Source organism: Astatotilapia calliptera, chromosome 3, assembly GCF_964374335.1.
Source record: "Astatotilapia calliptera chromosome 3, fAstCal68.1, whole genome shotgun sequence".
Classification (NCBI taxonomy): Eukaryota; Metazoa; Chordata; class Actinopteri; order Cichliformes; family Cichlidae; genus Astatotilapia; species Astatotilapia calliptera.
In genome coordinates, this window is record NC_137424.1 from 33,486,865 (window position 1) to 33,628,996 (window position 142,132).

General features: G+C 39.1%; 11 protein-coding genes and 2 long non-coding RNA genes across 16 annotated transcripts; 10 read left to right on the plus strand and 3 right to left on the minus strand.

Annotated features, from left to right (window-relative positions):
- Positions 1-1,104: 1,104 nt before the first annotated feature.
- Positions 1,105-2,504, plus strand: LOC145426261 (uncharacterized). Its single transcript, XM_080299888.1, has 5 exons — positions 1,105-1,324; positions 1,484-1,525; positions 1,673-1,750; positions 1,932-1,985; positions 2,160-2,504. Exons 1-5 carry the CDS (start codon positions 1,145-1,147, stop codon positions 2,352-2,354), a joined length of 549 nt encoding a protein of 182 aa, XP_080156014.1. The 5' UTR covers positions 1,105-1,144; the 3' UTR covers positions 2,355-2,504.
- Positions 2,505-9,960: 7,456 nt separating this feature from the next.
- LOC145426070 (uncharacterized) lies at positions 9,961-11,617 on the plus strand. Its single transcript, XM_080299622.1, has 6 exons — positions 9,961-10,048; positions 10,332-10,462; positions 10,599-10,640; positions 10,728-10,805; positions 10,925-10,978; positions 11,174-11,617. Exons 1-6 carry the CDS (start codon positions 10,045-10,047, stop codon positions 11,390-11,392), a joined length of 528 nt encoding a protein of 175 aa, XP_080155748.1. The 5' UTR covers positions 9,961-10,044; the 3' UTR covers positions 11,393-11,617.
- A 906-nt stretch (positions 11,618-12,523) lies between these two features.
- On the plus strand, positions 12,524-14,469 carry LOC145426265 (uncharacterized). Its single transcript, XM_080299892.1, has 4 exons — positions 12,524-12,602; positions 12,705-12,840; positions 12,992-13,045; positions 13,224-14,469. Exons 1-4 carry the CDS (start codon positions 12,571-12,573, stop codon positions 13,506-13,508), a joined length of 507 nt encoding a protein of 168 aa, XP_080156018.1. The 5' UTR covers positions 12,524-12,570; the 3' UTR covers positions 13,509-14,469.
- Positions 14,470-15,181: 712 nt separating this feature from the next.
- Positions 15,182-16,337, plus strand: LOC145426266 (uncharacterized). Its single transcript, XR_013906983.1, has 4 exons — positions 15,182-15,335; positions 15,483-15,589; positions 15,760-15,810; positions 15,906-16,337. It is a non-coding gene; the product is annotated as an uncharacterized LOC145426266 (long non-coding RNA).
- Positions 16,338-24,432: 8,095 nt separating this feature from the next.
- Positions 24,433-25,669, plus strand: LOC145426268 (uncharacterized). Its single transcript, XM_080299895.1, has 4 exons — positions 24,433-24,528; positions 24,645-24,780; positions 24,929-24,982; positions 25,180-25,669. Exons 2-4 carry the CDS (start codon positions 24,652-24,654, stop codon positions 25,459-25,461), a joined length of 465 nt encoding a protein of 154 aa, XP_080156021.1. The 5' UTR covers positions 24,433-24,528; positions 24,645-24,651; the 3' UTR covers positions 25,462-25,669.
- Positions 25,670-26,085: 416 nt separating this feature from the next.
- LOC145426267 (uncharacterized) lies at positions 26,086-27,785 on the plus strand. The gene is made up of 3 exons (XM_080299894.1): positions 26,086-26,872; positions 27,017-27,076; positions 27,222-27,785. Exons 1-3 carry the CDS (start codon positions 26,744-26,746, stop codon positions 27,498-27,500), a joined length of 468 nt encoding a protein of 155 aa, XP_080156020.1. The 5' UTR covers positions 26,086-26,743; the 3' UTR covers positions 27,501-27,785.
- A 4,019-nt stretch (positions 27,786-31,804) lies between these two features.
- Positions 31,805-36,812, plus strand: LOC145426269 (uncharacterized). The gene is made up of 4 exons (XM_080299896.1): positions 31,805-31,961; positions 32,339-32,416; positions 32,525-32,578; positions 32,808-36,812. Exons 1-4 carry the CDS (start codon positions 31,833-31,835, stop codon positions 33,003-33,005), a joined length of 459 nt encoding a protein of 152 aa, XP_080156022.1. The 5' UTR covers positions 31,805-31,832; the 3' UTR covers positions 33,006-36,812.
- A 3,964-nt stretch (positions 36,813-40,776) lies between these two features.
- LOC145426270 (uncharacterized) lies at positions 40,777-42,496 on the plus strand. Its single transcript, XM_080299897.1, has 4 exons — positions 40,777-40,879; positions 41,131-41,282; positions 41,709-41,762; positions 41,926-42,496. The coding sequence occupies exons 2-4, from the start codon at positions 41,154-41,156 to the stop codon at positions 42,214-42,216; spliced, it is 474 nt and encodes a 157-aa protein (XP_080156023.1). The 5' UTR covers positions 40,777-40,879; positions 41,131-41,153; the 3' UTR covers positions 42,217-42,496.
- Positions 42,497-49,193: 6,697 nt separating this feature from the next.
- Positions 49,194-52,220, plus strand: LOC145426263 (uncharacterized). Of its 2 annotated transcripts, none has more exons than XM_080299891.1 (7): positions 49,194-49,461; positions 50,075-50,109; positions 50,245-50,381; positions 50,535-50,582; positions 50,985-51,062; positions 51,204-51,257; positions 51,347-52,220. In XM_080299891.1, the coding sequence occupies exons 3-7, from the start codon at positions 50,247-50,249 to the stop codon at positions 51,542-51,544; spliced, it is 513 nt and encodes a 170-aa protein (XP_080156017.1). In that variant the 5' UTR covers positions 49,194-49,461; positions 50,075-50,109; positions 50,245-50,246; the 3' UTR covers positions 51,545-52,220. The 2 variants fall into 2 exon arrangements, with proteins under 2 accessions (XP_080156017.1, XP_080156016.1); XM_080299890.1 differs by having other exon boundaries at positions 49,336-49,461; positions 50,080-50,109.
- A 39,773-nt stretch (positions 52,221-91,993) lies between these two features.
- Positions 91,994-94,939, minus strand: LOC145426271 (uncharacterized). Of its 3 annotated transcripts, none has more exons than XM_080299898.1 (6): positions 94,870-94,939; positions 94,463-94,610; positions 93,139-93,189; positions 92,887-92,964; positions 92,685-92,738; positions 91,994-92,500 (listed from the first exon to the last, which is right to left on the minus strand). In XM_080299898.1, exons 1-6 carry the CDS (start codon positions 94,902-94,904, stop codon positions 92,315-92,317), a joined length of 552 nt encoding a protein of 183 aa, XP_080156024.1. In that variant the 5' UTR covers positions 94,905-94,939; the 3' UTR covers positions 91,994-92,314. The 3 variants fall into 3 exon arrangements, with proteins under 3 accessions (XP_080156024.1, XP_080156025.1, XP_080156026.1); XM_080299899.1 differs by having other exon boundaries at positions 94,463-94,607; positions 94,870-94,929; XM_080299900.1 differs by lacking the exon at positions 93,139-93,189.
- Positions 94,940-97,556: 2,617 nt separating this feature from the next.
- On the minus strand, positions 97,557-98,432 carry LOC145426071 (uncharacterized). The gene is made up of 2 exons (XR_013906836.1): positions 98,281-98,432; positions 97,557-98,175 (listed from the first exon to the last, which is right to left on the minus strand). It is a non-coding gene; the product is annotated as an uncharacterized LOC145426071 (long non-coding RNA).
- Positions 98,433-99,843: 1,411 nt separating this feature from the next.
- LOC145426072 (uncharacterized) lies at positions 99,844-101,132 on the minus strand. The gene is made up of 4 exons (XM_080299623.1): positions 101,052-101,132; positions 100,810-100,945; positions 100,628-100,681; positions 99,844-100,449 (listed from the first exon to the last, which is right to left on the minus strand). Exons 2-4 carry the CDS (start codon positions 100,936-100,938, stop codon positions 100,174-100,176), a joined length of 459 nt encoding a protein of 152 aa, XP_080155749.1. The 5' UTR covers positions 100,939-100,945; positions 101,052-101,132; the 3' UTR covers positions 99,844-100,173.
- A 1,329-nt stretch (positions 101,133-102,461) lies between these two features.
- LOC145426273 (uncharacterized) lies at positions 102,462-104,840 on the plus strand. Its single transcript, XM_080299901.1, has 4 exons — positions 102,462-103,601; positions 103,825-103,952; positions 104,057-104,110; positions 104,230-104,840. Exons 2-4 carry the CDS (start codon positions 103,848-103,850, stop codon positions 104,515-104,517), a joined length of 447 nt encoding a protein of 148 aa, XP_080156027.1. The 5' UTR covers positions 102,462-103,601; positions 103,825-103,847; the 3' UTR covers positions 104,518-104,840.
- The last annotated feature ends 37,292 nt before the right edge of the window (positions 104,841-142,132 follow it).

Genomic DNA, 142,132 nt, shown 5'->3' on the forward strand with positions numbered 1-142,132 from the left:
CCTGATGGTGGAATTGAACTCAGGACCTTCTTGCTGTGCGGCAACAGTGCTAACCACCGTGCTGCCCTGTCCAGTATTACTGGACAGCTTGATATATTTTATGACAGTAATATCACTATAGTTTTTTCTGGAAAGCTGCCATTTTGCAATACTCCTATATTACAGTGGTACTTTAAGTCATACCAAACTCAAGCATAGAAAACTTACTTGTAATTACTATACTTCATCCACCTAGAATTTTTGCACTGCAGCCTGAAAGATGAATGATTAACATAAACTGATGATTACAAAACATTTAGCATGGGTCCATGCTTGATTTAACTGATTTTCATTCTCTATCTGAAAATACTCAATATATATAGTATGTGGTTCCATAGTGTAGTGGTTTACACATTTGTTTTACATATGAAAGGTTGCTTGTTTATTTCCAACTGGAGACACAAAATCCCCTTTATTTATTTTATTTTTACTGCATTGTCAAAGTCTGCTGAACGTCACTTTATCTGAATCTTAATCTCTTAATTACTTGTGCTTCCACACTGTGGTCTTACTCTTCCATCTTGTCTTTGTATCTTCTATTCATTGCATCATTTTCAGTAGTGAAAAACAGTGCAAATGATTTTCGAATTCAACTACAACTACTGTCTGCCAATCATTGACAAATATAGTCTGCCCTATTGTACTCAGAATATAATCATCAACGCGCTTTCAGCTTTGATACAAGACACATTATCATTTATGATTCATTCAAAATTTTAAGACTGTTCATTCTTTTGGACAAGTGGACCCTGCTGAATGGAAAGCTCCAGCGTGCTGTGTACACCATATAGATAGTAAATGTAAAAGGAGGGCAGAAAGTGCATGAAGCAGGAAGTTAAAGGAGTGTTTTTATAGTGTTTTATGTTAACTGACAACCACATATTCCAGTAAAGTGTTCAGACAAATACTACTCCTTTGAAAACAAAGGTGAAAGGGCAGCTCACACACACCCTGTAATATGATTGAGGTGATATCAAGAGTATATAAAAGCATTTACAGCATGTCCTCTCATTATGTTTTCATTCTTCACCCGCACGGCAGCTCTTGCTCAGTTGATCTAACAGGTAATTTCATTAACATTGTTCAGTAAGACTGAATTAACCTTATGTACCCACAGTTTTCTGTTTCCTTTTTGTCTCAAGCTCTTGTCATTTTCAGAGCGATGGCAGCAGCAGACTTATCAAGAACCAGAGAACCAGCCAGAACTACCAAAGGCTTGTTTCTCATCTTCTCTCTGCTGTGTCTTGCTTATGTCACAAGTTCGCTGAAGACCGAGGATCAACTGGTGAATAATTCTTGAATACTTTCCTTTTTTTTTAATATAAATCGAATTATAGACTTATTTTTACAGATTTACCCCACGTAATGATGGGCTCATTAATTTTTCTTTATCTGCAAAAGGTTATATAGATCCTTCAGCTGCTGTTATTTTCTCAAATTTCAGGAAAAAATGAAAACTGCATTAGAAGAGGCTGAAAGACAGAAGGTGGGTCAATCAGTCTCCGAGTTGCTCACAAGTTGGCTTTGAAAGTCTTCCATATGTGTAGGAAGAAAGGTTATGTTTAAAAATATAAATTAACAATTGCATTTTGCATCACACTGCCTTAGTGACATTTAATATATGTTTTTATAGGCAGAAGAGAAGTACAGAAATGCAACCATCACAAAACTATTTGATCTTGCAAGTTCACTAACTAACAAGGACCAGATGGTAATTTCATATTTTCTTAACCTTTTATTTTGATGTGAAACAATTACAAATGTATTTCTATCATAAACTCCAGTATTTTTATATCACGACAACCTCATTGACTACTAGACCCTCCTACATTTGCAGTTGTTTTCACTGAGCTCATAATCCTTATGGTTTGTTCCCTGCTGGGAAATTTCAGGAAATGTTCAAGGAAACACTTCGCAAAGCTCTAAAACAAGAAGAGAGACTGAAGGTGGGTCAGTCAGTCTCCAGGTTATTCACATGTTGACTAAGACAGTTTGTCATTTGCAAAGCCTTTAGTGATGTTACACACAGCATACTGACAGAACTGCAACTGAAGGATGTGTAGGTAATAGGAGTGTACACAACACAATGTAACAATAACAGTTGTATTTTTCTCCATCAGGCAGAATACGAGCACAAAATTCGAATTGCCTCAAAACAATTTGATGAAATATGGAGGCAAGTTCTTCCTCAGCTGGAATTAGTGAAGACGTATGATTCTCCACCACTACGGGAAATGCTAAACATTGTGATGCGTTCACTGAAGAATAGCAGAACCTATTTAGACAAGAAGATGGCTTTGCTGCAAGAACAGTAAGAAGCCAGAAAAAACTCCATAAAATAATAGGAGGAAAAATCTAATTGAACTGCAACAATTTATATTTCCATCCATATCTCTGTTGATCTGTGTTGTAGATATATATATATCTGTGAAATAAACATTACACTGAAATGTTAAAAAGTTAAATGTTCTCCAATGTTTTTGTTTGCTTTAAAGTCCAGATATACAACAAAGGAGTGAATTAAGGGAACCAAGGACACACACACACACACACACACACACACACACACACACACACGTGCGCTGAGGAGAACTACATACGAGCGGGAGAGTGAAACACAGGTGTATACAATCAAGAAAATCATGAGGAGGAGCCAAAACTCAAAGCAGGACACAATAGACAACTAAAACAAAAAACTACTAACACTGGAATTCCCAGCTTCTACCGTTCTACCTTTAAAAGCCGGAGAGCAGTCAAGTCAAGAAGGCTTCTACCTGAGACCCCCGCGGAGTCATCATTTTGCGTTTCTACCTTTAAAAGCCGGAGAGCAGTCAAATGCTGGAAGTGGAAGCTAAATTGGCTAGTCATTCATATGTATATTGGGTCGTTACCTAGGAATTCTGGAGGGAGGGGATTGGGGGAGAAATCAACACACATGAGTCTAGGTCCTTTGTTGCTGACATTTATTGATAAAAACAGTAGTTTCATTTCATGTTATTTCCTTTTTCATTTCAAGCAAGGAAGTGGATGTAGTTAGTAAGTAAGATATTTCAGACATTATTCTGACACAGAGGAGGAGATACTGGAATTATAATTAGTATCTATGCATGCATTTGTGATTTTGTTTGACCTTCCCATTGCTCACAATTTGAATTTGTTCACACTGCAGATGAGTGTCTCAGTCCCCAAACAAGCTCTCTTTTTCGGTGGAGAAGCAGTCTCCTCATCCGCAGTGAGTGTGGAGAAATCAACACACATGAGTCTAGGTCCTTTGTTGCTGACATTTATTGATAAAAACAGTAGTTTCATTTCATGTTATTTCCTTTTTCATTTCAAGCAAGGAAGTGGATGTAGTTAGTAAGTAAGATATTTCAGACATTATTCTGACACAGAGGAGGAGATACTGGAATTATAATTAGTATCTATGCATGCATTTGTGATTTTGTTTGACCTTCCCATTGCTCACAATTTGAATTTGTTCACACTGCAGATGAGTGTCTCAGTCCCCAAACAAGCTCTCTTTTTCGGTGGAGAAGCAGTCTCCTCATCCGCAGTGAGTGTGGAGAAATCAACACACATGAGTCTAGGTCCTTTGTTGCTGACATTTATTGATAAAAACAGTAGTTTCATTTCATGTTATTTCCTTTTTCATTTCAAGCAAGGAAGTGGATGTAGTTAGTAAGTAAGATATTTCAGACATTATTCTGACACAGAGGAGGAGATACTGGAATTATAATTAGTATCTATGCATGCATTTGTGATTTTGTTTGACCTTCCCATTGCTCACAATTTGAATTTGTTCACACTGCAGATGAGTGTCTCAGTCCCCAAACAAGCTCTCTTTTTCGGTGGAGAAGCAGTCTCCTCATCCGCAGTGAGTGTGGAGAAATCAACACACATGAGTCTAGGTCCTTTGTTGCTGACATTTATTGATAAAAACAGTAGTTTCATTTCATGTTATTTCCTTTTTCATTTCAAGCAAGGAAGTGGATGTAGTTAGTAAGTAAGATATTTCAGACATTATTCTGACACAGAGGAGGAGATACTGGAATTATAATTAGTATCTATGCATGCATTTGTGATTTTGTTTGACCTTCCCATTGCTTACAGTACAAAAAACCAACCATTTGTACACATATGTACTAATAATAATAAAAAGTGAGTGCAACACTGCAACCCATCACCCCGTCGTTCAGTGGTCGTTGATCAGTGGTCCATTGTGGCACCATTCAGAGCACTGGTACAATAGTACCAGCAAGATATGGGAAGACATTGCAAATGTACTTGGATTTTAGGTTGCAAGCCACCCAAAACTTGATCCCAAACTTGTCAGGCTTACTTGCAATATACTGCAGGAAACCCGTCACCCCGTCGTTCTGTGGTCCATTGTGGCACCACTGATCAACGACCACTGAACGACGGGGTGACGGGTTGCATTGTTATGTGGTCACACCCCCGTCGTTGATCAGTGGTCCATTGTGGCACCATTCAGAGCACTGGTACAATAGTACCAGCAAGATATGGGAAGACATTGCAAATGTACTTGGATTTTAGGTTGCAAGCCACCCAAAACTTGATCCCAAACTTGTCAGGCTTACTTGCAATATACTGCAGGAAACCCGTCACCCCGTCGTTCTGTGGTCCATTGTGGCACCACTGATCAACGACCACTGAACGACGGGGTGACGGGTTGCATTGTTATGTGGTCACACCCCCGTCGTTGATCAGTGGTCCATTGTGGCACCATTCAGAGCACTGGTACAATAGTACCAGCAAGATATGGGAAGACATTGCAAATGTACTTGGATTTTAGGTTGCAAGCCACCCAAAACTTGATCCCAAACTTGTCAGGCTTACTTGCAATATACTGCAGGAAACCCGTCACCCCGTCGTTCTGTGGTCCATTGTGGCACCACTGATCAACGACCACTGAACGACGGGGGTGTGACCCCGCTGATCAGTGTGACCTGACCCCACTGATCAATTGTGATCAAGGGTATATATATGATACAATCTCACTGCACTTAGCCTAACCCTTCATTGCCCTGAAGAATCCTGTGGTGTACGGACCTCCTCTCCAAGGAAAGAAAATGCAGAGAAGACTCACCACCCAGCAGGCGTTGGAAATGATCCTGGCGGAAGTCGACCCTTGTGACTCGGATGGAGAAGACCTAGAAGTTCAGCCGGATTCGGACTCAGAGCTGTCTGATCAGTCTTCCGGTTAGTTTCATTTCATGTTATTTCCTTTTTCATTTCAAGCAAGGAAGTGGATGTAGTTAGTAAGTAAGATATTTCAGACATTATTCTGACACAGAGGAGGAGATACTGGAATTATAATTAGTATCTATGCATGCATTTGTGATTTTGTTTGACCTTCCCATTGCTCACAATTTGAATTTGTTCACACTGCAGATGAGGAGACTGCTTCTCCACCGAAAAAGAGAGCTTGTTTGGGGACTGAGACAGCGAAAGATGGCACAGTGTGGCGTGAAGAACATGTGGGGACCCGTCTCCCTTTCACCCCTATAGAACCGTACGCTGCAGATGGAGAGCCAACGGCTAAGGCCAGGAGAAGTATCTTGAGTCGCCTTCAGAGCTTCCTGTGTTTCATCACTCTTGACATGCTTCGTAGCATTCAAGAATGGACTATTCAACATGCACAGCAAACGGAGCATGTTTGTTGGTTCATGGACCTCCCTGAACTAATGGCATTTATTGCTATTGTCATCTTGCGGGGGGTTTACAGGGTTCCATCTGTAAATGACTGCTGGTCAGCAAACCTGGGAAACCCACAGATAATTGGAACTATGGCACGAAACCGCTTCCAAGACATCATGCAACACCTACGCTTTGATGACAAGTCCACCCGCTGTGATCGAGCAAAGACTGATAAGTTCGCAGCAATTTCCAGTGTGTGGGGATCATTTGTCACCAACTGCATCACGTGCTACAACCCTGGTCTACATATCACCATCAATGAACAGCTTTTCCCATCAAAAACTCGGTGCAGTTTCCTGCAGTATATTGCCAGTAAACCGGACAAGTTTGGGATCAAGTTTTGGGTGGCTTGCGACCTAAAATCCAAGTACATTTGCAATGTCTTCCCATATCTTGGCAAGGACCCCAATCGTCCCACTGGGGAGAGACTTTCCGAAAATGTAGTTATGAGGCTGATGGAACCATTCCTGGACAAGGGCAGAAATGTTACCACTGACAATTTTTTCACATCGCTTTCACTTGCGCAAAAACTTCTTAGACGGAAAACCACCATCCTCGGCACAGTCAACAAGATTCGCAGGGAAATTCCTCAATCCACTAGACAGACAGATCGCAATGAATTCACCACTCAGGTATGTTGCAGGTCTTTTGTGGTTCTATGTTTATGTGTTTCATTGTGTGTAAAAGGGCTATGGAATTAACAATTTATCTTATTTCTTAGGTGTTTTCAACCTCTGCTGCCACGCTGACGGCGTATGCGGCCAAACGGAAGAAGACAGTATATATTCTTAGCAGCATGCACAGCGTGGTTCAGACCGAAAACACTACCAAAAGGAAGCCAAACACTGTCACCCTTTACAACAAGACAAAGTGTGGCGTGGATGTGATGGACCAGATGGTTCGGGAGTACACTGTCCGCAAAGGAACACGGCGCTGGCCAGTTGCCGTGTTTTATAACATGATTGACATGGCAGCACTGAATGCACATGTGCTGTATCAAGAATGCACCGGGACGAAGGAAAGACGGGTGGACTTCCTGGTAGCCCTTGCAACCGAATTGGCTCACTCTCATGTAGCTGCGAAGAAGGAAAGAAAAGAACAGTTGCTTCGGACACAACCCTCCACACCGAGCCCTGGAAAAAGGGCCACGTGTCAGGTCAAACACAGATGCAAAAAAAATCAGGCCACTGTGCGATGTGTTCACTGCTACAGGTACACATGTGGTAAATGCAGGCGACAGATACCGTGGCAGTGCCAGGATTGTGAGTGATTGCTGAAAATGTTGTAATGTACTCACTCAATTTTTGTTATTATTTGTAAACATGTGTACAAACGGTTGGTTTTTTTTCTATTTTCATCAATAAATGTCAGCAACAAAGGACCTACATGTGTGTTGAGTTCTCCCTAAGATGGCATACTGAAACACTCCAAGTGTTTGCAAGTAAACCTGACAAGTTTGGGATCAAGTTTTGGGTGGCTTGCAACCTAAAATCCAAGTACATTTGCAATGTCTTCCCATATCTTGCTGGTACTATTGTACCAGTGCTCTGAATGGTGCCACAATGGACCACTGATCAACGACCACTGAACGACGGGGTGACGGGTTGCAGTGTTGCACTCACTTTTTATTATTATTAGTACATATGTGTACAAATGGTTGGTTTTTTGTACTGTAAGCAATGGGAAGGTCAAACAAAATCACAAATGCATGCATAGATACTAATTATAATTCCAGTATCTCCTCCTCTGTGTCAGAATAATGTCTGAAATATCTTACTTACTAACTACATCCACTTCCTTGCTTGAAATGAAAAAGGAAATAACATGAAATGAAACTACTGTTTTTATCAATAAATGTCAGCAACAAAGGACCTAGACTCATGTGTGTTGATTTCTCCCCCAATCCCCTCCCTCCAGAATTCCTAGGTAACGACCCAATATACATATGAATGACTAGCCAATTTAGCTTCCACTTCCAGCATTTGACTGCTCTCCGGCTTTTAAAGGTAGAAACGCAAAATGATGACTCCGCGGGGGTCTAAGGTACTACCCCGAAATGACTGCTCTCCGGGGGTGTAAGTGCTAAACAGAAAGACAAAAAAAAATTACACTGAACAGGATAAAAAAAAGGAAAACTGAGGAAACCAAATACAAAACATAAACACTCAACAAAAAGTTGAATCTAAATAACTAAGATAAACACAAAAACTAAAAAATTCAAGTTACTAGAGTGTAACTAAAACATTACTCAAAAACTAAGAGCAAAATGAAACTTCAGGGTTAACGCTGGGTGTTTGCTGCTATCAAGGTTGTTCATTTCTTACAGGGTGTATTTTAACTTTTGCTGTGAACCTGGGACGCTCTGAAGCAGGTTGGATTCCAGATTAGAGATCAAAAGCTTTCAAATCGCAGTCTAATGATCAATCAGGATTGCGAAGTTTATTCTACAGTTTAATCACATTGTACACTAAAAACAATGAACTGTCAGTCATGATGAATGATACTATTCATGATGTGTTTATTTGTCATCAGCTAAACTAAATAAAGGACTTCTGGTCTATATATACACGCACATACATGCCTGCATATGTGACTGAATTGCTGTACTAAGAAGCGCAAACAGCTTCTTCTGAAAAGCAACACATTTAACACAGTCGAATACTGCCCCCTGGTGCTGATTGTAAAGAAATAATGGGTCATTGGGTCATTGTCCATTTGCACTGTTAAGCACTCTCTGCTCAGTTATGCAGTATTTGGCTGAACTTCTACACTTCAGAATTCATTTTAACACTTCTACGAATACTCCATGTCACTGCTAGGCCATCTTAAATCAGTCATGTGAATTGGTGAATCCCTGGACTCTAAAAGGTTAAATCAAGCATACAAGTCTGTCACGTGTATTTTTTTTTTAAAGATCCACCGCTGTGGTGTACAGAGGCAAAATTACAAAAAAATATATCATTGTCCAAAAACTTGGACGTAACTGTGTAAGAGGCATGTTTTATTAAAAGAAAGAAAGAAAGAAAGAAAGAAAGAAAGAAAGAAAGAAAGAAAGAAAGAAAGAAAGAAAGAAAGAAAGAAAGAAAGAAAGAAAGAAAGAAAGAAAATCCATTGCATGTGTTATTTCCTTAATTTCCAGTTATGTTCAATAACATTTAGGTCAGATGTGCATGATAAAGCCTACCACATTATGTAGATCACTGAATGATGCACTAATAAATGTACTCAATCAACAATGTGAATACTGTGTTTCCAGTCTTGCAGATTGCAGAGACAAAAATCCCTAAAAACAAAAGAGGCATCTATTGTTTTTAGGAACATGTAGAAACTCCAGACCCTGAGAGCTGTAACCAAAAGAGATCTGAAAGCAATATCAAAGTGGCACCAACTTTGACATTGCCACACAGTTCCTCCTAACTGCTTTCAGAAACATGATACCAAACACATGGTAACACCACTGACATAATCCAAAAGTCAGGGTTGCCTTTTGCAGCCAAGCTTGGACTGGACAACAAGGACTATGTTTCTCCATAAAGGTGTAAATTTCAATCAAAAACAATCTCTAAATGTTAAACAGTATGCTGTTATAGCTTGTTATAGTTTCTGTTTACTCTAAAGAAATTATAACAAGCTCTGTTTTGTTCCAGAAACCTCTTCCTTCAACTGCAACAGTTTGGAAATGACCAGCAATTGTTACTGAATCTGAGCTCTAGATGTGCATTCTCTTGTGTAACTGCTTTAAAATAAATCCATGCACATTATTTTCCTGACTGAATGACTGGGAAACATCCTTACTGATCAAATATATCTTTACTATTAAATGGAAAATAATATTTACTCATATTTAACAAATACTAATACATTATTATTAGTATATTTTTATCAGCTTACAATACATTATTACTACAGAGAATTCATTTCAAAATAGGTTTGTGCAAAAGCTATTTCTCATGGGTGGATATAACAAATTTTACTAAAAGTTAGTAAACATTGCTAATTACCTACCCTACCCTAAAATCTTATAAAATGGTTCCTAGTCACTTTTTATACAATGAAAGAAGAGCTTAGAGTGGAAAGCTTTTGGAGGGTTTTTATAGTATAATAACTGGCAGCTGTCTATTCCCAAAAAGTGTAAAGCACTGAAAATGAAACTGAAAGGGTAGCTCACACATGTGAGATGATGATAAGTGAAGTGACAAAAGAGAACATAAAGCATTTGCAGCGAGTCATCTCACCGTGTTGTCATTCCTTACCCCTACGGTAGATTACTTCTTCTTCAAGTCACAAATGGGTAAGACCGATAGCATTGTACAGCATGTCAGTGTATGTGTGTGTGTGTGTGTGTCTGATTGAGTGAGTAAAAGATTGCATTCTGGTTGTGTGTTTATGTTCAGCACAGCACGTACCACTTACTGTACCTCATGTTTACTTGATTTCATGTTCATGAAAGGTGAAGCCGGTCTCGACATCCTACATTTAGCTCTGTCTGATCAAAATATTTAAAAATATCAGCATATGTATTCAACTACAATTCTCCATTTTCCATTATTTTTGATATTCTGTTTTAACTTCAGGGCCGATGGCAGCAGCCTTATCCGCAACCAGAGGACAAGCTTGTGTCAGAGAACACAAGTGCCTGTTTTTCATCTTTTCTCTACTGTGTCTCGTTCGCGTCATAAATTCACTGAAAACCAAGGACTATGTGGTGAATTCATCCTTGCATAACATCCTTGCAATTTATTTGTTAACTTGTTAACATACACTGCAAGTTATCAGCATTTTTCTTTAAATGAAATGTGCTTTATACTTCGCTGAGCAGTTTCCATTGTCTCAAATTTCAGGAACAAATGAAGATAGCAATAGCAGAAACAAACAGAATGAAGGTTGGTCAGTCTCCAAGTTTTATATGTCATGCATCTCTAATAACTGTAACTAATAAACTAACATGTAACTGTGATTTTTTTTCTCAGGCAGAACACAAGCATAGAAATGCAACAATCACAAAATTATTCGAGCTTTCAAATTCACTGGCTAACAGTGAAAAACTGGTAAATGAATAATTTTGCTTTTGTTAATTTTGAGAAAATTAAGAATTTACTTGTTTTCATGTGTGTTTTCATTATATTAGCCCACACACTGTGCTCTGCTTCTTTCTGGGAAATTGTAGGAACTATTCAAGGAAACACTCCGCAAAGCTGTAAAAGAAGAAGAGAGACTGAAGGTGGTCCAGTCAGTCTGCAGATTACATTTGTTTAGAAATATACAACATGAATTCATAAAATTAGGAAGTAAAAAAAAATCGATATGACATCCGTATAAGTCTAATACATGGATGTGTAGGAAACAGGAGTCTATGTGGCACAAAGTAAGACTGAACAATGAATTTAAATGCTAAAAGTTGTATTTTCCCCATCAGGCACAACACAAGTACAGCATGCTGACTGCCTCAAAGGAATTTGAAGAAAAAAAGAAGCAATTTCTTCCTCAGTTGGAACTAGTGAAGACATTGCCATATTCTTCAGACCTGATGGAAATGGCTAACATTGCAAGGAAAGCCTTAAAGATTGCTAGAATTTATTTAGACGAGAGACTGGCTTTGCTGCAAGAACAAGAGAAACAAGCTACTGAGTTGTAACAGTTACGTTCTGTCTACGTCTCAGTGGAAAAATATTGTTTTTATATAATTTTCCAAACATATTCTTATGAAATTATCTGCAACTTTTTTAAATAAGTAAATGTTTGATGCAATAAAAGTTATCTTTATTCCCAGAGAACTTCTTTTAGTTTTGCCGCTCTTGTCCAATGATTTGACATCATAATACAATTTTAATAAATATATTATGTAAAATAAATAAATAAATCATGTTACGCGTCCTTTTTTGAATCTCTGAAATAATTGTCATAATGGGAAATCTTTTGTTTCTGAAGTCTGATTTTCAAGTCTTGATATGAGGCTTGAAGGGTGGGTCTGATGGAAAACCAGAAATTCATTGTCTAATATGTTGTCACAAAGTCATTAGGTTATAAGCCAAAAGAAGATCATCCAGGGTTTCATATCATAATTCATTCCTCCCTTTTGAAACATAGTATTAACAAGACTTACTTTTTCTTCAGTGTGACCAAAAATGAATGACAAACTAGTAGAGAATTATTTATTCTGATTATTTGTCTATAAATACTAATGGACCTCACGCTGATTTTGGAGACTGTCCCATCCTCTGTAACACACATATAATGAAGATTTACAGCAACAGTCTTTTCCTAATTTCCAAGTTCCTCTAACTGTGAACTTTAAACCCTTCAGGCTCAACATATGATATAAATCCATTTTTATACAGTCAGTGCCAAAGGTGAAAGTCTGTCATTACAACAACAACAACAACAACAACAACAACAACAACAACAATAATAATAATAATAATAATAATAATAATAATAATAATAATGAACAGAAAGCACAAACTTAAAAAGCAAACTGTTATTATTTTTAATTCTTCATTGCATTTGCATTAGTTAGCAGCATGGCCTTTTATGTTGAGTTTGAATGCGTCTCCCTGGTCAGGTGAGTTTTCTTCAGTTAACATTAAACGGGAATCATTAAACATGCCTGTTAAAAGCTGCCTGTCCAAGACTCTGGTTCAAAAGAGGTTTCTAACCTCAAAAGTTATACTTCCTTATTAGATAAAGCGTTGTTAAAATCCATACTTTGACAGAACCACAGTGCACCTAAACACCCGCCCACCTACCCGCCCACAGGCTAGCCTTTTCAAGGAGTCTATAAAGCATTTTGTGTTGTGTTGTCATTCAACATTCATGCTATTATTCATGACTCCTTTTAGTAGCAGGTAAGAAGAGCAACACTGTACTGTGAGAAGATAGTGTATGCAGATTTTTAATACATCATGTCCAGTGAAATTTAAAGACTTTACTTCGTTGTGTTGTTTTAGAACTGTGATGGCAGCAGTAGATTTGTCCAGAAGCAAAGGACTGAGTGGTGTCATAACAACCAAAGGCTTATACATCATTTTAACTCTTCTGTGTCTGATCCGCCTTTCAAGTTCACTAATAGAGCAGGACCAACTGGTAAAGCGATTGTTGACTTTCCAAACGAACAGCTAAATTGAGCACTTCTACAACTAAGTCATTACATTCAAATGTACAGTGTTTTGGGGGTTTTCTGGCATAATCACATGCTTCACGTGCATGTTTGTTGATGTTTCCTCTTTATTTGCAGGAGGAACTGAAAGAAAATGTTCAGAAACTGCAACGAGAAGCATTGAGATGGAAGGTAAGTCAGTCAGTATCCATGTTGTGGAAATGGAGGAGCAATCTGGAGGGTCTATAACTATAAACCACCAAAGCAAATCAACATTTTCCATCATGCAAAGCTTTTTTGTAACATAATAGACTTAATTATTTTCTTTCTTGTTTTTTTTTTGTTCCTCTGGCTTTATTTTTTCCTTCAGGCTGAAAACAAGATTGACAGAACCTACATACCAGAATTGTTAGATGATATGCCACACATAATGAAGTCTTTGTCTGAAGTGCTAAGGAAAGATTTTGCACCAGTGTTGAATTTTCCTCCACTGCTGGAGATAATTGATGACCTAAAGACATTCCTCGAGGCATTCAGTGAGTACATAGGTAAATACCTTGAAACTACATCTGCAGAAATCAAGGGCTATGAAGAGAAACTAAGTGTTGTGATGGAGCGGATAACACACCTAGAGAAGCACAAAGGCGAACTGTAACATATTAATCATTACAGACACAACACATTGGTCTGTTTCTGCTATTGTATGTACTGCCTGTGTAAAACTTCTTCTATACTAAGCAGCTTTAGTTTGAAATGTTTTCACTGAGGAAGACTTTGTGTACAAGTGTGCTACAAAGTGTGATGACTTGATCAGCTTGTAGACATTTTCATTTTAGAGAGCTAATATAAACAAAAACCACTGAACACATAGATTGTGTGTTGAACTGCATCAGTAAATCTGGCAGTAGTCAATGACTTACAATGTTTTGCTACATGTCATAAAGAAATGTGTTTATATGGATGGTTAAATGATTTATTACATTCCCATGCTTATATTGCTCATTTGAAAACTGTTAAGATATCGTTAAGATATCCATCTAAATAATAGAGAATGTTTCCAAAGCTATATAATAAATGTCAAACTGAAAATTGAAAATACTGGAAACCTGGACTATTCCCTTGTTTCACAAAAACGTCTCTAATGTTCATTTGGACCCATTATCATTTATGCGCATTATATTTTGTATTGCTTTAAATATATGCAGGGATTTTTTTCCTTCCTCCCCTTTCAATCTGTAGTGGTTCGGTCCAGAACCTATTTCGGCTTTTGCTTAACCAATTAACCAATTAGCCAACGCCACCTTGTTAAATGTTAATTTGGTCAGCTGGTTTATTTGTGAAGGTGTGATTGGTCCACTTGGATTTTTTTCTGTTTCCTGTTTTTATTTAAACACAAAATGTTTAAACAAAAAAGGTTTGGTCACTTAATAAAGTTGTTCCCTAATACTATAAGTGTGGCTGGAGTCTTCCACGTCATCAGATCTTTGTCTTCTCCATGCACCTTGGAAGTAGGTGAAAAAAAATTCGTTGCTTTAAATGCACAGCAACATTGTAAGTGAGTGCTAGCCTTAATGGATTTTTCAAATTTAAATAAATGAAACCTCTGTCCCTGTTTACTTTTGTGTGTTTGTGCAATTTTATTCCATAGTATTAACTGGATTATACTGATATTGTAATTATTTATTTAAAGTAGCTTATAATCTACTAGATATTGTATTCAGTTATATAAATAAAGTATCAGCGAGGTTTATGTTATACTCCCGTCGCATGAAAGATACAAGCAACAATACACAGCATAATATTTGATGCTTCAGTAAAGCTTTGTGTAAAATATTTTTTTATTTCAAATGATTTGAAATGATCAGTGACAATCAGATTGATGTGCATGTTAAAATAACTGTGGATCCTGGTATTTGTAGAAGCTCTAAGAAAAAACTGTATTCTGATAACCACCTATTTACATTTATTATATGTTATTACTAACTTCCTGTGTTGATTGTAGCGACTAACAAAAGTGGCACAAAATTAGTGACGCATGAATAGTACAACAGTAGAACACAGTATACAAACCTAACATCACCTTACATCATATTTGGTTCACTGATATTATTGGAAAAACTGAGACTCTGCTATTCTCTTGTTTAACAAAAATGACAGTTCTACCATTGTATCATGACTGGTTTCCTTTTTGTCTTTGTGGTTAAAATGTGTTAACCACATTCTCGTGCCTTTGCTGTCGGTGGCTTCTGTCAGTTTTTTCTTTAAATGTCACAAGAGTAACTGATGACCCTTAATTCCTGTAAAGTGGGTCTGACCGACACTATTTCTGTGGAAAGAAAAGCAAAAGGGCAGCTCACACACATGAGATGTGACATTAGTGAACTAACACCAGAGAATATAAGCCATTTGCAGCGTGTCGTCTCACTGTGTTTTCAGCCCTGACTTGTACAGTAAAGCAACTCCTACTCCATTCACCAGGCAGGTAAGATCAGTAACACTCTACAGTGAGATGGTTTACATTTAATATATTCTATACAATATATCAATAAACAGGACACATCCATTGAATTCTTTTTTCAATAATATTTAGTTATTTTCTTTCAAACTGATACCAGTTTTTTTCAAACAGGGATGGCAGGATCAGCCTTATCCAGAAACAGAGGACTGATTTTTTTCATCTTCTCTCTGCTGTCATTGGTTTATGTTGCAAATTCACTGAGCAATAAGGAACTTTTGGTAAATCTTTTAGCTTCTTTTGTCATATGACCAATACATGTTTATCTGTCACTGCAAGTCACCACAAGCTCATTAATGGTTGGATTTTTTTTTTTTATTCAGTTCGAGATGTTTGTATGTGGTGCGGCGAAGCAACTGACACACTTACAACCTCTTTCTGCAAATTTCAGAAACTCAAAGAACAACTTTGGAAACTAGAAGAAAGAGCAGCCAGAATGAAGGTTAGTCTGTCAGTTTCATGTTGATCACATGTTGTCAGCCAAATGTGGACATGAAACTACATTCCACAACTAAACATCGTTATTTTCTTCATTAGGCAGACTACGAGTACAGTAAAGCAACCAATTCAAGAGAATATGATGAAAAAATAGAGCAGTTTTATTCTATTTATGAACTAATAAAGACATCATCAATGGCAGAGGATTTTCCACCATTGCTGGAACTGATGAACAAATTTAGTCGCTTCATTGACAAATCCAGGGTTTGGTTTAATGGGGCGGAAGATCACAATAAAGCAAGAATGAAGGACAATGAAAAGAAACTGGAAGAACTAAAGAACATCATCAAATTTCTAGAGGAGAAACGAAATGAACTCTAACGGTTTCTATTTAATATCTTCAAAATAAATACATGTTGTTTAGATATACTATGTTTTCATGAAAGAGGTGGACATCATTTATTGCCTGAACTGTGATTCATTTTCATTCAGTTATACACTTTAAATAAAATCTGAAATATGATGGATGTATTACCTGTGGAAAACTTGATTCTAGGCCAACTCCTTTTTACTTCATTTTAACAATTTATATTGATAGCACTGTGTTTTTTGTTAACTAATTCTTATTTACAATTATATATAAGTGACACAATATATAATAATACTTCATTCCTGATTCTCTTCAACTTAACATGTAAAACCTGCAGCATTACTTTGATTTGGTCCAAGCTGTGCTTAATGACCAAAACTGGCACTGAATTCAGGTCAGACTTATTAAAGTTTACATTATTCTCCTGTCACTGTTATCGCCATTCAACTGTCACATTTCCGCTTTTCTCAAATCTTGTCAGAAGGTTTCTGATTATAAATAACTTGGCATTTGGATAAATGACAAATTTCATATATTGACATATCAAGGCAACAAAACAAAACATAAAATTACAAGAGAAAGTTCAAAAGAATGTGAACCAACTTATTATGAATTCAATTCTACGGTAGTTAAATTATTACACTACATATACTAAATTTGAAAAAAAAAAGCAGTGAAGATTTTGTTAAAATATGAAGTGGCTTTAAAGCAGTTATCATAACAGTTTATTAGACAAAAGTATAATTCATTGATTGTTGTATTGTGTAAAATCTCACCACTAGATGTCATCAGATTGCAGACTGTACTCTCCAATCATTCAGCTGAATTCTCTTTTCTTAACCCCTGCATAATCCTAGCTATAATAACCACATAAGACAAACTTTTAGTTTTTGTTTTTTTGTTTTTTCAAAATCCATGTGTCAGTATGACAACCAGCTCATTTCCTATTGCTACAAGTAATTAGATTAGCCTAGAATTACATTGAGTGTCCCCATGGCTCACAAATGCTTATGAGTTCTTTTCTCCTTTGCCTTCTGGCTGGCCCTAAGATTTCGATGGCCCTAACTGAGATTTTATATGAAGCCCCAAAACACTTCCAGCACAGCCACCACACTGCTAGGTGAAGAAAGAAAGCAACTTGTATAAAAGGTATATCAGTAAAGAAAATGAAAAATAACATAACATTGAAAAGAACAAATAAATAGCAATGAAAAATCAATATGAATAAAAAATGAGTAGCAAGTATATCTTGTTCTAATGAAAAAGACATTAGCAAAAATTAATGATAAATTTATTACTTTCTAGTTGCTGTTTGTCAGGTGAAAAGATTTGCCGTATATACAAGAAAACAGTACGAGGTTATTTGGTCATTATTTTTGTCTACAATTTGTAACAGTTGCTGTTGTAATGCAGTGTATCGCTGCATAATGGCGCCTCCTGTCTCATGACTGGTGTGTCACCCCCTTATTTAAGATAAGATAAGATAAGATAAGACTTTATTGATCCCACGACGGGGAAATTTTTGCGTTACCTCAACGCAGGTACAGATATCACAAGGAAATACAAAAATACAAATAAGTACAATCAATGAAAAAAAAGTAAGACAATACACTATATACAATGGTAGCATACACAGTATGTGATTAAGGATATGGTTGGAAATATGCAAGACATAAACTATATAGCTTGACATAACTATTGTACCACTACTATTCCTATGTATAGACATGTACACACACACATGAACACACTAAATATACATATGCATACATATATACCTGCACATGTCCATACACATGGAAGGTCCATTATGCATGAAGTGGTGACCGTGGATGTTCACAGTGTCCAGTGACTTATGACATCGTGATTGAGGAGTTATAGAGTCTAACTGCTGTTGGGATGAATGATCTGCGACTCATGCAGTAGGTGATGTGGGTTGTTCATGATGGATGTCAGCTTTACTAACATCCTCTTCTCGCCAATCACCTCCACAGACTCCAGGGGACATCCCAACACGGAGCTAGACCTCCGCACCAGTTTGTCCATCCTGCTCCTGTCCCTGTCCGTGCATCCACTCCCCCAGCAGGCTTCTGCATAGAAAAGGGCAGATGCTACCACAGTGTCATAGAATGTCCTTATTAATGTCCTGCAGACTCCGTAGGACCTCAGTGTCCTCAGCAGGTGGAGTCGACTCTGGCCCTTCTTATACAGGATGTCTGTATTTGTAGTCCAGTCCAGTTTATTGTTGAGGTGAACATCCAGGTACTTATAAGAGTCCACTATCTCAATGTCTTTCCCTTGGATGTTCACCGGTGTTGTAGGGGGTGACTTCCTCCTGAAGTCTATGATCATCTCCTTTGTCTTGCTGGCGTTGATTTGGAGTACGTTGGTCTCACACCAGCCTACAAAGTCGCTGATGACCCCCCTGTATTCCTGATCATTGCCGTCTGATACGCATCCAATGATGGCTGTATCATCTGAGAACTTCTGTAGATGGCAATCGTCCGAATTATAACAGAAGTCTGAAGTGTAAAGGCTGAACAGGAAAGGTGAGAGAACCGTGCCCTGTGGTGCCCCCGTGCTGCAGATTACCACCTAGGACACACAGTCATCGAGCCTCACATACTGTGGTCTGTTGGTAAGGTAGTCGATGGTCCATGCAGTCAGCTGTTTGCCTACTCCGGCTCCCTCCAGCTCCCTTCTCAGTACTGCAGGTTGGATGGTGTTGAAAGCACTGGAGAATTCAAAAAACATGATCCTCACAGTGCTCCCCGCCTGCTCTAGGTGAGAGAGGGATCGGTGTAACAGGTAGATGACAGCGTCATCCACCCCGACTACAGAACGGTAGGCGAACTGCAGGGGGTCCATCACTGAGCCCACCAGTGGCTGAAGGTAGTGCAGGATGAGCCTTTCCATGGTCTTCATCAGATGAGAAGTCAAGGCAACAGGCTTGAAGTGGTTGGGCTCCCTGTGGTGTGCGATTTTTGGCACCGGAACCACACAGGAAGTCTTCCACAGTTCAGGAACCCTCTCCAGGCTCAGGCTCAGGTTGAAGATGTACAGGGCCACCTGACAGAGCTGGTCTGCACAGTCCCTGAGCGGTCTGGAGCAGATTCCATCCGGACCTGCTGTCTTCCTTGCCTTCGTCCTCTTGAGCTGATTTTTTGCTCTTCTTCGTACCATCTCTCTGTAATGGATTCTTCCGTGTGTACACGGACTAGTGTGCTCAAAAGTAATGTGTAGTAGAGGTAGCACTTTTATTTTTGATATTTTAAATAAATGAGTACTTTTGCAAAGTTAGAAGCTTTTGCTCATTTGCCATCCACCTGCACACCTCCGCAGTTGGCTTCATCTCCACCGCACGTTACAAATCCACTTGGGTTGGCGAACGAACTGTCATAAAATAAGTATGTTCTCAGAAGAAATGCTTCAGAGTCATCATCTCATCTATTATGTTGAGCCAGCAGGTCAGGTACTGTGGCTATTTACTGTTACATATATTCAAACACGACTTTGATATAAGAAGTTGACCATTTGAAATAAGAATCGTCAAATTCACTCCGGTAGAGTCAATAAATAATACTTACCTTTATCCTATATTTATTTTATTTTTTCCATCTCCGATTTTCTTTTTATTTCTTTTTCTTTTGAGCACCTAGATATTCTTTTAGGAGCCATTTATTCAGTGTTAGGATAATCAAAAGTCCATATTGAGATGTAGCGTTATTGTCACGGCGGGGTGCGCCGATGTGTGCGGAAACAGGACCCAAAAGCAGATGATGACGAGGAATAGTAATGATTAACAGAAAAGTGAACCTTTATTGCGATGACGGCAGGAAATGAACCAAGAGACCAAAGCAAACAGGCAAAACACTAAGAAACAAAACACTAAGCTGGCAAAACACTAAGAAACAAAACACTAAAGGTACTAAGACCAAAAACTATAACTATGACTGAGGTGGAAAATAAACAGGCTAAGACTATGACTATGACTGTAACTCTGGTGAGATAAACAGACGAACTGACAATGGCATGAAGAAAACAAAAGGCTTAAATACAGACATGAGGTGATCAGGGGAAGTGGCGACACATGGGGGAAAACAGCTGACAGACATAAACCTAATGACAGGACCAGGAGAGGAAAGCTAAATACAATGAACAAAGAACACATGACATTGTCAGAATAAAACGGGAAATGACAACACAACTTAACAGACCTGATACGTGATGAAATAAATAGAAAACCCCAAAACATAGAAAACCCAGGAACAATAACTGCCTAAACTAAAGGCAAATAGGAAATAACACAAACTAATAACATATCAAAAAATACAAAGAAAACTCAGAGTGCTGGGTCGGAGACCCAGCCTGTGACAGAGCCCCTCCCTTAAGGGCGGATTCCAGACGCCCTAAAACCTCGAAAAACAAAACCAAAAACAACCCACCAAGGGAGGGCGGTGGGGGTCCAGGACGGAGGGCCAGAAACAAGGCCAAAAAAACCCAAAATGTCCATCAAAATCACAGGAGCGCAGGGAACAGTTCATGACTCCTCAGGGGGCCGACCCGGAGGGTGACGGTCCAGAAAGTCATAGTCCATGTGATCAGGGGGCCGGCCCGGGGGGTGACGGTCCAGAAAGCCATAGTTCATGTGATCAGGGGGCCGTCCGTGCGGACGGCAACGGCGGCGACACGGAAACGGTTCAGGGGGCCGACCTCGACGGCGGTGACGTGGAAACAGTTCAGGGGGCCGGCCGTGCGGAAGGCGACGGGGCGGAAACAGTTCAGGGGGCCGGCCGTGCGGAAGGCGACGGCGTGGAAACAGTTCAGGGGGCCGGCCGTGCGGAAGGCGACGGCGGCGCCCAAGTGTCAGGCGTACCGGCCGAGGCTTGGAGGGCACAGGACCAGGTGACGCTGAAGCAGAGGCTGAGGCTGGACCAGACGTAGCAGAAGCACAGGCAGAGGCCAGACCAGGCGTAGCAGAAGCACAGGCAGAGGCCGGACCAGGCGTAGCAGAAGCACAGGCAGAGGCCGGACCAGGCGTAGCAGAAGCACAGGCCGGACCAGGCGTAGCAGAAGCAGAGGCCGGACCAGGCGTAGCAGAAGCAGAAGACTCTGAGGCCGGACCCGGCGAGGCTGAAGGCTCTGATGAGGCCGGGCCTGGCGAGGCTGAAGGCTCTGATGAGGCTGGGCCTGGCGAGGCTGAAGGCTCTGATGAGTCCCCTCGGACCCTCCAGCTGACGAGGCATGAGGCTGGACGGGCTCCTCGGGCCCTCCAGCTGACGTGGCATGAGGCCGGACGGGCTCCTCGGGCCCTCCAGCTGACGTGGCATGAGGCCGGACGGGCTCCTCGGGCCCCCCAGCAGACGTGGCATGAGGCTGGATGGGCTCCTCGGGCCCTCCAGCTGACGAGGCATGAGGCTGGATGGGCTCCTCGGGCCCTCCAGCTGACGAGGCATGAGGCTGGATGGGCTCCCCGGGCCCTCCAGCTGACGAGGCATGAGGCTGGATGGGCTCCTCGGGCCCTCCAGCTGACGAGGCATGAGGCTGGATGGGCTCCTCGGGCCCTCCAGCTGACAAGGCATGAGGCTGGATGGGCTCCCCGGGCCCTCCAGCTGACGAGGCATGAGGCTGGTGTGGTTCTCCTGAACCTTCAGCAGACGAAGCATGAAGCTGGCTGGATTCTCCTGAACCTCCAGCAGACGAAGCATGAAGCTGGCTGGATTCTCCTGAACCTCCAGCAAACGAAGCCTGAAGCTGGCTGGATTCTTCTGAACCTCCAGCAGACGAAGCATGAAGCTGGCTGGGTTCTCCTGAACCTCCAGCAAACGAAACATGAGGCTGGCTGGGTTCTCCTGAACCTCCAGCAGACGAAGCATGAAGCAGGCTGGGTTCTCCTGAACCTCCAGCAGACAGAACATGAAGCTGGCTGGGTTCTCCTGAACCTCCAGCAAATGAAGCATGAAGCTGGCTGGGTTCTCCTGAACCTCCAGCAGACGAAACATGAGGCCGGACGGGCTCCCCGGGCCCTCCGGCTGACACTGAAATTGGCTGCACCAGCTGTACCTCCGTCTCCAGCTCCAAACCGGCCTGGATAGCAGTCCCACAGCAGCTTAGCTGAGCCTGATGGCTAGCTTTTCCAGGGCAAACAGTCTCTGTATAGCCGGGCTCATTAACCGGAAAAGTAGTGTCAATTTCAACAACTTCCTGAGAGAAAACATGAGGAGCCAAAATGTAATCACTCACTTGCGTTTGTGATACGGAGCGTCGGTGGCGCGCACGCTGCTTTTTCTTAGGAGTGGAAGACGGCGGAGCGATGGGTGGAAGTCCCTGGTAACTCCGAGGTCCCCCGAGAGCCAGTCGAGTTCCCCGGAAAGAGTGCTCGTGCTCCGGAATGAGCCACGGCTTCCACCGGAGCTCCTCCTCCAAGAGAGCGCAGAATATAGACTGGCGCTCGTCGTCGTCCAAGTCTATGGTGTGCGGCGCTTCCTCACGCTGAACTGTGACAGGAGTATGGCGAGACTGTGATGAGGGCGTGGAAACTGGTGAGCTGAGAGGTGGTGACGCTGCGGCGAATCTCAGCGAACCGACACGAACACACTCAGGTTCCGGAGGCAGCAATGGAGATGACTGATTGTGGGGTTGTTGTGACTGGTGGGTGCTGGAAGCCATTTCCTGACTCGACAGTCCCTGGGCCTGCAGCATCTCCTTTATCCTCGTAAAGGCATCAACTATGGCAGGTGAGTCCGGGAGCTGGAGAAGGCGGGGATCCCTCTCCATAATAGCTTCAGCAACGTTAATCATTACCAGCTTGCTCTTCAAATCGGGCGCTGTAAAGAAGCGGTCGAGGATCGCTTGGATCCGAGCAGTCTCCTCCAGACACTCGGTGAGAGCAGAATCCGCTGGGTCCATGACTGGTCAGTTCGTTCTGTCACGGCGGGGTGCGCCGATGTGTGCGGAAACAGGACCCAAAAGCAGATGATGACGAGGAATAGTAATGATTAACAGAAAAGTGAACCTTTATTGCGATGACGGCAGGAAATGAACCAAGAGACCAAAGCAAACAGGCAAAACACTAAGAAACAAAACACTAAGCTGGCAAAACACTAAGAAACAAAACACTAAAGGTACTAAGACCAAAAACTATAACTATGACTGAGGTGGAAAATAAACAGGCTAAGACTATGACTATGACTGTAACTCTGGTGAGATAAACAGACGAACTGACAATGGCATGAAGAAAACAAAAGGCTTAAATACAGACATGAGGTGATCAGGGGAAGTGGCGACACATGGGGGAAAACAGCTGACAGACATAAACCTAATGACAGGACCAGGAGAGGAAAGCTAAATACAATGAACAAAGAACACATGACATTGTCAGAATAAAACGGGAAATGACAACACAACTTAACAGACCTAATACGTGATGAAATAAATAGAAAACCCCAAAACATAGAAAACCCAGGAACAATAACTGCCTAAACTAAAGGCAAATAGGAAATAACACAAACTAATAACATATCAAAAAATACAAAGAAAACTCAGAGTGCTGGGTCGGAGACCCAGCCTGTGACAGTTATGATGCAGTTGTTCCAATTTTGCCCAGCCACTACTGGGGCTAACTTATGGTTAGCGATGCTAGGGCTAACCTAAACAACCACAAAGGCACTTTATGCCAGGGGCCAGCCCTGTGTTGTCGTTCTCTAGCCACATGCATAAAAAGCCAGTATATTTAAGATGCCAGGGCACATTAGCGGCTTCCACAACCCGATGTCTGCTCTTCTGTACTTTTAATTGATTAATTTTAAGTTTATAAGGATCCACCAGTTTGTTTGTTTTTTGAAAACTTAATTAGACACTTTGTTTTCATAACTTACAAAAAAACTGACTGTACCTTTAAAATTTCAAAATCTATGGAGGTTTCTGTGTAGGCGTCTGTGGCCCTTACGCAGCTACACTTTGTCTGTTTGATCATTTAAACTCTGTTCAAACGGAAAAAAAACATCATGTGGCTAACTATGACAGTGTCAATATTTGTTGTTACAATGTGACAGTTCAAGTATGTGAACATAAAGGATACCCACCTGCTTTTTCTCTTTTACTTTTAGAACTTATTGTAGTATTTTGTTTGTGTTTCACTGGCTCACTGTACTCATATTGAATTAATAAAATTACAAGAACAAATAATTATGCACAAAAAAAGTAAATACAAATATAGCTGGATACACCCACAGACCTTCCCACCCATAAGTGAGCCGTGTCATAGAGGAGGTAACACCAGGTCTTATATAACGTATGTGTGGTGTATCATCCAATTATTTTGTCATTCATCGCTTCTCCTTCCAATACCAGGTATGATCTGTGAGGCTGTATTAAGAAAAGATTTTGTTGTCAAATTGTATTCTAATATCGTGACTCATAGTAAGAAAAAGTTTACTTTGTAAGTTTGCTCTCTGTTGTTGTTTCAGAACAGTGATGGCAGCAGCAGGTTTGCCTAGAAGCAAAGAAGTGAGTGGGATCACAGTCACCAAAGGCTTATTCATCATTTTCACTCTGCTGTATCCAGCTAACCTTTCAAATTCACTGATAGATGAGGATCAACTGGTAAAATTATTGATTAGTTTTGTTTTTTTAAAATTGCATTGTTTTTGTATTGGGTCACGGACCACCCAAGTAAAATGACTGTTTTTGTTTCCATTTTGGCATAATCACATGCCTCACATGTTTGTTGACATTCCCTCTGAATATACAGGAGGAACTGAGAGAAAATGTTGAGAAACTACAGGAAGAAGTACTGAGAAAGAAGGTCAGTGTCAATGTTCATGTTATGGATGAGAGTCTGTCACTGCTAATATAAATCTTTCTAATGTTATGGAATTAGCAAAGCCAAAAAAAACAAATAACTATAAATAAAATCCATCAATGTATCTTTTTATATCTTTGATATATAAATGATATAAAAAGGATATATGTATTGATTTTGCTTTGGGTTTTTTTTGTCAGGCTGAAAACAAGCTAGATAGAATTTATACTCCACTAATCTATGATGATGCTACGCGCTTAATAGACCACCTATTTAAAATGAGAAATACAGTGGAAGAGTTTAAACTGCTCACGCCATTGCGGCATTTCATGGATGACCTAAAGAAGCTCATGGATGCTACCAAGAAGTACAAAGGCAAATACCTTGAGTTAAAAGCTGCAGAACTCAAGGACAATGAAGAGAAACTAAGTGGAATTATGAAGTGGTTAGTATTACTAGAGGGGCATAAAGATGAACTGTAGCATATTGTCTGTCTCTTTCGCTGATTCCACTGTATTCATAAAGCTTCTCTTCCATAATGTGCAGATTCAGTGTGAAGTTTTTCACTCTCATTATTATAACATTGTTATAATTTGTTGTCTTAAGTAGTATCAGTAAAGCTGACAGTTAATAATAATGTATAGGAAGAATAAACCCTGTCTGCAAATAAAGCTCATGTTTAATAATCAACGATTTGTCCAATGCTTACTCACTGATAAAATATATCATATATCATAAGTGTAGCACACCAGTCAATTAGTCACATGATGAAGGCTAACCAATTTATACACTCATATCATTAATTTAATATATACTCATTCCTCACCACTCTGAAACATAAGGCTCAGGCTTTTGAAATATGTCTGTTTATGCCTCACTGCCAGGTGATAAGGCTACTGGATTATCACATAAAGGTATCGTCTGCTGCTGGATTAAAGCAATATTCTCTCACATTCACAATATTTGTGCCTCAGTCTGAATCACAAAATTGGTCATGTGTAAATCTTATTCTACATGATGATAAGAAAAAAAACATTCTGCTCTTCAGGCACTGATAGGAATAAAACTACTATATATTTCTATCCTAGGTCTACTAAAACCAGCATGAACAGTAACATTCTCTAAATTGTCAAATTACAAAAAATACATTATTAGGTCTGAAAAAGTCTGACTTTCTCTTTTTATATATACTCTTAACTTCATCTCTTTTTAAAGGCACCTATATACATAGATAGTTAATAGGTTTATTATTACTGTTAGAGAAAGTTTGAAATAATCATATTACAAATTACTGACTGAAAACTGTACTTATTGGAAACCCAGACTGTGTATTGGTGGTATTGTAACACAATGATGCAATTAGTTTAATACGTCATGAAGATTTCTGTGAAAGTGAAACAACAGAAAGTGCTCAATCTAAACACATATCAGAGGTGCGCCATCAGGGAGGTGGCTGCAAGTCTGCATAAAAGCACTGTGTAAAGTCCCATCTCTTCATTTCATTTATCAGCTTGTATTTGCATCACAGGTAAGCTGAAAACTAATATTTACAACATCATAGTTTATTCTAGAACTTTTCACTAATCAGAGGGTGGCAGATTCGACTGAGTATTTCTATTACCATTTTTTGTGTATTGCTAACATTGTACATTTTTCAATTAGAATATATATTCCCTGGAATTTTCAAATGTTGTTTCTTTTTTGTAACTATTCTATTTGTTTTCTTACAGTGTAAAAAATTCACGTTATTTACTCCAAACAGTGATGGCAGTAACAGTTTTGGCCAGAAGCAGAGGGGTGGCTGTTTTCAGTATCACCAAAGGCCTGTTCCTCATGTCCACCCTGCTGTGTCTGATTTGCCTTTCAGCATCACTGACAAACAAGAACCAACTGGTAAACTGATGTTTGCTTTAAGTCCAATCTTTTATTTTTATCTAATGCATGTGATTGTGAGTCACCACAATCACGTCTGTTGCTGAAACTAAGTTTCTGTCAGCCATTATAAACTGTAACCACATGTCACTGCTCCCTGTTAAGATCCAGGAAGTGCTCAAGGAAAGTTACAAGGAAGCACAACAGGAAATGGATGAACTGATGGTCAGTAAAAGTTTCTCACTGCATATAAAATATACTGAGTTTGTCCCTTGTGTGCATTAAGAATAACATCATGCATGACTTTGAAGCATGACTTTGTTGTGTATTTATTGATCTTGTGCCATGAAGATTTTCTTTTTCCTATTAGGAGTGCAAGTCAGACATGCTGAAAGCTTCAGAGCTGGTAGATGAATATCTGGCTCTCATGGACCCAATGATAGCAGTGATCAAGAAATTTGACGCACTGCTTGGTAAAACAGATCCTGACACAGATATGGAGGGCCTTAAGGTTTCCTTGGAAGAAACCAAAGCTGAACTAGACAGCACAAATGAAGAGCTTGATGAGGAAATTGCATCCATGGAAAAGAAACTGAGAACAATAAAGACATTGATTGAAAACTTTGGGGAGCAGCACACTGAACTGTAAATACATAAGTATTTATTTACAAGTGCTGCATCCCTTTAATTTGCACTAAAATAGTCTCTGAAAATATTTGTTTTACCTGTTTGAAAACAATGTCAATGCAAAATAATACAGAATAAAAACATTTACATTCTCTTCATGCTCTGGTAGTTGTGTCAACAACAGACAGAACTAATGACACACATTTTGACTTGGCATAATTTCAGGTGTCCTGGTAAGTAATGAAAGTGAGCATCTGCTAAATAGCACCGGGAACCCTGAAGGATCTCACAAGGCTCAGAGTGCTCATTTTCAGCTTTTTATATTATTTTATTCACAATGTCTGTGTTGTCATTTTCACAGTTCTTGCTGACACTTTGCAGTGCTCGCTGCTCTCTGCTGCAACCTGATCTGATTATTCAAAACCTTGTATGTGAGGAGCATATGATCACACAGTTTTACACCTTGGTGCAGACATGGATACTCTATTATTCTTTCTTTATGATTTCTTATGTTCAAGTTGTTTTTTGCCGATTTGTAGTTTGTTTTATACCTGTTTGAGAGCAGGCACAGTCTCTAAGGGGATGGGGGTTTGGGGGATAACAGGAGAAGAGAAGCTGCAGAGAGTAAAACTGTATATTAGGCTTTTTAATTTGGGGTTTATTACAGCCACCAGCCTGTTAAAAGAGATGCATTTAAAATTGTAGAAGTGATTAATGTCAAGTCATCTTTGAACATATTTGTAGGAAGGTTAAGGTGAAGATAAGCTTTTTCTCCCCAAGGGTAACTTGGCAATTACAGCCAAGCGCAAACAAGCACACAATGCCTAACATCAAACAGACACAAGAAAAACAACAACAACAACAACAACACATCTATACCGTCTCTCATTTACATCATTCAGTAGTGAAGGAATTCTTAAAGCCTTTAGTCCCACATTATTCCAATTTGTATCTCCAGCCAGGTGGAAGCAGCTCAAACTGAGAGGATAAGCTGACTGAGCCGTCTGAGACTTGTTTAAAACCTTCAGATTATGAAGTGCTGAATGTTCATTTAAAGTGGTGCCTGTCACATTGCTCCACACCTGCATAATAATCTGAAATTTGTTTTTTCTTTTTGATTTTAAGAAAACTATATCAGCTGACAAAAAGTTACTGAATATAAAAAACCATGGCATTTGGATAAATGACAATATGGCTTCATGCCAAGGAAGAGCACAGCAGATACAATGTTTGCTTTTGGAGTGTTGATGGAGAAGTATAGAGAATGCCAGAAAGACTTGAACTCTGTCTTTGGTGATTATGGAGAAAGCTTATGATAGGGAGGAACTGTAATATTGCACAAGGAAGTCAGAAATGGCAGAGAAGAATGTGAGAGTGATGCCGGGCATGTATGAGGACACTGACAGTGATCAGGTGGGCAGTTTGCCTGTTTGCATTCATTCAAAAAACTATTTATAACACTCACGTCATTAAAAGACAGGACACTTTTTTATATATAGTTACATTTATATCATCTATTTTTATAGTTATTGATAATTATACTTTCATTTTATTTTGGTTTAAACTTTTTTTTTTCATTCTTTTTCATCACAACTACTGAAATTTACGGCCTTGTCAGACATACATATTTTATTAGTATTAGTCCTGACACTCACTTTTGATAAGCATGCCTTTTCCCACAGTTCAAACAACTTCTGAAAGCAGCTTAAAAGTAGATTATTTAGTGCGTTGTACATTTTCATTGCAGTGCTGAGATCATCTAAATGGTAACATTTTAAGGCAGATAGTTTAATGAATAGTGCAACCCTATCCATTTAAAATTCTTACCCCTTTTTTGTAGCACATAAATTGGATTAGTGTTTGTTTCGTATGTGCCCCCATACTTTACCTCCACACGGTCTTCATAATACAGTATGGTCACTAACTATTGTCAAAGAACATACAAACACACAGTTGTATTTGTTGGCAGCAGTGGTTAACCCACAGCAAGAGGGTCTTGGGTTCTAACCTGGGTAGGAGTCTTCTGTGTGGAGTCTCCACATGGCCTTGGGGATTTGCTTCAGTGTCTCTCTAAAAACATGTTAGATTAATACTTCCTGATCATGTCATGCATTCCACTATCTGATTCAAAAAAGCCTAATTACCACACATTTTCTTTTAAATTTGATTTTGGTTTTAGACGGAGGTGGTAATGTACATATTGTATCACTTTATACAGACAGTATCTGAACTAATCTATCCAGTATTAGTATTACTATGAGAGCTGCATAAAGCCTTGGCTTGTGATCAAAACTTGACAGAACGGCTATTCACCGAGGCAATACTGTGACTGTTCAAATATGTCCGCCCAAAAGAGTAAAGCATTGCATGTTGTTCTAAACGCGTCTGTCAATTTCAGTTTCATTTTTGGAATGTACTGTAGTATTTGTACTTACAGCAAATGAAGAGTTGTTTGTTTCCTATAAAAACAAGTGTAGAAGAAAAAGACAATTTAATACAGTTAATCGCTGTTGTGTAATTATCCACTTGTAATTTCCTTTTATGTTGGAGTCTTTTTCTGCTTGGTGTGCTACTAATGTAGGCATGAAATTCTTTTGTTAGTACATAGTGATAAACAGCAGCCTTGGGGAAAAATCCCAAGGTTAAGGAATAAACTCAAAAACAAGTATTCCTTAAATCATATATTTTCTGTCCTCTTTGGTTGTGTGGTTCAGTGGCAGATGTTCAATAAATAAGATAGAAAGACACCATTAGAGTCTCTCAGTCCTTATTTGTTGTAGATTTCCAGAACATTTGGCTTTGTTGGCAGGATCACTCATGTGACTGCTTCTGGGTTAGGTGTCAGACAGTGATCTGATATGAAGTCCGGTGCTGGCGATCAGTTTGAAGTCACTGCATATCCAGTGTTGCGGCCTCAACTGACAGGACCCAAGCCGATAGTTTCCATGTCCCCTGAGAGTGCTGTGCTGACAGAGCCTGAACTTGGGGATTCTCTTGCCTTGTGAGTAGAACGAAACAAATGAAATGAAATGAAATGAAACAAGCTTTATTGGTCACATACACAATCATACAGAGTACAACATAATGTGAAATGTGTCTTGCCCGAGCTGCGCAAAGGCTGCAGATGTAGCCGCGCCATTCCAGGGCTTGGTGTTTTTTTGGCATGGGGGGCCTAGCCAGGACCCTTACTGGATACTGGGAGGAAATCGAACTTGCGACTTCCATTCCAAAGGTGTGTGGTCTTACCACTACACTATCCAGCAGAGTAGATTCTGAGGGTTCAACACTGTTTGTGAAATCCAAGCCAAGACTACTGTCACCTATGGATTTCCACCCCCCTCTGTCATTGTTTATCACCTGCCAAATCATCTCGGGTCTACTTTGTCACCAGTCTCCAATCTGTCTCTGTTGGTACTCCCTGAGGGACTTCACCTTCACTGCTCCTGGTGTCCTGAAGGGCTCTGTATTCTCAATATTCCCAGCGACTGCCAGCCAAGCCCCCTGAGGTGTTCTGTTACCTTTGCCTACATCATCCTGCTGCCCAGCCTCTGCAGGGTCTCGACCATTTGCTTCAGCAGGTTTTTGCTGTCGCGGGCAACTCTCTGCTCTCAAAGTTGAATCCTTCTGAATCAACTGACTTTTGACTTTTGGAGTGTTTCTCACTTTGATGGACAGTTCAGGATACTGTGTTAAACCTAGCTGAACTGTGGCAACAACATATGTGTCATTTACACTGTATTTGTTTACATTTTGGAAAATTAAATATGAGGAATTACCTATCAACATTTACTGTTTATTGCATAGTAGCAGAACTACTGAGTTTAAATCTAAACGCATTTTTAAAACCAAAGGAGTCTAAGGTAAGTTTTGAAAACAAAAGTGAAAGGGCAGCTCATAACCAGAGTACATAAAGCATTTGCAACGTGTCATCTCATTGTTTTCATTCGTCACCTGTACAGTGCAGCAGGTCTTCTTCCATTCACCTGGCAGGTAAGCTCAGCATTGTACCTTTGGATGTTTTTTTACTGAATACAATCAAGGATTACATTACAATTATTCACTTGCTTCAAAAATGGGGTGCAGTCAGTTGTAATCTTCCTTTGGTGACTGTGATGAAACAGGGATGAGGGGGAGTTGGTCTGCTATGAGTTTTCAACTAAACAACGTTAATTTAGCACATAACGCAGATTTAATTGCGATATTTGTCAAATCTGTTACTCAGTGAGACACGCCGTGGTGTACATGAACCAGAGGTAGACTCACTCGGTGGAACAGACTGGGCCAGATCTAACCAGCGCAAATTTAGAATTTGTCTGCCACAGTCCTTAGTGATATTGTGTTAATTCTCACAGTGATGGCAGAAGCAGCTACCAGAACAAGAGGGCGAGTCTGTGTCATCACGTGCTTGTTTCTCTACGTGTTACTGGCGATCTACTCGATACTGTGCTTCATTTGCATCGCAAGCTGGGCCAAGAACAAACTGGTAAATTTAATGATTATTTGCACATAAACACTGCAAATAATTGTTAACTGCTGAAGTGTTTCTGGACTTAAAAGGGGTTTTCATAGAAGCTTAAGCAGCTGTTATTTTATGTATTCCAATATAAATGCTGAGTACAAAAGAAGAAACAGACACAAAGTGGGTCCAAGTTGCTCACAAGCTAACTTTGAAAGTTTGTCATGTGTAGGCAGTTAGAAAAAAATATATATATAAACTATCAATAACTATATTTCAGATTAAAATATCTATCTGTGATACATTGACAGTCATGCAAATATTATGACTACGGTCTTTTCAACACAATATACTGTAATAAATTTAAATGTTTCAAAAAATGTTATTTTATTGTTTTTCATTAGGCAGAAGAAAACTATAAAAATGCAGCCATCACAAAGCTATTTGAATTCACAAATTCACTTCCTAACAAGAACCAGCTGGTAAATTAATATTTTCTTTCATTATTATTTGTTGCTTCCTTTAATTCCATTGTGTTGTTGAGCAGCTGGCATTCTCACTATGCTCTGCTTCTTTCTGCTAAACCTCAGAAAATATTCAGGAAAATCCTCCAGACAGCAGTAGAAGAAGAAGAGAGACTGAAGGTAAGTCAGTCAGTCTCCGTGTTACTCACATGTTTGCTGAGAAAATATGCAGTTTGAGTAGATTCTAAATTATAAATTAAAAACAGCACTGCATTTGACATCAGCATACCTTTAATGTGTTACACCACACACTGAACTGTAACTCATGTAACTATTGAAAACAGCAGCACCTAAAGGAGAATGTAACATGTTTTAATTCGTGCTAAATGTTTTGTTTTGTTTTTTTCAGGCAGAAGACTACTCCTACATGGTAACTCTCTCAGGAGTTTTTGATGAAAAAGTTGATCTCCTTACTCCTAAACTGGAACTACTGGAAACATTATCAGCTGATTTTCCAGAACTGCGGGAAATAATTGCAATTGGGACGCGATTATTAAAGAATCTCAGAGCTCACTTAGACATGAAACTGATTCTTCTGGAAGATTAGAGGGTGCAGAGAAATGAATGATGAGCTTCATAAAACTGTCAAACAACAATCTGATTTTTTTTTGTTCCCATCTGTATCCCTGTACATCTGTGTTGTGCATATTCAGTTTTTGTGAAATTACATTTCATGAAATTCAATTTTCTTAATTTTTTTGTTTTTCTTTTTGTCCATCCATCCATCTTCATCCGCTTTATCCGGGGCCGGGTCGCGGGGGCAGCCGCCTAAGCAAAGAGGCCCAGACCTCCCTCTCCCCAGCCACCTCCTCCAGCTTATCCGGGGGAATACCAAGGCGTTCCCAGGCCAGCCGAGAGATATAATCTCTCCAGCGTGTCCTGGGTCTGCCCCGGGGCCTCCTCCCGGTGGGACATGCCTGGAACACCCCACCCAGGAGGCGCCCAGGGGGCATCCTTGTCAGATGCCCGAACCACCTCAGCTGGCTCCTTTCGATGTGGAGCAGCAGCGGCTCTACTCTGAGCCCCTCCCGGATGGCCGAACTTCTCACCCTATCTCTAAGGGAGAGGCCAGCCACCCTTCGGAGGAAGCTCATTTCTGCCGCTTGTATCCGCGATGTCGTTCTTTCGGTCACTACCCACAGCTCGTGGCCATAGGTGAGGGTAGGGACATAGATCGACCGGTAAATTGAGAGCTTCGCTTTTACACTCAGCTCCCTCTTCACCACGACGGACCAGTGCAGCGTCTGCATTACTGCAGCTGCAGCCCCAATCCGTCTGTCGATCTCCGGCTCCCTTCTCCCATCACTCGCGAACAAGACCCCGAGATACTTGAACTCCTCCACTTGGGGCAGGAACTCATCCCCGACCCGGAGTGGGCACTCCACCCTTTTCCGGCTGAGAACCATGGCCTCAGATTTGGAGGTGCTGATCCTCATTCCCGCTGCTTCACACTCGGCTGCGAACCGTTCCAGTGCGAGCTGGAGGCCCTCACCCGATGAAGCCAACAGAACCACATCATCTGCAAAAATCAGAGATGAGATTCTGAGGCCACCAAAGCGAAAGCCCTCCGCCACTTGGCTGCGCCTAGAAATCCTGTCCATAAAAATTATGAACAGAACCGGAGACAAAGGGCAGCCCTGGCGGAGCCCATCACCCACCGGGAACGAGTCCGACTTATTGCCGGCAATGCGAACCAAGCTCTTGCAACGGTTGTATAGGGATCGAATGGCCCGTAGCAATGGGCCAGACACCCCATACTCCCGCAACACCTCCCACAGGACACCCCGAGGGACACGGTCGAATGCCTTCTCCAAGTCCACAAAACACATGTAGACTGGTTGGGCAAACTCCCATGCACCCTCAAGTATCCTGGAGAGGATAAAGAGCTGGTCCAGTGTTCCACGACCAGGACGAAAACCGCATTGTTCCTCCTGTATCCGAGGTTCGACTAGCGGACGAACTCTCTTTTCCAGCACCCTGGCATAGACTTTCCCAGGGAGGCTGAGGAGTGTGACCCCCCTGTAGTTGGAACACACCCTCCGGTCCCCCTTCTTAAAGATGGGGACCACCACCCCGGTCTGCCAGTCCACAGGTACTGCCCCTGATCTCCACGCAACATTGCAGAGGCGTGTCAACCAGGACAGCCCTACAACGTCCAGAGCCTTCAGGAACTCAGGGCGGACCTCATCAACACCAGGGGCTCTGCCATCAAGGAGTTGTTTAACTGCCTCTGTGACCTCGCCCCCGGAAATTGGCGGGTCATTCCCCTCATCCCCAGACTCTGCTTCCTCCTCGGAAGACGTGTCAGTGGGATTAAGGAGGTCCTCGAAGTATTCCTTCCACCGCCTGACAATTTTCTCAGTCGACGTCAGCAGCGCTCCGCCAGCACTATACACAGTGCAGGTAGAGCACCGCTTTCCCCTCCTGAGACGCCTGACGGTTTGCCAGAATCTCTTCGAGGCAGTCCGAAAGTCTTTTTCCATGGCCTCTCCGAACTCCTCCCACACCCGAGTTTTTGCTTCAGCCACTGCCCGAGCCGCATTCCGCTTGGCCTGTCGATACCTGTCGGCTGCCTCCGGAGTCCCACAGGCTAACCAAGCCCGATAGGACTCCTTCTTCAGCCTGGTGGCTCCCTTCACCTCTGGTGTCCACCATTTGGTTCGGGGATTACCACCACGGCAGGCACCAACCACCTTGCGGCCGCAGCTCAATGCAGCAGCTTCGGCAATGGAGACGCTGAACATGGTCCATTCGGACTCAATGTCCCCAGTCTCCCTCGGAATGCTGTTGAAGCTCTGCCAGAGGTGTGCGTTGAAGATCTCGCGGACTGGGGCCTCTGCTAGACGTTCCCAGCACACCCTCACTACGTGTTTAGGTGCACCAGGTCTGTCCAGCGTCCTCCCCCGCCACCTGATCCAACTCACCACCAGGTGGTGATCAGTTGACAGCTCAGCCCCTCTCTTTACCCGAGTGTCCAGAACATATGGTCGCAGGTCTGCTGATACGATTACAAAATCGATCATCGACCTACGGCCTAGAGCGTCCTGGTGCCACATGCACTTATGGACACTCTTATGTTCGAACAGGGTGTTCGTTATGGCCAAACTGTGATTAGCACAGAAGTCCAATAACAGAGCACCGCTCGGGTTCAGATCAGGGAGGCCGTTCCTCCCAATCACGCCCCTCCAGGTCTCGCTGTCGTTACCCACATGAGCATTGAAGTCTCCCAGCAGGACAACAGAGTCTCCAGGTGGAGCACCCTCCAGCACCCCCCCCCCCCCCCCCCCCCCCCCCCAGGGACTCTAAGAAGGCTGGGTACTCTGAACTGCCACTCGGCGCATAAGCGCAGATGACAGTCAGGACCCATTCCCCGACCCTAAGGCGCAGGGAACAAACCCTCTCGTCCACCGGGAAAAACCCCAACGTACCGGCAGCAAGCCAAGGGGATATTAGGATACCCACCCCAGCCCGCCGCCTCTCACCAGGGGCAACTCCAGACTGAGACAGAGTCCAGCCCCTCTCCAGGAGACTGGTTCCAGAGCCCAAGCCATGTGTAGAGGTGAGCCCGACTATATCTAGCCGGTACCTCTCAACCTCACGCACTAACTCAGGCTCCTTCCCCACCAGAGAGGTGACATTCCATGTCCCTATTGCCAGTCTTGGCAGCCGGGGGTCAGTCCGCCAGGGCCTCCGCTCCTGGCCGCCACCCGGCACACAATGCACCCGACCCCTATGGCGCCTCCTGCGGGTGGTGGGCCTTTCTTTTTGTTTCCAAGTAAAATCAAACATATTCCTTCAAATAATACATATTTAAATTCTTTTAGTTAATGTTTGGCACATTTTTTACATTATGACATCCTTGACCAATGATTCTTCAACTGTAAATCAAGTGTGTGCTTAAAATATTACACATCATTTTACATCCTAAATACTATTTCAAGTCTTGAGTAGTGCTTAATAATCCAGGTTAGGAAATCTCTGCTTTGGAATCTGGATTATATTATGTGCAGATTTAATTTCCCCAAGCACAAAAGCTTAAAAACAAGCAAACAACAACAAGAAAAAAAGCAAAAATCAAAACAAAAGGCAAACAAACTGAGGATTCACCTGATGTGTAGACTGTGAATTGGAAATGCCTCTGATATAACAAATATAATGAATGCATGCAGCTACTTTTTATACAGTGAGGTCTTTACGTTTTGTATTGTGCTTGTCTGCATTTTGTTGTTTTGCCTCCATGTATTTACGATTTGAAACCAAACAGTCAAGATGTGACTAAAGTTTAGACTTTCAGCTAAAATATTATAATTTTCCTTAATTTTCCCTGTCATAAATATTAAAGAGGTTAGCATTACTTCTCAGTTGCAGTGAATTGATATGAGAAAAAAACTGTAGAAAATTAAACAGAAGAAAGTAGTAGAGAAATAACAATTGAACATAAAACAGTGAGACACCCACTGCCTGATCAACCCTGGCAGGGCCTCCTTGAATGAGGGTATCTAGTGATAATGGCCGAAACACCCGATGAATCCAAGGTCCACTACTGACGATGTGTCCCAAATTATAATATGATAATCTAGATCAGATCTCTAATCCCTTAACCAAACCAAGGAAGGTAAAAAAAAAAAAGGCAGATTAGCTTGGTTAAAAGACCGAAACACCCTGAGAAGTTGAGGCACACAATGATGTGTCCCGCTGGTAAAGTTTCTGGGCTGCCTTTCCTCATAACAGTCGTCCCTCAAGACTTTCTCCATTTAAAGCAATGCATTATCAGGGATTGTAACATCCAGTCCTTTTACTGAATCACCCTGCACAGCGCCACTCTCTTAGAAATTATACATGCGTACAACAAAATGGTTTTTTTAACTTTTGTTTTACATTCAAATTCAGACCCAGGATGTAAAGCATGAATAGTCAGAGTTTTATTTTAAATAAAATGCCACACTGATAAACTTTCCAATGCTTGAAAGTTTGGATGGACATATTTGCATACCTGAGAGCTGAGTCTGTTTCCAGAGTCAAGTTTGTGATTAAATCTAAGTGATAATTACTGCAGATGTAACACTTAATCTAGTTCCAATCATGAAAAAAATATTCAGTATTAAAAAATGGATGTGAATATTAGTCAGTTAAAATTAAATATCTGTGTTATGTTAAAGGCGACCACAATACCAGGAAGTTGATGTTTGCTGTTACTGTCAACATCATATTTAAATATATATATATATATATATATATATATATATATATATATATATATATATATATATATATATATATATATATATATATATATATATATATATATATTGAGACAATTGAGAGGGTGCCTGATAAAGTACGACACCTGCTGGTCACTTTTTGTAGTTACTCTTGTGCTTGTTTTTTCCTTTGATTTCTTTCTAAGCGCAGACTTTACCGTCTGAAGTAAATCAAAGGGAAAACTTACCAGTCCAATCATTTTGAAAATAGATTGTGCTCTCTCAGCGTCACAACCAACTTTTTGTTTCAGAAAAACAGTAATTCAACGAGATAATCAGTACATGTACAGACTTGCTCAGTTAACATCTATATAGATGCTTTCCATGTGTAACTGTCACACCATGGCAGTGAGGGCAGATTTTGGTCTGATGAAACATTTTTGATCGTCAGAACATAGAGGACATACAGTGCATTCACGGCGCTTCACTTTCACTTCCACATTTTGTCATGTTAAAGTCTTATTCTAAAATGGATTCTATATGTTATACCCAATAATGACAAAGTGAGAAAAAGTTTGCTTAAAATTCTTGCAAAGCTTTTTTTTTAAAAACTACAATATGCTGTAAAATGTACACAAGTATTCTTAACCGTTTCCATTACACTCAATACTGAGCTCATGTGCATGCTGTTTCCACTAGTCCTCTGTCAGACATTTCTACAACTTGATTGAATGAATAGAACAACTCTATCTGTTTTCCTATTCATTCTATTTCCGGACCCATTTGTTACTGGTCCCCACACTCACACCCCTGGACCTCTTCGTGGGGACATAACAATGTGAGGGCTCGTCCGGGATATAAATTGAAGGAACAGTGATTAAGTTTTGGTGTGTTTGCCGGTCGCTTGTTTAGTTGTATTGTATCTGCTATGCTCTCTCTCCAGTTAGCACAGGGGAGTGCCAGATCAAGCTGTAGCCCCATCAGTGTCTACACCTGTTGCTCAGGGGCTGTCTGAGACAATCTCAGGTCAAAAGCAGCGACTAAGGAATATCTTGAAACGAAAAGGGAGATAAAACGATTCCAGAAAAGCTGAGATGCTGTGTAAAATGTAAATAAAACATTGTTGTTGTTCTTTTTCAGTCTTTAAAACATAGTTATAACTTTTTTAATAAGCAAAAAAGGAGTGTCAGAAAGTGTTTTGCATCTCTTAAATATAATCAACAACTTTGTTTTTCAATACCAGTTGTCAGCCACTGAAGTGGATTAGCTAGAATATACATAACCAATTTAAATATTGGTATAAACATTTTTTTGTTTGTTTGTTAAACATTACTTTTGTAATGTAGTGCCTTCTGCACTCTTTCACAGTTTTTTTTTAATTCTGTTTTTGTCATTTAGGTATTTTTGTGTACTCTGCTGTACTCATAAACGTGTGGCTGGAAGGCCTGATTCTCTCTCAAAAGATCTCAAAATTAGTTTATTGACTTTTATTCTATTGGAGTCAAAAAGGGCACTCAAATAAACAAGAGGGGGGAAAAAAAGACCTAATTCTGTTGGACAAGAGAGTTTATAGAAGAGCAAGGTCAAACTTGGAGCCAAAGGAACAATGCCTCACACTTTGTTAAGTCATAGCACACAGACTCAACAAAAGACAAAAGACAAACTCTCACATTCAGACTGTCTGGACTCATTCTAACTCTTACTTAAACAACAGGAGCCATTTCCCTCCTTTACTCTGGAACAGTCTAACATTATTTAATCCTTGCATCCATGACTTTGCCCATGCCTGTGTTTGATCTTGGCAACTTGTTCACCCCTAGGTGGCACTATGTCCTTCACTGCCACCATCCTTGTTCCCTGTGCTTGCATCTATGTTCCTTCTATCATAACTCTGGGATTTTGTTATTCTATTAAAACTTTTCTGAGGGCTTTGTTGTCCTCTCGCTTGACTTTGAATTCAAGGATTCAGACAGACATTTCACTGCTTCTTACAAAGTATTTACAAACATGCTGCTTTAATTACGCATGCTCATAACAAACCTAAACGTGGGATGAATTATATGAGGTACACCAACATGTGTGTAACTTATTGCAAGTGTTATAATATTTTTCAATGGGAGTTTGATTATAAGATATACTTCAAAAGACTCATGTAACTTAACTCCAGTGATTGCCTTTTCTATGAGTGAGGCACTCTATATAATTACTTCCCAATGATTTAGTAGATATGTGGATTAAACAATGATGAACAGTAATTATTTCCCAAACATTACACACACATACTGACTGTGAGACACACACACCTACACACACACCTAGTTATTGGCATTTAAAGTTATTTGTTAATCAAATGTGAAACCCTGAGCTTCAAATGCAAATATGGAAGAAGTCTTATACATAGATACGAGAAAACATAGTGCAACACACCTAGAAACAAATTACCCAAGCACACACACAGGAGAGCCAGTATTGGCGTGCCAGTGTAATCTATTAAAGCATATTGTGATGCCACCTCTTCATTTTTAAAAAATGTATTACATTCCTTCTTGAGTGATTTTGCACTAATATTCGAGTCAACAAATACTGTGATTTACAACAAAAACCAAAAAAAACTGCTGATTTTTTATTTATTTATTTGTATGTATGTGTAGTTCTATTTCTATGTATTATATTAAAACTTATGTGATGTGTATGTTTAAAAAATGTTACTATAACTCATTACTGACAGGCAGAGGTAGGAAGTAACAAAGTACAAATATTTTGTCTGTAATTGAGTAGTTATTTTTTTTAGCAACTTTTTACTTTTACTCCCCTCATTTTAAAATAAATCTCTGTATGTTCTACTCCTTACATTTACAAAACAAAAAACTTTTTGAAAGCAATTTCACCACCATCATGTGTCAAATAAATTTCTCAGCTTCAACAATAAGTTGATTCTTCAGATGATGTGGCAGCAGTAAATGGGCTAGGGTGTTTTTTAAGCATTCGCGTTTTGCATTTTCACATAGAATTCCTGTGAAGTAAAACAGGCAAATATCTGTGAAACAAAAGTGAAAGCCTGACGTAAAAACACAAGCGAAATAATACAAACAGCACTGGAACACACCTTAACACACCCACACACATGGAGGAAATGGGAGGTGGAAACAGCAGTGTATATTTAAAAGGACAAAGGAGCTCTGGTCATTTATTCATTCACCAGATTCTTTTCACGTTACAGGTAAGTCTGAAAATTAAAACTGATCATCTCATAGTTTATTTTAAGACTTTTAGAAAATGATTTGAAAATTGTACAAAATGTGTTGCAGTTCAGTAGTTTCAGCATTTCTTTGTAAGTTGTGTGTTCTTTACACATCTTGATGTTTTAAATCTTTTGATTTAAAATAATAATGAAGCTAGAATTTAAAACTCTCCAGTCTGGAAACGTATTATTCACCTCTTTTTCCTAACACTTGTACATTTTCTTTTTAGAAACAGACTTAAACAGAACAGTGATGGCAGCAGCAGCTTTAGCCTCAAGCAGTGGAGTGACTGTTTCCCGCACCACCAAAGGCCTGTTTCTCATGTTCACCCTGCTGTGTCTGGTTTGCCTTTCAAGTGCCCTGATAGACAAGGACCAACTGGTACATTCAACATTGCTCAGTCAGCAATTTTACACTTAAGGACCACTAGTTTTTGCTTAATATTCAGTGACTTTATTGAAGTAATTTGCAAGTCAACAGACTTTGCGAGTGACCACAAATACGTTTTCTTATGAAATGTGTTGGGTTTTTTTCATTTCTTTATATGTTATTCAGACTTTTTGACATTTCTATCTGATTATAACAAAAGAAACAGTACAAAAATAAGCAAAACAACAACACAAAACTGTTATGTTTCAGACAGAAATGGTGTAGGCCATTTGTGCACCAAAGCAGCAATGTAACAGAAAACAGTGTTTCATAATAACACTAATATCATTAGTATTTGTTACATTATGCACTATTTTATAACTTCAGTCATACATCTATTGAACAATAACCATCTCAATGGTCACTTTGGATTTTCAGGAACAACTCAGAGAAACCTATCAGAAAACACGACAACAAATAGAAAAACTGAAGGTCAGTACATGTTTCTCACATACTTGCCAAACATTGTCTAAGAGTAGTGGTGTATTAGAGAGCTGTAAAGGTGATTTGTTTACATATTAAAAAAATTATAATGTGGCAGTAGTAAACTGAATTTGTGTAATGTTAATAAAGTGATTAAATGTTATCCTATTAGGCTGAGCATGAGGAAGAGGTGGCCTCCACTACAGAGCTGATGACTGAATACATGAGCTTTATGGACCCGATGATCGCACTGATGAAGAAAACCATGCAAGCATCACGTGATGCTGATTTTCCTCCACTAGATAAATTTATGGAGAACGTTAAGAATTATGTGAAGCAAACAGAAGCTTATATTAACAGGAAGCACGAGGAGATCGGCGAAAAAATTGAGGAAAGTGAGAAGAAACTGGGAAAAACTAAGAAACTTATTGAATTTCTTGAGGAACAGGAAGCTGATTTGTAACTTAAATGTCAGTCTTTTTTCTTTTTCTCTCCTTTTCTCTAATAGAATCTATTTAGTTCCCATGTCATATAGTACTTTGTAAAACTATGGTTTAACTTTTTCTGTCATCCTTCATTACAGTTTGACATAAAGTAACCTAGGATTTTGCTATTAGCTACAACTGTTCAGAGGATATTATGGGAGTACATCTGTGGTACTCCCATCTTTTTCTGACATGTCTTGTTTTCAGAAGTGGAAGCAATGTTTATATAAATTGACACATAATAAAGACATATACCGAATTCTAGTATTGTTTGTTGTCAAAATATCTACAGTGGTGTGAAAAAGTGTTTGTCCCCTTCCTCATTTACTAGTGTTTTAGCACATTAGAATATTTGTCACACTTAACTGTAGCTGTTTCAGATCATCAAAAAAAAAAAAATTAGACAAATGCCACTTGAATAAATGGTCAAATGATTTAAATGATGACTCCTTTAATTAAGGAAGAAAAGTAATCCAAACCAGCTTGGTCCTGTGTGAAAAAGTAATTGCCCGTCTTGTTAAATCGTGATTTAACTGTGATTAAATTAGTTTAGTTTCACTAAACATACTCAGGCCTGATTGCTGGCAGACCAGTTGAATCAAGAAATCATTTGAACAGTACTACTCTGATAAAGTGAAGCAGGCTAAAAGATCCCAAAAAGTACCGCATCGTGCCATGATCTAAAGAAACAAACTTCACACGTCTCATGTCAGAGTTCATGATTCAGCAATAAGAAACAGACTAAAAAAACTCAAAAAAATGCAAAGGCCTGTGTCACATTTGTGAGACACTGTATCTCTCGCAAAAATAAACAACTTTTTCTTTTATGTAATATCCCTAGCAACTAAAATGCATGTAATCTATTTACAAATTATGTAACATATAATCCAAATTGTCCATCCATCCATTCACTTCCACTTATCCTGTTCAGGGTTGCTGGAGCCTATCCCAGCTGTCATAGGGCAAGAGTCAGGGTACACCCTGGACAGGTCACCAGTCAAACACACAAAGACAGACAACTATTTGCACTCACTTTCAATTTAGATTAAACAATTAACCTATCCTCACTAAGCACACATCTTTGCACAGTGAGAGGAAGCTGGAGTAATCCCACACAAACACAAACAGAACATGCAAATTCCACACAGAAAGACCCCAGCCTGATGGTGGAATTGAACTCAGGACCTTCTTGCTGTGCAGCAACAGTGCTAACCACCGTGCCACCCAAATTGCTTGTCCACTTTTGAAATATCTAAACAATGCATTTATCATTTAGTGCATTCTAAAGTTAACTTATACTAGTAGAGTTTTTTAAAAAGTTTATTTTTCCAAACCACATGTGAAACCCTGTGCTTTGAGTTATTGTATGTCACTTGTTTTCCATGTTGAAACTATTTCAACTATTTCTGCCACTGTAACAAACACACACACGCCGGGGGGGGGGGGGGGGGGGGGGGGGGATTGAAGATCAGAACAGAAAAGAGAGTAAGGATGAGCCAGCACTGGAGGACCACTCACATTGTGTGTGCCATAGGTTTGAGTCAGTCTGCTATCATCTCTCATCTGTTATCTCAGGATGGTGGTGTATGAGAAGAGTCTGTTTGTTGTTTTCACAGAGTAGTTGAAGTTGACGGTACTTGAAGTTATTTAATCAAATATTGATATCTAGTGTCACTGAATTTATGTAATTTTGCTACACAAAATATTGCAATTCTACATATTTGTAACCCTTCACCCTGTTATTTACATGTCATTATTTTTTTCTTTCTACTCTGTCTCCTTTTACTCTCTTTGATTCTTTTAATTTCTTTCTCTTCTTTCTTCTTGCTTTCCCCTCAAGCCTCAGTGGTCTGATCAGATTGCTTAAGCTAACATAGATTTAGATTTGCAATCTGTTGCGGATTTCAGTCTTTCAAAGATGTGTAAGACAATTTAAAGAAACCTTCATTTATTCACAGAACAGATGCATTTATCTAATCATGTACAGAATATCTTAACAATTTCTTAAAAAGAAGACAAACCCTATAATTTATACCAGTTTCTATTATCTAATATAGAAGACAAAACTTAGTTATTCATGTATAGACCATTTTCATAGCTGACATATAGAAAAGACAAAAACAGGAATGTATTTATGGTGTAGAGATTTCAGTTTGTTTGGGAGCAGTTCACTTTCATGCCTTACCAGGACAATTGAACCTATGCCAGGTCAAGATGTCTGTCATTAGTTTTGTCTGTCGTTGACATAACTAACAGAATATCAACATAAAGTAAATGTTTTTATTTTGTATTATTTTATTTTACATTTACATTATTTATATTTTCAAATATTGTGATAGTTGTATTTAAATTGTATGAATGTATTCACTACAAGTTTTCAAACCTCCAAAAATAATTCATAGTTTTAAAGGAAGTTCTAGTAAAAGGGGTGCAGCAAAACTCGTCCAAAACTCAAACATGGCAATTGTGGACAAGCGGGGCTAAAAACTTTTAAATATTACTGTTTCTGGGTCACAAAATAAACTTTTAAGTTATTTTCAAGCGAGAATGTAGCTGTGTAAGCTTCAAATATCTGCTCGATTTATCAAGATATCATATATTTCCAAACGTGCTCCGACATTTTCGGAGACGTATGTGACCCACCAGCTCCACAGCAGATAGCGAGGGCGAGGATCACTAGAGCCGACGAGAACAGCGGACTCCCGGCACATCGTTTTCAACTACTCAGGTTAAACAAACCCCAAACCCCAGCAGCTGTCTATTGTATTGAGTGTCCACTAAAATAAAAATAAAAGTGTTCTAACATCTCACCTGCTTGTTTTTATTAAGACATACAAGTACACTATTTTTATTAATAGAGATTTCGCTATTGAGGTTAAACATGATTTATAAGTCACTTCTAAATGTTAATGTTAGGTTTATTTCAGTGTTTTATTTGTTTCTGAGTAAATCAGTTTGGCTGTGATTAAAGTTAAGCTTCATAACATATTTCTTACAGTTAAATTAAGAGGGGACGGCAGTAAAAACTCCGGACTTGTGACATCATCAAGTACGTTGGTATTCCAATTATACAAATCGCGAGTCCGTGCTCGTGTTCTCGGTAAGTCCGTTCTCGCCGAGAACGCGAGTACGTACTTGCGTACTTAGAATTGCGAAAGGGCCAGTGAGTGATTGAGTGATTCGTTTGCTCTATGATTCAGTACAGAACGGAGGGAGTGAGTAGCTCAAATGTGCTGTTAGCATGTTAGCAGAGCGATGCTACTGTGAACCAAGGAGCTATTGTCTTGATGTGAGCTTCTACTCAGGGTATTTTCTTCCAGTTCAGAGCAGAAGTTTTTTTGTTAAGATACTGGATGTTGTGTTTTTCTCCACAATTTTAATTATAAGCTAGGTATATTGCTGCTAACAGCAACAGGGATGAGTCAGTGAGTCAGTTGGGCTTGTGAATCATGATTCATGAGTCAGTAAAGTGATTCTCGAGTATTGAAAGATTTGTTCATGATTCGCGCATCACTAGTATACTGCATGATGCTGTAGATGCAGCAGCAGCAACAGTTGGAGATGTAGTAGACACACTGGCATCTTTATTACTATTCTGCCCCTCTGTTGTTGCTTTACTGGGTTTCTTTGGCTGGCGCATTTCTCAGGTTTCCCAATAGTGGGCAGTATTACCCCTTCAGTTTGTGGTTTCTTCTTTAGTTATTTGGTGTGCACTACACTACCCCCTTTGGTGATGTGTTGTAAGCAGCAGGCAAAGTTCACGCAGGCAGTGTGAGAAAATCAGTGTTGCCAACTCAGCGACTTTGTCGCTATATTTAGCGAGTTTTCAGACCCCTTAAAAAAAGATGTGAAAGCGCGTATCGCTTTTACTCTCAACAAGCAGCGGGTGCTGTAACGCAGTCAGTTCTTCTTTTACTCTTATGCTGTTTTGTGGATCACAAGGTTTAAAACTACTTATAAACACACACACACACACAAAGTAACTCCACCAGAGCGCCTATTTCGGGTCACTTTTGCCGGTCCAAGCCCGGGTAAAGGAGCAGGGTTGGAATTGTGACATTAAAAAAAACAATAATTGCTAAAAGAAATTTAATTTGTAGTTCTAAATAAACTCTAAATGCATTTAGGACGTTTTTTACTCACTTTATGTCTCTTCCACGATGTTATTTCTCTCTGCAACAACATAGGTTACAATTAGATTAGCATGACCAATTATGCAAATTAGGCGATGACGTCATTTAGCGACTTCTAGCGACTTTTAGGACAACCAATAGCAATTTTCCTTACTGAGGAGTTGGCAACACTGGAGAAAATGCATGGAGCAGAAAACAAGCTGCACAACTTTAAGCCCAGTTTACATCGTTGGGGAGTTTGTTGAGCCATAATCTGTAAGTAAGCAATGTCTAGCTTTATTTTCTGTATGATTTGTCACTTTCATGTTACTTAAAAGGTTATTTGAACATATAAAGGAAAGATGTTTATGGTGAATGTAAAGCATAAGAAAAGCTATGTTGCTAACTTGTTTTTGGTTACAAAATATGTCAATACTTATGCTTACGTATTATTTTACTGTATGTTCACAGTCTTACAAATTAAAAGAGGAAAAAACGGTCTTCAGTTAAAGACACAAAGACAAAGCGATGTGTCTTGTTGTTCCTGGAACCATCTCCTCTTATGTTAAGCTCGCTGCATAGGGTGAATAGCCATACATTCACCTGAGGGCAGCAGAATTACTATCACACTCAACTGACTGCGTTTTATCTTCCCAATGCACTGATGGGTGGACAGTTCTCAGGTGCCTGTGCAGGCTGTTTGTGGAGCCGGCTCTATATGATAACCTTTTCTTGCAGACTGTACATTCTGCCTATGTATTGTCAATAAAATTGAAATGGTTCCAGATTTTGCTTCTTTTCTTGGTGTCAATCATTTTCTTTACTATATCTTTCTAATGTGATGATGTTGTCTTTTGGAAAAAATCAGAAACACAGCTCCAAATAACGTGAAGATTCATCAGCCAGATTAAGTGTTTACTGAAAATTGACAGGGATAGTGGACATCATCATCACAATTCCAATCAATCCTTTCCACACAGAGAAGCATAAACACACTCGACTATCATTAATCAAATATAACACGCATATACAAACACGATTTGTAATTCAGTTTACAATAGGGCTAATTCGCTCAGTCAGCAAGTGGCGGTATCCTCGTACACTGGGGAGTCTTCTGTTTTGTTTAACTGCCATTAAACAAAACAGAAGAAGAAGAGAACATCTGCACATGCGCGGTACGGATAGTACGAGTAGACCTAATCCGTAACTATCTTTTTTTTCCCCTTTTTGTCTACATTATATTGAAATGTTTCATTATTGCAAACGTTTTAAGAGATACTGTTAATGTCTTACCAGATAATCTGACCCGTAACTATCGTAAAATGCTTCGAGCGGAAGTAGATGCCTTTCGCACATGTGTAGCAGTCTCCTCTTGTGGTTTGCAGAGGTTGCTCTTTCTGAGCAACACTCTGCTGAGTGACCTCCGACCCGGAAGCTCCTCCTCGTGAGAGCTGTCCCTCCGACAGCTGATTCGGGCACTTCAGCTGTTTCTAATTAGACTCTAATAAGACTACTTAAGCCAGGGTTGAGTGATGGTCAGCGCTGGAGTATCGCACCAAGCCTGGTAGTGACTCAAGCATATAGTTATGTGTCTGTCGCAAACAAAACGGCTCTTAGGGACAGATTTTGAAGTGAACAACGGGAGCCGGCTCCGTGTTTCTTTTTTTTCTTTCTCTCACCCTCTCTCTTTCTTACTTTTTTTTGCTTCACACCGCACGTGAGTCTTGTGTTTGCGCTGAGCAGAGGGTCGCAAACACAGCCTTATGTTTGCCCACTCGCAGTACCACAGAAACAGAGCAGGAGGGAGAGGGAGAGAAAGAGAGCCAGGGGCAACAACAAGAGACAACATCATCACATTAGAAAGTTATAGTAAAGAAAATGATTGACACCAAGAAAAGAAGCAAAATCTGGAACCATTTCAATTTTATTGACAATACATAGGCAGAATGTACAGTCTGCAAGAAAAGGTTATCATATAGAGCCGGCTCCACAAACAGCCTGCACAGGCACCTGAGAACTGTCCACCCATCAGTGCATTGGGAAGATAAAACGCAGTCAGTTGAGTTTGATAGTAATAAAGATGCCTATTGCAACTGTTGCTGCTGCTGCATCTACAGCATCTTGCGCTATATCACCACCACCACCTATACCAAACCAGAGCTCTATTAGTTTTTGCAGAGGTCTGTGACCCCAGCAAGACAGAACTCAATTGATGAAGACCTGGCAAAGATGATTGCACTTGATTTCAAACTATTTCAGCTGTGGGTGTTAAAGGATTCAGAAAGTTTATTCATGCACTGAATCCTATGTATGCAATTACAAGCAGGAAAACACTCTCCCAAAAATCATCCCACGCCTATGTGACAGAGAACGTGCATCTTCTTTTTTGTTTTGCATATTGATTTATATTTTATTGTGTTGTGGTTTGCAGTGTTTTGTGTTGTTTTCCTTGAAATTTGTTTAAAAGGAAAAGGCTGAATTAAATTAGTTAAAATAGTTAAAAGTAGAAATGTAAATAGTTGTTTTTTGTATTTTATGTGTATTTTGTGTTTTTTGTACTTTATAATTTATTTTATACATTTTATGTGGAGTGAATGAGTAAAAGTATATAATAAACATAAATAAATAAAAAACTTTTTTTACATTAGTAATTCATTGTCTGCACAATTTTATATTGCTGTTGATAATAAATTAATTAAAGCAACAAAGTCGAAAGAGCCAGGTTAGGGTTTTCTTTTTTTGGATAGGCGAGCCGAAAGAGCCGGTTCTCTAAAAAGAGCTGGAATTCCCATCACTACAAGCGTATTGTTGGGTAATTGCTAGTGAGCTGAGCTGAGCTAACTGTGTTTGTGTTTGCTGTCTTCAGGAGGAAGGGCGAGACGGAGAGACTGGAGGAGAGATTCACGGAGTTTGGGGAATTTATTGTACACTGACGCATTGCCACACACCACGGGAAAAGGGAGTGCCACGAAGCAAGATTTGCACTGTGGATTGTTGTTTACTCATTTCTTCACAGTAAAAAATAGCACTGATCTACTGTACCGAGGGGTCCGAGTCTGGGTCCGCTAACCACTTCTGACTAGTACAACACATCAGATCGTCGCAAAGCAGGTAAGATCAGTAACATAAAATATGATGCTTGCAAAGTGTAACATTAAAATTTGTTCCAGTGTGTGTATGTGTCAGTTTCTTATTTATGTTATTGACATGGTGTTTTCTTAACCTAATAGATTCTTTTAATCCTAACAGTGATGGCAGAAGCAGCTACCAAAACAACAGATCTTATTTGACTTGTAACTCATCAGTGACACCCTGGAAAATAGAATGAGCAAAATTCATGAACAAATATGTAATAATACATAAAGTTTTATATGATCTTAATAGTTATTGTTTTGTAGGCTGTTTTGTTGTTTTTGATTTAGAAATTAATAATTTTACTACTATAAAAACTCATCATCTAAGTAGACAAACTATCTACTAATGTACATATATTATTTACTAAAACTAAAATGTTATAAAACTTATTGTTTGCAAGCTGCTGAAAATCTGGGACCAATAACTAATGGGTCTCTATTCCTATAAAGTGGACCAGAAAAAGGTTAGTTCAGTCAAAATGAAAGTAAAACTGCAGCTAATGCACGTGAGATGAAAGAAAGTGAAAGGACAACAGAGTATAGAGAACCTTTCAAACACGCTACCTCATTGTGTTTTCATTCTTTACCAGCACAGAACATCAGATCGTCGTCCATTCCCAAACAGGTAAGATCAGTAACATAAAATATGATGTTTGCAAAGTGTAACATTAAAATTTGTTGCCGTATGTGTGTGTGTCAGTTTCTTATTAATGTTATTGACATGGTGTCTTAACCTAATGGGTTCTTTTAATTCTAACAGTGATGGCAGAAGCAGCTACCAGAACAAGAGGGCGAACTTGCTTCAGATTCATCAAGTGCTTGTTTGTCTTTATAATTCTGTTCATCTTATCTCTTCTGTGCCTTATTTTCATGGCAATCTGGGCCAAGGACCAAGTGGTAAATTCCTCCTTTGTCAATCTCTTGATGTGGTAGTAATTACAGGATTATTTGCACATACATGTAAATTCTTCCACCAATTAAAAGCTCATTAAATGTTGGAATTGCTCCCTTTTTATAATGGGTTATAAAAGCCACTATTGTTCTCTCAAGTTTCAGCAAATACTGAAAAGAGTAAGCGAAGAAGTTGACAAACACAAGGTGGGTCAGTTTGCAAGTTTCTCACAAGGCTTTAAAAGTCTGTTATGTGTGTTGACAGAAAAAAAAAACATTATTAAAAGTATTTTCTGTATTAATTATTAATAAACATATTATGAAGCCATCAAATTTAGGTTATTTGTGGGGTTATTTTTTGCTTGTGATAATTTTTATTTTTATCTACCTTTACCCTTACCATTACCTTCTTGGCTACTGTTAACTGAATGCTCAGACAATGCCATTGGTCAGTTGCAATGTTGGTCCTGGACAAATATATGTTGCAACGACAACAACACAGTAATATCAGATTATGCAAAAGTCATACAAGTACGGTATTTCTCTGTACTTACTACACTACTCAGTATAGTCGGGTAAATTTAATTGTACTATTTTTCTTTCCATTAGGAAGATGGCGTGTATAGAACAGCTGAAATCACAAAAATATTTGATCTCGCAAGTTCACTGGATAACAAGGAAAAACTGGTAAATTAAAATCTACCAATTTCTTAATATTGAATATATATATATTGTAACATAAATATTACCTTCCTGTTTGATTTATGTTCCTTTTCTGTTGTTTATATTCTGTAACACATGCACTATGTTCTGTTCCTTTCCTTTCAGGAAATATTCAAGGAAACCCTTCAAACAGCGATAGAACAGGAAGAGAGACTGAAGGTGGGTCAGTCAGTCTCAAGTTTATTCCCAGAAAGTCTATAATATGAGTAGAAATACTATATGTGAAAAGTTTTATTTTTCTCCTTTAGGAAGAATCCAAGTACAGAGTGACAATGGCCTCAAAACAATTCAATGAAGAAATGAAGGAACTTTTTCCTCAATTGGTAGAAGCAATGCTATTATCATATGATTCTCCACCACTCCAGGAAATGGTTGACATTACATTTCACATGTTAAAAAAAACCAAAACTTACATAGTCAAGAAGCTGGATTTGCTGCAAGAATAGAGAAAGGAGTAAATGACAGGAGTAAATGATGAGCTTCAGAAAATTGTAAGAGAAACAATAAATTGAACTTGTTTCTCTTTTCATTTGTTGACCTATGTAACGTATATCATGTATTTGTGAAAGGACATAATCTGAATTGTTTTTGTGACTTTCTCTAATTGTATACTTCTTAACTGCGTAAGATCTTGTCCTATAATGTTCCCTGAGTGATATTATAAAGTGAAAAGCTTCACTCCTGGTGTGAGGCCGAAGCAAGAGCACAGTTGAGCTCTTCAGTCTTGATGGAATAATGACTGCAGTACTGAAACCTGGATCCTTGTGTAGGCAGCACAACTTGTCAGTTTGTTGCAGTTATTTAGGTTCCAGTGTCGCACTTGTTTAGGCTGTGTTTAACTCACAAAGAGATCAGAAAACGGCGAACCTTCGTAGTGTATGATCAGTTTTCTGTTCTGAAGCTAAACCTGAGGTTTCCAAATCTAGCTTGTGCTTCCACATGTATGATCTGGTGTTGGCAGCATATAACCAATCACAGACATGAACAGGTCTACTGGCAAGTTGTAATAATAATATTTTGATAATATAATATTTTGATCATATTAGCTAATGTGATCAAAACAAAACAAAAATGTTTTGATCACATTACACAAGTATATTAAACACAGAAACACAAATAGTACATTGTGTGAGTGTGTGTGTTTGTTGATGTTTAATTTACTTATTTACTTAGAAGCGTTTTTCTGATTAGGAAAATACTGCTACAGTGTATACCATTACATATTAACATATATTAATTTAGGTAATAAAAATTCTTAGTGATTTATGTCAATAAAGGATTTGTAACTGCGCAAAATGTGACATTTATGGGGAAATAAAGCGGTTGTGGCTACTTGGTTCTTATAAACTTGAACGGTACAGTTCTGTCATGAAAGTCCAATCAGTATCAAACAATTACAATTCAAGAAATATAATTATATTGTTTATAATGGCCTTTTTCCCATAAATTTAGCATAACATGGTCATTTTTAATGTGGTCATTATCTCATAATTATGACATAATTCATGAAATATATGAATGATTAATGGATTAAGTTATTTAGTTCAACACGAAGGTACTGACTAAGTCTCTGGCTTTATGTCATTGAAAGTTTAATGTATGGATGAACTGAGCCGTTGTAATCACTGATTAAAGAGGTTGAAATTTGAATAATACATAAACATATTTATGAAAATCTCAATCTAAACATTTGTGAATATTGTTTTGAGTGGTGAGTACGGTGTGCTCAATACACACCCATGCAGAGAGCTAATATTGAGTATGATGATGGAGGACAAGACACTGGGAATTTCCACAGACTGAGGCTTGTCTGTCAAGAATTCCAGCACCAGTGGTCTGAGTCCCAACAATAAAAGTGGCTAGTGTCTGTGGATTGATGGTATTACGCGAAATTAAAGTCCAGAAAGAGTAGTCAGACATATGCACTACAAATCAAAACTGTAGACACACCTTCTCATATAATGGTTTTTCTTTATTTTCATGACTGTTTACATTGTAGATTCTCACTTAAGGCATTATTACAATTTTTTTATTTACTACATAATTCCATATGTGTTTATTCATAGTTTTGACTCAAAACATGTTTTATATTTTAGATTATTCAAAATAGCATCCCTTTGCTTTGATTACTGCTTTGCACACTCTTGGCATTGTCTCTATGAGCTTCATGAGGTCATCACCTGAAATGGTTTTCCCACAGTCTTGAAGAAGTTCCCAGTTCCTGTTGAAAAATAAATGATGGTCCAACTAAAAGCAAACTGGATAGGATGGCATGTCGCTGCAGGATGCTGTGGTAGCCATGCAGGTTCAGTCTGCATTCAGTTTTAAATAAATCTCCAACAGTGTCACCAGCAAAGCACCACCACACCTTCACACCTCCTCCATGCTTCACGGTGGGAACCATGCATGTAGAGACCATCTATTCCCCTTTTCTGCATCGCACAAAGACACAGTGAGTGGAACCAACAATCGCAAATTTGGAGTCATTAGATTAAAGCACAGATTTCCACCGGTCTAATGTCCATTCCTTGTGTTTCTTGGCCCAAACAAATCTCTTCTGCTTGTTACTTTTCCTTAGTAGTGGTGTCTTAGCAGCTATTTGACCACAAAGGCCTGATTCCTCTGAACAGTTGATGTAGAGATGTGTCTGCTACTGGAACTCTGTGTGGCATTTATCTGGGCTCTAATCTGAGCTGCTGTTAACTTGTGATTTCTGAGGCTGGTGAATGATAAATGTATCCTCAGCAGCAGAGGTGACTCTTGGTCTTCCTTTCCTGGGTGGTCCTCATGTCAGCCAGTTCTGTCATAGCGCTTGATAGTTTTTGCGACTGCACTTGGGAACTAACTCAGAGTTTTAGCAATTTTCCAGACTGACTGACCTTCAGTTCTTAAAGTAATGATTCTTTTTACTGATGTGATTGGTTCTTACCATAATAAGAATTCTAACAGCTGTCAAATATGACTGTCAGCTGTGTACAGTGGCGGTCTTAGCCTGTTTGGTGCCCTGGGCGAACACCCCCACTGGCACCCCCCCACCCTGTTCCCCCGGTACCCTCCACCCCACACCCATTGTACATACATATAAAATATATTGTACTGTAAAAACTGTTGTTGGAACCATACTGAATTTAACCAGATAAACATAAACACACACACATAGATATATAGATATATATATGAAGAGAGAGAGAGTATGCATAGTATGCAAACGGCTTACAAACAGCCATCATAATTCATCAGACAATGAGAATAGGACAAATCAACAACTGACAATGACTAATTAATATTGTGCTGAACACAGTCCAAAAGATTCAGTAAGCTACATCAGTGTCCACTGTTTATTCTCATAGCCAAGTGGCTAACAAAAGTAAACTGACGTTTTCACTATCCCTACTAATTAATGTTATCTTGTTGTATCTCTGTTGTGATCAGTGCTATCCTCTATGCTGTTGAATGCTGTGGCAGCAGTTTGAGGGTCACAGATGCCAACAGACTAAATAAACTGATCCACAAGGCCAGTAATGTGTTGGGGGTGGAGCTGGACTTCCTTGGGGTGGTGTCTGAGAGGCAGATGTTGTCCAAGATAAGGAAAATCATGGAAAATACCTCCCACCCACTCCATGACGGACTGGCTAGTCGCGGGAGCACGTTCAGTGAGAGACTGAGATTACCAAAAGCACCACTGAACGACACAGGAAATCATTCCTGCCTGTGGCCATTTCCCCTTACAACTCCTCCATCTAACACACTGTAAACACTGCAATAGTTAGACCCTTTTTACACACACTCTTTTCTACTCCGTAATATTCTTGTCAATGTTCTTGATATATATTTATAATCACCTCTGTTAATCCTTGATATTTATAATTGAGTGATCTATATATATTAGTGCTATTTCTTAAATGTGGAAAATCTGTAACATAATGTATTGTTTGTAGTTTAGTCTGTTACTGTTACTATTTTTACCATTTCTTCTTGGAGCAACTGTAACCCACATAATTTTCTTAGGGGTTAATGAAGTATTCTGATTCTGATTGTTTCAGGACACATGACCTGCCATTATCCAATGACACATCTGCTTTCCAGTATCTTTTGCTCGTTTCTTTTCTTCTTCTTTTCTCTTTTTTTCTAAACTGAGCACCTGATGGCTTTGAACTTTTCTTGTCCTCCAGTATGAACACACATCCCCCAACCCGAGAACCACAACAACATAACCTAATAGATCTACACCCTAGTTCACAGATATGCTTTGTCTAGGATTCAAATAATTTACAACCTTTTTACAATTTACAAAGACTTGTTTTAAAAGTGGACAGTGAAGGGGCCTGTCTAACATGCAAGAGCAAGTTATTCCATAATTTAGGAGCAACAATAGACAAGGCCCTGTCACCTCTGAGCTTCCTCCTGGATCTTGGTACTTCCAGGATTCCAGGATTCATCCCTACACACCGACTGGGTGTGTAGGGATAAAGAAGCTCAGAGAGGTAAGGGAGGGCAAGTCTGTGAAGACATTTAAAAATAAACATAAGAATTTTAAAATGAACTCTAAAAGACATAGGCAACTAGTGCAATGAGGCCAGGACAAGGGTTGACCAACCTATAACAGCAAAACATGTGCAAGTAAGGGAAAAAGAGTTTAAGGTTGTTATGTTCTGCTGTTCACAATTAAACACGTATCCACGTCCTTCCTTCCTGATCATTTCTACGAGTCTAACAAAGAGTATCACAAAAAACATTTCAGGTGCCTACATCAAGCAGCGCATTGAGAGGTAGGGGTGGGGGAAAAATTGATACTGTGTAGTATCGTGATATTTTGTATTTTCTAATAATGTATTGATACAGGGACAGCAGAAATCAATATTTTATTACAAAAAAGGTTTTTGTGCTCTGACTTCAGAGCATGTTGATCCTTTTTCTGAGCAAGAATCCTGACACTCCTTCACTGTCCAAATGTGTTTAACTTTTTTTGCCAGCAATAAACATGACAGTTTACTTATTTTAATCTAAGACATGTTTTATTTTAATTATGTTTAAAAAAAAATTTATTTAATGTAAAATTATATTTTGTTTTAATTTACTTTCAAATTCTTCAGTTGCTGAAGGAGCTGCATAGTTTTCACAAATTGCATAGTTCAGAATAGCTATAATTGTACCAGATGGTTGCATTCAATTAAGTTGGACTAGACTGTAATACAAACCGTTCAGTTTGTCAACAATAAAACTGACTGAAATGAGAGAAAGACTGAGTGCGAGACTTTGATATTAGATAAAATGAATATTGATAAAGTTTACCTTTATGTACAGAATCTGAATATAACAAAATATTTTAAAAAATTGCAATAATATCGTATCGTGCGTTAAGTATTGTGATAATATTGTATCGTGGGATGTATTGTGATTTCCACCTCTATTGAGAGGAGGTCAAGGGTTTGCAGCGCTGTCAACAAAACTACTTGGCTGGCTACTTTGAGGAATTTTAAAATATAAGGCATATTTAGAGTTATTTATCGAATTGTTCTTTGCTACATAATTCCATATACTGTCATGGTCCTGGGTCGGTGACCCAGTGTTTTTGGTTATGTACTTTTACTTTTGATAGTTTTGTATTTTCTAGCGTTTAGTGGTGTTCCCTCTGGCTGGTGTCTTCCCTGCTTGTGCATTCCCTTAGTGTAGTAGGTCTCTGTGTTTAGTCCGTGTCTCTGAGTCTGTGTCATTACGTGTATGTGTTTCCTGTTTTACTTTGAAGGGCTCTGTCTTATGTCAGTGTGTTCTGTTTACGTTTCCCCTGCCTCGTCAGTTATCATGTATTCCAGGTGTGTTCCCCTCCTGTTTCCCATCCCCTGATTCCTGGCGTGTGTATTTATAGTGTGTTACCGTGTCCTCGTTGCTGGTTCGTCTGTGTTGTTTCCCCTCGGTCTCCCTGCGACTCTCCGTATGTATTTCCCCGGACCTCCCTGCATCTTTGTTTCTGTTTTGTTAGTTTTACCCAGTTTAGGTTCTAGTTTTATGTTCCCAGTGCCATTGTGGTTTGTATTTCCTTTTGTTTAATAAATACTCACCTGCACCTGAGCTGCCGCATTTTGGGTCCTAATATATTCCACATGCCTGCCACACCGGACGTGACAGTACGAACCAGCCACCATGGACCCAGCGGCAGTAAACCCGTCCAAGGAGCTCCGGGACAACATTACGTATAATGTGGAGATTCTCCTTGGGCTTTGGCTAGAGAACCCTCCGGAGGAGCTTCGCCGCACCGTGGAAAGCCGGCTACTTGCCTACCATGGCTTCTGAAGTCGCTTCCTCCGACCATGGAGGCTTTTCTCCGGCACACACCTCACCTTCTCTCAGCCACTCCTGCCTCGCTGCCCGACTCACCGGATGTGATCTTGCCCGTCGGAGCCGTCTGCGGGGAGGAAACGTCGATCGCGCCACCGGTGCGGCACCCCACAGCCGGACGTTCGGACTTCCAATTCGCCGGCTGTGGTGAGTGAGGACTCTTTTCCGTTTTCGGACTGTGTGACTATTCATTCAGGGGCTGTGTTCTGTGCGGCAGATGATTATGTGAACAGCTTATCGCCTGCCCAGCAGCCGCTCTCAGCTCAGTTAGCTGCCCAGCAGCCGCTCTCAGCTCAGTTAGCTGCCCAGCAGCCGCTCTCAGCTCAGTTAGCTGCCCTGCAGCCGCTCTCAGCTCAGTTAGCTGCCCAGCAGCCACTCTTAGCTCTGTCACCAGTGTCAGCAGCTCAATCGCTCTCCACTCAGTCTCCTGTTCCCCCAGGGACACCTGTAGTAGTCTCCTGTTCCCCCAGGGACACCTGTAGTAGTCTCCTGTTCCCCCAGGGACACCTGTAGTTCAGTCTCCAGTGTCTCCAGTGCCACTTTCAGTTCAGTCTCCAGTGTCTCCACTGTCACCCTCATTTCAGTCTCCAGTGTCACCCTCATTTCAGTCGCCAGTGTCACTTTCAGTTCAGTCTCCAGAGCCTCCAGTATCACTTTCAGTTCAGTCTCCAGAGCCTCCAGTGTCACTTTCAGTTCAGTCTCCAGAGCCTCCAGTGTCACTTTCAGTTCAGTCTCCAGAGCCTCCAGTGTCACTTTCAGTTCAGTCTCCAGTGCCTCCAGTGTCATTTTCAGTTCAGTCCCCAGCACCTCCAGTGTCGCCTGTAGTTCACGCTCCAGCGCCTCCAGTGTCGCCTGTAGTTCAGGCCCCAGCGCCTCCAGTGTCGCCTGTAGTCCAGGCCCCTGCGCCTCCAGTGTCGGCTGTAGTTCAGGCCCCAGCGCCTCCAGTGTCGCCTGTAGTCCAGGCCCCTGCGCCTCCAGTGTCGGCTGTAGTCCAGGCCCCTGCGCCTCCAGTGTCGCCTGTAGTCCAGGCCCCTGCGCCTCCAGTGTCGCCTGTAGTCCAGGCCCCTGCGCCTCCAGTGTCGCCTGTAGTCCAGGCCCCTGCGCCTCCAGTGTCGCCTGTAGTCCAGGCCCCTGCGCCTCCAGTGTCGCCTGTAGTCCAGGCCCCTGCGCCTCCAGTGTCGCCTGTAGTCCAGGCCCCTGCGCCTCCAGTGTCGCCTGTAGTCCAGGCCCCTGCGCCTCCAGTGTCGCCTGTAGTCCAGGCCCCTGCGCCTCCAGTGTCGCCTGTAGTCCAGGCCCCTGCGCCTCCAGTGTCGCCTGTAGTCCAGGCCCCTGCGCCTCCAGTGTCGCCTGTAGTTCAGCTTCCAGTATCGCCAGTTTCACTCATTCACTCCATACAGGGAGAACGACTTATTTCTACTCAAGGTGTTTTTCATGGTTTAGCCGCCATTGGCACAGTTTGCCACTCCAGGGCTTCCCCAGAGGCTAGGTCTCAGTCCCCAGGTGATTCTGGACCCCTGAAGTTTAAGCAGCCACCTGAGAACTGCACCATGTCAGCGTTGCCTGGGCAGAGCCAGAGCTCAGTGCATTGCCAGTCGCCTTTATGTTAGCTAGTGGACTCCATGCCTGCTGGCTTTGTGATGGCTTCTGCTGGGTGGTCCATGGGACTGCTCCGGCCTTCGTCTCGTGTCTCCGCTGGAGGGTCCGAGGGACTCCGGCTTCCACGCCGTCGCCTGTAGCGCCACCATCTCCAGCTGGAGCGCCCTCATCATCCTCGCCTGCAGCGCCCTCATCATCCTCGCCTGCAGTGCCCTCATCGTCTACTGTCTCCGCTGGAGGGTCCGAGGGACCGCTCCGGCGCCACCGTCTCCGGCTTCCACGCCGCCGCCTGCAGCGCCACCGCCTCCGGCTGGAGCGCCATCACCTGCAGCGCCACCGTCTCCGGCTGGAGCGCCGTCACCTGCAGCGCCCTCATCATCCTCGCCTGCAGCGTCCTCATCATCCTCGCCTGCAGCGTCCTCATCATCCTCGCCAGCTGCAGCCTCATCATCCACGCCAGCTGCAGCCTCATCATCCATGCCAGCTGCAGCCTCATCATCCACGCCAGCTGCAGCTTCTGCTTCGCCTGGCCCGGCCTCCGAGTCTTCAGTCTCGTCTGGTCCAGCCTCAGTGTCTTCAGTCTCGTCTGGTCCAGCCTCAGTGTCTTCAGTCTCGTCTGGTCCAGCCTCCGTGCCTTCACCCTCGCCTGGTCCAGCTTCTGCCTCTGGGTCTGCAGTTAACTGGCCACGTTCCAGGCTATTGGTCGGGCGCCATGGCCGTCATGGGCGGCCCCCAGACCCCCTTTGCCTGAGTCGCCGCCATTGCCGTCCGCACGGTCAGCCCCTTGAACTGCCACATCGCCGCCGTTGCCGTCCGCATGGTCGGCCCCCTGAACTGCTTCCTCATTGCTGCCGTTGCCGTCCGCACGGTCGGCCCCCTGAACTGCCTGCTCATCGCTGCCGTTGCTGTCCGCACGGTCGGCCCCCTGAACTGTCTGCTCATCGCCGCCGTTGCCGTCCGCACGGTCGGCCCCCTGAACTGTTTCCACATCGCCGCCGTTGCCGTCCGCACAGTCGGCCCCGTGAACGGTCCGGACTCCTGTGTTGTCGGCCCCCGGGCTGGCCCCCAGAGGTGTTCTGTTTTGAACTTTGTTTTCTTGAGTTCTGGTGTGTGTGTGTGGTTTTTTTTGTTTTTTGTTTTTTGTTTTTTCCCTTTCTGATTTTGGACTCGTGTTTTGTTTTTTGTTTTGACTATCTAGTGCTCCTGTTTTTGTTTTGCCCCAAGCCCTCCTTCCTGGACCCCCGCCGCCCGCCCTGGTCAGGTTGTTTACTGTTTTTTCTGGATGATTTTGTTGAGCTGTCTGGAGCCAGCCCTTGAGGGGGGGAGGGGGGGTACTGTCATGGTCCTGGGTCGGTGACCCAGTGTTTTTGGTTATGTACTTTTACTTTTGATAGTTTTGTATTTTCTAGCATTTAGTGGTGTTCCCTCTGGTTGATGTCTTCCCTACTTGTGCATTCCCTTAGTGTGGTAAGTCTCTGTGTTTAGTCCGCGTCTCTGAGTCTGTGTCATTACGTGTATGTGTTTCCTGTTTTACTTTGAAGGGCTCTGTCTTATGTCAGTGTGTTCTGTTTACGTTTCCCCTGCCTTGTCAGTTATCATGAATTCCAGGTGTGTTCCCCTCCTGTTTCCCATCCCCTGATTCCTGGCATATGTATTTATAGTGTGTGTTACCGTGTCCTCGTTGCTGGTTCGTCTGTGTTGTTTCCCCTCGGTCTCCCTGCGTCTCTCCGTATGTATTTCCCCGGACCTCCCTGCATCTTCGTTTCTGGTTTGTTTTGTTAGTTTTACCCAATTCAGGTTCTAGTTTTATACTCCCAGTGCCATTGTTGTTTGTATTTCCTTTTGTTTAATAAATACTCACCTGCATTAGAGCTGCCGCATTTTGGGTCCTAATATATTCCACACGTCTGCCACACCGGACGTGACATATACATTGCTTCATATAATTGATGTCTTCAGTATGTATCTACAGTATAGAAAGCAAAATTTAAAAAAATCATTAAATAAGAAGGTGTGTCCGGACTGGACTTTTGACCGGTAGTGTATATCCCTTCCTTGAGAGCAGTGTGATGTGACGTGAAAGAAATAAAAGCTTGTTTGCAGTTATTTCTGCCAAGGGTGGCACAACAGTAAGGCTTAGGGGCGGTTACTTTTTCACACAGGGGCAGGAAGGTTTGGATAGCTTTTTTTTTTTTTCCATTAAGAAGTGAAGGTTTTATTTAGAAACAGCATTTCGTATTTACTCTGGTTATCTTTGTGTAATAATAACATAATGGTGATTCCTTACTGCTAGAGGTAACACAGTGTCCCACTGCAACCAGCAGCAACCAAATGCAAGCGCACACACACACACACACACACACACACACACACACACACACACACACACACACACACACACACAATGCTGAGGCTAATTATGGAAGTGGACACAGCTTTGAGAATAGGACAGAGGTGTAAATAATCAGGATATTCAGAAGGGGGAGGCAAGACTCAAAGCAAGACAGCAGAATAACAATAAACTCATTAACACTAAACAGTAGCCTAAAAATACTAAAATATAAAAAAAAAAAACATTTGAGTATTACATATCAGTCTTCAACCTAAAATGTACATAATGTAATAATGTATTACTGCTATGTCCTCTGCTACTAATGTATAACACAGATGATTGATATCAACAGTCTTGTTGACTCTGTCAGTGCCCTGACTGCGTGTTATAAATCCTTCATATCTAATAAAAATAATGAATGTATAAATGCATTTTTTTACAATTAGTGTTGAGGGAATTTCCAACTTATTGGTTAAAAGTAACACACTCAAAGACAAGATAATGATCTACACCATAGGTGTCAAACTCTGGCCCGCGGGCCAAATTTGGCCCGCAGCCTAATTACATTTGGCCCGCGAAGCCATACCAAATTACTATTAGAGCTGGCCTACTGGTATTATACAGCTAATATATATATTGTTTAGTATTAAGCTTTGCTTGTTCCATATTCAGTTTTTCAGCAAAACGTGTTTGAGTCCATAAGAAAAGATTCATTCTTATATCTGGAGGAATAAATATATTTCAATAAATATTAATGTTAGCCCGCGACTTTATTCCAGTTTTGAATTTTGGCCCACTGTGTATTTGAGTTTGACACCCCTGATCTACACCAACACTAGATTTTACAAAATAAAAAGACCAACCATATATTTGTGTTCAAGTTTTAGTAGAAAATAATAAAAATAAGAAGAGGATACTGAAAGCATTCATATATATATATATATATATATATATATATATATTTTTTTTTTTTTTTTTTTTTCAAAATGGGAGACGCCCCCAAGGGTGGTGGAGAATGACCGAGCTAAGATCCTGTGAGACTTCCAGATACAGACGGACAAAATGGTGGTGGCTAACCAACCGGACATAGTGATGGTAGACCAACTCAATCACTTCGGCCGTAGTGATCGATGTAGCGGTTCTGAATGACAGCAATATCAGGAAGAAGGAACACGAGAAGCTGGAGAAATACCAAGGGCTCAGAGAAGAGCTCGAGAGGATGTGGAGGGTGAAGGTAACGGTGGTCCCCGTAGTAATCGGAGCACTAGGTGCGGTGACTCCCAAGCTAGGCGAGTGGCTCCGGCAGATCCCGGGAACAACATTGGAGATCTCTGTCCAGAAGAGCGCAGTCCTGGGAACAGCTAAGATACAGCGCAGGACCCTCAAGCTTCCAGGCCCCTGGTAGAGGACCCGAGCTTGAAGGATAAACCGCCCGCAGGGGCGTGCTGGGTGTTCATATATATATATGGCGGATTCATTCACGTTAAAGCGTTAATTTTGACAGCACTAGTATATTTACATAGTGTTAAATATATGCTAATAATTATCATTTTTACACATCAACACAAATCCTTATGCTCACGAGGATACAATCATTGTTTAAGTTGTTTAGATTTATGAAAATAAGATCAAAAAACAAGAAAGCATCTTCTAAGCAACTGTCATAGTGATTGTGCTGTAGAAACAAGTGCAGGTGAAAATGGAGGGTACAAAGCTACAAGTGTGACTGCCTGTAAATCCCTTTGTTACCTGCTGTAGATCAACCTATAGTTGCTGAGCTGGAGTCAACATGCACTCCACTACATAATTCTGGATTGGCTAGCTTTTTGTTAGCATTCTGTCTGTGTACATGTTTTCAAACAGCTGAAGTTGTGGTAGCAATATTATAAAGATTGTTCCTATCTTGACGCAGTTTACATTTTACCATCATACATTGCTAGTAATGTCCATGTATCCACTTCTCAACCATTTTCCTTCGCCTGCACTTGAACTGATTGTAGCAGTGCAAGAAGAAAATAACATATTCATCCAATTTTTTTCTTTTAACATTTGATATGTAGATGTGGAGATTGCATGTATCCCTTTGGCTGTGTAGGTGTGCTCCGTGTATCCCAAATGGGTTATGGAAAGAGAACAAGAATGTGGAGCTGCTTAAACATTCTATTTGTATTGAAGTGAAAGTTATCTGTATTCATGTCAATATAAAATATTTACCAAAGTATCTGGGGGGCCTTACAAGGTTGCTGGCTTGCTTGGTTGAAAAGCTAACGTGTAGCCACCCAGGAGAAATAAAGAAAACCAAAGATCATGTGGATAACTATGACAATATGTGAACTGTCACAGTGTGACGATATATGATATAGCAAGATACATATTTATTTGTAAAAACAATTACAGTAACAGTTACAGTCACTGCAAGTCACCATAGGCTCTTTAATGGTTGGAACTTTACAACATACATTTATTGTTATTTGTAGTATGTAAAACTCAAGCAAGTAAAACATGTCCTCTTTCTTCAAATTTCAGAAAAACAAAGAACATGAGAAAGAAGCAAAAGAAATGGTGAGTCATTAGGTCTCATGTTGATCACGTTTTCAATAAAGTTTGGTCACACATACAGGCGATAAACAAAGAACTAAACTGTGAACTCAAAAAATTGGATTTCCTATTAGAATGTTTTTAGTGATGTGATACACTGCACATTGAGAGAACTGCAACTTATTTAAGTGTCGGGCTACAATATACACAATACAGTCAACAGAAATTGATGTGTTAAAAAATATTTTCTACAACAAGGAGGATACGAACACATGAGGAAAAAATTATTTAAAAGTATTTAAGCTCGACAGCAACTTTTTACAACAATGCTCCAGTTCATTGGATTTTCTGGGTATTCATTCTCTTGAAGTCCAATCGCAGCATCTAAATTCGGTTAAGATCTGGACTTTCCCTGGGAAATAGAAACATCTTGATTTTCTTTTCAGCCATTCTGTTGTAGCTTTGCTGGTGTGCTTTGGATCAGTGTCCTGTTGCATGACCCAATCAGATAGATGGCTTCTGGGATCCTTTAGAGGAATTCATGGTCAACTCTGGGGTGGCCAGGTCCTGTGGCTTCAAAATCAAGCCTAAAGAAACACCCCTCCACCATCGTGCTTGACAGTTGGTTTGAGGACTTTGATTTACCTTATTTTAAAACCTGACACAACCAGAAGATTTTTATTATGTTTTGATATGTACACATATTTACCATTTCTGCATATGTAGCCCTGAAATATGGTAGGCATACTGTCTGTAAAAAGGGTCTCAGAGCTGATGAGGGTGATACATTTAGGTCCATTCCTTTTCACAATTTATGATAATAAATACGATTGAAGATACAATAATTTATTTTATTGTTGACTCTGCTTAACTTGACATTCACAATACTTTAATGTTGTCCAAGCTGTGGTTAATAAGACAATTAATGATTATGAAAACCTTGGCTTTTTTCAATACATGACAAACTTCAAACATTGTGTGTAGGTTGAATGCGTCTATTGTTTGTTTGGTTCTTATGGTTTGGCGCCCTCTTGTGATCTCAGTCAGTATTCTGTGAGCTTTGTCATATCTGACTACCTCAATACAAGTGCTCAGTTAGACGTGCAGTTTTTATTCTAGTAATTCTTTTGGTCAATGTATGGACCAAAATTGGAAAATTATGCATAACATGTCAAAGTTAAAAATAACTTCCATGTTTATTAGAGCACCTTCTCAATCATCGTCACAGCTTTCTTTACTAACATGTTTTTAAAAAAAAAAACATTAACAACTTCTTCACACTCTTTCTTCCCGACATCACACATATTGTTCTAGGTGGTTAGTAAAATGAAACTCAATCACTTAAGTTTTTTTACTCGCTAACACTATCTGTGTTTCCACAATAAGGCAAATGTTGTTACAGAACTCGGAGCCAGCAGCAATTTGCAACAATTGCCAACTGCTGCCAAAAGATGGCAGCAAAATAAAGAATGGATACAAACAGGGAGAAGCTTTATGACAGCTGTCTGAGAGAAATATTGATTTACTTTGGTAGATTATTTTTTATGTATATTTTTAGATTTGACAAGGCAAGCACTGCTTGCTTTGCTTGTCCGGATGGAAGATAACTAGTTTGCTGCTGATTGAAGTGTGCAGCTTTTCTCTTTAATTTTCAATGGAACTCCAATTAAAGACCAGTTAAACAAATTAAGCAAAAAGATATAAACAAAAAATCATGGATTCCCATAACCTGACAGCATGTACACAGACATGTAAAGTCTCTGCTTGTCAGTGAATTCTGGTTGGAGTGATGAATCTGTGACATATCTGCTTTTCGCAGAGACATTGTGTTTTTGTGTGCATTAGTGATGGGAAGTTCAGCTCTTTCCAGAGAGCCGGTTCTTGTGGCACGGCTCCCAAAGAAGAGCTGGCTCTTTTGGCTCCCTAATGGCTCTTAAATTGCAGTCAGATGCTGCTTCGTTTACACGTGTCAGTAATATTTATGTGTTTTTGCGATGCACTTGCACTCTCCTCCTCACCATCTCACTTACTGACTGAGGGGTCGTGACGTGACGGGCGATCCTGAAATATTCCAATACCAGCATTTCATGTTGCAGGATCAATTCCCTTATGAAAATATCAATATTTAATTTGATTAAATTTGGTTTTAAACTCTGCAATTAGCGGGATAGTCGGCAATACCCTGTTAACAGGAACTACAATCACCTTCCGCCTCTCATTCATGTGCGTGCTACGTACCAAAACCCGAGGCACAAAACATTAGACCACAAAACACACAATCTTGACTGGTTCACAGATCATAACTGCCTTTACTTTCAACATAGAAATTATTCTGTGTGCGATGTATGTGGGAAGCCAGTTAAATACTGTGGCAACACAACAAACCTCGTTAAAAAAAGTGGGGAGCAGGCTCTCACTCAATGGGAGTTGTCTCTTCTGATTCACTACAAAACATCGGCTGATGTTTTTGCGCATGACACATCAATAGTGTACATGCTGTCAGGATAACAAGGAAATCCATGCTTTATGTTCAGAGTCGTTTTAAGTGTGTTTGGTAGTTACAGAAATAGTTTTTCTACCTTGTAGCTGATTTAGTCTTGAATGGAGTGGTAGTAAATGTGTTGATGTACCATAAACTTCTGAACAATGTTTATTCAAAATCAAAATACTTTTTCATAGTTAAATCAAACAATATAACTTTAAACAGTGCTTTTTTTAATGTGGTGTACATCCAAAAGCACCTCCTCAAAATCAAATAGTTTTGGGGATTTCTGCTGTGATTAATGCACTTGTGTTTTCCTCTTTTGAAATCTCAACTATGAAAATACATGAAGAACTAAACCAAAGTTTTTTTGTAGATTGTTAGTGAGTTTCCCCATTTTCATTTGTTAGAGTCACAAATGCTTTTGTTTTGAAAGCAACTGAACACAAACATTTGTAGTACTCATAGTAACTAGCACATTTGGCACACTAGGACAACTACATTTCTAGCACTTCACCTGTAACCATGCCTCCTTATACTTTTCTGCTTTAGTGTCTTGAAAAGCACAGAATAATTAACAAATTGCAAGTCTTTTGCACACTCTCAATATATCCCAAAAAAGGCACAGATCTCACATTTCTCAGCTTAATCTAAGTGCTTATTTCCCCCATGCACTAAATAGATGGGGATACGATGTTCTTTGAGATTGTATTGATAGGAAAATGAAACTGTCACTCAGGTCAAAAAAACAAAGCGGTTGTGACAGTTAATCATGTGAGTACATGATTAACCAAAGGTTGACAAGCTGAATGGGGTGGCTGTTATACCGGCAGGTATAGCTAAGTATTCAGTGTGTCAAACAGGGTGTGTTAAATGATGATATCTGCATATCTCAAACTTAGCAAACAGTTTGACAGGTTTTAGAGCAAAACTAATCAGTGATTTATTTTTCACTGTGATGATGCCCCCACATAATCTTTCATGAAAGACATAACAAATGTCAAAGTCTATTGTTATTTGACATTTTTACAAAGGTAAAAAAAAAAGAAAAAAATCTAAATATTTGGATAACGTTAGTCAATACAGTGCAGGGTTTTACTCATTTATCATTCAAGAACAAGTACACCCGGAGAGGTGTAAAAGAGATCGACAATACATCTGCTAATGAGTCCCAACTTAGCCACCTGGCAGTTTCTGTGTAGAATTACTCCCCAAAGATTTGTGTCATCATACTAAGTCTCAGCTTCAAAAATGCCTCTGAAAGCCTCTTTGAAATTGGAAGACTCAGCCACGGTAAAAAAAACAAAAAACAAATATACATTTAGCACTCATTTAATGGCTTTCTCAGAATGCAACTTTCTTAAGCTCCCTTCCTCAAACTCAAACAAAATATAATTCATCCACGTACCAACCAATCCCGCTGCCCCACAATGTATTATACCTTGGATCCCTCAGTGCTGAACATAAATAAGTCTCACAGGACAAAGCAGTAGTGATGTAGCTCACCAGAAAACCTGTGAGAATAGCTTCAAACCCTTCCAAAAATATAGCTGCAGCAGGTGAAGGTGAAGATTTAAACTGTTGCAGGATGTTGCTTATGCTTACTTACACTTGGCTGTCAGTTTTTAGGTTTTTTTTTTTTTCTTTTTTTCTGTGGATCTCAGTGCAGCTTTCATTGCTCTAATAGAATTCCTTGATTTCCTAAAAGCTGATTTATTGCCACAGTGTCCCCTGGGCCCTGTCTTTAGTTAAGTCATTTTATCATAATTATACTCGAACTGGAGTCCCAAAAGCACACAGGCTAAGGCTAAGAACAGATTTACAGTTTTTATTAACAAAACTGAATGAGTCGAATGATCAAATGAGCCCCTATGCAGCCAAGGTAGAGGATTAATCAGTGAAGTGGTGATTGGTTGGGAGAATTCCTTTCAGATGTCAAACTGAACACGGAATCTGATGTAGAATTGTCTTTGTCCAAGGGATGAATCAAGAGGAGATCTAATATAAAATCTAAAAATGTTATGAATCAAGAGGAGACAGCGAGGAAGTAACAGCTGAAACACCAAGGGTTTCCTAAGACGGAGGACAAGAGAGGAACAGGTCCAGGAATATTTTAACTGGAGTGAAAGTCTTGATGTGCTGCTAGCTGTGAAAATGGTCTGCATAATCAGCTGTACAATCTGACAGTTTGTCAGTCTGACTGTAGAAACAGTCCTTAAATACACAGAGGGTAATGAGCTGATCAAAAGCAGGGTTGTTGGGAACATATCTGGAGCAGAAACAGGACCTCAAACACATGTGAATCTTGTTTTCCTGTAAATGTGGTTTGTTTACAGGAAAGAGAAACAAGCAGTGAGTAAAGTTTTTCATGAAATGAAAGAATGCCACGCACAGCATGTGGTATACCCATTATCCCACTTTTTACACTGTCAGCGTCAGTCTGTTTTACTGCTTAAAGTATGGACACATTTTTTTAGTAAACAGAAAATGTTTTCTAATATCTGCATCTCGTGCAATATACTGTACATTCAACAACTGTTTATCTTTTATGCATCATCCCCAGCTGTCATCCAAAGCAATTTACATATTATGCAAAAGGTGAGCAGAAATGTTTGTGCACATTTGAAATATTTAAAAGTTTGAGGGGGTTTTGTAGTATGTTTTGTACACTTTTTTCCTCCTTTTTTTCCTTTTTTCTACACTTTTTTTCACATGAAGATGTGTGTGCATCTTCTTGTGAAATAGGCTAAAATCTGTGAAACAAAAATGAAAGCCTGAGATAGCTAAGTGTTAATGCCTCCGCACACAGACCACACTGCAGCACACCCAACAGCACACACACACAGATGCAAACACACAAAGAAATCTATTTACTTTTCACTCCTTACATTTACAAACCATGCTTATTGCACTTATGTTTTAGAGTTATTATTTTACATCACTATAACCGTTCAGACATCAAACCAGTTTGAGCCGAAACAGTAACATATCTCATGTACTAATCACCAGGGCATGTCACGTAAAAAGAGATAAAAGAAAAAAACTGCGCTGTAGTCAGTGGGCCGATGTTTTTTTTTTTCTTTTTTCACCACAGCACTGGAACAACTGCACGTGTCCATATGTTGCAGTTGCAGTACTTTAGCATCTAGCTAGCTTTCATTTTATAAGTGAGTTTTTAATAGTACAGCATATAAAGTGTGAAGTGGTATTCAGCAACAAGCCACCCCATATGGAAAAGAAATAGTAAAAACTTATATGTGATTTACTCATGAAAGTGGCCACTTTCATGAGTAAATCATATAAGGCTTACATGATTTACTCATGAAAGTGGCCACTTTCTCATTACTTTCATACATTGTTTTAGTAAGTATCCAAAACATACAAGTTTCATTATATAATTTTTCAAGGGATCTTATATGTGTTTTCACTCTTATATGCTTTTCATATAAGTTTCATACAAGACAGATACAAACTTTATAAGAATTATATATATCTTTTCCATATGGGACATTTCCTGTGTCCGTGTTTTCACGACACATGTATAGCTGTCCATGGTTGCCGCAACCTGGTACTTGTAACATCTTCCGGCATTACCCCAGAGGGCACATTTTATGCAGAAAGTTAATGTCTTCTTAGAGAAAATCAAGATTGATGTAGCCAGGGTAAATAAAGAATTTGATCAAGAAATTTCACACACTGAAAAGAAACTGAGAAGTAGGCCTTTATTAGGCTTTCATTGAATTCCTCTGGGAATAATTTCTCTGTAATTTCTCTCATTCAGTACTTGAGTACTGTGTCTCAATAATTTTGAATAGGACTGCCCTTTTACCTGCTTGACATAAAATAGTTTTTTACTATGACTATGACTTACACTGTCAGATGTGTTAATATACTGACAGCATCCAGTGACATAATTTGAGAAATATAAACACTATTTATTGCAAAAAATACAAAATAAAGACACTATACTTCTTTTCTGCTCTGCCAGTCATCTTAAACAATAGACCTCTTTACAGGCAGACATGTTGACTTTGCATATTTGCAAAAGCGCAGGTGCATTAACAATGCACCTTTTACATCCTGGTAAACCATGAAGCTAATAGGGGTTAGGTTTGTTGCTCACGTTCACCGGAAAGGAGACATGTCTATGCAAAAACACCTCTCCTCTCATGCAGATGCACTTGGCCTCAACCCCTCCTTGCTGCTCTGTTCTGTTTAGCTGTCCTGCAGCACTGAGCAGACTCTCAGTGTAGGCTAGAGTGAGTGAGAAAACAGAGTAATGTGTAGAAGTACGTAGCAAAAGAAGAAGAAGGAAGGAAAGACATGGATTAGATCCATCCATCCATTTTCTATTGCTTACGGGGTTTCAGGTTGTGGAGGCAAGAGTCTAATCAGAGAACAAAACGTAATCTAAGTCAACAAAAATAACTAGTTTAACAATTTACTGGGTTCTGAAAAGTGGGTTTCTTAAACCAAAAAAATAAATAAGCAGCTCATTGCTTAATGTTCCCAAAAGTGTAGAGCTAAACATTTTCTTACACTCATCTCAAAATTAGTCAATAATAGAGCCCTCTAGGTTATCAGTGGTGAGGGATATTTATTTTTGTTCCTTTTGTTATATACGTTGTCTCAGCCCAGTGTAGTCAATACATTGCATATTTTATCATCTTACTAGTTTCACCCAATAAAAATTAGTTATGTCACTTTTTGTGACTAGTTCCTTTGTGTCATAATTGATGTAAGCTGGTGGTCTCTGGACTCTAGTTCAGGCAACTGCATAGAGAATGTCTTTACAGGAGGAAAGGGGGGGGGATAAATGAAATAGTCACCACCACAGGGCTTACAGTTTTTTCCGAATGCCTAAACCCTAACTGTGATTCCTGTAGCACAATTTCTAAAACTATTCAGACTTACAGCAAAACCACTCACTGAGTTTGCAAAACTAAAAGCACAAAAACTGCTTTGCACTCAGTGAAGGAAATTGCCGTCCCGGGTTTCCTCCGTGGCGTGAGCGATAAGCAGAGTTCTGTCCTTTCCTTCTAAGATTCCTAATTATTTAAAGTAACACTCAGGTATGCCATTCAGCGTGTTAGTACGAGCTCGGGAGCAGCTTGGGAGAACAAGAAAACAGAGACTGCTTTAGGTTGCCCTCCCAATCGACTCAAAGGTTTATTTGATACACAGCAGTTTATATAGATGAAAAAAAAGGTTCGTGTGTCAGCTTTCCCAGTTCAAACCGGTACAGACTAAATAAGGAAACGTCTTCCTGCCTTGTGAGCCAAGAAGTATCCTGTGTGTAGTTTATCAGTTCAGCTATAATTTATGATCATCCCAGCAAAATACACTCCTAGACATAAAATACAGAGTTCTTTCATTAGTGAATTCTGAAACAAACCACCTAGCCTTTAACGAGCCTTTTCCAGGAGATAAAGAAAAAGGGAGGATGGGAGTAAGGAAGTGGTCTCATCTCTGTGGTGTTTTCGACCTTGGGGTACCAGCTTGTGAGTCCTACACATTAATTCTTGGGTCACAGAGAAAGAGAAAAACAACTAGTAGTTGGGCCTTATTGAGTAACAGTTTTCCTGTATAAAACAATATCCTGTAAATGCTACTATGGTATCAAAATACCTAACAGTTTCCCTCTTTTATTATTTTTTAAAAATAATAACTCAAATAGAAAGGAAAAATCACAAATGTAATAACATAATATAAAAAGCAAATCATAAAATGTAATAGTTCACAACCTAATGTTCAATATACACATCAGGAACATCATTGATGACATCTGACACATAATCTGGGTCAATTTGTGCCAATTGCAAATACATTGAAGTAGCTGTACTAGTAGCTATACGGGTTATCATTGAACGTACACAGGGTACCACACAACAGACAATAATCATCAAAAACATGCTGCAACGGTTACAAAGGCTACAATTAGTTCCTTCCATCTTCCAAACGTGTCCTGTAGCCACTTATGTAGCCACTGACCGTGACCTGCATTGGCAATTAGTTCTATCTGCAATGCTTCAAGTTTATTCATAGCTTGTGTGAATGAACCGTTAGGGGCGGTGTTATTGGGAATGAAAGTACAGCATACATCAACGGTCACTAGACCACAGGTACCGGTCCAATTAACAGGTAAAGCTAATCTAAGGGTATTATTGCACAACCAATAAGCATGTGGGATTGGTCTGGTCAGGCGCGTGACCATGTGTGATTTAACTAACTCCCCCCAGTCAGTGTCATTTAATACACCGTCTGGGGGAACAATGATCGAGTCTCTGCTCGAACTTGAACTGTGTGTGTGTTCCTCCAGATATGATAAAACTTCAGCCACAGAGACAGCTAGCCATGTCTCATTACAGCGTGCACCTGGGGAGTCAGAGAAGAATGTATAGTTATCCTTTGTATAATCTATGTGTGTGTCTGGGCCAGTTAACTTTAGTCTGCGCAGACATATCATACTAGTATTAAAATGGAGAGGGATCTGTCCTAAGGGCAGTGAGGGCTTTAACCTATTCTTAGGGCGTTTCATTGGGGCGCAGGTCCCTGCGGTGTCATTAGATAACTTCAATAATTCGCCTAATGGAGTCTCAGGGTTAGTTGGTGTGTGTGTGTGTCTAAGTAAGCAGTCGAGAGGGCTCAGAGTCAACTGTAAAGCGTCTTTAAGGAGAGCATTATCTCCACCGATTTTCTCTAGTCCCTCAGTGAGGGGGAAACCGGATATGGGGTATCCTACTATTACCTGTTCTGGATTAGCCTTTGAACAGACATAACAGTTACTGTTTCTTAAATCACGAGCGGCTGTTCTGGCATTTTCATACCAGGCGTTAGCTCCTGTTCTAGAGGGCGCATAAGATGGTTTATTAGTGGCGTCTATGTTGCTATTTACTGATTTTAGGGAACGTGAGGAGTGCATTAAGTAGGTGTCTTGCAAAATGGGGCATGAGGTATAGTCAGCAAAATATGACCTGCAGAAATGTGAACATGGTTGCAGTTTACAATACAAAATAGCAAAGAGAAATCCTAAGGTTAATGCGATAGATATGATAAATAACCTAAATATATAAGACAATATATAAGAAAAACAGTTCTTCAGTCGTCTCCTGGCCTGGTCCCAGGTTCGAGAGACATAGAATAAGCGTCGTATGATGACAATGGGCATTTCATTTTCTCCATTATCAGGACGGAATGAGTCTGGCTTTATCAGGTTAGACATCATGTGGTACTTTTGGCTTTCTGTTCCTGCTGGATGTTTGAGTACCTTGTTGTTGTTCTTTCAGACGTTGTGTGTTAATCAGTGATTGCGTGTGTGTATGTAACTTTTGGATCCGGGCGCTGGCTCGCCGGAGATGTCATCTACCCGTGTGTGTTTATTTGCTCTAGTTCCGGGCGCTGGCTCGCCGGAGATGTCGTCTGCTTGATCCGACGCCTGAGATGGTCCGATTGGGCTGGTCTTAACCCTGCTGGCATGAATCCACTGAGGTTGTCCGTCCGTAAGGATGCTGGTTCTTCGTCACTGCCAGTAAAGCCTGGGGGCTGGAACACGCGCGGCCTCCCAGAGTGTCCTTGGTTTTAGTGGCTTCTCCAACATGCGTCTCCTTGTCTCCACTGGTGGAACTGTGGAGGGGAAAGGCTGAGAGAGACAAACTTTCTGATAATTATTATTCAGTTTTTCTACCAGGTTGTGAACATCAGTGGACAATGCAATATACATCACCTTCTACTAGCGGTGCCCCTCTGGAAGCTGACCATGGTGTTGGAAATAGTCTTATTTCAAATGGAAATAATTTGGTTACTGCAGATTGAGTCATTCTAATCTCACACAGGACTTGAGTAAGTAATTTGACCCAGGTCATTAAAGTTTTAGCACACTTTTGAATTACTTCTAATGTGAATGAAGATCCTCTATCACTGTTAATCTGGTGAGGTATTCCGAATCTGGGTATTATTTCATTGCTCAACTTTTGACAGACTACTTCTGCAGTTTCTTTTGATGTTGGGTAAGCTTCTACTCATTTACTAAATTGATCCACTATTACCAGTAAGTACTTGATGCTTCCTTGTGCTGGCATATGTGTAAAATCAATTTGTAATGTATGAAATGGAAAATCTGGTTGTGGTAAATGCTGATGTTTTGCTTTTGAGCTACCTACATTAGTTCGCGCACATGTTAGACAGGTTGCTAATATGCTTTTTACTGCATGTGATGTTTTCTCAATTACAAATCTTGATTTTATTGCCCCTATTACCCCTCTTTGTCCGACATGACTCACACAGTGAAAATGTCGGGCAAGGACTGGCATCAGGGAATATGGGAGGGCAATCAAACCCTTAAGATTTTGTATAAGCCATCTCTGTCATCTAAGGTACAGTCATTATTCTCCCAATAGGTGTAATCACATGCAGAGGCTTGCTCTTGTATGAATTTTAAATCAACATTTGTTTCTAAATAGTCTGGGAGTGTAACAAGTGGCAGCTGTAGGGGCACAGATAATACTTCCTGCGGAGGTGGGAGCTGCAGCCTTGGCTGTCACGTCTGCTAAGGCATTACCTGTTGCTTCGTCTGTGTCAGCTGTACTGTGTCCTTTCGTTTTTACAACTGCAACGGCCGATGGTAGCTGTATAGCCTGAAAAAGTCTTTGAACAAAATCAGAATTCAGCAATTTATTTTCCATCAGCAGATCTAAATCCTCTCTGTCTCCACAATGTGCCAAAGTCATGCACAACGCCAAATGCATAGCGGCTGTCTGTGTAAATCATCACATGCTTATCCACATGGAGCTCACAGGCGCGTATTAAAGCCATGAGCTCTGCTTTTTGTGCTGAGTGAAATGGTAATGAGTGAGCCTCTAGTATGATGTCAGGCAATGTCACCACTGAATAGCCACAAAGAAATGAGTTGTCTCTCGGCCTTGAACAGGACCCGTCCACATAAACCGTGGCTGAGTCTGGGATAGGTGTTTGCTCTAAATCTGGACGTGGTGCTGTGGATTCCTGTATACGTGTCATGCAGTCATGATCGTCAAGCCTGTCTGAGCCATCCTGTCGGTCAGAAGAACACAGCATAGGATCAATAAATGTGCTGGCGAATCAGGTGTGCTGCTCGCTTTTATAGTGAGATTTGCATATGTTGTGTAGTTATGTTTGCTAGAATGGTCGTGACCTGGTGATTGGTGTATAGAATAGTGTCATGTGAGAGTGTGAGCTTCTCGCAGTCCCTTATCATGATAGAGCAAGCTGCTACTGCCCTCAGGCAGGCCGGCATTCCCTGAACAATTCAGGCAGCACCTTTGAGTGGTGGAGGTCAGCACTCCCTTTAATGCATTGAAAGAGGCAGTCATTTCTGTGGATCACAGTATTCGAGGAGGCTTCTCTTTTTTACAACAGTCACGCAGAATGTGGTCATGAAAAGAACAGTCTGGTATCCACTGTCTGCAATAGTTCACCATGCCCAGGAAGGACAACATTTCCTTCTGTGTAGTGGGACGAGGGACAGAGGTCACAGCTTTGACCCTGTCTGCAGTCATGGAACGTTTTCCGTGAGACAGTGTGAATCCCAAATATTGAACAGAAGTCTGACAGTATTGCATTTTCTTTGCTGATGCTTTGTGGCCAGTCTTTTGGAGGTGCTGGAGAAGCATGTGTGTAGCAGTTTGACATAGTTTTTTCACTTTCAGCACAGAGGAGGAGGTCATCCACATGTGGATCAGGGTGCAGCCCTGGAGGAGTGAAGCACCATTGAGAAAGCAGCAGAGCTGTCTATCATGCCTTGGGGCAAACGAGTCCAAGTGTACTGCTTATTTCTATGTGTGAATGCAAATAACGGCTGTGTGTCTTCATGCACAGGTACTGAAATCCACCACGGTAAAGTGTGTATGCAATGCATGTCAATATGCTGTGAACATCTGAAACGAGAGGTGGCAGAGGAATGTTGACTGCATTAATTTGCCTTAAGTCTTGTATGAAACGCCATACGCCAGGTTTGTTAGGCTTTGGCACAGGATTGACAGGAGTGTGGGCTTTATTGCTCCTGTAGTCAATAAATCTCCTATGATGACATCTAGAGCTGCGGCTTTTTCCGTGGAAAGGGGACATTGCCTGACATATACTCGCTTTTTGTTTTTTAGCTGTGCGTGATAAGGTATGCAGTCAATAAATCCTATATCATTCTCACTTTTTGACCACAATGTCATATTCTGGTATTCAGCTGGCAACATAAGTGCAGAAATAGTACAGTCGATAGGGTAGGTTAGATCTATGTGACGACATGGTGTAGTTATATCATAACCTATGTCTGAGTTATGTGACAAAATCACTGTTTGACCTTCACTTGTGTGAGCAGTTATCATGTTGTTGAACAGTGTGAGAGAAACAAAAGTGTGGCTCCCAGTCATGGGATTACCTGTTAGTGGCGTCTGTACACGTTTTTTTTTTGGCACAGTGTGTGACATAGAGTACCGGACAAAAAGGATGTTGAGTTCATTCTCTGCTGAGGGTCCAGCTGACACAGAGGATGTTCCTTCTCCATCATGTCGGTACATAGGGCAGAGAAAACATAAGCTGTTATCAGTGTCAGCAAACATTTCACCCTTTGTGTTAAATTAAATACACAAATTCATTTTTGCTTTGGGTGTCTGCGGCTGCTGGAAAACTGAGCTAAATTTGCACCTCTAGCTTGTCCAACAGTGCATAAAGCGTTTTATGAATACTAGGATAGATTCATCAGGCTTCTGTTTACACATAGTTACTGCATTTAAGTCAATTTTGTCTCTGGACATTGTTAGCAGGAATTTCTTTAGATTCTTAAAGAAATCGGCGACTTTGTCATTATTTACCCTCCTTTTGTCCATAGCGGTAACATTTGATGCATCACGTCGCGGCATTCTATCATATATTTTCTACAGGACTTTTTAAGCAGACTACTTTTCTTATCACAAATGATATTCAACATTTCTACTGACCTGTTTTCTGGCGATAATCGTTCGGGATAAGGCTCCGAAAAGAAATTAGAATGCATTGAACTTCTTAAGTTGTAAACAAAGTCAGTCACATAAGCACTCCCGCATGTTCTGGATACGTGATCATGGACGTCTTCACCGATTCGCGGACGTAGGTTACACGTAACCGGAAATGGGAGTTATACTGAGCCGTTATTTGAGACTTTATTTTGTATTTTATTAATTTTTGGTTTTACAGGTACTTTAGATTTTTTATCGGACCTGTCTGTGGTCTTTGAATTATTCTGACCCATGTTCAGTGATTTCCAGAGGGGTTTACACGCTAGGAGGATTTATGTTAGTATTTTCGCTGCGGCACAGCTGAGGTCACTTTAAATTTATTGCTAGCAATTTTTTGTTTGTGTGAGCAACTCTCACTTAGCGAGCAACTTCTCGCTTAACGAGCAACTTCTCGTAAAACAACAGGCAACTTCCTGTGTCTTTCTGCTTTTAATTTACTGCTTTTAACCCTTGTATGGTAATCGGGTCTGTGAGACCCGTTCAACTTCTCCCTGTGTCACTCTTTGGTGAGCAACTTCTCACTTAACGAGAAGTATTTAAGACAACAGGCAACTTCCTGTGTCACTCTTTGGTGAGCAACTTCTCACTTAACGAGAAGTATTTAAGACAACAGGCAACTTCCTGTGTCACTCTTTCTGAGTGAGCAACTTAAACAAAATTAAAATATTCAAGACAACAGGCAACTTCCTGTGTCCACCAACACCACACAAGGGTTAATTTACTTTATTCGGGGACTGAGGAAGTCAGTCAGTGTATCTCTCTGGATCACTAAGTGAAACTTCGTCAGCATATCCCGTTTTTTTATGGATCGATCACTGAGAGAGGTATAATAGGTCTCTATATAAATATGAAAGACGCATATTTACCTTCTGTCAGTAATCCCACTTCTGACACCAAAATTGAAGGAAATTGCCGTCCCGGGTTTCCTCCGTGGCGTGAGCGATAAGCAGAGTTCTGTCCTTTCCTTCTAAGATTCCTAATTATTTAAAGTAACACTCAGGTATGCCATTCAGCGTGTTAGTACGAGCTCGGGAGCAGCTTGGGAGAACAAGAAAACAGAGACTGCTTTAGGTTGCCCTCCCAATCGACTCAAAGGTTTATTTGATACACAGCAGTTTATATAGATGAAAAAAAAGGTTCGTGTGTCAGCTTTCCCAGTTCAAACCGGTACAGACTAAATAAGGAAACGTCTTCCTGCCTTGTGAGCCAAGAAGTATCCTGTGTGTAGTTTATCAGTTCAGCTATAATTTATGATCATCCCAGCAAAATACACTCCTAGACATAAAATACAGAGTTCTTTCATTAGTGAATTCTGAAACAAACCACCTAGCCTTTAACGAGCCTTTTCCAGGAGATAAAGAAAAAGGGAGGATGGGAGTAAGGAAGTGGTCTCATCTCTGTGGTGTTTTCGACCTTGGGGTACCAGCTTGTGAGTCCTACACATTAATTCTTGGGTCACAGAGAAAGAGAAAAACAACTAGTAGTTGGGCCTTATTGAGTAACAGTTTTCCTGTATAAAACAATATCCTGTAAATGCTACTATGGTATCAAAATACCTAACACTCAGTTTGCAATTTTGTAACACACACTTTGCAAAACTGTAGGCACAATTCACTGCACAACACTCAATTACCAAATTTCCAACACACTCCTAGCAAAAGTATACACATGTGTGGCTATCATTAACACTAATTTGCCAACTGTCTGGCACACTTTCACATGTCAAAACTGTTTTAGATAAGTAGTCCACTTTGCAATCAGCCTAAGCACTATTAACAGGCCACAAGTAAGCTGTCTATGTGGAGTACAATGGAAGGAGCAGTAAGAGCGAGAAGAGTGAGAATCAGAGGAGGCCGAGCAAGAGGATGTGGAGGTGAAGAAGTCGGAGGAAGAGGACGTGGAGGAGCAAGAAGAGGACGAGGAGGGGAAAGAGGAAGGGTAAGAAGAGTACGAAACAGAATAACTGATGACACCAGAGCTACAATAGTGGACCATGTCATCAACCATGGGATGACCCTGAGGGAAGCTGGCCAACGTGTTCAGCCTAAACTGAGCCGCTACACTGTGGCAAGCATCATTAGGACATTCCGAAATGAGAATCGGTAAGTACTTTGTAGCACTGCCATACTCTAATGAGAAACACAACAGTACCATACATGCAAAAATACTGAAATTGTTACTTTACAGAATTGCTAGACGTCCAGATGTTGGGGGCAGAGGCAGAATGTTCACTCCAGAGCAGGAGACCCATATAGTGAACATGGTGATTGCCAATAATGCAATAAGACTGCGTGAAATACAGCAGCGCATAATGGATGATGACACCATCTTTCAAAATATACACAGTGCAAGCATTTCTGCACTAAGTCGTGTACTTGCGCGCCACAGAATAAGAATGAAGCAAATTTACAGAGTTCCTTTCGAGAGGAACACAGAACGTGTAAAGCAACTGCGATATGACTATGTGCAGGTAAGCTAGTGTCATTGGTTCTGAATTTGGAAGTGCATACTGTAGTGCTGTGCATGGGCCTGATGTGTTGCATTTGTTTTGTCTTGTCCAGAGAGTGATGGAACTAGAAGCAGATGCAATGGGACATGGGCTACTTTTTGTAGATGAGGCCGGTTTTAACCTCAGTAAAACCAGGAGACGTGGCAGGAACATTATTGGACACCGTGCCATCATCAATGTCCCAGGACAACGTGGTGGTAACATAACCATGTGTGCAGCTATAAGCCAAAATGGTGTTGTTCACCATCATGCAACCATAGGCCCATACAACACTGTACACATTATTGCATTCCTGGACACCTTGCATGACATGCTCACAACTGGTTTACAGACCATCCATCCTTCATGGCACTCAACCTCCCTCCATACTCTCCATTCTTGAATCCCATTGAGGAGTTCTTCCCTGCCTGGTGCTGGAAAGTGTATGACCGTCATCCTCATCAACAGGTAGCCCTTTTACAGGCAATGGAGGAGGCATGTGGAGATATTGACCAGGCATCATGTCAGGCCTGGATACGGCATGCAAGGAGATATTTTCCCCGGTGCCTTGGACTGAAGGATGTCGCATGCGATGTGGACGAAATTTTGTGGCCGGACCCAGAAAGACGACATGATGTAGGCTGATTGTCTTTTTTTTTCCTTTTATTTGTGGAATTCCTATTTTGTGTTCTGACTTTGTCTTGGTTTTGATGAGTGTGAATGAACACCAATACTTGACGTTTGGATCCTTGTATGTTTACATGACACTATGACAAAGGTGTGACCTCAAATTGACATCTGTACACAGAGAAAGCAACTGGCAGATGTGTTTTGTATTCATACCATCAGTGTGCAGTTGGAGCATTGTGTGCTTAGTAGATGATGGCTTGTGTGTACTGTTTGATACGAAAACACCATTTTTACAAAGGTGTGAGGGGTTAATCTAGCTGTGTTCGCTTTTGCAAGAGAACTAAAATGTTTTGATAATTGGGTGACAGGTTTTTTTATTTGTGTGTAGAGTTTTGCAAAATTAGCCAATAGTTACAAAAAATGTGCAGCGTTAAGCTGAGCAAAAGGGGAGGTGGAAAAATAAGTATGTGTGTAAAAGGACATTGTGATGTGACATTTTAGATTCAGTTCTATTTTAATTATTTCCTTTGTGATGCAATGTAACGCATTGATTTTATACTCTTTTTTCTTTTTTCTTTTTTTTTTGAAATAACTCCGCTGGAATTTAAAGATGTTCAGCTGGAGTTTGTACATTTCCCATTCAACTCTTCATGCTTTACAATGTACATTTTCTTCTTAGAGACAGAACAGCGATGGCAGCAGTGACTGTTTCCAGTACCACCAAAGGCCTGTTCCTCATGTTCACCCTGCTGTGTCTGGTTTGTCTTTCAAGTGCCCTGGTAGACAAGGACCAACTGGTACATTCAACATAGATGAGAACCAACTGGTAAAGTGATTTTTTTTTTCTTAACCTTCAGAAATTTTGAGAGTCACTACAAATGCAGTTGCTGTTTTAATCTTTTCCTTTTGTGTTTACAGTTAGGCAAAAGAGTGCTGTGCAGTGGATTGTAGCTACAGGTTTGCAAAGTGTGTGTTACAAAATGGTAAACTAAGTTCAAAGCAGTGTTTGTGCTTTTAGTTTTGCAAACTCAGTGAATGTGTTAAGGGATTTTTAAGTTTTATTGTCATGAAATGCAACTGAGTGATATACTGATAAGTGTTTGATATTTCTGCTTATGCAAATGTCTTTCTATCATGAACTCTCTGAACAGTCACATCACAACACCACAATGAGTCATGAAGACAAGCTGTTATTGTTAGATTGTGTTTAATATTTCTGCTTATGCAAATGTCTTTCTATCATGAACTCTCTGAACAATCACATCACAACACCACAATGAGTTGTGAAAACAAGCTGTTATTGTTAGATTGTGTTTAATATTTCTGCTTATGCAAATGTCTTTCTATCATGAACTCTCTGAACAGTCACATCACAACACCACAATGAGTCATGAAGACAAGCTGTTATTGTTAGATTGTGTTTAATATTTCTGCTTATGCAAATGTCTTTCTATCATGAACTCTCTGAACAATCACATCACAACACCACAATGAGTTGTGAAAACAAGCTGTTGTTGTTAGATTAAGTTCCAGCAACTACATGTTCTCTCCCCACGAGTGAAGAGCGTGTAGCTAAGTTCCTGTTTTATCTTTCCTTTGCCATGTGACATCACTTTACTGAAGTGTATAAATAAAGATGCAAGACAAGTGTAGGGTTGTGACTCTCTCTGAGCTCTCACCCGTGCACGTTAACTGTTGAACTGTCTGAGTGTCATTTCTTCACCTGAGTGTTTGATAACTGTTCACCCCTAACAGAATGGTTTTGCTATAAGTATTAATAGTTTCAGAAATTGTGCTATAAGAATCACAGTTAGGGTTTAAGCATTCAGAAAAAACTGTAACAAAACCAAATGAGTTACTGCATTCCCTGTTAGCCTGAGGGAATATCCAAAGTGAAAGAATGAATAGCAAACTGATAATTGGTCAGGGAATCTGTTTCATATTTTGAGCTGAACATGTGAGTGAAGCAGTGGGGTAATTTTTCTTAAGGTGCCATGTATCTACATGTTGCTGATGACTTATTTCCATTAAGTGTCTTAGTAAGCCCTGACAAGGGAACCAGATGAACATATCAGGGTTTCACCAAATAATTAACTTTGCAACACATCACTCACACACACACACACACACACACATACATGCAGTTTTATTTAATATACAGAATAAGAAATTTTAAAACTCCCTGCATCAACTGCAGTATAAAAGGCATTTTTTTCTCTTTTGGCAATGTCCTAAATATTATTCATGACCTACAATGTTTTTCTTCTGCATAACTTTATGCAGTTCTTTGCCCCTCATAATGTCACGGTGACACTCACTGATAAATAAAATACTTTCACTTCACAGAAAACTATGAAAATAACGCATGCACGCAAACCCACAAAAAAAGAGAGTTGTGTAATCAAGCAGAGATGCCAGAAACCTGTCCTGTCAGTAACTGGTTGATTGAGTTGGAATGTCACGCACTCAGAAGACCTAAAAAATACTGTGACCACTGTGATTCACACACACATTCTCAACGGACAGTAGAATTGGGAAGAAAGAGACAGGTCTGAAGTAAAAGAGGAGGGAAACAAAAGACTGAGTGTTGCCACGGCCATAAAAGCTCTTCCTTACAAAACCTTGTTTGTCATTGCCTGGGTTTTTCACCCAGCATTTTGGCCAGTATCTGGCCAATCCACCACCTTTCACTGTTCATACCGTTACCAAAACAAACAAACAAAGAAAAAACATAAACAATGTTTACTTTGGAATTTCAGGAAAAATTCAAAGAAAACTATCAGAAATCACACGAGCAGCTAGAAAAACTGAAGGTCGGTACATGTTTCTCACATACCTGTCAAACATTGTCTAAGAATACTGGTGCATTAGGAGCTGTAATAAGTGACTCGAGTACATGTATGACAAAATATAATGTGGCAAGAGTAAACTGAATTTGTGGAATGTTATGAAATTAATTAAATGTTCTCCCATCAGACTGAGTTCAAACAACAAGTGACTGAGATCAAACAACTAACGGACTTCAATACAGAGATGTTGAAGAAAATTGAGGCTTACATTGATAGGGTGAAAGAGCAGTTGGGAGGGGAAATAGAAGAAAATGTAAAGAAACTACAAAAACAGAATGAATTTATTGAATTCCTTGAGGAACTGCAAGCTGAATTGTAACTTCCGTCTCAGTGATTTCCTTTTTCTCTAATGTTGCATCTGTTTAGTTCCCTTATCATATAGTACTTGTTTAAGTTTGGTTTAACTTTTTTGAAGTGTCCCCCTTCTTTACAATTTTACATAAACTAGGATTTTACTGTTAGCTATCATTGCCCAGAGGATTTTATGTGTTAAAGATAATGTTCAGGGAATACATTTACAGAATTTCGATTTTTTTTCAACCATTACTTAATTTCTGCGGTGGAAAAAATGTTTGTATGACCTGACACATAATAAAAACATTAACCTGCTACTGCTACTGTTTGTTGTCAGAATATCTATCTCAAAATATACAACTTTTTTTGCCATATCCCCAGCAGTCAGCCACAAAAGTGGATTAACTAAAATTTACCTGAACCATTTACAAATGATGTAAAGATAAACAAAATTGTTCAGTTTTAAAATATATTTAAAGATTGCATTTAGAATTTAGTGCACTCTGCAGTGCTTCACTTTTTTTCTCCTCATGTTGTCATTAAGGCATTTGCATCTGTCTCACAGCGACACTGTGCATGTTCCTGTAAAGACAAACAGGCAAATGAAGTTATTTGTAAAACAAATATGAAAGCCTGAGCTTCAAAGTTAAGCTAAGATGAAAGTTTTACTGCATCTACACACATACAAACACAGTGCAACACACCTGCAAACAACCCACCCAAAAACACACACAAAAGATCTGAGCACTATTTTACCACAGACACTGGAAGACACTGTTCCCAGTTTAAGGAAATGCACTGCACTGGTTTGAATCATATCTATCTGACAAATTTCAGTTTGTAAATGTAAGTTGGGAGTCTGCTTCATGTACAAAAGTTAGTCATTGAGTTTCAAAGAATTCTGTGCTGGGAACAATTCTGTTCACATTAAACTTGTTTCCCTTAGGCAGTACTGTAAGAAAACACTGCATACATTTTCATCGCTACACAGAAGATAACCAGCTATATATATATCAAGGTAAGCATATGACACAAATCATTTAGTTTCAATATTGGCAGGATCAGGGAAATATCTGTGAAACAAAAGTGAAAGCTGAGTTACAACAATAAGCTCAGGTAAGTGTGACTGTTTCTGCACACCAGGAAACCAGGAAACAAACACACAGCAGCGTTAAGCTGAGCAAAAGGGGAGGTGGAAAAATAAGTATGTGTGTAAAAGGACATTGTGATGTGACATTTTAGATTCAGTTCTATTTTAATTATTTCCTTTGTGATGCAATGTAATGCATTGATTTTATACTCTTTTTTTCTTTTTTCTTTTTGTTTTTTGAAATAACTCCGCTGGAATTTAAAGATGTTCAGCTGGAGTTTGTACATTTCCCATTCAACTCTTCATGCTTTACAATGTACATTTTCTTCTTAGAGACAGAACAGCGATGGCAGCAGTGACTGTTTCCAGTACCACCAAAGGCCTGTTCCTCATGTTCACCCTGCTGTGTCTGGTTTGTCTTTCAAGTGCCCTGGTAGACAAGGACCAACTGGTACATTCAACATAGATGAGAACCAACTGGTAAAGTGATTTTTTTTTTCTTAACCTTCAGAAATTTTGAGAGTCACTACAAATGCAGTTGCTGTTTTAATCTTTTCCTTTTGTGTTTACAGTTAGGCAAAAGAGTGCTGTGCAGTGGATTGTAGCTACAGGTTTGCAAAGTGTGTGTTACAAAATGGTAAACTAAGTTCAAAGCAGTGTTTGTGCTTTTAGTTTTGCAAACTCAGTGAATGTGTTAAGGGATTTTTAAGTTTTATTGTCATGAAATGCAACTGAGTGATATACTGATAAGTGTTTGATATTTCTGCTTATGCAAATGTCTTTCTATCATGAACTCTCTGAACAGTCACATCACAACACCACAATGAGTCATGAAGACAAGCTGTTATTGTTAGATTGTGTTTAATATTTCTGCTTATGCAAATGTCTTTCTATCATGAACTCTCTGAACAATCACATCACAACACCACAATGAGTTGTGAAAACAAGCTGTTGTTGTTAGATTAAGTTCCAGCAACTACATGTTCTCTCCCCACGAGTGAAGAGCGTGTAGCTAAGTTCCTGTTTTATCTTTCCTTTGCCATGTGACATCACTTTACTGAAGTGTATAAATAAAGATGCAAGACAAGTGTAGGGTTGTGACTCTCTCTGAGCTCTCACCCGTGCACGTTAACTGTTGAACTGTCTGAGTGTCATTTCTTCACCTGAGTGTTTGATAACTGTTCACCCCTAACAGAATGGTTTTGCTATAAGTATTAATAGTTTCAGAAATTGTGCTATAAGAATCACAGTTAGGGTTTAAGCATTCAGAAAAAACTGTAACAAAACCAAATGAGTTACTGCATTCCCTGTTAGCCTGAGGGAATATCCAAAGTGAAAGAATGAATAGCAAACTGGTCAGGGAATCTGTTTCATATTTTGAGCTGAACATGTGAGTGAAGCAGTGGGGTAATTTTTCTTAAGGTGCCATGTATCTACATGTTGCTGATGACTTATTTCCATTAAGTGTCTTAGTAAGCCCTGACAAGGGAACCAGATGAACATATCAGGGTTTCACCAAATAATTAACTTTGCAACACATCACTCACACACACACACACACACACACACACACATACATGCAGTTTTATTTAATATACAGAATAAGAAATTTTAAAACTCCCTGCATCAACTGCAGTATAAAAGGCATTTTTTTCTCTTTTGGCAATGTCCTAAATATTATTCATGACCTACAATGTTTTTCTTCTGCATAACTTTATGCAGTTCTTTGCCCCTCATAATGTCACGGTGACACTCACTGATAAATAAAATACTTTCACTTCACAGAAAACTATGAAAATAACGCATGCACGCAAACCCACAAAAAAAGAGAGTTGTGTAATCAAGCAGAGATGCCAGAAACCTGTCCTGTCAGTAACTGGTTGATTGAGTTGGAATGTCACGCACTCAGAAGACCTAAAAAATACTGTGACCACTGTGATTCACACACACATTCTCAACGGACAGTAGAATTGGGAAGAAAGAGACAGGTCTGAAGTAAAAGAGGAGGGAAACAAAAGACTGAGTGTTGCCACGGCCATAAAAGCTCTTCCTTACAAAACCTTGTTTGTCATTGCCTGGGTTTTTCACCCAGCATTTTGGCCAGTATCTGGCCAATCCACCACCTTTCACTGTTCATACCGTTACCAAAACAAACAAACAAAGAAAAAACATAAACAATGTTTACTTTGGAATTTCAGGAAAAATTCAAAGAAAACTATCAGAAATCACACGAGCAGCTAGAAAAACTGAAGGTCGGTACATGTTTCTCACATACCTGTCAAACATTGTCTAAGAATACTGGTGCATTAGGAGCTGTAATAAGTGACTCGAGTACATGTATGACAAAATATAATGTGGCAAGAGTAAACTGAATTTGTGGAATGTTATGAAATTAATTAAATGTTCTCCCATCAGACTGAGTTCAAACAACAAGTGACTGAGATCAAACAACTAACGGACTTCAATACAGAGATGTTGAAGAAAATTGAGGCTTACATTGATAGGGTGAAAGAGCAGTTGGGAGGGGAAATAGAAGAAAATGTAAAGAAACTACAAAAACAGAATGAATTTATTGAATTCCTTGAGGAACTGCAAGCTGAATTGTAACTTCCGTCTCAGTGATTTCCTTTTTCTCTAATGTTGCATCTGTTTAGTTCCCTTATCATATAGTACTTGTTTAAGTTTGGTTTAACTTTTTTGAAGTGTCCCCCTTCTTTACAATTTTACATAAACTAGGATTTTACTGTTAGCTATCATTGCCCAGAGGATTTTATGTGTTAAAGATAATGTTCAAGGAATACATTTACAGAATTTCGATTTTTTTTTCAACCATTACTTAATTTCTGCGGTGGAAAAAATGTTTGTATGACCTGACACATAATAAAAACATTAACCTGCTACTGCTACTGTTTGTTGTCAGAATATCTATCTCAAAATATACAACTTTTTTTGCCATATCCCCAGCAGTCAGCCACAAAAGTGGATTAACTAAAATTTACCTGACCCATTTACAAATGATGTAAAGATAAACAAAATTGTTCAGTTTTAAAATATATTTAAAGATTGCATTTAGAATTTAGTGCACTCTGCAGTGCTTCACTTTTTTTCTCCTCATGTTGTCATTAAGGCATTTGCATCTGTCTCACAGCGACACTGTGCATGTTCCTGTAAAGACAAACAGGCAAATGAAGTTATTTGTAAAACAAATATGAAAGCCTGAGCTTCAAAGTTAAGCTAAGATGAAAGTTTTACTGCATCTACACACATACAAACACAGTGCAACACACCTGCAAACAACCCACCCAAAAACACACACAAAAGATCTGAGCACTATTTTACCACAGACACTGGAAGACACTGTTCCCAGTTTAAGGAAATGCACTGCACTGGTTTGAATCATATCTATCTGACAAATTTCAGTTTGTAAATGTAAGTTGGGAGTCTGCTTCATGTACAAAAGTTAGTCATTGAGTTTCAAAGAATTCTGTGCTGGGAACAATTCTGTTCACATTAAACTTGTTTCCCTTAGGCAGTACTGTAAGAAAACACTGCATACATTTTCATCGCTACACAGAAGATAACCAGCTATATATATATCAAGGTAAGCATATGACACAAATCATTTAGTTTCAATATTGGCAGGATCAGGGAAATATCTGTGAAACAAAAGTGAAAGCTGAGTTACAACAATAAGCTCAGGTAAGTGTGACTGTTTCTGCACACCAGGAAACCAGGAAACAAACACACAGCAGCGTTAAGCTGAGCAAAAGGGGAGGTGGAAAAATAAGTATGTGTGTAAAAGGACATTGTGATGTGACATTTTAGATTCAGTTCTATTTTAATTATTTCCTTTGTGATGCAATGTAATGCATTGATTTTATACTCTTTTTTTCTTTTTTCTTTTTGTTTTTTGAAATAACTCCGCTGGAATTTAAAGATGTTCAGCTGGAGTTTGTACATTTCCCATTCAACTCTTCATGCTTTACAATGTACATTTTCTTCTTAGAGACAGAACAGCGATGGCAGCAGTGACTGTTTCCAGCACCACCAAAGGCCTGTTCCTCATGTTCACCCTGCTGTGTCTGGTTTGTCTTTCAAGTGCCCTGGTAGACAAGGACCAACTGGTACATTCAACATAGATGAGAACCAACTGGTAAAGTGATTTTTTTTTCTTAACCTTCAGAAATTTTGAGAGTCACTACAAATGCAGTTGCTGTTTTAATCTTTTCCTTATGTCTCTCATTAATATCAACACTCTGACTTCTTAGACTGTAAGCTTTAGTTTATGCACAACCAAAGTTGTAGAAGCCATCACTCCAAATGTCTTATGATAACAAGAAAAAAAAAACATTTCACTACACGGCCTCATATATTTCTTCTGCGACTTCTTCTGAATTCTTTTTCTGCTGGTTTGAAACCGATAAACCATAAAAAGGAGGATTTAGTCATTTTATTTGCATCATGCAGCTTCAATCCTGTGTCAGTAAGATTGTACAGTACAGCATAATATCTGAGAAATGCTGGTCTAATTATGACCCAATTATGGTCAAATGAATTAGAGACTAACAATGTCTTCTATGTGAGAATGTCTCATGCTGACAGACCTGCAAACTGTTTTTCAGACTACTTGTAGCTGTCCTCGTATGTCAGATAATACATTTATATTTATGTCACACCTCTGTCTGCTTTCTCATTTGTATAATCCTTACTTACATTCTGATTAGATAATTTCAGTTTGTAAATTATCAGATTACATAATTGGAATACCATTCATCCATCCTCTTCCTCTTATCCAATTCAGGGTTGCACCAGGGTTTGAGCCCTAACAACAGCTAGAATAAAAGGCTTCTTTCCAACCTGAGCTGTTTCAGATGCTTTTTAAAATTCTGAGCTCTGACCTCAGTGTAAGGTGGCTGTGTCCTCACTGTGGCTGCTTCTTGAAAGCACTTCTGCTTCTTGTGTCCCCCCCCCTCCCCCCAGTGTTGACCTCTTCCCCTTAATATCATTCACTGTACCTTAGGAACAACAGAGGACAAACACTTGTCTTCCTTTAACCCTTTCACATATGAATTATGACAACCTCAATCAAATTTTTTTTTCTTAAGTATTTTTATTCATCTTTAGGCATGAAAACAAGATTTTTGAACTTTTTTTTAACATGTACTTTTCAAAGAGTTTTTTACATGTCCACTTAGGTGGACAACACTGGCTGACCAGTGGGTGGCAGGGTATGGAGTGACACATCAGTGTCCAATGTAGTGGTTTATGTGCAAGTATACTGTCAATAGAAAATTGTACTTAGTAGTCAGTATAATCTTTTAATAATATAAGTTTACTTGTGGTAGGATACTGCATGTAATCATTTGTGTTTAGAAGTATATAGTTGGTGGTATATTGAAAGAATGTCTCATCCTAGGAGGTCTGTAACATTCCAGGGTGTTCTGGCATTCACCCCCATATCCTAGGAGCATGGGAAAGGTCGTACCTTCTTTTATTGTTTTACGGTAGGATAAACGTAGTTGTGTCAGTTTTAGTCTAAGTGCCTTTTATACATTTAGATGAACTGTTGGATTTTCCAGACCAGCAGGTTTAGGGAAGTCGTTTATGGGGTCACACTTTGGCACACACACACACACACACACACACACACACACACACACACACACACACACACACACACACACACACACACACACAAATACATATACACATCCACATTCCAATGTAAGGAACAAACACCCACTGATGTATAAATAAAGACCAGGGCAGTCACAGAGTCAGTCACAGAGCTGCGAGTCTCAGAGCCCTCACTCTCAGTGCGAGTGCTCTGTGCTGCCCTTGTATACAAGTAAAACTGTGTTTCTCCTCTCTGATTCTCAACTGAAAAAGTGTTTAAGAATACATCTCTTGACATATACCATCAACACTGACACAAATACAAGAAAACAGCCTTTGAATAGCTGTCTACTGTAGTGACTGCTATGTGTGAAAGGGTTAAGAAGTACATTCATAAAGAGGTAATCTATGGAAACACACTGGTTCACCCTCTGGTAGAGAAATCAGTCTCTCTGAAACATTTCCATAAACGAACGTATGGGGAATGAATGAAATGAGCTTTTTAGGTGAAACCAGTCCCACAGTGATGAATGAAACTTCTCTGGATTCTTCTGTGGAAGAAACTGCCAGATACCATCCTGGAAAATGTTTAACAAATACAAGACCACTATGTAAATGACAGTTATGTTAAAAGCACATATTAAGTATTGTTGCTCACCTTTGTTTCTAATAATGTCACTTTTTTTAAAAATCGTATCCTGTCAGCTCTCATGGGTGAAATTTGTCTTCGAGGGTCTGGGAGCAGAAAAAACTTTTAAGGACCTTTGATTTCTAATTCAGTTCTTCTTTAAACTATTAAGGATGAAGCAACAATGCTCCTCTGAAATCTGTGTTAAACAACAACAAACTTAAATTACATATTTATTATAGATGCATTGAAGCTAATCAGGATATTTACTGTGAATCTGCGAATAATCATTTTACTCGTAACTTAATTAACTAGCAAATGAATTAGTCATGAAGAAGCTAATATTTGCAGTTAATAAAAGGACAGGTAATGTTTTGTTGCAGGGAGAGAGTGCGAACAGTTGTCTGTGTACATGTGTTAGCCCTGCAACAGACTGGTGACCAGACTCTTGTCGATTGTAATGGAGTCAACTGGATCTGCTCTCCCTGCCCAGTGCATGAACCCACCGCAGGGAAAGCAAATTCTGCTGGGGAAACCAGTGAGAGTAGATTCTGGAGTCTTTCCATGCTCTTCTTAGTGATCCTCAATCTGAATGAGTCATAACAACCTTCAGAACAAACTAGCAGTAGTAAAAGGCCACTACAGGCCGATATCTATTAGCTGATTTCCACTAATAACACCCATTGCCCACTGTTGGGCTGGACAGAGGTAAAATAGCAGGAAAGTGAGTAAATATATAGATAAAAATAAAATGAAGAAATATTTGATTATCTAAATACTTTGGACATATAAACAAATATCTAAAAATGGATTAATGATTCCATCATTTATGCTTGACCTGAAGGACTTATGATCAAAACATAGGAAGCAAAAAACCCTGTCATCATCTTTGTTATAAGTAAATAGGGGATTATGATACAGTTTCTACATATATCATCTCTGATTTTTTTTCGTTTTTACTTTAGGGTTTGACAAAGGAAGCACAAGAAAAATTCTTTACATAGCACATTTATTTAGAATGCATAGAAACGTATAATGTCTAAATAAAAGAATCACTGGCCAAGATCAGTAAAACAAAAGAACTCCCCAGTTTACTACAACTTTGTGCCAAATTAATATAAAGAAGTCACATATGTATAACTTGAATGTAATGTATGTTTTTATGATTTAGAAACAACAAAAAATGGTTTTCATAAAAACTAAATATGCGCAAACTAGAACAGACATAGAGACAGAAATGTAAGCAGTTCAATTTGTTGTTTCTTCTACAGTTTTATGAAGCTGCCCATCACACCCAGTTTCTTTCCTGTTCTCTATTCTTGTAGCAAAGTCATCTTCTTGTCCATGTAAGTTCGGAAGTTCTTCATAAAGTGCAAACCAACCTTAATTACTTCCTTCACTGGTGGATAATGAGCTAACATATTCAGTTCTGACTGATGAATGTATTTCTCGAAAAATTCATCCAATACTGTTGCTGCCATTTTGAACTCGTCCCCTCCCTGAATGAGAAAAATAAACATTTTAGCACAAATGATATAACATTTCATTCCATTTGTTGTCCATTTGCAGTGTATCAGATGCCTGAAGGTATGCTGATGTTACTGTAGGTTTTGAGTTATTAGTTTTATGAATTAAAGACTTTCTCAGTCAACATGTGAGTAACTTTGAGACTGACAGACCCACCTTCAGCGTTTCCTCTTGTTTTACAGCGCTGCTTAGGGTTTCCTGGAATAGTTCCTGAATATTATCCAGAAAAAAACAGAGCATGGTGAGTGTGACGGCTGCTGAAGAACACAATGAAAACGACAGCAAAAGAAGAGCATTCTTACAGGAAGAGATTATTTATGTCAAACTAATGAACAAAGGTTATTAAATATTAATTTACCATTTGATCCTTGTGGGTCAGTGAACTTGAAAGATCAAATAGTTTTGTGATTGTTTCCTTTCTATATTTGTCTTCTGCCTAACAGAAAAAAAATAAGAACATTTAAATTTACCATATTATTCTACATTGTACGTAATGCAATCAATCACTGTAGATGGTGTAAAGTAAAATGGATTTGTTAAGGTATTTTTTAAACTCTTCATTTCTGCCTACACACAGCAGATTTTAAAACTTAGAGACTGACTGACCCACCTTCCATCTCTCTGCTTCTTTTATTGCTTTCTTCACCTGCTCAAGCATCATCTGTGTGACCCATTGCAAATAAAGAAAAAAATTCAGCAGCTAATGAGCTTGTGATGACTTAGACCAGGGGTCGGCAACCTGCGGCTCTTTTGTCCTTATACTGCGGCTCCGGGTGGTTTGGGAAAATAAATTAGAAGTATTTAGCTGAAGTGTATGTTAATTGTATTTAGTTCTTTTTTTTAACTTGTAGTTCTAAATTGGAAGATTATTGTGATATTAAAATATAAAAATAAAATTAGATTTTATTATTTTTCATCGCTCAAAATAAGCGTCACACTCGCGGAAGCCGGTGTACCCGCCGAAACGTCGTGCATTTATCGAGACTTTCAACCCCAGGAAGGCTAATTATGGATCTTTGGATCCACATTATGTCAGCAACTATTCTTCACCGTGAACTATGTTAAAAACAAACACCGCCCACACCTCACAGATGACAGCTTACAGTCCTCCGTAAAGATGAAAGTGACCTCGTACAGCCCTGATTTGCAGACGCTGTGTGCGGAGGTTGAGGAGCAGAAATTCCATTGTAAACATATCACGACAAACCTGCTGCTTTTCAGCATCTCTTTATTGACCACTTTTCACACACGATTGCTGTACGCATACAGCCAGCTGTAGCTTTTCAGCTCACAGCCCGACAACACAAGAGCAAAGAGAGCACAGACTTTTAAGGTGGCAAGGTGTGATTGCGGGTGCCGCTCAGGTGCGTCCGCCTCCCCTGCAGCGGCGCTGCAGACCACGCCCCGCCACACACATTAACCAGGTAAAATACATATTTAGGCATAATTTTGCAAATATCTATTTTCCATTTTTTAGCAGCATAGTGTTTTTTTTTTCCAATTATTTTTTAAAAGTCAGGTCAAGGCTCCAAAAGCCCAAAGGCGATATAAGGGTGGCGGCTCACAACAGTTTTTGTTTGCTACATGGATCATTTTAGTCCAGCTGGGTGTCTTTCCTTTTGTTATATTTCTTTAAGAGTTCAAAATGTGTTAATTACGTAAATAAAATGTCATTTTCTCTGTAGCACTTCATGGATTTCATAAGCAACACGCCTTAGTTGTTCACACAAAGCATAAAGGTAAAAAACAATATATACAGTGTTATCTTCATTTTAGATGTCAAAAAGTATTTGCGGCTCCCACTGTTTTCTTTTGCGTGGAAATGGATCTTTGGGTGTTAAAGGTTGCTGACCCCTGACTTAGACTGTATATATACAAATAAGTGTGTAATTGTTGAATCATAAATGGGAATTCAGCAAAAATTAATTCATCACCTGGTCTTGGGTATAGAGGGAACTTGCGACTGAAACAAGACACAGCAGAGAGAAGATGAGTAATAAGCCTTTGTTGGCTAAAGCTGGTCCCCTGGTATTGGAAAAGGCTGCTGCTGCCATCGCTCTTAGAACTGGAACAAACTCCCTGCTTAAAAAAGTTGAGATGTCATAGACATTTGGAGTTAATAAGTAACTGAATATATATATATATATATATATATATATATATATATATATATATATATATATATATATATATATATATATATATATATAGAGAGAGAGAGAGAGAGAGAGAGAGAGAGAGAGAGAGAGAGAGTCAACATGCTTTTCCACATTGATTTAAACTTATTCTGTAAATATTAATCAAAATAAATCATATTTTTGTGCATGATGACTCCTCTTACCTGCTGTGCGAACGTAAGAAGAGCTGCTGTACCATACAGGTGGAGAATGAAACTATAATGAGATAACATGCCACAGATGCTTTATATACAGTGCCTCTTAACTCATTTGCATCTTATGAATGTGAGCAGCCCTTTCACTTTTGTTTTCATGAAAGTAGTGTTTGTCTAGTCCTGTTTATAGGAATAGAAGCCCATCAGTTATTGTTATGAAATAACATATTGTAAAGACACGTTTTTCTACTTGATACTCTACCAGTGAGCTTTTAGGTTGACATCGCGACATGGGCGGTTGCCCAGGGCGGCATCGTGGTGGGGGCGGCATCATGGCATCGTCAAAAAAAAGTTGCTGCCACCCATGCTGCCCTGACATCATAAGAACAACCCCAGGTTTCTCTTCAGCACTGTAGCCAGGCTGACAAAAAGTCAGAGCTCTTTTGAGCCAACCATCCCTTTAACGTTAACTAGTAATGACTTCATGAACTTCTTCACAAATAAAACTTTTATCATTAGAGAAAAAAATGACCAATAATCATCCCACAGATGTAATATTATCTACAGCTACTCTTAGTACCATTGATGTTAAGTTAGACTCTTTTTCTCCAATTGATCTTTCCGAGTTAACTTCAATAATTACTTCCTCCAAACCATCAACGTGTCTTTTAGACCCCATTCCTACAAAACTGCTCAAAGAAATCCTGCCATTAATTAATTCTTCGATCTTAAATATGATCAACCTATCTCTAATAATTGGCTATGTACCACAGGCCTTCAAGCTAGCTGTAGTTAAACCTTTACTCAAAAAGCATCTCTAGACCCAGCAGTCTTAGCTAATTATAGGCCAATCTCCAACCTTCCTTTCATATCAAAACTCCTTGAAAGAGTAGTTGTCAAACAGCTAACAGACCATCTGCAGAGGAATGGCTTCTTTGAAGAGTTTCAGTCAGGTTTCAGAGCTCATCACAGCACAGAAACAGCTTTAGTGAAGGTTACAAATGATCTTCTTGTGGCCTCTGACAGTGGACTCATCTCTGTGCTTGTCCTGCTAGACCTTAGCGCAGCATTCGATACTGTTGACCATAATATCCTATTAGAGCGATTAGAACATGCTGTAGGTATTACAGGTACTGCACTGCAGTGGTTTGTATCATATCTATCTAATAGACTCCAATTTGTGCATGTAAATGGAGAGTCCTCTTCACACACTGAGGTTAATTATGGAGTTCCACAGGGTTCAGTGCTAGGACCAATTCTGTTTACGTTATACATGCTTCCCTTAGGCAGTATCATCACAAGACAGCATACATTTTCACTGCTATCAAGATGACACCCAGCTCTATCTGTCCATGAAGCCAGGTAACACACACCAATTAGTTAAACTGCAGGAATGTCTTAAAGACATAAAGGCCTGGATGGCCGCTAACTTTCTGCTTCTTAATTCAGATAAAACTGAGGTTATTGTACTCGGCCCTGAAAAGCTTAGAAATATGGTATCTAACCAGATTCTTACTCTGGATGGCATTACCTTGGCCTCCAATAACGCTGTGAGGAACCTTGGAGTCATTTTTGACCAGGACATGTCCTTCAACGCACATATTAAACAAATATGTAAGACTGTGTTCTTCCATTTGCGCAATTGAATTCAAAATCCTGTTCCTCACATACAAGGTCTGAAATAATCAGGCCCCATCTTATCTTAATGACCTTGTAGTACCATATCACCCTATTAGAGCACTTTGCTCTTGCTCTGCAGGCCTACTTGTTGTTCCTAGAGTATTTAAAAGTAGAATGGGAGGGAGAGCCTTCAGTTTTCAGGCCCCTCTTCTGTGGAACCAGCTTCCAGTTTGGATTCAGGAGACAGACACTATCTCTACTTTCAAGATTAGGCTTAAAACTTTCCTTTTTGCTAAAGCATATAGTTAGGGCTGGACCAGGTGACCCTGGATCCTCCCTTAGTTATGCTGCAATACACGTAGGCTGCCGGGGATTCCCATGATGCATTGAGTTTTTCTTTTCCAGTCACCTTTCTCACTCACTATGTGTTAATAGACCTCTCTGCATTGAATCATATCTGTTATTAACCTCTGTCTCTCTTCCACAGCATGTCTTTATCCTGTCTTCCTTCTCTCATCCCAAGCGGTCACAGCAGATGGTCCCGCCCCTCCCTGAGCCTGGTTCTGCCAGAAGTTTCTTCCTGTTAAAAGGGAGTTTTTCCTTCCCACTGTCGCCAAAGTGCTTGCTCATAGAGGGTCATATGATTGTTGAGTTTTTCTCTGTATCTATGAAGCGCCTTGAGCTGACTTTTGTTGTAATTTGGCGCTATATAAATAAAATTGAATTGAATTGAATTGAATCATGCCAGCGCATTTGGGGGATTGCATGGTCATTGATCGGTTTTCTATTGCCCATGTGCGGGGAGTAAAGGCGCCCTCTGTTTGCGAAGTGCGCCTGCTGCTTGCCACACAGGGAGGAGAGGGGCAGGGGTTTTCTGGCTCGCTGGAGCAGCATCTCCAGCTCGCAAAATAAAACAATGATGAACAAATATCAGTCATATTTGTCTAATATAGATGTCTATACTAATAATTTGTTCTGTTCCCTGGTCAAATGATATCTGGTCCAAACAGGTTAATATTGTGGTTTGATGTACATTGAAGACCTTTATCAAATTATATCACCACTTGAAGCAAACATCTTTGTATGCAGGAATTTATTGGTTCATGGATGGTACATTACCAATACAGACACTTGTATAACTAATACACATAAGAAGACATCACTAGAATCCAATACAAAGACAAAAATGCAAAATCTGTTTGCAAAACATGGGAATGATATTTGTCTTTTACTGTCAACATGTCATGCCAGTATTGCAGACGGCACCTCTGTGTTTAAAAAACAACGTAAGTTGACAAAACATGATGTTGCAGAGTTTCAGCAAAGAAAACAAATCACAATTCAGTAATGGTAAAAGCAAAACAAATACATGTCCCATCCAACAACAAAAAACAATGATGCTAAAGTCTAAAGCATAGCTAAATGCTCTGCTTAAAATGTATTTATTTTAAAGAAGTTAGACAGAAACGTTTAAAGTTCATTCCGTTGAGTTTTAGGTTGTCCTTCATTTCTTTCAAATTCGTTTTCCTTTCTTTCTAACAGCATCTTGGATTTCTCAATGAAGTGAATCAAGTTATTTGTGAAATCCATCAGTGGTGGAAAATCCTCTGAAAATGATGATGTCTTTATTAGTTCCTGGATAGACTGAAGAAACTGTAGTTTTTCATCCAGTTCTCCTAAGGTGGCCTTGATTTTCTGAAATTTGAAAAAACAGGATGCATCATTTGCCTAAGAACTACATATTAACAACTGTAAGTGAAGGAAAAAAGGTATAGTAACTTATAGTGACTTTAATTTTACATTCAAATATTCCTCAGTTGTCTGTGAATTTGCCTCATAAACCAGGGACAGCAGCAAGAAGATGATTACAGCTTTGGTGTTTCTGACACCAGTCAGTCCTCTGCTTTTGGAGACGCCTGCTGCTGCCATCACTGGTGAAATAAAAACTTCTGGAGAGAAAATGACAGGAAATAAATGAAATGATGAATGAAGAATTAAATCTATGTTTCCTGTTTTATGTTATTAATATATTGTATAAAACGTATTAACTATAAACCATCTTATGATGCAGTTTTGCTGATCTTACCTGCCTGAAAGGAGAAAGAGCGGCTGCACGGTACAGGTGTAGACTGAAAACACAAGGGATTCAAACACTACAAATACTTTAAGTGAGCTGTGCTTTCTCTTTCATTTCACAGATGTAATATGATCCACTTTATGGAAATTAAGTCCCATCAGACTGTTAAACAATTGAAGAATATTCCATATATTAACAGCAGCCACGACAGAAGCATGTGGCAGAAAAGGGAGGAGTTTAGGCATGTTACTCACTGTACCGTTTGTGTACATGAACAGGAAAATCTAGATGGTTTTCCTGGGATTATTTTACAAACTGCCCTGAGACTGGGTTTGCTTAACACATGGACTGCTTATAAAGACAAAGAAATGTTTTTTTACACATTGTAAAAGACTATACAAATGAACAGAAAGCAAATGTAATCCAGTGTTAGAGCCAGCATCACTTTTGTTAAAAATGAGACCAGTTCATATTCCACTTTTCCAATAATTCCAGTTTTCAGTTATTCATTTAATATTCAAATAATCTTTATCATATGATCAATAGTATATCTTAACACTAAAATAGACACTACATATATTGCAACATTAGCATGAAGTAATATATTTATAACCTGGTAACTATCTATGGAGATACTAGTGTTCATAATGTGATGCAAACACTGAAAACAAAAGTATAAGAAGTAGAAGTTTTTGCATCTATTTGTTTCTGTGTTTCTCACATGTTATCATTTGATAATGATTGCATGTGTTGTAGGTTTGCACACTGCCAATTTCAGCAGTCAGCCACAGCTGTCGTCTTTTCTTGTGAATTTCACAGTTTGTAAAAATAGGTATTTATTACAACTTTAATGTCTTTATTCACAGACAATGATTCTTCAGATATCCTTTAAAATAGTTCATTTTACTAATTGTACTTGACAAAGAAATGTACATCTTTGGTGGTTGATGTTTTCATAAAAATCATAGATTTAGTCTACAATATTCCTGTGCTTTTAGTCCGGTAGCATTAAAGAGAACTTGACCAGATAGTTCATTATCCTCATCACCTCATTGAAGTATAACTAGAAAACATAGACTGGCCCTTTTATTTCAGAATGGCAATGAAGGAAAGGATATATAAAACATAGAGTATATTAACGAGTTAGTCAAAAGCAGCTAAACAGCTGATTGATATTCTCTCCTTTGTGGGTTATAGAATTTAAATTTGGTGAGTCAGTAAACAATGGACACCAATCAGCCACAGATGCCGTACTTCCTTCTGGGAAAAAAGGCAAAACTAAAAGCAAAGGATAACAGTTTTATTAACAATTTTTATTCACATTAAAGTATTTTATATAAATCAATAATAACTATCAACTACTTCACACACAAACTCCCCATCATCATTGGTTTGTACTTGCATTACAATTTTTTTATAATGAAGATAATGATAAAAAAAAAACTTGACAAGTTATTTTTTCAGGTCAAACACAAGTTTACAGTTAGCTTTATTCAGCAATTTAAAATATCAAGGCCACTCTCAAGGCAAAAACTGAAACTGAAACTGCACGGTACAAAGGAGAAGATTTACAAACAGAATACACACAATATAAGAGACGGATGTAGACTAATGTGTTACAATTCATCTTTATGTTTCTCTAGGCGTGTTAGCCGCTCCATCACAACATTTAGTTTCTCTTCATAGTCCTTGATTTCTCCAGCTGTCGTCTCAAGGTATTTGTCTATGTACTTCTTGGTGGCTTTCAGGAATGTTTTCAGGTCATTCATTAAATCCAACACTGGTGGAAAATCTCCCATTGTTGTATTTAGAGTTTCAGACAAAATGTCCATTAAGTGCATAAAATCATCATAGAATAGTGGAATATAGAATCTGTCTAACTTGAGATTATCCTGGAGGAGAAAATGAAACGAGACAAATGTGTAAAAATACTTTTATATTCATTTTTTTTTGGGGGGGGGGGGGGGGGGGGCTTTGGTTGTTTAATAGATTTATAAATATTTATATTAGCAGTTATAGACATTCCACATTACTCATTCATGAGCACAACATGGACAGAGACAGACTCACCTTCCTTGTCACTGCTGCTTGTTGTAACTTCTGAATGTTTTCTTTCAGTTCTTCCTGCAAATCCAGATAGAGAATGTCCACAAGCAGCCATGTGAAACATGTGAAGGCAAACAGTGTAACAAAATAAAACTACAACTGGCAGATCAAAAAATATAGATATAAATATATCACAATCATTTTACCAGTTGGTCCTTCTTTATCAGTGAACTTGAAAGGTTGACCAGAACCAACAGGGTGAAAATGATGAATAAACCCCTGATGGTTGTGACACCACTCACTCCTTTGCTTCTGGATAAGTTCACAGCTGCCATCACTGTTCTGGGAAAAAAAACAAACAAAGCATAAAGTACATTTATAAATTTCCTTCTTAAATCTTTAAAGTGAAATGTTTTAATTTGAATGGAAATGTTGTATAAAAATCTACCTGCAATATCCTCTTATAGTACAGTGTTGCTGGGGTTTTTCCACCTGCTACAGGGGAACTGATGAATGATAATACAAAGGGCTCACACCACAAAATGCTTTATATGCTTCTAGTGTCCCCTCCCCCCTTCCCCATGACACAGCTTACCTGTGCGTGACTTGGCTTGTCTGTGGGTGTGTCTGTGTGCCTATGTTCTCTAGAAGTGGTAATATTCACTTTTGTTTTACAGGAAAACGCGAACTTCATTTCCACAAAGTTTAGCGCATGCAATGCCGTTATTTACCTTGAATTCTTAATAAAATGCTTCACATTCCTTAAATCTGTCTTTTGTTATTTTCTTTTATATGCACAGTGGGTTTGTCAAGGTTTTAATTTTAACACTAGCCAAAGTCATGTTTTCCTGTTCAGTGTGAGTTTCTTGTGTTCATGGTTAGTAGTTATACATTGGATTTTCCCCTGTCTTTATTTTGATGGTCATCTTTTGTGTCTTCGGTTGACTTTTGTCTTCCCCTTGTGATTGTCTGCATTTATATCCATTTCCCCTCTTCCTATCTGTGTGTGTGTGTGTGTGTGTGTGTGTGTGTGTGTGTGTGTGTGTGTGTGTGTGTGTGTGTGTGTGTGTGTGTGTGTGTGTGTGTAAATAGCCCTGTTTTCCTCGCTTTTGTTTTTGTGAACTTATAGTAGCTCGCTCTAACAAATGTGATTTCATTTTTATTTGTTTAAATCATATCACCAGTGATTTCTGTCCTACCTTAATTTTCAGGAGAAATGTCTTCTTTAGATTCAATACCAAAGGTCAGTGTTCTGTTATATTTAATATAAAATGTGATTACTTTAAAAAGATATAATTCTTAAATATGCTCTAGTTGTGCAGCAATGCCTGCATGTGGGTGCACTGGCAAATTTAATGTCAGTTGGCCTTCGTCACCATGTACGTCCACATTTAGTGCAATTTATATTCTATCATAAGCGGTGCAAGGATGTACAAACCTGCTGACATTGGAGTTGTACAGAACGCACTGTGAGATCTAACTCTGTAGAAGAGAACAAAGATGGTTCATAATCCACAGAAGCTTTTAACGGAGACTGAACTGTAGCCAAAGAGGTTAAAAAGTTGTCAGCAACCAATCCAGGGCAACTGAGTAGGCCAAGTGGAAGGGTTATAGGTTGGGGCTGCAGGGCGGCCTCAAGCTCTTGTCTAAGCCTCTCTGTGTGCCCATTGGTTTGGAAGTTGAATCCACAGCTCAGGCAGACTTTGGTTCCTAAGGAAGAACAGGAAAAAACCTTCCAGGCTTGGGGGACCAATTGAGGCCCCCTGTCAGAAACTATTTCTGTACGGATTCTGTGGAGTCTGAAAACATGGTTTACTAAGATTTTAGCAGTTTCAGAAGCAGTGGGAAGTTTATTGAGAGCAATGAAGCGGGCAGCCTTCGGGGATCTGTCTATAACCAAGAAGATGACAGTCTTACTTGAATGTGGGTAGACGGTTTCAGCAACGTGGCAGCTCGAGATGTGCTACTCTTTCTCCGGGCGCAGATGGAATAGGCCGTGAGATAGTTCCTCACATCTTTCTCCAGATTGTCCCACCAAAAATAGCATCTAAGTAAAGAAATAGTTCTGCTTACCCCCGGGTGGCAGGCAAACTGTGCAGTGTGCCCCCAATGGATGACGGCAGAACAGGTTCCCTAGGTACATGGGAATATTTTTTCCTTTTTAGTTTAAGAAGCACACTTTCTGAACCCTTTATAACTTAGACGTGTGTCGCTCAAGCTAGCAGCGCCCCATGAGAAACAGGACGAATGTTTACATGTTCACGGGAGTTTGCACCCTTGGCAAGTGGACTGAGGTATGTGATGCAATGTGATCTGATGTTATACTTTTACTGAACTGTGAAACACCTTGATGCCGATTAAGCAGCCTTTTTTTTTGCTTTATTTAAGCAATGACTGTAAATCTCAGAATTACTTAATTTTTTTCTTTAAATTTACCTGATTTAGTTTAAGCGCATTTGTTGATATTGCTTATTGCTAAGGTTCAAGGGGACTGTACAGGTATCAATTTTTTCTTATTTTATAGTTTTCACGGTGCTCAACGATGTCCAGAGAATGAGCCGTGTTTGGTGAGGAAATAAATGGCTGCACCCGTTAGAGACTCTTCTATTGTTCTTGATGCCAAGGGCTGCTACACCTGTCATTCACAGCCACACTCACACCAGATGGCAACGAGTGGAGGAGAGCAAAAGAAACAAGCACTCACACAATGGCAGTTGCCAAGGCCATAAATCCTCACCTTTGTGAATCTTGTTTTCCTGTAAATGTAGTTTCATTTTCCTGAAAAAAACAAAACAAGCAATAAGTAAAGTTTCTCATGAAATGAAAGAATGCAACACACAGGATGTGTAATACCCATTATACCACTTTTTACACTGACAGTGGCACACACACAAACAGTTGCGCAAAATGGGAGGTGTAACCACAAGCATGTATAAAAGAACTTTGTGATGTGCCGTATTTTCATTCCTTCATTCATCAGCTTCTTTTAACATCACAGGTAAGTAAATCACTGTAACATGGTTTATACAGACTTCACATTTTTTAATATAGAAATTAAAATGTTTCAGATTGATTTGTAATTTGAATTTTTCAGTTGTGATTCTTTGTGAATCCTTAAAGTTGCACTTTTTTGAATGATAACTCCACTGGATAATGAAGACAGTCAGCTGCAGTTTGTAAACCTTCCATTCAAATTTTAACGCTGCACAACTTTGACTTAGAGACAGAGTTGCTAAGAACAGCAATGGCATCAGTGACTGTTTGCAGCACCACCAAAGGATTGTTCCTCATCTTCACCCTGCTGTCTCTGGTTTGCCTTTCAAGTGCACTGATAGACAAGGACCAGCTGGTAAATTGTTTTTTCTTAAGCTTCAGTAATTTTGCGAGTCACCACAAACAAAGTTGCTGGTGTAATTTAAATTCTTTTAATAACTGTATATGCTGGATTTTCAGAAACAACTCAAAGAAAACTATCAGAACATAAAACAACAAATGGACAGACTGAAGGTCAGTACATGTTCAGAGAACCGCTATGAGAAACTTGTGGATATATGTGACCAGTATAACGTTACAACATAGTAAACTGCATTCCTGTAATATGAAACTGTTACATTTTATCCCATCAGGCTGAGCGTGAGGAAGGAGTGAACTTCGGTTCTGAACTGTTGAGTGAATACTTGAGCCTTATGGACCCGTTGATCGCACTGGTGAAGAAATCTGCAAAAGTTTTACCTGATGGTTTTCCTCGAGTTGATACATTTATGGAGAACATTAAGAATTCCGTCAAGGAAAGTAAGGCTAACACTGACAGGGAGAATGAGGAGTTGGGTGAGAAAATAGAGGAAAGTGAAAAGAAACTGGGACAACTGAAAAGAATTATTGAAGTGCTCGAGGAAAAGCAAGCTGAATTGTAAATTTCAAGTCAGTCATTTAATTTTTCTCTAATAATGCATCTTTTATATCTGTGGTTAGTTTCTATTTCATATAGTACAGCTTCTCTTAACTTCAGTTTAACTTTTTTTAGAGCTGTCATTCTTCTTTACTGTCTGATATAAAAAAAAAAAAACAACATTTCACTATCAGCTACCATTGTGCGCAGACTCATATGTGCTGATGACAACTTTTAAGAATACATTTCCAGAAGTTACTTATTTTTCTGCCATTACTTAAATATAGAAGTGGAAACAATGTTTATGTAAACTGCAAACTGCCACACAATAAAGACATTTACCTACTACTGTTATTGTTTCTATTCTTCAGCAATAAGATGACAGATTAATAACCTGCTCACATTCTTGTGAAATACAAGTATGCCCTCACCAGAAAGTTTATGCTGATGTTTATCATATAAATGATATTATTATTATTATTATTATTATTATTATTATTCTTGTTGTTGTGAATGTTTTCATCATTTATTTATTCATTTATTTTTTATGGTAATTTGCAGCATTCATATTTTTGCATTGAATTGGGCTAACCACATCTGCGTGTCAATAGCACAGACATCTTTATTATGAAAGCCATAATACTGGCGTTATTTGTCCATGATGTACATTCATAAGCATCATGTTCCATCTATATTTATACACAGCAAAATCTCCAGTGTTAAATTAACACTAGAGAGTGTCTATATGGGTCCACTGGAAAATAACTCAAAATGTTAGAAATATTCCAGTGTTAGAAAACCAGCACTGCTTAGTGTTAGCCATTGTTAATCTTCAAAACTGACTGGGTTACTTTTAAACATATAACACTGTCAAAAGTGTTAATTTAACACTCAACAGTGTTGTATTTAACACTCAGAGGTGTGGACCCATATAGACACTCTCTAGTGTTAATTTAACACTGGAGATTTTGCTGTGTACCTTTACTGGTTTCCTGTATTAATGGCTTTTATACATTTCACGTATTTGTGTAGCCAGACTTTACTCTCAGTAGTAGCATCATTAGCGGATCACGCAGAGCTCAGGCTTGCTTTCCTGAGTGTAACCCAGGGTTATTTTATTGGCAATGGTATTTTATTTTTATTTTATTTTAAATGTTACTGTGTGTTGAGTGTTGAGTTTACCAATGTACCGTGAACGCACCGCAGCGCTGATAATGAGAAGTCCCTGCTCAGGGTGAGATGATTTTTTACTTCATTGCATCTGTCTGCACGGAGCAAGATGCACAAGCTGTTGTAGAATTTTCAGTACTGTAACATGTTGAGCCACACTATTTACTATAAAGTCATTGGTTAAAGCTAAGAAATAGCTCTAGTTGCATCTTTAGCAGGCCAGTGAAAGATCTGGAGAAAATAAGAGCTTTGTTAGATACAGATAAATAGATTACATTACTTCGTTATTCTTTAAACCAGATGAAGAGATCTTTTATCTAGTTTTGTATTTCTCCATAATGTGTAATTTATATTGACCCTAAAATATTAAAGAAAAAAACTCAGTGGCAGTGTTTTCCCTTTTAACAGGAAGAACCCTCCAGCAGAGTCTTGCTCAGGGACAGGCAGCAATCTCCTGCAAGATGTTAGGGGTGAGGAGAAAAAGAAAAGAGCAGAGGATAAAAGACCCTATGGGAAAGAGCCAGAGTTCAATAATAGCAACTAATGATTCAATGCACAGGTGGGTTTTTTTATGGTGGTAATGTGTTATGAGGTCTTTAATATAAGATGAGACCTGTTTATTCAAGACCTTGTATGTGAGGAGAATGACTCTAAATTTTAGAGATATTAGAGGTTTCTGATGGTCCTCAGGTCCAGTCAGTGATGAGTTTGATTATATGCAGGTTTGACAGCGAAGGTAGAAACCAGAGACCCCACAAGTAGACAGAACTCTTAACCCTGCTCATCTTAAACACAGGAGAAAAGTGAGTTGCAACACAAAAAAATATTGTCACAACAAATCACGCTGACAGCTTTCACCTTTAAAATGGTATGTAAATAGTTTACATAGATTTGAGTTATTTCATTCCAGTACCTGAAGTTTGGGATTATAGAAGAAAAATAAAATTATTGATTCTATTGAAATTGATGCAGATTTTGTGTGTTGATGATTTAAAAGCAGGCCTGCAAGATTGGAAATAAAAGCGCTATAAAATACTTTAATTGAGAGCAAATATAAGGTGAGCTTCTCTAGATTACAACGGGCTTCTGAGGAAATTCACCTACCTAGGACGCTGACCATATCAGATGGTAAGTCCTGTGTTTAAAAGGATTCAATCCATTTCAAAAGCAACAAGAATTGTTTTTATTTTTGGAATGATGTAATATTGCTGTCAGTGGATATTTAAATTCATGCGCGGTTTTCCACTATCAGCAATGATTGGTACGATTGCATGTGACTGGATAAATGCATGTGATTGGACTGTGGCTGGACTGATGATGTGGACTAAGTGTGACTGACTTGAAATTGAGAAGACGGTAACTATTTTAGGATTAATCAATGCTAATGCCTAATAAACCCTAAACAGTGAAAAAAGGGTGGATGTGTGTGTTTTTGTTTGCTTGTTTTTGCAGGAGCAGGAGGATGACAGAGACCAGAGGAGGGGGAGACTGGAGGTCCACATGAGTGTGGGCGGGCCTTGCAGACCTAACCCTTTAGATAGCACTTTTCTGTGTTACTGATTTTGTGTGGAGAAAACTGTGTTTTCCTGGCTGCTTGTTGGTTACAGTAACACACTGTATTGTTGGCAAATGTTAAATGCTACAGGAGGAAAATGTGTATTCAATGTGAAACACATACTGTGTTAAAATCAGTATCACTCCTTTCACAGACAAGGAGGGTTGACCACATGATTTACAGCAACACCTCTGGAATCTGTTGATCCAGGCCCGACCTGCCAGGACAAACCGCTGGCTAATGTTTTTTTTCCCTCTCTAAGGGTTCTGGCATCACACAGGCAGACATGAGTGAAATGAAGACAGTTGTGCAGTGATTACAGAACATCTTAGTGTGGGGCTCATTATCATATCGTTTTTCATTTTAAGGTGTTGAGCTCAAAGTGTGAAAACAAGTGAGTGACATTACTTAAGATAAGTTACTGGTTACAGTAGTTTTAATTAAACACATGGGATGATCCATGGTTTGGGCAAATTATGGTAACAGTAGTGTTTTAATGATTTGGGGAAATAAACTGCATATGGCACACTTTTGTCTGTGGTGTTGGATGCCTTATTACTCTCATAACCTACAGTTGTTTGTAAGTGTGAAGTTCATATTTACTCACCGATTTTGGTTTCTAGGTAATTGTGGTGTGGATGCAGGCTCCAGGCAGAGCCAAGAGTTAGACCCACTTACCATGACATTAATGCTGATGTTAGTCTTTAACACAGGGTTTACAGGGCTGAAGCGAAATTACTCCGGAGGAGAAGCCATGATGTTGTCTGAGAATTTGTGTAACTAACCTTTTCCTTTTTGTTATTCTCCTGGTTCTGATGAGTTGACTCATGGGAGAGACCATGCGTCAAAAGGAGAAGTTTTCAAATAGAAGTTTATAACCTACAGTCTTTATCTATCATAAAAATTTGCTTCACGATCTGAAACACGTAAGTGTGTCAAATATGCAAATAGCTAAGAAATCAGGATGGGCTAAATCGTTTCTTACTGCACTTCTGTTAGGCGACTGAATAAAAACACAAAGTCAGCAGTCTGGCTATGAATGTCTTTAATGTTTCCCAGATCAGAATCACAGCATACAGTGTATAATAACTTCTAAAGTAAACAGAAATATCATCACCTCATTTATTTATATAATTTTACTTTACTTTTTTTAATAATCATCTTTTTTTATTCCATTATTTAACATTTTTCTTCATCTCAAGTCTCGAGTTTCTGAGTTCAACAAAGAAAGTAGAAAGAAGACAACAGGTGCAGATTTGCAATGGACACCAAGCTGAGGGTTTCTCTGTGGGTGTCACTGTCTCTGTGCACGTTTGACACTGTGGACGTGACACAGGATCATCCAATCATGAAGTTTTGCTTTGCTGACAGTTTCTAAGTGTTGGAATAAAATAAATCCAGCAGTTATACCACAGAAAGGACAAAGTGTGGCTCTAACAGCTGTTGAACACACACAGACTGTGATGTTCTCCACACGTCACCCATCGCTCTGCACTTTTCCAGCATCCAACTGTTTTTCTGCTACATAACATCACTGCAGGAGAAAAACAACGGACAGACAGACAGACAGCACAGTGTGACACGAGCAGGTCAGACCACCTGTGTGATCTCATGAGTCTGTGAGGATATGAGGCATCTTATGGTATCAAAGCCCTGGAGTCTGTCAAACATGGCTACATGTAAACACTGCTACATGTTAGGTGAGCTAACATTTAACTGACTGCACTTTTTTCTGTCTCAGTTTAGGTCATTTATGTCCTTACTGTGAATCACTGAAAGGCAAAGCTGGCTTTTATCGCTCTGATGTTACGCACATCATGCAGCACAGATTCATCTCTGATCACAAGACTCATATTTCAAAATAAAAGCGAGCTAAGGCTTGAAAAGAGGACGACGATTTTATGACAATCGCAGAGAAAAGAGCAACGAAAGGATTTAAAACTTGATGAAAATGTTTTTTCTCACTGAAAACTAGCAAATCCTAATAAACAGCATGACTGGCCCTCTGCTGTGAGGGGGCTTCAGTGGAGATGACTTCTGCTACAGCGACCTTCCTGCTACAGGATGGTCACATGATAACGATCAACGTTATGACAAAAATAAAATAAATGTTGAAAAAACAAAGACAAAACTGATCGGTGGTAAGGATGAACTCATTTGAAACCTCAAGCTAACGGCCATTTTTTTCTTCTCATTACAAACTGCACCTGTTGTCTTTTGTCATCACAAAATAAGCATATCATTCATTCACTCCAAAAAACAAACAAACAAAACATAAAATAAGATAAGATAAGATAGAACTTTATTAATCCCTCGGGTGGGTTCCTCTGGGAAATTCGGTTTCCAAAAAAGCACAGCACCGACAGAAGTTACAGTTACAGAATGTTATATATATATATATATATATATATGTACACACACACACACACACACACACATAAATACAGAGACAAATATAAATAAAATATACGAAGGGGATAAATAGAATAAATAGGAATAAAAATAAAAATACAAGTGAATTGCACATTTCAAGTATTGAGGTCTATTGCACCATTGACTATTTACAAAAGTATTGCACAAAGGTATTGTACAGTGAGGTGAAGAGGCACTACAGCTTAGTTGTTCCCCCCTCCTTTGTCCTCCTTTGTCCTCCTGTTTCCCCTCCCTCTCCCCTCCAGAGAGGAGTTAAACAGTCTGATGGCGTGTGGGACAAAGGAGTTTTTAAGTCTGTTAGTTCTTGTCTTGGGGAGAAGCAACCTGTCACTGAACAGACTCTTCTGGTTGTTAATGGCCGTGTGCAGAGGATGCCCAGCATTGTTCATAATGTCCAGCAGTTTCTTTAATGTCCTTTTCTCTGCCACTGTCACCAGAGTGTCCAGCTTCATGCCGACCACAGAGCTAGCCTTCCTGATCAGTTTCTCCAGCCTGGATGAGTCCTTCTTTGCTGTGCTGCTCCCCCAGCACACCACAGCATAGAAAAGTACTCCAGCAACCACCGACTGGTAAAACATCCTCAGGAGCTTCCTGCAGATGTTAAAAGACCTCAGCCTCCTGAGGAAGTACAGTCGGCTTTGGGCTTTTTTATACAGGTGCTCTGTGTTGCATGACCAGTCCAGTTTATTGTCCACCCACAGCCCGAGGTACTTGTACTTATTGACCACCTCCACCTCCTCCCCCTCTATCTGAACTGGCAGTGGACCTTCTCTGGACCTCCCGAAGTCCACAACCAGTTCCTTAGTCTTTGAGGTGTTGAGTTGCAGGTGGTTTGTGTGACTCCATGCGACAAAGTTCCTCACCAGACTTCTGTACTCCTCTTCCTGATCATCCCAGATACACCCCATGATGGCTGTGTCATCTGCAAACTTCTGAATATGGCATAATTCAGAGTTGTAGAGAAGTCAGAGGTGTACAGGGTGAAGAGAAGAGGGGACAGCACAGTTCCCTGTGGTGCTCCTGTGCTGCTGACCACTGTGTCAGACGTGATGTCCTTCAGCCTGGCGTACTGTGGTCTGTCGGTGAGGTAGTCGGAGATCCAAGCCACCAGGCAGGGGTCCACCTCCATCCTGTTCAGTTTTTCCTGAAGCATACAGGGCCGGATGTATAAATAAACAAGAAACTTAATATTTACAAATATTTTGTCTGTTTTTTTTTTCTTACACTTAAAAATGTACAGTTCTGATCTTCCAGATGTTTCGTCTCCATCCGTCTCCCAGTTTGGTATTTTCTTCTCTGTCCAGTGACCTCAGAGTGAGCGCTGAATGTGCCACAATGGCGCCCTCTAGTGTTAGCTTATAAAACCGACAAGAAGAAAGAACAGAGCCGAATGAAAGGACTCGTTTGTGTTCTCTCCTCTGCTGTAGCTGTGTGGTGCTGAGGTTAACTACACAACCCCTCGCCGCCTCCTTATACACAGGAGTGAGTACAAAAGGGTTCGTACGGACGCATCAGCCGGCCGTCCTTCTGCTCGACACTGTTAGCTGAAAGATGATCGGATCATCCTCTGTCCTGTATTTAAGGCTGAGAGTCTTTGTCCAGTCTCTTTTCCACAGCTACTGTCCACAGCACTGATCCACCTGCAGCACAGCCCCAGTCAGTTGTTTTATGATTTACATTGTGCACGTTTCCCTTCCAGTGAGCTTACAAAACCTCTGACAGGAGAAGTCAGGCATGTGTTTCCCCCACCTCCCCTTTTAGGCAGTAATAAAATAGAAAACAAACAATCAAACAGGCTAAAGCTAGAGCACAAGCAAAGACAGCACCGGTGACTAAGTTCTCCCATACTGGACGTACGCTACCACGTGGGCTCAAACAGCAGCACATCAGCTCAGTTTACATACTGTTGACATCTTCATCAGAGGATCAGCAGGGAGCGCTGCTGAGCTGCAGTCGTCTCCACCAGAGTGACGGAGCAGGAATCACAAACAGCACAAACCCACCGTGTTGTTTCCACCCTGTTCAGGAGATCTGAGCCCCCATCCCTTTTTGTCATGTTGCAGCTCTGCACTGCAGGCCCTGAACGCCTCCCGGTTACCCTCAGTGTGCTTAGAGTTTAATTTACAACCGACGAGCTCACAGATCATCTGCAGGCAGGTGAACGAACCCTTAATGTGAGGATAATAGCAGAGCTGACCTGAGGTCAGAAATAGTCAGGAACGGTGTCGACACAGTGAAGTCAGGTGTTTGGGAATTTGTCTGATTATCAGATTGGGGGGGTCGGTGTTAAATAACAAAGGTGGTGTAGGATGGAGAGAGGAGGAGGGAGGGAGCAGTGATGATATGGAGGAAGGTGATTGGTTAAGCAGCAGGAAGGAGCTCATGCTGGAGTCTGAGTTTTTACTGTTGGCCTTTTTCTGCTTTTTGTTTATTGTTGTCTGACGCGGGCCCGCCTACGCTTGAGTGATGCAGATGTGATATCACACTCACACAGCGACAGCAGCACACACACACACACACACACACACACACACACACACACACACACACACACACACACACACGTGCCATACACAAGGGGGTCAGACAGGAGCAGCATCAGTCTCTGCTCTGTTTTGTTAATAACGTAGAAAAATAATTTTGTACAATCAAGCTACATCGACGGACGCTTTACCTCACGTACCCTAAAATGAAAAAGTAGTGACAGTAAGATGAAGGCTGCACATGACACCATGACTGAGTTCACAGCTGTTGCTTTGATTCTAACGTTTAAGACTTTTGGCATCGACTCCGTTTTAATAAATGAGTGCTGGGAGGCGTCGTTTGACTTCAGGAGCTCCTGCGATGCTCTTACTCTGCGGGAGAAAACCAAAAACCAAAAGTAGCAAACATGGAGCGATATGACTCGTTTAGTCTTGGGAAACGTGCATCGACAGGTACAGTGTCCTTTTCCCCGCGTCTTTAAAAATAATTCATGCATAGATCCCCCACTGAGAAAACCCTTTTATATACTTTCTCCTTTGTACACATTTTATATAGAACTATATATAATATCATTTCTCTATATCTATATTTTCAGAAAAATTCTTTCCACACAATAAAAAACAACAATTAAACAAATGCTTCAAACAAAACAACAAAAGAAGAGAAGATGAAAGAAAGAAAAACACGACTGAGGCCAGTTTGGCACTTTGTCACGAGAACATGACAGAACTCTGTTAGTTGACGGTAAATAGCGATACTTTATTTTTCTTTCGTTTTTCTTCTCGATTTTTTTTTAACTTGTAGTTCTAAATTGGAAGATTATTGTGATTTTGCAATATACAAATAAAATTATATTTTGTTATTTTTTCATCGCTCAAAATAAGCATCACACTCGTGGAAGCCGGTGTACCCGGCGAAACGCCGTGCATTTATCGAGCCTTTCAACCCCAGATAGGCCAATTATGGCTCTTTGGGTCTTAAAGGTTGCTGACCCCTGCTTTAGATGAACAGAGTTTTTTAATTAAATACATACTCTTTAATAAATGTTCTCTTTTATAAAAAGTAGGATAATTAAAAAAACTTTTATTATACCTCTATTAGAAAAAAAACTGTCTTGTTTTCTGTTGTCTGTTATGTAATATTAGGGATGTTTGTGACAATTAATTTCTTTATCGGCTGGACTAACCAATAGTCCACAACTAGGAAACAATGAAATTTTAAGTTAAGTTTGAAAACAGTTTAAAAAAAAACACCCCATTCCAAAACGTCTTGTGACAATCTCATTGGAGTGATGATGTCATAGAACGTCATAAGTCCTTTGATGTTTTTCCTTAAATAGGGGTGAGAAACAGCAAGATTTAGTTCGTTTCAGCAGCATCTGTGTTTGCAGCATACAAAACGTTCACCACAGAAACATTTGGAAAGCTCTTCAAAGTCATTGTATAGAAACTCCAACATGTTTCCAAGAAAAAAACAACCAATTCAAAAAGATTACGCCGCCTCTCCTTCCTGGAGTGGCCAGCCAATTTCCCCAAATGGCATCTCATCCTTCCAAAGGGCATTAGAGGAGAGTAGGAAGGAAAACTACCTTCTCCAGAAAAAAATGCAACAAATTGAAGAAGAAAAACGTCAACTGGAGGACAAGTGTAGACGAATGGAAGCCCAAAATAAAGAGCTGGAAGAAAGACAACAGCGCCAGCCGGACATAAACATTATTAATGAGGGCTGGGGAATCAAGTTTGCTCAGGCCCGAGAGCAGATTGTGCACCTCAATAAAGAAAACAGGCAAAAGCGGGCAGAACTAAAAGAAATGACCAACCAGCTCCAAGACAAGAAAACGATGACTGATAAGATACAGCGGGATCTCCAACACATGGACCGAAAAAATCTGCTCCTCCAAAGACAGCTCCATGAAGCTGTGGAAGAAAAGAATAAATTCCTCCAACAGAAGGAAGAGCAGGACAAAAAGCAACAAGACATGCAGCACAAACTGAAGAGCATGCAGGAAAAATACCGCATGCTGAAAGAAAGCCTGGATGAAACACTGCGCCAAAATAAAGACCTTCTTCAACAGAAAGAGCAACAGCAGGAAAGACTGAAAGAAGGAAAACGCATCGTCCAGGACTTTCAGTCTAAAAATCTAAAACTGCAAGAGTTTTGTAATCAGCTGAAGGACAAAGCAACTAAAGTGGAAGAAGAAAGGGACAAACTGGAGAAACGGTGCTCACAGATGCAGAAAAGGATCGATCAGATAGCGAGAAACAACTCCGAGCTCGTTAACGGGAGTTTGGTGGAATTCAATAACTTGAAGAGTGAACACACTCAAATGCAGTCACAAAAACAACAAGAAGACAAAATACATGAAGACAAAAATCAAGAAATCAAGAAAAGAAAGAAGCAGTTAGAAGACAAGCACAAAGAGGTCCAACAGAGAAATGCAGACATGCACAAGGACAAGCTGATACAGGAGGCAACATCCAAACAACTCAAAGACAAGCTTGAAGAACAACAAGCAGCATTGGAAGAGATGGAACAAAGATGTGAGAAACTTGAAGAAAAAAAACGCAGAAACCATCGACGAGCTGAGAAATCTCATCCTGCAGAAAAAAGCGCTCGTGGAAAAGTGCATGAAAAAAAAGAAAAAATGGTTCCACTTGTTCCAGAGGAGAGACGCTACTGCTTCCTCACCTGATGTAGCCTCGTCTTGCTCCACCTCTGTTAACCCCCCCCCCCCCCCCCCCCAGCCAGTCCCGGCAGTTGACTGTCCCCTCCTGAGCCTGGTTCTGCCGGAGGTTTCTGCCCGTTTAAAGGCAGTTTTTCCTCCCCACTGTCGCCAAGTGCTTGCTCAGAGGGGAATGTTGGGGTTTTCTCTCCTAACTTCTTTCCTTATTTCTTCATTTACTTGTTTAACTTCTTTCATTATTACTTCATTTTACCTTGTTTCTTCATTTACTTGTTCAACTTCTTTCATTATTACTTCATTTTACCTTGTTTCTTCATTTACTTGTTTAATTTTTTCATTATTACTTCATTTTACCTGGTTTCTTCATTTACTTGTTTAACTTCTTTCATTATTACTTCATTTTACCTTGTTTCTTCATTTACTTGTTTAACTTCTTTCATTATTACTTCATTTTACCTTGTTTCTTCATTTACTTGTTCAACTTCTTTCATTATTACTTCATTTTACCTTGTTTCTTCATTTACTTGTTTAACTTCTTTCATTATTACTTCATTTTACCTTGTTTCTTCATTTACTTGTTTAACTTCTTTCATTATTACTTCATTTTACCTTGTTTCTTCATTTACTTGTTCAACTTCTTTCATTATTACTTCATTTTACCTTGTTTCTTCATTTACTTGTTTAACTTCTTTCATTATTACTTCATTTTACCTTGTTTCTTCATTTACTTGTTCAACTTCTTTCATTATTACTTCATTTTACCTTGTTTCTTCATTTACTTGTTTAACTTCTTTCATTATTACTTCATTTTACTTTGTTTCTTCATTTATTTGTTCAACTTCTTTCATTATTACTTCATTTTACTTTGTTTCTTCATTTATTTGTTCAACTTCTTTCATTATTACTTCATTTTACTTTGTTTCTTCATTTATTTGTTTAACTTCTTTCATTATTACTTCATTTTACTTTGTTTCTTCATTTATTTGTTCAACTTCTTTCATTATTACTTCATTTTACCTTGTTTCTTCATTTACTTGTTTAACTTCTTTCATTATTACTTCATTTTACCTTGTTTCTTCATTTACTTGTTCAACTTCTTTCATTATTACTTCATTTTACCTTGTTTCTTCATTTACTTGTTCAACTTCTTTCATTATTACTTCATTTTACCTTGTTTCTTCATTTACTTGTTCAACTTCTTTCATTATTACTTCATTTTACCTTGTTTCTTCATTTACTTGTTTAACTTCTTTCATTATTACTTCATTTTACTTTGTTTCTTCATTTATTTGTTCAACTTCTTTCATTATTACTTCATTTTACTTTGTTTCTTCATTTATTTGTTCAACTTCTTTCATTATTACTTCATTTTACTTTGTTTCTTCATTTATTTGTTTAACTTCTTTCATTATTACTTCATTTTACCTTGTTTCTTCATTTACTTGTTTAACTTTTTCATTATTACTTCATTTTACCTTGTTTCTTCATTTATTTGTTCAACTTCTTTCATTATTACTTCATTTTACCTTTTTTCTTCATTTACTTGTTTAACTTCTTTCATTATTACTTCATTTTACCTTGTTTCTTCATTTACTTGTTCAACTTCTTTCATTATTACTTCATTTTACCTTGTTTCTTCATTTACTTGTTCAACTTCTTTCATTATTACTTCATTTTACCTTGTTTCTTCATTTACTTGTTTAACTTCTTTCATTATTACTTCATTTTACCTTGTTTCTTCATTTACTTGTTTAACTCCTTTCATTATTACTTCATTTTACCTTGTTTCTTCATTTACTTGTTTAACTTCTTTCATTATTACTTCATTTTACCTTGTTTCTTCATTTACTTGTTTAACTTCTTTCATTATTACTTCATTTTACCTTGTTTCTTCATTTACTTGTTCAACTTCTTTCATTATTACTTCATTTTACCTTGTTTCTTCATTTACTTGTTTAACTTCTTTCATTATTACTTCATTTTACTTTGTTTCTTCATTTATTTGTTCAACTTCTTTCATTATTACTTCATTTTACTTTGTTTCTTCATTTATTTGTTCAACTTCTTTCATTATTACTTCATTTTACCTTGTTTCTTCATTTACTTGTTCAACTTCTTTCATTATTACTTCATTTTACCTTGTTTCTTCATTTACTTGTTTAACTTCTTTCATTATTACTTCATTTTACTTTGTTTCTTCATTTATTTGTTCAACTTCTTTCATTATTACTTCATTTTACTTTGTTTCTTCATTTATTTGTTCAACTTCTTTCATTATTACTTCATTTTACTTTGTTTCTTCATTTATTTGTTTAACTTCTTTCATTATTACTTCATTTTACTTTGTTTCTTCATTTATTTGTTCAACTTCTTTCATTATTACTTCATTTTACTTTGTTTCTTCATTTATTTGTTCAACTTCTTTCATTATTACTTCATTTTACTTTGTTTCTTCATTTATTTGTTTAACTTCTTTCATTATTACTTCATTTTACTTTGTTTCTTCATTTACTTGTTTAACTTTTTCATTATTACTTCATTTTACCTTGTTTCTTCATTTATTTGTTCAACTTCTTTCATTATTACTTCATTTTACCTTTTTTCTTCATTTACTTGTTTAACTTCTTTCATTATTACTTCATTTTACCTTGTTTCTTCATTTACTTGTTCAACTTCTTTCATTATTACTTCATTTTACCTTGTTTCTTCATTTACTTGTTCAACTTCTTTCATTATTACTTCATTTTACCTTGTTTCTTCATTTACTTGTTTAACTTCTTTCATTATTACTTCATTTTACCTTGTTTCTTCATTTACTTGTTTAACTCCTTTCATTATTACTTCATTTTACCTTGTTTCTTCATTTACTTGTTCAACTTCTTTCATTATTACTTCATTTTACCTGGTTTCTTCATTTACTTGTTTAACTTTTTCATTATTACTTCATTTTACCTTGTTTCTTCATTTACTTGTTTAACTTCTTTCATTATTACTTCATTTTACCTTGTTTCTTCATTTACTTGTTTAACTTCTTTCATTATTACTTCATTTTACCTTGTTTCTTCATTTACTTGTTTAACTTCTTTCATTATTACTTCATTTTACCTGGTTTCTTCATTTACTTGTTCAACTTCTTTCATTATTACTTCATTTTACCTTGTTTCTTCATTTACTTGTTTAACTTCTTTCATTATTACTTCATTTTACCTTGTTTCTTCATTTACTTGTTTAACTCCTTTCATTATTACTTCATTTTACCTTGTTTCTTCTTTTACTTGTTTAACTTCTTTCATTATTACTTCATTTTACCTTGTTTCTTCATTTACTTGTTTAACTTCTTTCATTATTACTTCATTTTACCTTGTTTCTTCATTTACTTGTTTAACTCCTTTCATTATTACTTCATTTTACCTTGTTTCTTCATTTACTTGTTTAACTTCTTTCATTATTACTTCATTTTACCTTGTTTCTTCCTTTACTTGCTTGTTATTCTTATCTAAATAATAAACCAATTAAATTTATCCTTTGAGTATTTTTCATCTCATCTTTACAGAATCTTTCCAAAACATTTTCAAACATTCAGATCTGTCTTTTATTTTCTTCTTGAAACCTCATAAATGGTGAATTAAAAACCCGGAATATGGTTTGAAACATAGTTTCAGCTGAAACTGCCATAACATGCTGTGTGTGTGTGTGTGTGTGTGTGTGTGTGTGTGTGTGTGTGTGTGTGTGTGTGTGTGTGTGTGTGTGTGTGTAGAGAGAGAGAGAGCTCACAAAATTAGGTGGTGTTCTTCATTGTAATAGTAAAGGTAACATGGGTCCCCACCGTTTCTCAAAGACTTGTTTCTGTAGTCTGAGTATGTAATTTGTTCCATCAGACAGACATGGATCCATAGATTATATCTGGTTTTAACCATCTGATAGTTATGCATTTTAGGGCTGCAGTGAGTCATATATTTAGCAGGTAACTTTTGGCTTTGCAGTCAATATGTTCTGCAATCCTTCCCAACACTGCTGCTGTAGGACTTAGTGGAATATTTACCTTGGAAAATGTCTTTGAGAGCATCAAATATCTGCCTCCAGAATACACAGAGTTTAGGGCAGAGCCAGAATATATGAGTGTGGTTGGCAGAGTGTGTCCCACAGTTCCTCCAGCATGAACTCAGATGTGTTGGACCCATCTTAGCAGTTATTTCTGGTGTTCTGTAGAATCTGGCACATTAATGCCCCCTTTATTTTGGGCACTGCAGGGTTTTGAGTCTAATTCTAGGCCGCTGTTTAGCCTACATGAAGTTAGAAATTCTTCAATACAGCTTGGACTCTCCACCATTTGACCCTTAGAACTGAAGAAGCTTCTCGGATGAGAGGTGAAACGTCTTCAAGTAACTCAAAGAAGTCCAGACGCTTTTCTTTCCAAGCTCCTTAGACTACGATGACCTGGATGACTGAGAACCTTCACAGACTTCTCCACACTTTAAATGCGCTCTAATGATGGGAACGTGTGGTAACATTTAGTCTTAACTGAAATAACATATTGCATCTATAAATGGGATTAAAATGTTTACCAAAGACTAACGTTTTTCATTCAGAACAAACAGCAGATTTCAGGTTAGGGCTGCACAACTAGTCTGTCCAATATTAAAGTGACAGTTGTTTGTTACAATTATTCACAGATTGTTGTGGCAAAATGTGTTTTGATTGCACTGTCATGTCAGAATACTGCTTTCACCTTTACTTTGTGCTACACTCATGTTAATTAATCTTCATAAATTAATGTTTGCAAACACAAAGTATAAAGTTTTCCACTCTGCTATTTGTACCTGCACAATAGATGTGAATAAAACTCAAACCTATACGAGCTCCTTCTCTGTTTCCCTGCAACATTTTGTATAGATCTAACTTTTTGCCACATAAAGAACCTTCTGATGTGTTTACAGTAAATGTATTTGATAGTAGCTTATTTTGTAACTTTTAGTGGGCCTATGCAATGTTCCCTCTAAGCTGCGCACGTGCGCAATTGCGCACTGCTGGCACAGTCTCTGCGCACAGAAATTCTGCTTTGTGCACAAAAAAAGATCTAACCTGAATTGAAATTAAAATTAATACTTTAACAATTCTGTTTTGCAGTGTTGGTCAGTAAGTGACTGGTTGCTCCCATATGGGAACGATGCCACCTTATCCCATAGTCCAGCCAATAATGCGTATATGCGCAGCTAATCAACATGGTTGACAGGCTATGACAGCGTCCTTATGTGACGCTTTTTTGTTTTTACATTTTCATGGTAAATGGGCTAAAGCAGTTAATTAAAAGTAGTCTAACATAAATGTAAATGCTGTAATTTGATTCTTTTAATAAACCATGAAACTTGGATGGATTCGATGTCGGCGTGACCACAGTGCACACGTCTGATGTCGCTCAGTGGTCCAAGGGATCGCTCAGGGAGTTTGTGTGTTCGCTCAGACACGTGAAAAATTAGAGGGAACATTGGGCCTATGACATTCAGTACCCAGTTATTAAAATGTTAAGTGTAAATCATCCCCAGCCCACAATAGCAGCTGAATTTACTACGATTTCAGATCTTTTTACACGTCAATAAGAAACCACCGATGTGTAAAACAGGCTGACAACACAATGACGTAAACCACACTGCTGCAACTGTGCAGCTCTCAGGTTTTATCTATTGTTTCTCTGTGTGGCCACCAGGGGGAGGTGTTTTGCTGGTTTTTTAAAATATTAATGAAAACATTTTTCATGAAAGTTGCAAATTTGTTATCTGTTTTTATGACATTTTTCACAACAACATCAACATTAGAAAATACATTTATAGTAGGTGATCATTAATCAGTATTATTGGCACTATTAAAGGGCCCCAAAAATCAAACTTTGCTTAGGGCACCACGGAGGGCCAACCCTTTTTACACTTCAACAATTGTACACAAAATACAATCATCCATCCTTCTATCTATTTATTTTCTTCCGCTTATATGATTCAGCATCACAGGGAAGCTGGATCCCAGTTGTTTTTCACAGAGGGCCAAGCAGTGGAGGGAGCTGCCGACCTCCCAGCAATACATGTAAAAGCTTTATTTTACACTGACTCTGGTCATCTTTATCTATCATAAAAATTTGCTTCACGATCTGAAACACGTAAGTGTGTCAAATATGCAAATAGCTAAGAAATCAGGATGGGCTAAATCGTTTCTTACTGCACTTCTGTTAGGCGACTGAATAAAAACACAAAGTCAGCAGTCTGGCTATGAATGTCTTTAATGTTTCCCAGATCAGAATCACAGCATACAGTGTATAATAACTTCTAAAGTAAACAGAAATATCATCACCTCATTTATTTATATAATTTTACTTTACTTTTTTTAATAATCATCTTTTTTTTATTCCATTATTTAACATTTTTCTTCATCTCAAGTCTCGAGTTTCTGAGTTCAACAAAGAAAGTAGAAAGAAGACAACAGGTGCAGATTTGCAATGGACACCAAGCTGAGGGTTTCTCTGTGGGTGTCACTGTCTCTGTGCACGTTTGACACTGTGGACGTGACACAGGATCATCCAATCATGAAGTTTTGCTTTGCTGACAGTTTCTAAGTGTTGGAATAAAATAAATCCAGCAGTTATACCACAGAAAGGACAAAGTGTGGCTCTAACAGCTGTTGAACACACACAGACTGTGATGTTCTCCACACGTCACCCATCGCTCTGCACTTTTCCAGCATCCAACTGTTTTTCTGCTACATAACATCACTGCAGGAGAAAAACAACGGACAGACAGACAGACAGCACAGTGTGACACGAGCAGGTCAGACCACCTGTGTGATCTCATGAGTCTGTGAGGATATGAGGCATCTTATGGTATCAAAGCCCTGGAGTCTGTCAAACATGGCTACATGTAAACACTGCTACATGTTAGGTGAGCTAACATTTAACTGACTGCACTTTTTTCTGTCTCAGTTTAGGTCATTTATGTCCTTACTGCGAATCACTGAAAGGCAAAGCTGGCTTTTATCGCTCTGATGTTACGCACATCATGCAGCACAGATTCATCTCTGATCACAAGACTCATATTTCAAAATAAAAGCGAGCTAAGGCTTGAAAAGAGGACGACGATTTTATGACAATCGCAGAGAAAAGAGCAACGAAAGGATTTAAAACTTGATGAAAATGTTTTTTCTCACTGAAAACTAGCAAATGCTAATAAACAGCATGACTGGCCCTCTGCTGTGAGGGGGCTTCAGTGGAGATGACTTCTGCTACAGCGACCTTCCTGCTACAGGATGGTCACATGATAACGATCAACGTTATGACAAAAATAAAATAAATGTTGAAAAAACAAAGACAAAACTGATCGGTGGTAAGGATGAACTCATTTGAAACCTCAAGCTAACGGCCATTTTTTTCTTCTCATTACAAACTGCACCTGTTGTCTTTTGTCATCACAAAATAAGCATATCATTCATTCACTCCAAAAAACAAACAAACAAAACATAAAATAAGATAAGATAAGATAGAACTTTATTAATCCCTCGGGTGGGTTCCTCTGGGAAATTCGGTTTCCAAAAAAGCACAGCACCGACAGAAGTTACAGTTACAGAATGTTATATATATATATATATATATATATATATATATATGTACACACACACACACACACACACACACACACATAAATACAGAGACAAATATAAATAAAATATACGAAGGGGATAAATAGAATAAATAGGAATAAAAATAAAAATACAAGTGAATTGCACATTTCAAGTATTGAGGTCTATTGCACCATTGACTATTTACAAAAGTATTGCACAAAGGTATTGTACAGTGAGGTGAAGAGGCACTACAGCTTAGTTGTTCCCCCCTCCTTTGTCCTCCTGTTTCCCCTCCCTCTCCCCTCCAGAGAGGAGTTAAACAGTCTGATGGCGTGTGGGACAAAGGAGTTTTTAAGTCTGTTAGTTCTTGTCTTGGGGAGAAGCAACCTGTCACTGAACAGACTCTTCTGGTTGTTTATGGCCGTGTGCAGAGGATGCCCAGCATTGTTCATAATGTCCAGCAGTTTCTTTAATGTCCTTTTCTCTGCCACTGTCACCAGAGTGTCCAGCTTCATGCCGACCACAGAGCTAGCCTTCCTGATCAGTTTCTCCAGCCTGGATGAGTCCTTCTTTGCTGTGCTGCTCCCCCAGCACACCACAGCATAGAAAAGTACTCCAGCAACCACTGACTGGTAAAACATCCTCAGGAGCTTCCTGCAGATGTTAAAAGACCTCAGCCTCCTGAGGAAGTACAGTCGGCTTTGGGCTTTTTTATACAGGTGCTCTGTGTTGCATGACCAGTCCAGTTTATTGTCCACCCACAGCCCGAGGTACTTGTACTTATTGACCACCTCCACCTCCTCCCCCTCTATCTGAACCGGCAGTGGACCTTCTCTGGACCTCCCGAAGTCCACAACCAGTTCCTTAGTCTTTGAGGTGTTGAGTTGCAGGTGGTTTGTGTGACTCCATGCGACAAAGTTCCTCACCAGACTTCTGTACTCCTCTTCCTGATCATCCCAGATACACCCCATGATGGCTGTGTCATCTGCAAACTTCTGAATATGGCATAATTCAGAGTTGTAGCAGAAGTCAGAGGTGTACAGGGTGAAGAGAAGAGGGGACAGCACAGTTCCCTGTGGTGCTCCTGTGCTGCTGACCACTGTGTCAGACGTGATGTCCTTCAGCCTGGCGTACTGTGGTCTGTCGGTGAGGTAGTCGGAGATCCAAGCCACCAGGCAGGGGTCCACCTCCATCCTGTTCAGTTTTTCCTGAAGCATACAGGGCCGGATGTATAAATAAACAAGAAACTTAATATTTACAAATATTTTGTCTGTTTTTTTTCTTACACTTAAAAATGTACAGTTCTGATCTTCCAGATGTTTCGTCTCCATCCGTCTCCCAGTTTGGTATTTTCTTCTCTGTCCAGTGACCTCAGAGTGAGCGCTGAATGTGCCACAATGGCGCCCTCTAGTGTTAGCTTATAAAACCGACAAGGAGAAAGAACAGAGCCGAATGAAAGGACTCGTTTGTGTTCTCTCCTCTGCTGTAGCTGTGTGGTGCTGAGGTTAACTACACAACCCCTCGCCGCCTCCTTATACACAGGAGTGAGTACAAAAGGGTTCGTACGGACGCATCAGCCGGCCGTCCTTCTGCTCGACACTGTTAGCTGAAAGATGATCGGATCATCCTCTGTCCTGTATTTAAGGCTGAGAGTCTTTGTCCAGTCTCTTTTCCACAGCTACTGTCCACAGCACTGATCCACCTGCAGCACAGCCCCAGTCAGTTGTTTTATGATTTACATTGTGCACGTTTCCCTTCCAGTGAGCTTACAAAACCTCTGACAGGAGAAGTCAGGCATGTGTTTCCCCCACCTCCCCTTTTAGGCAGTAATAAAATAGAAAACAAACAATCAAACAGGCTAAAGCTAGAGCACAAGCAAAGACAGCACCGGTGACTAAGTTCTCCCATACTGGACGTACGCTACCACGTGGGCTCAAACAGCAGCACATCAGCTCAGTTTACATACTGTTGACATCTTCATCAGAGGATCAGCAGGGAGCGCTGCTGAGCTGCAGTCGTCTCCACCAGAGTGACGGAGCAGGAATCACAAACAGCACAAACCCACCGTGTTGTTTCTACCCTGTTCAGGAGATCTGAGCCCCCATCCCTTTTTGTCATGTTGCAGCTCTGCACTGCAGGCCCTGAACGCCTCCCGGTTACCCTCAGTGTGCTTAGAGTTTAATTTACAACCGACGAGCTCACAGATCATCTGCAGGCAGGTGAACGAACCCTTAATGTGAGGATAATAGCAGAGCTGACCTGAGGTCAGAAATGGTCAGGAACGGTGTCGACACAGTGAAGTCAGGTGTTTGGGAATTTGTCTGATTATCAGTTTGGGGGGGTCGGTGTTAAATAACAAAGGTGGTGTAGGATGGAGAGTGGAGGAGGGAGGGAGCAGTGATGATATGGAGGAAGGTGATTGGTTAAGCAGCAGGAAGGAGCTCATGCTGGAGTCTGAGTTTTTACTGTTGGCCTTTTTCTGCTTTTTGTTTATTGTTGTCTGACGCGGGCCCGCCTACGCTTGAGTGATGCAGATGTGATATCACACTCACACAGCGACTGCCGCTCCTACACACACACACACACACACACACACACACGTGCCAGACACAAGGGGGTCAGACAGGAGCAGCATCAGTCTCTGCTCTGTTTTGTTAATAACGTAGAAAAATAATTTTGTACAATCAAGCTACATCGACGGACGCTTTACCTCACGTACCCTAAAATGAAAAAGTAGTGACAGTAAGATGAAGGCTGCACATGACACCATGACTGAGTTCACAGCTGTTGCTTTGATTCTAACGTTTAAGACTTTTGGCATCGACTCCGTTTTAATAAATGAGTGCTGGGAGGCGTCGTTTGACTTCAGGAGCTCCTGCGATGCTCTTACTCTGCGGGAGAAAACCAAAAACCAAAAGTAGCAAACATGGAGCGATATGACTCGTTTAGATTTTGGGAAACGTGCATCGACAGGTACAGTGTCCTTTTCCCCGCGTCTTTAAAAATAATTCATGCATAGATCCCCCACTGAGAAAACCCTTTTATATACTTTCTCCTTTGTACACATTTTATATAGAACTATATATAATATCATTTCTCTATATCTATATTTTCAGAAAAATTCCTTCCACACAATAAAAAACAACAATTAAACAAATGCTTCAAACAAAACAACAAAAGAAGAGAAGATGAAAGAAAGAAAAACACGACTGAGGCCAGTTTGGCACTTTGTCACGAGAACATGACAGAACTCTGTTAGTTGACGGTAAATAGCGATACTTTATTTTTCTTTCGTTTTTCTTCTCGACTTTTTTTTTACTTGTAGTTCTAAATTGGAAGATTATTGTGATTTTGCAATATACAAATAAAATTATATTTTGTTATTTTTTCATCGCTCAAAATAAGCATCACACTCGTGGAAGCCGGTGTACCCGGCGAAACGCCGTGCATTTATCGAGCCTTTCAACCCCAGATAGGCCAATTATGGCTCTTTGGGTCTTAAAGGTTGTTGACCCCTGCTTTAGATGAACAGAGTTTTTTAATTAAATACATACTCTTTAATAAATGTTCTCTTTTATAAAAAGTAGGATAATTAAAAAAACTTTTATTATACCTCTATTAGAAAAAAAACTGTCTTGTTTTCTGTTGTCTGTTATGTAATATTAGGGATGTTTGTGACAATTAATTTCATCATCGGCTGGACTAACCAATAGTCCACAACTAGGAAACACTGAAATTTTAAGTTAAGTTTGAAAACAGTTTAAAAAAAAACACCCCATTCCAAAACGTCTTGTGACAATCTCATTGGAGTGATGATGTCATAGAACGTCATAAGTCCTTTGATGTTTTTCCTTAAATAGGGGTGAGAAACAGCAAGATTTAGTTCGTTTCAGCAGCATCTGTGTTTGCAGCATACAAAACGTTCACCACAGAAACATTTGGAAAGCTCTTCAAAGTCATTGTATAGAAACTCCAACATGTTTCCAAGAAAAAAACAACCAATTCAAAAAGATTACGCCGCCTCTCCTTCCTGGAGTGGCCAGCCAATTTCCCCAAATGGCATCTCATCCTTCCAAAGGGCATTAGAGGAGAGTAGGAAGGAAAACTACCTTCTCCAGAAAAAAATGCAACAAATTGAAGAAGAAAAACTTCAACTGGAGGACAAGTGTAGACGAATGGAAGCCCAAAATAAAGAGCTGGAAGAAAGACAACAGCGCCAGCCGGACATAAACATTATTAATGAGGGCTGGGGAATCAAGTTTGCTCAGGCCCGAGAGCAGATTGTGCACCTCATTAAAGAAAACAGGCAAAAGAGTGCAGAACTAAAAGAAATGACCAACCAGCTCCAAGACAAGAAAACGATGACTGATAAGATACAGCGGGATCTCCAATACATGGACCGAAAAAATCTGCTCCTCCAAAGACAGCTCCATGAAGCTGTGGAAGAAAAGAATAAATTCCTCCAACAGAAGGAAGAGCAGGACAAAAAGCAACAAGACATGCAGCACAAACTGAAGAGCATGCAGGAAAAATACCGCATGCTGAAAGAAAGCCTGGATGAAACACTGCGCCAAAATAAAGACCTTCTTCAACAGAAAGAGCAACAGCAGGAAAGACTGAAAGAAGGAAAACGCATCGTCCAGGACTTTCAGTCTAAAAATCTAAAACTGCAAGAGTTTTGTAATCAGCTGAAGGACAAAGCAACTAAAGTGGAAGAAGAAAGGGACAAACTGGAGAAACGGTGCTCACAGATGCAGAAAAGGATCGATCAGATAGCGAGAAACAACTCCGAGCTCGTTAACGGGAGTTTGGTGGAATTCAATAACTTGAAGAGTGAACACACTCAAATGCAGTCACAAAAACAACAAGAAGACAAAATACATGAAGACAAAAATCAAGAAATCAAGAAAAGAAAGAAGCAGTTAGAAGACAAGCACAAAGAGGTCCAACAGAGAAATGCAGACATGCACAAGGACAAGCTGATACAGGAGGCAACATCCAAACAACTCAAAGACAAGCTTGAAGAACAACAAGCAGCATTGGAAGAGATGGAACAAAGATGTGAGAAACTTGAAGAAAAAAAACGCAGAAACCATCGACGAGCTGAGAAATCTCATCCTGCAGAAAAAAGCGCTCGTGGAAAAGTGCATGAAAAAAAAGAAAAAATGGTTCCACTTGTTCCAGAGGAGAGACGCTACTGCTTCCTCACCTGATGTAGCCTCGTCTTGCTCCACCTCTGTTACCCCCCCCCCCCCCCCAGCCAGTCCCGGCAGTTGACTGTCCCCTCCTGAGCCTGGTTCTGCCGGAGGTTTCTGCCCGTTTAAAGGCAGTTTTTCCTCCCCACTGTCGCCAAGTGCTTGCTCAGAGGGGAATGTTGGGGTTTTCTCTCCTCTGCCTTTTTTCTTCATTTACTTGTTTAACTCCTTTCATTATTACTTCATTTTACCTTGTTTCTTCATTTACTTGTTTAACTCCTTTCATTATTACTTCATTTTACCTTGTTTCTTCATTTACTTGTTTAACTCCTTTCATTATTACTTCATTTCACCTTGTTTCTTCATTTACTTGTTTAACTTCTTTCATTATTACTTCATTTTACCTTGTTTCTTCATTTACTTGTTTAACTTCTTTCATTATTACTTCATTTCACCTTGTTTCTTCATTTACTTGTTTAACTTTTTCATTATTACTTCATTTCACCTTGTTTCTTCATTTACTTGTTTAACTTTTTCATTATTACTTCATTTTACCTTGTTTCTTCATTTACTTGTTTAACTTCTTTCATTATTACTTCATTTTACCTTGTTTCTTCATTTACTTGTTTAACTTTTTCATTATTACTTCATTTCACCTTGTTTCTTCATTTACTTGTTTAACTTTTTCATTATTACTTCATTTTACTTTGTTTCTTCATTTACTTGTTTAACTTCTTTCATTATTACTTCATTTCACCTTGTTTCTTCATTTACTTGTTTAACTTTTTCATTATTACTTCATTTTACTTTGTTTCTTCATTTACTTGTTTAACTTTTTCATTATTACTTCATTTTACTTTGTTTCTTCATTTACTTGTTTAACTTTTTCATTATTACTTCATTTTACTTTGTTTCTTCATTTACTTGTTTAACTTCTTTCATTATTACTTCATTTTACCTTGTTTCTTCATTTACTTGTTTAACTCCTTTCATTATTACTTCATTTTACCTTGTTTCTTCATTTACTTGTTTAACTCCTTTCATTATTACTTCATTTTACCTTGTTTCTTCATTTACTTGTTTAACTCCTTTCATTATTACTTCATTTTACCTTGTTTCTTCATTTACTTGTTTAACTTCTTTCATTATTACTTCATTTCACCTTGTTTCTTCATTTACTTGTTTAACTTTTTCATTATTACTTCATTTTACCTTGTTTCTTCATTTACTTGTTTAACTTTTTCATTATTACTTCATTTTACCTTGTTTCTTCATTTACTTGTTTAACTTCTTTCATTATTACTTCATTTTACCTTGTTTCTTCATTTACTTGTTTAACTTTTTCATTATTACTTCATTTCACCTTGTTTCTTCATTTACTTGTTTAACTTTTTCATTATTACTTCATTTTACCTTGTTTCTTGATTTACTTGTTTAACTTCTTTCATTATTACTTCATTTTACCTTGTTTCTTCATTTACTTGTTTAACTTTTTCATTATTACTTCATTTCACCTTGTTTCTTCATTTACTTGTTTAACTTCTTTCATTATTACTTCATTTTACCTTGTTTCTTCATTTACTTGTTTAACTCCTTTCATTATTACTTCATTTTACCTTGTTTCTTCATTTACTTGTTTAACTTTTTCATTATTACTTCATTTCACCTTGTTTCTTCATTTACTTGTTTAACTTCTTTCATTATTACTTCATTTTACCTTGTTTCTTCATTTACTTGTTTAACTCCTTTCATTATTACTTCATTTTACTTTGTTTCTTCATTTACTTGTTTAACTTCTTTCATTATTACTTCATTTTACCTTGTTTCTTCATTTACTTGTTTAACTCCTTTCATTATTACTTCATTTTACCTTGTTTCTTCATTTACTTGTTTAACTTCTTTCATTATTACTTCATTTTACCTTGTTTCTTCATTTACTTGTTTAACTTCTTTCATTATTTCTTCATTTTACCTTGTTTCTTCTTTTACTTGTTTAACTTCTTTCATTATTACTTCATTTTACCTTTTTTCTTCATTTACTTGTTTAACTTCTTTCATTATTACTTCATTTTACCTTGTTTCTTCATTTACTTGTTTAACTCCTTTCATTATTACTTCATTTTACCTTGTTTCTTCATTTACTTGTTTAACTCCTTTCATTATTACTTCATTTTACCTTGTTTCTTCATTTACTTGTTTAACTTCTTTCATTATTACTTCATTTTACCTTGTTTCTTCATTTACTTGTTTAACTTCTTTCATTATTACTTCATTTTACCTTGTTTCTTCATTTACTTGTTTAACTCCTTTCATTATTACTTCATTTTACCTTGTTTCTTCATTTACTTGTTTAACTTCTTTCATTATTACTTCATTTTACTTTGTTTCTTCATTTACTTGTTTAACTTCTTTCATTATTACTTCATTTTACCTTTTTTCTTCATTTACTTGTTTAACTTCTTTCATTATTACTTCATTTTACCTTGTTTCTTCATTTACTTGTTTAACTCCTTTCATTATTACTTCATTTTACCTTGTTTCTTCATTTACTTGTTTAACTTCTTTCATTATTACTTCATTTTACCTTGTTTCTTCATTTTCTTGTTTAACTTTTTCATTATTACTTCATTTTACTTTGTTTCTTCATTTACTTGTTTAACTTCTTTCATTATTACTTCATTTTACCTTGTTTCTTCATTTACTTGTTTAACTTCTTTCATTATTACTTCATTTTACCTTGTTTCTTCATTTACTTGTTTAACTTCTTTCATTATTACGTCATTTCACCTTGTTTCTTCATTTACTTGTTTAACTTTTTCATTATTACTTCATTTTACCTTGTTTCTTCATTTACTTGTTTAACTTCTTTCATTATTACGTCATTTCACCTTGTTTCTTCATTTACTTGTTTAACTTCTTTCATTATTACGTCATTTCACCTTGTTTCTTCATTTACTTGTTTAACTTTTTCATTATTACTTCATTTTACCTTGTTTCTTCATTTACTTGTTTAACTTCTTTCATTATTACGTCATTTCACCTTGTTTCTTCATTTACTTGTTTAACTTTTTCATTATTACTTCATTTCACCTTGTTTCTTCATTTACTTGTTTAACTTCTTTCATTATTACTTCATTTCACCTTGTTTCTTCATTTACTTGTTTAACTTTTTCATTATTACTTCATTTTACCTGGTTTCTTCATTTACTTGTTTAACTCCTTTCATTATTCATTTTACCTGGTTTCTTCATTTACTTGTTTAACTTCTTTCATTATTACTTCATTTTACCTTGTTTCTTCATTTACTTGTTTAACTCCTTTCATTATTACTTCATTTTACCTTGTTTCTTCATTTACTTGTTTAACTTCTTTCATTATTACTTCATTTTACCTGGTTTCTTCATTTACTTGTTTAACTTCTTTCATTATTACTTCATTTTACCTGGTTTCTTCATTTACTTGTTTAACTTCTTTCATTATTACTTCATTTTACCTTGTTTCTTCATTTACTTGTTTAACTCCTTTCATTATTACTTCATTTTACCTTGTTTCTTCATTTACTTGTTTAACTTCTTTCATTATTACTTCATTTTACCTGGTTTCTTCATTTACTTGTTTAACTTCTTTCATTATTACTTCATTTTACCTGGTTTCTTCATTTACTTGTTTAACTTCTTTCATTATTACTTCATTTTACCTTGTTTCTTCATTTACTTGTTTAACTTCTTTCATTATTACTTCATTTTACCTTGTTTCTTCATTTACTTGTTTAACTTCTTTCATTATTACTTCATTTTACCTTGTTTCTTCATTTACTTGTTTAACTTCTTTCATTATTACTTCATTTTACCTTGTTTCTTCATTTACTTGTTTAACTTCTTTCATTATTACTTCATTTTACCTTGTTTCTTCTTTTACTTGTTTAACTTCTTTCATTATTACTTCATTTTACCTTGTTTCTTCATTTACTTGTTTAACTTCTTTCATTATTACTTCATTTTACCTTGTTTCTTCATTTACTTGTTTAACTTCTTTCATTATTACTTCATTTTACCTTGTTTCTTCATTTACTTGTTTAACTTCTTTCATTATTACTTCATTTTACCTTGTTTCTTCATTTACTTGTTTAACTTCTTTCATTATTACTTCATTTTACCTTGTTTCTTCTTTTACTTGTTTAACTTCTTTCATTATTACTTCATTTTACCTTGTTTCTTCATTTACTTGTTTAACTTCTTTCATTATTACTTCATTTTACCTTGATTCTTCCTTTACTTGCTTGTTATTCTTATCTAAATAATAAACCAATTAAATTTATCCTTTGAGTATTTTTCATCTCATCTTTACAGAATCTTTCCAAAACATTTTCAAACATTCAGATCTGTCTTTTATTTTCTTCTTGAAACCTCATAAATGGTGAACTAAAAACCCGGATTATGGTTTGAAACATAGTTTCAGCTGAAACTGGCATAACATGCTGTGTGTGTGTGTGTGTGTGTGTGTGTGTGTGTGTGTGTGTGTGTGTGTGTGTGTGTGTGTGTGTGTGTGTGTGTGTGTGTGTGTGTGTGTGTGTGTGTGTGTGTGGAGAGAGAGAGAGCTCACAAAATTAGGTGGTGTTCTTCATTGTAATAGTAAAGGTAACATGGGTCCCCACCGTTTCTCAAAGACTTGTTTCTGTAGTCTGAGTATGTAATTTGTTCCATCAGACAGACACTCACTGGATCCATAGATTATATCTGGTTTTAACCATCTGATAGTTATGCATTTTAGGGCTGCAGTGAGTCATATATTTAGCAGGTAACTTTCGGCTTTGCAGTCAATATGTTCTGCAATCCTTCCCAACACTGCTGTTGTAGGACTTAGTGGAATATTTACCTTGGAAAATGTCTTTGAGAGCATCAAATATCTGCCTCCAGAATACACAGAGTTTAGGGCAGAGCCAGAATATATGAGTGTGGCTGGCAGAGTGTGTCCCACAGTTCCTCCAGCATGAACTCAGATGTGTTGGACCCATCTTAGCAGTTATTTCTGGTGTTCTGTAGAATCTGGTACATTAATGCCCCCTTTATTTTGGGCACTGCAGGGTTTTGAGTCTAATTCTAGGCCGCTGTTTAGCCTACATGAAGTTAGAAATTCTTCAATACAGCTTGGACTCTCTACCATTTGACCCTTAGAACTGAAGAAGCTTCTCGGATGAGAGGTGAAACGTCTTCAAGTAACTCAAAGAAGTCCAGACGCTTTTCTTTCCAAGCTCCTTAGACTACGATGACCTGGATGACTGAGAACCTTCACAGACTTCTCCACACTTTAAATGCGCTCTAATGATGGGAACGTGTGGTAACATTTAGTCTTAACTGAAATAACATATTGCATCTATAAATGGGATTAAAATGTTTACCAAAGACTAACGTTTTTCATTCAGAACAAACAGCATATTTCAGGTTAGGGCTGCACAACTAGTCTGTCCAATATTAAAGTGACAGTTGTTTGTCACAATTATTCACAGATTGTTGTGGCAAAATGTGTTTTGATTGCACTGTCATGTCAGAATACTGCTTTCACCTTTACTTTGTGCTACACTCATGTTAATTAATCTTCATAAATTAATGTTTGCAAACACAAAGTATAAAGTTTTCCACTCTGCTATTTGTACCTGCACAATAGATGTGAATAAAACTCAAACCTATACGAGCTCCTTCTCCGTTTCCCTGCAACATTTTGTATAGATCTAACTTTTTGCCACATAAAGAACCTTCTGATGTGTTTACAGTAAATGTATTTGATAGTAGCTTATTTTGTAACTTTTAGTGGGCCTATGCAATGTTCCCTCTAAGCTGCGCACGTGCGCAATTGCGCACTGCTGGCACAGTCTCTGCGCACAGAAATTCTGCTTTGTGCACAAAAAAAGATCTAACCTGAATTGAAATTAAAATTAATACTTTAACAATTCTGTTTTGCAGTGTTGGTCAGTAAGTGACTGGTTGCTCCCATATGGGAACGATGCCACCTTATCCCATAGTCCAGCCAATAATGCGTATATGCGCAGCTAATCAACGTGGTTGACAGGCTATGACAGCGTCCTTATGTGACGCTTTTTTGTTTTTACATTTTCATGGATGGGCTAAAGCAGTTAATTAAAAGTAGTCTAACATAAATGTAAAAGCTGTAATTTGATTCTTTTAATAAACCATGAAACTTGGATGGATTCGATGCCGGCGTGACCACAGTGCACACGTCTGATGTCGCTCAGTGGTCCAAGGGATCGCTCAGGGAGTTTGTGTGTTCGCTCAGACACGTGAAAAATTAGAGGGAACATTGGGCCTATGACATTCAGTACCCAGTTATTAAAATGTTAAGTGTAAATCATCCCCAGCCCACAATAGCAGCTGAATTTACTACGATTTCAGATCTTTTTACACGTCAATAAGAAACCACCGATGTGTAAAACAGGCTGACAACACAATGACGTAAACCACACTGCTGCAACTGTGCAGCTCTCAGGTTTTATCTATTGTTTCTCTGTGTGGCCAGCAGGGGGGAGGTGTTTTGCTGGTTTTTTAAAATATTAATGAAAACATTTTTCATGAAAGTTGCAAATTTGTTATCTGTTTTTATGACATTTTTCACAACAACATCAACATTAGAAAATGAAATACATTTATAGTAGGTGATCATTAATCAGTATTATTGGCACTATTAAAGGGCCCCAAAAATCAAACTTTGCTTAGGGCACCACGGAGGGCCAACCCTTTTTACACTTCAACGATTGTACACAAAATACAATCATCCATCCTTCTATCTATTTATTTTCTTCCGCTTATATAATTCAGCATCACAGGGAAGCTGGATCCCAGTTGTTTTTCACAGAGGGCCAAGCAGTGGAGGGAGCTGCCGACCTCCCAGCAATACATGTAAAAGCTTTATTTTACACTGACTCTGGTCATCTTTATCCATCATAAAAATGTTCTTCATGATCTGAAACATGTAAGTGTGTCAAATATGCAAATAGCTAAGAAATCAGGATGGGCTAAATCGTTTCTTACTGCACTTCTGTTAGGCGACTGAATAAAAACACAAAGTCAGCAGTCTGGCTATGAATGTCTTTAATGTTTCCCAGATCAGAATCACAGCATACAGTGTATAATAACTTCTAAAGTAAACAGAAATATCATCACCTCATTTATTTATATAATTTTACTTTACTTTTTTTAATAATCATCTTTTTTTATTCCATTATTTAACATTTTTCTTCATCTCAAGTCTCGAGTTTCTGAGTTCAACAAAGAAAGTAGAAACAAGACAACAGGTGCAGATTTGCAATGGACACCAAGCTGAGGGTTTCTCTGTGGGTGTCACTGTCTCTGTGCACGTTTGACACTGTGGACGTGACACAGGATCATCCAATCATGAAGTTTTGCTTTGCTGACAGTTTCTAAGTGTTGGAATAAAATAAATCCAGCAGTTATACCACAGAAAGGACAAAGTGTGGCTCTAACAGCTGTTGAACACACACAGACTGTGATGTTCTCCACACGTCACCCATCGCTCTGCACTTTTCCAGCATCCAACTGTTTTTCTGCTACATAACATCACTGCAGGAGAAAAACAACGGACAGACAGACAGACAGCACAGTGTGACACGAGCAGGTCAGACCACCTGTGTGATCTCATGAGTCTGTGAGGATATGAGGCATCTTATGGTATCAAAGCCCTGGAGTCTGTCAAACATGGCTACATGTAAACACTGCTACATGTTAGGTGAGCTAACATTTAACTGACTGCACTTTTTTCAGTCTCAGTTTAGGTCATTTATGTCCTTACTGCGAATCACTGAAAGGCAAAGCTGGCTTTTATCGCTCTGATGTTACGCACATCATGCAGCACAGATTCATCTCTGATCACAAGACTCATATTTCAAAATAAAAGCGAGCTAAGGCTTGAAAAGAGGACGACGAATTTATGACAATCGCAGCGAAAAGAGCAACGAAAGGATTTAAAACTTGATGAAAATGTTTTTTCTCACTGAAAACTAGCAAATCCTAATAAACAGCATGACTGGCCCTCTGCTGTGAGGGGGCTTCAGTGGAGATGACTTCTGCTACAGCGACCTTACAGCACATGTTCTTTCTGTTTAATTTACTGTCATATTTGTTTCCGGTCCAACGTAGTTATAGTAAATAAAGTTATTTTTCTGAAAAACAACACAGAAGAATAAAAAGAAATAGGTCACTTTTGATTGCATCAACTCTAATATCGGTTTTGTTTTAATAGGTATTTGCAATAAAATGGCATTACTACAGATAAAAATAATAGATGTATTTTTTTAGAAAGTGTTCTGGAAATTGTTACTGTTTATGGATACTCTTAATTACAGATGACATTTCAATGGATATAAACCTTTAGAAAGTTACACTCTGTATATTTACTATTTTAAAACGTAATGCTGTTGCTGGAAATGTGCCTCATTATTGTGTAGCCCCTGAGGTATGTGTGTGAGTGTATATCCGTATCCTTTAATCCATATCCACTAATCCTTTCTGTTTTCACAGAAGTGTCATTTTTGAAGATTTGTGCTTCACTAAGTGGCAAAAGTCAGCAGGGATTTTGAAAGTGATGTGCGAGTCAGGTGTTCTCTCCGGTGAGCCTCAGCCTCTTGGTCAGCTGACAACTGATAGGGAGAGCTCTCTGTTAAACCAGCGGGAATGGAGACGTCCAAAAACATTGGAGGGCTTTTGCAAATAAGTAATGTCCTATTTCGTTTCAGACAAAATGCATTTTAGAATACTTGGCTAAACCAAGTACACAGAACTGACTACTGATGCACTCTTGACAGAAGCGGAGCAAGAGCATTTTGAGCCAACTTGACTTGATGTGTACTTTGAATTCGAACCAGGTAAAAAGTGAGCAACTTTCATGACACAGGAAACTCTGTATTTAAGCTCAACAGAATATTTGCCATGATTTGGCATAATTTTTACAACAATGCCACAATTTGCTGGGTTTTTGGGACATTCATTTATATACACTTTTCTTGAAGTCCCACCACAGCATCTAAATCAGGTCAAAATCTGGACTTTCCCTGGGCAATGGAAAAACCTTGATTGATTTTCTTTTTCCATACTTTTGTAGACTTGCTGGTGTGCTTAGGATAAGTGCCCTGTTGCATGACCCAATTTGAGCCAAGCTTCAGCTATCAGATAGATGGCTTCACATAGAGGAATTCATGGTCAACTCCAGTGTTCCCTCTAATTTTTCACGTGTCTGAGCGAACACACAAACTCCCTGAGCGATCCCTTGGACCACTGAGCGACATCAGACGTGTGCACTGTGGTCACGCCGGCATCGAATCCATCCAAGTTTCATGGTTTATTAAAAGAATCAAATTACAGCATTTACATTTATGTTAGACTACTTTTAATTAACTGCTTTAGCCCATCCATGAAAATGTAAAAACAAAAAAGCGTCACATAAGGACGCTGTCATAGCCTGTCAACCACGTTGATTAGCTGCGCATATACGCATTATTGGCTGGACTATGGGATAAGGTGGCATCGTTCCCATATGGGAGCAACCAGTCACTTACTGACCAACACTGCAAAACAGAATTGTTAAAGTATTAATTTTAATTTCAATTCAGGTTAGATCTTTTTTTGTGCACAAAGCAGAATTTCTGTGCGCAGAGACTGTGCCAGCAGTGCGCAATTGCGCACGTGCGCAGCTTAGAGGGAACATTGCATAGGCCCACTAAAAGTTACAAAATAAGCTACTATCAAATACATTTACTGTAAACACATCAGAAGGTTCTTTATGTGGCAAAAAGTTAGATCTATACAAAATGTTGCAGGGAAACGGAGAAGGAGCTCGTATAGGTTTGAGTTTTATTCACATCTATTGTGCAGGTACAAATAGCAGAGTGGAAAACTTTATACTTTGTGTTTGCAAACATTAATTTATGAAGATTAATTAACATGAGTGTAGCACAAAGTAAAGGTGAAAGCAGTATTCTGACATGACAGTGCAATCAAAACACATTTTGCCACAACAATCTGTGAATAATTGTGACAAACAACTGTCACTTTAATATTGGACAAACTAGTTGTGCAGCCCTAACCTGAAATCTGCTGTTTGTTCTGAATGAAAAACGTTAGTCTTTGGTAAACATTTTAATCCCATTTATAGATGCAATGTGTTATTTCAGTTAAGACTAAATGTTACCACACGTTCCCATCATTAGAGCGCATTTAAAGTGTGGAGAAGTCTGTGAAGGTTCTCAGTCATCCAGGTCATCGTAGTCTAAGGAGCTTGGAAAGAAAAGCGTCTGGACTTCTTTGAGTTACTTGAAGACGTTTCACCTCTCATCCGAGAAGCTTCTTCAGTTCTAAGGGTCAAATGGTGGAGAGTCCAAGCTGTATTGAAGAATTTCTAACTTCATGTAGGCTAAACAGCGGCCTAGAATTAGACTCAAAACCCTGCAGTTGCCCAAAATAAACTTAAAAATGTACAGTTCTGATCTTCCAGATGTTTCGTCTCCATCCGTCTCCCAGTTTGGTATTTTCTTCTCTGTCCAGTGACCTCAGAGTGAGCGCTGAATGTGCCACAATGGCGCCCTCTAGTGTTAGCTTATAAAACAGACAAGGAGAAAGAACAGAGCCGAATGAAAGGACTCGTTTGTGTTCTCTCCTCTGCTGTAGCTGTGTGGTGCTGAGGTTAACTACACAACCCCTCGCCGCCTCCTTATACACAGGAGTGAGTACAAAAGGGTTCGTACGGACGCATCAGCCGGTCGTCCTTCTGCTCGACACTGTTAGCTGAAAGATGATCGGATCATCCTCTGTCCTGTATTTAAGGCTGAGAGTCTTTGTCCAGTCTCTTTTCCACAGCTACTGTCCACAGCACTGATCCACCTGCAGCACAGCCCCAGTCAGTTGTTTTATGATTTACATTGTGCACGTTTCCCTTCCAGTGAGCTTACAAAACCTCTGACAGGAGAAGTCAGGCATGTGTTTCCCCCACCTCCCCTTTTAGGCAGTAATAAAATAGAAAACAAACAATCAAACAGGCTAAAGCTAGAGCACAAGCAAAGACAGCACCGGTGACTAAGTTCTCCCATACTGGACGTACGCTACCACGTGGGCTCAAACAGCAGCACATCAGCTCAGTTTACATACTGTTGACATCTTCATCAGAGGATCAGCAGGGAGCGCTGCTGAGCTGCAGTCGTCTCCACCAGAGTGACGGAGCAGGAATCACAAACAGCACAAACCCACCGTGTTGTTTCCACCCTGTTCAGGAGATCTGAGCCCCCATCCCTTTTTGTCATGTTGCAGCTCTGCACTGCAGGCCCTGAACGCCTCCCGGTTACCCTCAGTGTGCTTAGAGTTTAATTTACAACCGACGAGCTCACAGATCATCTGCAGGCAGGTGAACGAACCCTTAATGTGAGGATAATAGCAGAGCTGACCTGAGGTCAGAAATAGTCAGGAACGGTGTCGACACAGTGAAGTCAGGTGTTTGGGAATTTGTCTGATTATCAGTTTGGGGGGGTCGGTGTTAAATAACAAAGGTGGTGTAGGATGGAGAGTGGAGGAGGGAGGGAGCAGTGATGATATGGAGGAAGGTGATTGGTTAAGCAGCAGGAAGGAGCTCATGCTGGAGTCTGAGTTTTTACTGTTGGCCTTTTTCTGCTTTTTGTTTATTGTTGTCTGACGCGGGCCCGCCTACGCTTGAGTGATGCAGATGTGATATCACACTCACACAGCGACTGCCGCTCCTACACACACACACACACACACACACACACACACACACACACACACACACACACACACACACACACACACACACACGTGCCATACACAAGGGGGTCAGACAGGAGCAGCATCAGTCTCTGCTCTGTTTTGTTAATAACGTAGAAAAATAATTTTGTACAATCAAGCTACATCGACGGACGCTTTACCTCACGTACCCTAAAATGAAAAAGTAGTGACAGTAAGATGAAGGCTGCACATGACACCATGACTGAGTTCACAGCTGTTGCTTTGATTCTAACGTTTAAGACTTTTGGCATCGACTCCGTTTTAATAAATGAGTGCTGGGAGGCGTCGTTTGACTTCAGGAGCTCCTGCGATGCTCTTACTCTGCGGGAGAAAACCAAAAACCAAAAGTAGCAAACATGGAGCGATATGACTCGTTTAGTCTTGGGAAACGTGCATCGACAGGTACAGTGTCCTTTTCCCCGCGTCTTTAAAAATAATTCATGCATAGATCCCCCACTGAGAAAACCCTTTTATATACTTTCTCCTTTGTACACATTTTATATAGAACTATATATAATATCATTTCTCTATATCTATATTTTCAGAAAAATTCTTTCCACACAATAAAAAACAACAATTAAACAAATGCTTCAAACAAAACAACAAAAGAAGAGAAGATGAAAGAAAGAAAAACACGACTGAGGCCAGTTTGGCACTTTGTCACGAGAACATGACAGAACTCTGTTAGTTGACGGTAAATAGCGATACTTTATTTTTCTTTCGTTTTTCTTCTCGATTTTTTTTTTACTTGTAGTTCTAAATTGGAAGCTTATTGTGATTTTGCAATATACAAATAAAATTATATTTTGTTATTTTTTCATCGCTCAAAATAAGCATCACACTCGCGGAAGCCGGTGTACCCGGCGAAACGCCGTGCATTTATCGAGCCTTTCAACCCCAGATAGGCCAATTATGGCTCTTTGGCTCTTTGGGTCTTAAAGGTTGTTGACCCCTGCTTTAGATGAACAGAGTTTTTTAATTAAATACATACTCTTTAATAAATGTTCTCTTTTATAAAAAGTAGGATAATTAAAAAAAACTTTTATTATACCTCTATTAGAAAAAAAACTGTCTTGTTTTCTGTCGTCTGTTATGTAATATTAGGGATGTTTGTGACAATTAATTTCTTCATCGGCTGGACTAACCAATAGTCCACAACTAGGAAACAATGAAATTTTAAGTTAAGTTTGAAAACAGTTTAAAAAAAAACACCCCATTCCAAAACGTCTTGTGACAATCTCATTGGAGTGATGATGTCATAGAACGTCATAAGTCCTTTGATGTTTTTCCTTAAATAGGGGTGAGAAACAGCAAGTTTTAGTTCGTTTCAGCAGCATCTGTGTTTGCAGCATACAAAACGTTCACCACAGAAACATTTGGAAAGCTCTTCAAAGTCATTGTATAGAAACTCCAACATGTTTCCAAGAAAAAAACAACCAATTCAAAAAGATTACGCCGCCTCTCCTTCCTGGAGTGGCCAGCCAATTTCCCCAAATGGCATCTCATCCTTCCAAAGGGCATTAGAGGAGAGTAGGAAGGAAAACTACCTTCTCCAGAAAAAAATGCAACAAATTGAAGAAGAAAAACGTCAACTGGAGGACAAGTGTAGACGAATGGAAGCCCAAAATAAAGAGCTGGAAGAAAGACAACAGCGCCAGCCGGACATAAACATTATTAATGAGGGCTGGGGAATCAAGTTTGCTCAGGCCCGAGAGCAGATTGTGCACCTCATTAAAGAAAACAGGCAAAAGAGTGCAGAACTAAAAGAAATGACCAACCAGCTCCAAGACAAGAAAACGATGACTGATAAGATACAGCGGGATCTCCAACACATGGACCGAAAAAATCTGCTCCTCCAAAGACAGCTCCATGAAGCTGTGGAAGAAAAGAATAAATTCCTCCAACAGAAGGAAGAGCAGGACAAAAAGCAACAAGACATGCAGCACAAACTGAAGAGCATGCAGGAAAAATACCGCATGCTGAAAGAAAGCCTGGATGAAACACTGCGCCAAAATAAAGACCTTCTTCAACAGAAAGAGCAACAACAAAAAAGACTGAAAGAAGGAAAACGCATCGTCCAGGACTTTCAGTCTAAAAATCTAAAACTGCAAGAGTTTTGTAATCAGCTGGTGGACAAAGCAACTAAAGTGGAAGAAGAAAGGGACAAACTGGAGAAACGGTGCTCACAGATGCAGAAAAGGATCGATCAGATAGCGAGAAACAACTCCGAGCTCGTTAAGGGGCGTTTGGTGGAATTCAATAACTTGAAGAGTGAACACACTCAAATGCAGTCACAAAAACAACAAGAAGACAAAATACATGAAGACAAAAATCAAGAAATCAAGAAAAGAAAGAAGCAGTTAGAAGACAAGCACAAAGAGGTCCAACAGAGAAATGCAGACATGCACAAGGACAAGCTGATACAGGAGGAAACATCCAAACAACTCAAAGACAAGCTTGAAGAACTAGAAGCAACATTTGAAGAGATGGAACAAAGATGTGAGAAACTTGAAGAAAAAAAACGCAGAAACCATCGACGAGCTGAGAAATCTCATCCTGCAGAAAAAAGCGCTCGTGGAAAAGTGCATGAAAAAAAAGAAAAAAATGGTTCCACTTGTTCCAGAGGAGAGACGCTACTGCTTCCTCACCTGATGTAGCCTCGTCTTGCTCCACCTCTGTTAACCCCCCCCCAGCCAGTCCCGGCA

Bases quoted from the DNA above. Each gene is read 5' to 3' on its own strand.
- LOC145426267 (XM_080299894.1), top strand. From the start codon at position 26,744: ATGGCAGTAACAGTTTTGGCCAGAAGCAGAGGGGTGGCTGTTTTCAGT. The intron at 26,873-27,016 runs GTAAACTGATGT...CTCCCTGTTAAG, and splicing joins TGACAAACAAGAACCAACTG to ATCCAGGAAGTGCTCAAGGA. The intron at 27,077-27,221 runs GTCAGTAAAAGT...TTTTCCTATTAG, and splicing joins AGGAAATGGATGAACTGATG to GAGTGCAAGTCAGACATGCT.
- LOC145426273 (XM_080299901.1), top strand. From the start codon at position 103,848: ATGGCATCAGTGACTGTTTGCAGCACCACCAAAGGATTGTTCCTCATC. The intron at 103,953-104,056 runs GTAAATTGTTTT...CTGGATTTTCAG, and splicing joins TGATAGACAAGGACCAGCTG to AAACAACTCAAAGAAAACTA. The intron at 104,111-104,229 runs GTCAGTACATGT...TTATCCCATCAG, and splicing joins AACAAATGGACAGACTGAAG to GCTGAGCGTGAGGAAGGAGT.
- LOC145426265 (XM_080299892.1), top strand. From the start codon at position 12,571: ATGCTATTATTCATGACTCCTTTTAGTAGCAG. The intron at 12,603-12,704 runs GTAAGAAGAGCA...GTGTTGTTTTAG, and splicing joins ATGACTCCTTTTAGTAGCAG to AACTGTGATGGCAGCAGTAG. The intron at 12,841-12,991 runs GTAAAGCGATTG...CTTTATTTGCAG, and splicing joins TAATAGAGCAGGACCAACTG to GAGGAACTGAAAGAAAATGT.
- LOC145426070 (XM_080299622.1), top strand. The intron at 10,641-10,727 runs GTTGGTCAGTCT...TTTTTTTCTCAG, and splicing joins CAGAAACAAACAGAATGAAG to GCAGAACACAAGCATAGAAA. The intron at 10,979-11,173 runs GTGGTCCAGTCA...TTTCCCCATCAG, and splicing joins AAGAAGAAGAGAGACTGAAG to GCACAACACAAGTACAGCAT.
- LOC145426072 (XM_080299623.1), bottom strand. From the start codon at position 100,938: ATGGCAGCTGTGAACTTATCCAGAAGCAAAGGAGTGAGTGGTGTCACA. The intron at 100,682-100,809 runs GTAAAATGATTG...CTGGATTTGCAG, and splicing joins TGATAAAGAAGGACCAACTG to GAAGAACTGAAAGAAAACAT. The intron at 100,450-100,627 runs GTGAGTCTGTCT...TTTCTCCTCCAG, and splicing joins AAGCAGCAGTGACAAGGAAG to GATAATCTCAAGTTAGACAG.
- LOC145426270 (XM_080299897.1), top strand. From the start codon at position 41,154: ATGGCAGCAGCAGCTTTAGCCTCAAGCAGTGGAGTGACTGTTTCCCGC. The intron at 41,283-41,708 runs GTACATTCAACA...TTGGATTTTCAG, and splicing joins TGATAGACAAGGACCAACTG to GAACAACTCAGAGAAACCTA. The intron at 41,763-41,925 runs GTCAGTACATGT...TTATCCTATTAG, and splicing joins AACAAATAGAAAAACTGAAG to GCTGAGCATGAGGAAGAGGT.
- LOC145426271 (XM_080299898.1), bottom strand. From the start codon at position 94,904: ATGGTACAGCAGCTCTTCTTACGTTCGCACAGCAG. The intron at 92,739-92,886 runs GTAAATTAATAT...GATAATATTCAG, and splicing joins TGACCCACAAGGATCAAATG to GAACTATTCCAGGAAACCCT. The intron at 92,501-92,684 runs GTGGGTCTGTCA...TTTCTCATTCAG, and splicing joins AACAAGAGGAAACGCTGAAG to GGAGGGGACGAGTTCAAAAT.
- LOC145426261 (XM_080299888.1), top strand. From the start codon at position 1,145: ATGTACCCACAGTTTTCTGTTTCCTTTTTGTCTCAAGCTCTTGTCATT. The intron at 1,751-1,931 runs GTAATTTCATAT...GGGAAATTTCAG, and splicing joins TAACTAACAAGGACCAGATG to GAAATGTTCAAGGAAACACT. The intron at 1,986-2,159 runs GTGGGTCAGTCA...TTTCTCCATCAG, and splicing joins AACAAGAAGAGAGACTGAAG to GCAGAATACGAGCACAAAAT.
- LOC145426269 (XM_080299896.1), top strand. From the start codon at position 31,833: ATGGCAGAAGCAGCTACCAGAACAAGAGGGCGAGTCTGTGTCATCACG. The intron at 31,962-32,338 runs GTAAATTTAATG...GTTTTTCATTAG, and splicing joins GCTGGGCCAAGAACAAACTG to GCAGAAGAAAACTATAAAAA. The intron at 32,579-32,807 runs GTAAGTCAGTCA...TGTTTTTTTCAG, and splicing joins AAGAAGAAGAGAGACTGAAG to GCAGAAGACTACTCCTACAT.
- LOC145426263 (XM_080299891.1), top strand. From the start codon at position 50,247: ATGGCAGAAGCAGCTACCAGAACAAGAGGGCGAACTTGCTTCAGATTC. The intron at 51,063-51,203 runs GTAAATTAAAAT...CTTTCCTTTCAG, and splicing joins TGGATAACAAGGAAAAACTG to GAAATATTCAAGGAAACCCT. The intron at 51,258-51,346 runs GTGGGTCAGTCA...TTTCTCCTTTAG, and splicing joins AACAGGAAGAGAGACTGAAG to GAAGAATCCAAGTACAGAGT.
- LOC145426268 (XM_080299895.1), top strand. From the start codon at position 24,652: ATGGCAGCAGCAGGTTTGCCTAGAAGCAAAGAAGTGAGTGGGATCACA. The intron at 24,781-24,928 runs GTAAAATTATTG...CTGAATATACAG, and splicing joins TGATAGATGAGGATCAACTG to GAGGAACTGAGAGAAAATGT. The intron at 24,983-25,179 runs GTCAGTGTCAAT...TTTTTTTGTCAG, and splicing joins AAGAAGTACTGAGAAAGAAG to GCTGAAAACAAGCTAGATAG.